The 111,341-nt window shown below is 35.6% G+C and overlaps 9 protein-coding genes and 1 pseudogene across 12 annotated transcripts; 6 read left to right on the plus strand and 4 right to left on the minus strand.

Moving 5' to 3' along the window:
* The first annotated feature begins 4,973 nt into the window (after positions 1 to 4,973).
* Positions 4,974 to 8,481, plus strand: LOC142613233 (protein DMR6-LIKE OXYGENASE 2-like). Its single transcript, XM_075785483.1, has 4 exons — positions 4,974 to 5,294; positions 5,378 to 5,625; positions 7,646 to 7,967; positions 8,205 to 8,481. The coding sequence occupies exons 1-4, from the start codon at positions 5,064 to 5,066 to the stop codon at positions 8,454 to 8,456; spliced, it is 1,053 nt and encodes a 350-aa protein (XP_075641598.1). The 5' UTR covers positions 4,974 to 5,063; the 3' UTR covers positions 8,457 to 8,481.
* Positions 8,482 to 8,795: 314 nt separating this feature from the next.
* On the plus strand, positions 8,796 to 20,858 carry LOC142613243 (caffeic acid 3-O-methyltransferase-like; annotated as a pseudogene).
* Positions 20,859 to 21,033: 175 nt separating this feature from the next.
* LOC142613206 (metal tolerance protein A2-like) lies at positions 21,034 to 24,411 on the minus strand. 4 transcript variants are annotated; one of them, XM_075785447.1, is made up of 2 exons: positions 24,062 to 24,411; positions 21,034 to 22,540 (listed from the first exon to the last, which is right to left on the minus strand). In XM_075785447.1, exon 2 carries the CDS (start codon positions 22,538 to 22,540, stop codon positions 21,230 to 21,232), a length of 1,311 nt encoding a protein of 436 aa, XP_075641562.1. In that variant the 5' UTR covers positions 24,062 to 24,411; the 3' UTR covers positions 21,034 to 21,229. The 4 variants fall into 4 exon arrangements, with proteins under 4 accessions (XP_075641562.1, XP_075641570.1, XP_075641587.1 ...); XM_075785455.1 differs by having other exon boundaries at positions 24,069 to 24,318; XM_075785472.1 differs by lacking the exon at positions 24,062 to 24,411 and adding an exon at positions 23,639 to 23,988.
* A 4,653-nt stretch (positions 24,412 to 29,064) lies between these two features.
* LOC142623209 (large ribosomal subunit protein uL11c) lies at positions 29,065 to 31,467 on the minus strand. The gene is made up of 4 exons (XM_075796610.1): positions 31,048 to 31,467; positions 30,715 to 30,887; positions 30,563 to 30,626; positions 29,065 to 29,404 (listed from the first exon to the last, which is right to left on the minus strand). The coding sequence occupies exons 1-4, from the start codon at positions 31,295 to 31,297 to the stop codon at positions 29,193 to 29,195; spliced, it is 699 nt and encodes a 232-aa protein (XP_075652725.1). The 5' UTR covers positions 31,298 to 31,467; the 3' UTR covers positions 29,065 to 29,192.
* A 3,557-nt stretch (positions 31,468 to 35,024) lies between these two features.
* Positions 35,025 to 38,293, minus strand: LOC142613251 (small ribosomal subunit protein eS19x-like). Its single transcript, XM_075785506.1, has 4 exons — positions 38,025 to 38,293; positions 36,502 to 36,592; positions 36,167 to 36,350; positions 35,025 to 35,370 (listed from the first exon to the last, which is right to left on the minus strand). Exons 1-4 carry the CDS (start codon positions 38,106 to 38,108, stop codon positions 35,298 to 35,300), a joined length of 432 nt encoding a protein of 143 aa, XP_075641621.1. The 5' UTR covers positions 38,109 to 38,293; the 3' UTR covers positions 35,025 to 35,297.
* An 8,690-nt stretch (positions 38,294 to 46,983) lies between these two features.
* On the minus strand, positions 46,984 to 47,448 carry LOC142623831 (brassinosteroid-responsive RING protein 1-like). The gene has a single exon (XM_075797299.1). The coding sequence runs from the start codon at positions 47,446 to 47,448 to the stop codon at positions 46,984 to 46,986; it is 465 nt and encodes a 154-aa protein (XP_075653414.1).
* A 14,662-nt stretch (positions 47,449 to 62,110) lies between these two features.
* On the plus strand, positions 62,111 to 63,663 carry LOC142623837 (uncharacterized). Its single transcript, XM_075797312.1, has 4 exons — positions 62,111 to 62,954; positions 63,170 to 63,296; positions 63,374 to 63,443; positions 63,574 to 63,663. Exons 1-4 carry the CDS (start codon positions 62,111 to 62,113, stop codon positions 63,661 to 63,663), a joined length of 1,131 nt encoding a protein of 376 aa, XP_075653427.1.
* A 3,252-nt stretch (positions 63,664 to 66,915) lies between these two features.
* On the plus strand, positions 66,916 to 67,401 carry LOC142623846 (brassinosteroid-responsive RING protein 1-like). The gene has a single exon (XM_075797322.1). It carries the CDS (start codon positions 66,916 to 66,918, stop codon positions 67,399 to 67,401), a length of 486 nt encoding a protein of 161 aa, XP_075653437.1.
* An 11,846-nt stretch (positions 67,402 to 79,247) lies between these two features.
* LOC142623857 (E3 ubiquitin-protein ligase RHA1B-like) lies at positions 79,248 to 79,730 on the plus strand. The gene has a single exon (XM_075797333.1). The coding sequence runs from the start codon at positions 79,248 to 79,250 to the stop codon at positions 79,728 to 79,730; it is 483 nt and encodes a 160-aa protein (XP_075653448.1).
* A 24,926-nt stretch (positions 79,731 to 104,656) lies between these two features.
* Positions 104,657 to 105,260, plus strand: LOC142623865 (brassinosteroid-responsive RING protein 1-like; the record flags this gene model as incomplete). Its single annotated transcript, XM_075797345.1, has 1 exon — positions 104,657 to 105,260. A coding segment is annotated over one exon (537 nt), but the record flags the coding sequence as incomplete, so codon positions are not given.
* Positions 105,261 to 111,341: the final 6,081 nt, after the last annotated feature.

Consider the following 111,341-nt stretch of genomic DNA (forward strand, 5'->3'; position numbering starts at 1 on the left):
CGTATTCGGCCTCATTGTTAGTGGTCGAGAATGCCAATCTCAAAGATTTTTCGAAAACAATTCTCTCAGGGGACGTCAGGACAAGTCCAACACCTGACCCTCTCTGATTGGCTGCCCTATCCACATACACTTCCCAAATCGGAGATACCGCAGCTGTGATCATACCAACTGATTTTTCACCCATGTGGGCCTCTTTTAGAGTTTCTTCCAGCAATGGCTCGGCAAATTCCGCCACCAAGTCAGCGAGGACCTGGCCCTTCACCGAGGTGCGAGGCTTGTATTTAACATCAAAAGCCCCCAGGATGGTCCCCCACTTTGCTGTCCTTCCTAAGTAGTCGGCGCTACGCAGCACTGCCTTGAGGGGCAATTGGGTCAGAACAACCACTGTGTGGGACTGAAAATAATGGGGAAGCTTTCGCGTGGCATGAACCACGGCCAGGAGCGCTTTCTCTAAGGGTTGATAACGCACCTCGGCATCACCTAAAGACTTACTAACGTAATATACCGGTCTTTGCACCCCGTTATCATCTCTTATTAGGACTAGGCTGACCACGTGGACGGCCACTGCCAGATAAGCAAACAAAATTTCATGTGCCTTCGGACGAGACAGAATGGGTGGCCGAGAAAGATATTGCTTGAGCTGTTGAAAAGCTAACTCGCAGTCCTCGGTCCATTGAAACCCTTTCCACTTATTCAACAGTTGGAAGAAAGGACGACACCGGTCAGCTGACCGAGATATGAACCTATTCAAGGCGGCAATCATTCCCGTTAACTTTTGAATTTCTTTTGGGTTCCGAGGAGGCTGCAAGTCCTGAATAGCCTTGACCTGCACCGGATTTACCTCTATACCTTTATGAGTAATCATGTATCCCAAGAACTTTCCAGACTCCACGCCGAAAGAGCACTTTGAGGCGTTGAGGCGCAACTTGTACTTTCTCAGTATTTGAAAAGTGTCGGCCAAATCTTTCACGTGTGAGGGTATTGTTTTGCTTTTCACCACCATATCGTCCACATATACTTCAATGGTTTTTCCCATTTGCTGTTCGAACATTCTGGTCATCATCATTTGATAGGTAGCCCCAGCATTCTTCAAGCCGAATGGCATGACCTTATAATAATAATTCCCCGTCGGTGTAATGAAGGCAGTCTTCTCCTGATCCTCTAAGGCCAAGGGAATCTGGTGGTAACCCTGGAATGCGTCCAAAAAACTCATCCGAGGATGTCCGACAGTGGCATCCACCAGTTGATCAATACGTGGCATTGGGAACGAATCTTTAGGACAGGCCTTGTTCAGATTAGTAAAGTCCACACATACCCTCCACGTTCCATTTTTCTTTCTAACAACAACAGTATGAGCCAACCATTCGGGGTAGAAAACTTCTTTGATAGCCCCCGCCCTTTTGAGTTTAAGAACCTCTTCCTTCACAAACCTCGAATGTTCTCTAGAAGATCGCCGGGTGTGGCCGCCTCCTCGGAACAATAGCTGGGTTGACATTTAAGTGATGACAAATGAAGCCCGGATCCACGCCTGGAGCTTCATAAGGATCCCACGCAAAAACATCAACATTGTCCTTCAAGAATTCTAACAATTCCATCTTCTCTTGGTGTGGCAAAAGTACACCGACTTGGAAGAATCTCTCTGGGTCATCGGCTACTGGAAACTTCTCTAACTCCTCGCAATGTGTCTCATCTCCTGTCACCATCCCAGATGAATTAGGAGCCGTTAACTGCTATAAGTCTTTGGTGATTAAAGCCGAAGACTTGGCTTCTGTCTGATGTAGTACCACAGCCGATATGCACTGCCTGGCTACCGATTGGCTGCCAAGGATTTCCTCAACACATTCCCCCGAGGGGAATTTGACTTTAACGTGCAAGGCAGGAGACAAACTCCAAGCGCGTGCAGCCAGGGCCTGGCGAGGATGGCTGTATATGGAGAGTACGCGTCAACCACGATGAAATCCACCTCAACCGTTTCTGAGCCGGATTGAACGGGTAAACAGATTTGTCCCTTCGGCACAACGGCTCTCCCTTCGAAGCTTATAAGCGGCGAGTCGTAAGGAGTTAGATCTTCCAACTCCAACCTTAGCCCCTTAAATAGATCAGGGTACATGATATCTGCACCGCTGCCCTGATCTATCATCACCCTTCTCACATCATAGTTCCCTATCCTGAGGGTGACCACAAGAGCATCGTCATGGGGCTGGATAGTCCCTACCTTATCCTCCTCGGAGAAACCTAAGATGGGCAAAGTGCCCTTCGGCCTGCTACCCACATCCTCGGCCTGAGGATGGGAAACCGCCATCACCCTAGTGGGACCTGAGCCGGTCCTACCAGGTGCAGCGAAGATAACATTAATTGTTCCCAATGCTGGCCGAGATGAATTGTTCCTCTGGTTGTTTGAGCCAACTTGACCGACCTCGCCCAAGGCTAACACAAGTGCTGCTTCAACTTTCCCTCACTGACGAGCTGCTCCAGATGGTTCCACAGGGTCCGACAGTTCTCGGTAGTGTGGCCCACATCCTGATGGTACTGACAAAAGAGGTTTTGATTTCTTTTCGCAGGGTCCCCTGCCATCTTGCTGGGCCATCTGAAGAAGGGCTCTTTACGAACTTTCTCTAGCAACTGATGCACTGGTTCTCGGAACACGCATTTACAACAGGTGCCGCCGAGCCGGATTGCCCGAAGTACTCCCTCCTCGGCTTGTTGTTGTGATATCTCGTCCGACCCGAAATCCCTTCTCTCCCCGCGGGATAACCTTCTCATTTCCCTTCCCCGCTCGGTCTTCCTCTACCCTTTTGTACTCATCAATACGATCCATAAGGCGGCGTACGCCGCGGACGGGCTTTTTTCGTCAAAGACTTTCTTAGGTCGTGGTCGCAGGGAAGACCTACCTTAAAGGTATTAAGCGCCACCTCATCAAAATCACCATCTATTTCATTAAACATTTCCCAAGACGGCCGGAGTATGCTTTCGCCGTCTCCCCTTCCTTCATGGCCATGGATAGCAACGAGTCCAATGGCCGAGGGACTCGCTACACGTAATGAACCGCAAAGCGAATGCCCTAGTTAGCTCCCCGAATGAGCCTACGGACCCCGATTTGAGACCGTTAAACCATCTCATAGCCACGAGTCCCAAGCCGGAGGGGAAAACTTTACACATCGTAGTCTCGTTGTGAGAGTGCACCGCCATCCTCTCGGTTGAAATGACTCACGTGCTCCACCGGATCGGGCCCGGCCATTGTAGATGGTAAAGGTGGGCCGGGTGAACCTCCCCGGGAAGCCTCCCCTCTCAATCCTCCGTGAAAACGGAGATTTGGAGAGTTGGTGTAACACCCCTACTCATAGCGTCGTTGCCTAAACCCCTAGAAGGAAGATTCTTGCGTCGCGAGCCGGCTGGCCGTCCTCCTCACCGGAGGACACCGAGCCGGCAGTGAGCACGATCTCGAACTGTAGCGCCTCGCCTATCCTCTTCCGAGGAAGGATTAGGTGAGGATGATGAAGGCCTACGTCTGGCGCGGCGTAGCTTTCTCTTTAAACGGTTGATCTCCTTCTGCATGGCTTTAGAACCGTCCTCCTGGGGGGCGCTACCCCCACCATGAGTATGGCTGGCGCCTGGGTACTCTGTATGGACACTTCCCTCATGATCCCTTCGATGTTCAAGACGCTCGAAATGGTCCTGCGGTTGTGATCCCTGTGACTCTGCATGGTGAGAGCCTAAGCCTGCCATAATATCCCTACCTCTTCTAGACTAGATTTCCCACAGACGGCGCCAATTGTAAGTGCACAATTGCACCTGGCTCCAAGAACAGTTACGGGCTCAGGCCTAATGAGCCTTAAACAATATGAATTTGTAGAATGTGGGCTTGAAACCCAGGTTAGAAGTGTCTGAGGATTAAATGACAAGCCAAAGATTGCAAACACTTGAAAACAACAAGGAATATTGTAAATCAACCTGCTCGGACGTAAGCCAAGAGCTGTTCTTATATTATCTCTTTCTCCTTTTTTTCTTTTTCTTTTTGATTACAAAAAAAGGGAGCCCATTATTCCTGTTCTAGGTTACTTCTTAAATACTCCTCTTTTTGATACTTTGTACACGTGTTGCCCCAACTCCCCTTTAGCCTAGATATTTCTTTTCTCGCTCTTTGAATAAGAACTTAAGTTTCCCTTCCACTGTTCAGGTGTCACTTCTCCATTAATGCGGCCAGGGTGGTAGGTGCAGGGTTTTTAATGTGGAGGTGGCAGCCTTTATCTTTGGTATTTCTCTAATATCGGCGCTTCTAGGACATTCAAGAGTTCACCCCCTTTAACCATTGGTTTTGACCGTGTCATTCCCTAACCTTTATCATGAAGTCCCGGGTTCTCCGGTGTCCGTCCGAAGGGAATTTCACCCTCGGCTGGATCCTCGGATCCTCGGCGTACGGACCGACCCGTAGTACTAACAAGTTCTAAACCCAAGAGCAGGTCGGCCTTCCTTAGCATGGCCCAAAGGCCCACATCCCCATCAGGGTCTTTTTACTCCCCACAGTTTTTACATCCCAAAAAGTTTCCAACACTAACTAATAAAAATATAATTTAATTAAAATTTATTCCAAGGCAAACTAAAAATATCTCTTGTGATCTTTCATCTTTCGGTGCGAGCATGTGCAACTACCTGTAAGATCTAGAATTGAACAATCAATACAAACAAATTAAATACGAACTTTTGCTATCAACGTGGCATCACTATATACAGACAGCAGAATCATCTATTTTCTTCAACCTTTCGATTTTACCAAACATTATTAGTATTTTATAAATAAAACAAAAATAGAGGTCCTCAAATTTACTGCAGAAGAACCCGAAAAATTAGAAAACAATAAATTCGTGTGGTATGTCGTCACAGGTTCTATGTCACAAATGTGATGTCATTGTTCGCGTTATATGTGTGTATCAATTTATATATAGGTTCTTATATATATATAGGTTCACAATGTACCCTTTCCAACTCACAAAATCAGCAAATTTGCCCCATCAAAAAAAAAAAAAAAAAATCAGCAAATTTGCATCATTACCAATTAGCAAAACATGGCAGCCGCCGCCACCACCACGAAGGTACTTCTAACCGACGTTGCTTCAAGTGTGAACCATGTTCCCTCAAACTACATTCGACCCATTTCCGACCGACCAAACCTCTCTGATGTTCAATCCTCAGATGCCTCCATTCCTCTTATTGATCTCCACGGCTTACACGGCCCCAACCACTCCAACATTATCAAACAGATTGGCCAAGCTTGCCAACAAGATGGTTTCTTTCAGGTACTTACTCTAATCCTTTGTTATTATTGTATTTGAACTTTGTTCTTACATTAATATATATATTCTGCTGAACTTTTTGTCAGATTAAAAACCATGGAATACCAGAGACACTGATTAGTACAATTATGAACATAGCAAGAGAATTTTTCCGATTGCCAGAGAGTGAGAGGATGAAGAGTTACTCAGATGACCCAACAAAAACCACCAGGCTTTCTACTAGTTTCAATGTTAAGACTGAGAAGGTATCAAACTGGAGGGATTTTTTAAGACTCCATTGTTACCCTCTTGAGGACTACGTGAACGAATGGCCTTCAAATCCTCCTTCCTTTAGGTAAGGTTGGTCACTCGGACTCATATGGGTCCTCGCGTTAATTATGTGTGCCTCTTACCATTACTTTACTTCCAGTTTATTAATCAATTTAAAACTTGGTTAAAACTTAAAAAGGGTTTTGCTAAGGGTTGATGAAGGGATACAATAATTAATTATTTTTAAAATTTTTAATTTAAGAATTGAAAAAGTATCAACAGTTTTTTCACTTTTTGAGAAAATATTTCTAAAAATAAATAGCTTAATGTATGTCCTTACACCCAAACTTAAAATATGATTTTGATCCTTCCACACATGTGAAGCGACAGTTTCGGACTAGCTTATGTCTGACATTTCTGTATGATTGAGTCTTTGTTGTTCCATTGTTTTTATCTCCTTAATCTGTTATATATTTATTTTTTTTTGAGGGGATTCTGTTATTTTCTTATATAAAAAAAACAAACATTTAATTTCATACCTAAAGTATTTATTATATTAATTTAGTATGGCTTTGGGACTGGTTGAATTTTTTTTTTGTCATTATTTTTTTTTCAAATAATCTATATTTTAACTTTTTAAAAATATTTTTAGAACACATTTAATATAAAAGTTACCAAAAAAAATTATATATTTTTAACAAATACCATGCAAATAAATTAGTGAAAAAAAATAATTCCTAACACGCATTTTGTTACTGCTTTTTGCTTCTTGTCTTTTTTTTTTTTCTTCCAATAATTTAAATTTTAGTTTATTTTGGTTTGGAAATAAGCTAGATTTTTGCTTTTTGTTATACTTTAACATAAAACTTACTAAAAACTAGGATTGTAAAAAAAAAAAAAAAGTTTAGACCAGAATTGGCCGACTGGACCAGTTTTCTGAGATATCAGTGTCAGTTTTACAAAAAAATAGTCCAAACCAAGCGAACCAATTCTATATACATATATATTTTTTTTTTAAAACCCAAATAATCTAATTCTCTCATTCTATTTTAATAAAATTGAACATATATTTGGATTTTTAAAAATCAATTAGCTTCTTCTCAAAAAAAAAAAAAATCAATTAGCTTTTTTTTTTAAAAAAAAACCCAAATTTATTTGCAAAAACCCGAAAAATTGGAAATTCAACAATACAAGCCCAAGATCAAAATACGGACCAAATTGATCATGACCAATTAAAGTCAAACCAATTGAAACCGGTCAATTGTCTAGTCATTTTTCTTTTCAGGCTTTTCATAGACCGAACAGATAAATTTGGTCGTAAAAAATGCAAAAAATTGGATTAGACCGTACCATTTTCACCCTTACCAAAAACTATATCTTCCAATAAATGCAATGCAAATAAGCTTATAAAAACAAGCAAAAACTAAATGTAGTTGTGATGAATATTTTGAAAACTTTTCAATGTCACCGTATAGTCCTTACCATGTGATATCCCTTTATTACCTATTTGTCCTTGTATTGTGAACATGACACTATTTTTTTTTCTTTTATTATTATGAATCCAACGACACGTTTTTTTTTAGTAGAAGAACAAGACACGTTTAGTCACATAAATCCCCCAAAATTTTAAAAAAGATAGCACTACCTACGTAACGCACACGCATGTAGCACCACATGCGTAATTGGTGACTTTTTTTTTTTTTTTTTGAACGACGTAATTGGTGACTTCAATATCTCTATTTTTGTCAAAAATACTGTGGCCAAACACGGTACATCAACAACACAAGGTTTGTGAAAAAAAACCCGTCACATCAAAAATGGTCCTTTGCACAGTAAAATTAATAGAAACATTTTTCAAATGGCCACAAGGGTTATACAAGGCTAAAGAAAAAATTGTGAATTTATGTAAAGTGCTGGTTAACTATTCACAGTCTGCCACATCAAAGTTATGACATAGAATAATTTGTGATCCTAGAATTACTCTTACTATGATGTCTATGCTTTAATTGAAAGCATAAAGAATATTTCATAGTGTGAAAAAAAAAACCCATTATATTTTTAGATTTTGATTACAAGTGATTATGTTGTTTTTTAATTTTATATAGTGAGGATGTGGCTGAGTATTGCACCAGTGTTAGAGGATTAGTGCTAAGGTTGCTAGAGGCCATATCAGAGAGCTTGGGCCTAGAAAGAGACTGCATTGAAAAGGCTTTAGGCAAGCAGGGTCAACATATGGCATTGAATTATTATCCACCTTGTCCACAGCCAGAGCTCACTTATGGGTTGCCTGGTCATACTGATCCTAACTTAATCACAATTCTTCTTCAAGATGATGTGCCTGGATTGCAGGTCTTAAGAAATGGCAAATGGATTGCTGTCAATCCTATTCCCAATACCTTCATTGTCAACATTGGTGACCAAATGCAGGTACAATTACACCTAAGACCATTATTATTATTTTATTACATGTTTGGTTGAACTTATTTTCATCTCGAAAAGGAATATATAATTTTTTAAAGTATTAATTTTTTTGAGGGATATTTTTATACAATAAACAAGATAAACTAATATGTGTCATACCCTAAAAGGATTAAATTAATCGAGTTATAATTGAGGTTACTCGTATTTGCTTATACAATAAACATGATCTTTTCTTTGCATCAGGTACTTAGTAATGATCAATATAAGAGTGTGCTTCATCGAGCTGTTGTGAACTGCAACAAAGAGCGAATATCAATCCCAACATTCTATTGTCCATCAAATGATGCTCTAATAGGACCTGCTAAGGATCTTATTAATGATACTCACCCCGCGGTTTATAGAAATTTTACATATGCAGAATACTATGAGAAATTCTGGAACAAAGGACTTGCAACTGAATGTTGTTTAGACATGTTCAAAACATCTAGTGCTTGACCTATAATGTACAATTCCTAGAACATGCTTGTCCTTGTTAGAATGGTGATTTAATTTCTTAAATTTATCATTTCTTATTAGTTTCAAAATTTTAAAATATGTGGTAATTTATCATGTCATTGGTCTGATTTTTTCATCTTTAGATAAAGCTGTAATGGCCCTCAAAAATGAATAAATTCCCTCTATCTTTCGTCTAATTGTTTGTTCAGTTTTAAAAGGTTGATCTTAATTTCAGTTTTTAAACAATTTATATTTCTGGTGCAAATCTACTAAATTTTACCTATAATGCATCGGAGTTATTAGTTCACCAAAGTTAATATATCTGAGTCATTGACTAAAAGCTGAACTAATAACCAATATATCATGAGTTAGTGCTTAAATCAACCTTTTTTCACACCTCACTAAGATAACAAGTTGTGATTGGAGAAAGATTAGTCTAATATTATATTCTCGTAAAGTTATCAATAAAATCATTTTTATTATGCGCTAACAAGTCAAATTAACAATTATGAAAAACTTGGTATCCTTTGACTTTTTGATAAGTTATTCAATTGATTGTGATTTTTTTTTTTCGATTTGCCATCCAATAAGCCTTGTCACCACATATTTTAATTAATTTTGAAGATTAAAAAAGAACCTGGTGCAAGTTAAGCCGCCCAAAGACAGCGGAAGGGGTCAGAGCTGTGATTTTTCGAACACCAGGTTTTGATTTCATGGTTATCAATTAATAAAGTTACAGTGGTCTGGTTTTATCAAACAAGATCCTGCAGCTACCTAGCATACTCAACCTGGTTCACAAGTTCTGTTTGACACCAGAACCACATCATGAGCTCCAAGGAAAGCCAGATTGGTGCATCCACCAATAAAGAGGACAGTCTTTCCCAGTATGCTATGCAACTATCAACTGCATCGGTGTTGCCCATGGTATTGAAAGCAACAATAGAGTTTGGTGTGCTTGAGATTTTGCATAGAGCTGGTCCTAGAGCACTTCTTTCTACTTCCCAAATAGCATCCCAGCTCCCCACTCACAGCAATCAAGACAGGTCTTTGCTTCTTGATTGTATGCTCAAGCTTCTTGCTAGCCACTCTGTACTCACTTGCTCTATTGCCACCCACAACATGATGGCCAGGTTTCAAGGCTCTACGGTTTGGCACCTGTTTCCAAATACTTTATCAAAAACCAGGATGGAATTGGAGGATCACTTGCACCCTTGTTAGATTTGTTACAGGACAAGGTCGAGATGAATACCTGGTATTACTATCTAAAGCTAACAATAGGCTAAAACTTTCCTTAAGTTTATCATCAGTACCATCTTCTATTTAGTTAGTGCGAGTTTGGATGTTGCTGAAAACTGAAAGTTAGTGTGTTTGACGTTTTTTTTTGTGGGTCCCGTGCATTGTTCACAGGACCAACAAATACAGAATTCAACAAATTTTAAATTAAAACTAAATTCCACTGCACTATTCACACATTTAAAAATTATTTTGCTACAGTGTTTTCAGTTTTTGGTTTTTAACTATAAGTGGTATCCAAACTAACTCTTAGTTGACTTTTACTTCAATAATCAAATTATTCTTGAAATTTTAATTATTGTCAATTCAATCCATCGTTTTATCAAAATAAGTTAATCTAGTTATTTTTGTCCAAATATGCTAGTAAATGGAAGTGTTTAAATATTATTATTATTATTATTATTATTATTATTATTATTATTTTAAATAATGCTCATCAAACAACAAGACCTATTACACGGAGCAACTCATAAATGTTGTCATTTAAAAATTAATTAAAAAAATGTTTAAACAGCATTGCTTGTTAACAAATTTGTGTGGAAGGGTCAAATTGATTTATTTTTACAAAGTGAAAGACCAAATTGATAAAAATTAAACGTTATGAACTAATTTCACAATTGAAATGGAAGTCAAGGGACTAAATTGAATTTTTGTAAAATTTTAATGTTAGGTATCACTTTAAGTGCTTAACAAAAGGCTAAAACTTTCTTTATTATCATTATCATTTTCCATATTTTATTTTTTATTTTTTTTCATTTTGTAAAAATTGTAATGTTAAGTACCTTCACAACAGGTACCATTTGAAAGATGCAGTTCTGGAAGGAGGACTTCCATTTTACAGGGCTTATGGAATGAATGCAGTTGAGTACATTGGGAAGGATGACAAATTCCGTGAAATTTTTGAGGGCTCAATGAAAGATTTTAACCCATTAGTTATGAAGATGATTCTTGAGAAATACAAGGGTTTTGAAGGTCTGAAATTGCTAGTGCATGTAGGAGGTGCTGATGGTACCATCCTTAACATGATCATCTCCAAGTACCCTACCATTAATGGTATCATCTTTGACTTGGCCTCTGTTTTAGAAAAGTCACCCTCCTATCCTGGTATGAGTTTCAATGTTTGGGTTTCATCAAATAACCATCTCCTTCTTTAATAGTAAAATACTACTTCAGATCAAAATTTGATAGAAAATTGTACATTTTTTGTACTATAAGAGCTTGGGAACCTTCTTGTGTCATGCTTTAATTTAAACCAAACCTAAAGTGGATTAATATGGAGTATGGAGTCAATGGACTTCATGGTGTACCAAAGCTATTCAGTGAGTGACCCGCAGATGTTCCTGCTTCATGGCAAGGCTAGCCCAAGACTAGAGTTGTTCCATTTTAATACTAAGGGGTCATGTTAGGCTCTCAACCTTTAGTAAACATAAAAATAGAAAAATGGATTTGAAGTGTCAATTGAAACAATCAGGAGTCACTAGTATGGCATCTGATCAATTTTGCTCTTAAATTAATTCACTTCCATATTTTTCTGTGTTAATTCCTGGGAGGTTACTGTTGCAGGTATCGAGCACATTGCAAGAGACATGTTTGTAAGCATTCCAAAAGGAGATGCCATTTTCATGAAGGTAATCAAATCTAACAAATATCGTCTATATCCCTCTCCATGACACTAGTTGATGAAGATTTTATTCCCCCTATAAGCACCAATTAGTGATGTATAAACTGGGTAGATTCTAGACAACAAACATAGATTAGTAATTCTTTGGTTGTAGATTCCGGACAGTTTTCAATTGATGTTGTGATTTGTATGAGGCAGTGGATAGTTCATGGTTGGGATGACAAACATTGCTTGAAGATACTAAAAAACTGCTATGAAACACTACCAAACTAGGGGAAAGTGATACTAGTAGATATGGTGATTCCAAATCATCAAGAAGAACGAAATCACGCTACTCCACCTTGGTTAAACCAGCTGATCTCTCTCTTATCTCCACTATGTCTCCACGCTGCAATGGTATCACTCTCGACGCCGTTGTTTCCTCCCCTACCTTCCTCCAAATCTTTGATCGCGTTTACGACCTTCTCCACGCTCTCTCTCTCTCTCTCTCTCTCTCTCTCTCTCTCTCTCTCTCTCTCTTATAGTTTTTGTTTGCTTGCTCAGAAAATTTTGTGTTCTGATTTTACTTTTGGATTTTGTTTTAACGACTAAGATGGGGCTAAGTTGGCTGATAATAGTTGTAAGTAAGTTACATTTTATTTTCAATCAAGTTGGCGGCACTATAGCCATAGTTATCCAATATTTTGAGCATTATTATTTTCAATTATTTTTATGGATATATCTCCCATTCCCCATATTTTGTTTTACATCTATTTTATGATAACTCTTCCATTCTCATTCATTTATTTCTTCGTATGTTATTATTTCATCATCTTCTTTTGTCTCTATCGTTGGTAGGCTGAGCCTCCTTCCTAACCTATCTGTTTATTATTCTGTGATTATTTGCACAAGTTAACCTTTTGCATTCCAGTTATCTGCTTCTTCTTGTTTTTGTGTTTAGTTCCAAAGTTTGTTGCAGATGTGTCCTATTGAGACACGTAAGACTAGATCTGTGCTGTTCATTAACCCAATAAGTCCCGGTATCCTCCTGTTCTGTGTTGGTCAGCCCGTGTTAGCCGTGTGTAAGGCTTTTTACGGTGGTCCTACAGTTTGAAGGATTGTGGCAATAGGAGGTTGAAGTTTGCACAAGATACGACGATTGTCTTGTTAGAACACCCTGTTTCAGATCTAAGGTTAGATCCAGAAGTTTGAGGATAAAGGTGACTAGGTTGTAATTGTTAATTAAGCTTTTAATCCAGAACTATGAATAGGTTGTTTAGAAGTTACTCTTCCACCAGCTCTAGATCATCCTTCCCTGAAATCCCTCAAATTCCACAAGATGCTGGAATTCTTAATTCAGAGTCTTATGAGTTATCAGATGTAGATCTAAAACTAGGAGATTGGAATATCCCCAAAGTCCCCACCAACCAAATCTATAAATCTTCATGGTCCTTGGAAAAGATTTTCAAGACAGACTACCATGTTAAAACTATAGAACAAGTTTATGGGATTAACAAGGAGTATGAGACATGCTTCATGTTATCTTCATCTTCCATTGAAGCACACAAGAAAAAAGGACATAATTATCTGCACATAGGTTTAGTCCAGGTCAGAGTTAAACCTTTGATTAGAGAAGGGTTGAATTGTTCAATTCTCATGGCCCTTAGAGATACCCGTTACATACGGTTTGATGACAGCCTCTTAGGAACCATCCAATCCAGTCTTAGTAATGGACCGGTCCATTTTGACTGCTTCCAAAATTTCACAGTTGCTCTTCATAACCCGCATATCATGAAAGCTCCCACCTTAAATATCAAGACCCAGGGAACCCTTATGGTGCAGGGAACCTATTAGTTATCCTTGATATACAGGATTTACTATAAGTGCACCAGGACGAAGATGAATGTCCAAGCACTTAATATGAAAAAGATGGGAGAAACTACTCTCATCTAGACTCCCGACCCTAGAACTAAGATTCAAGTCCCAAGAACCCTGAAATGGTCTGAGGTCACTTTCCCAACCAATTGGACTTTAGACAATGAAAATTATCCTCTTCAGATCCAAGATCCAGATCAGAATCCAGACTTAAATTTTGTCCAGCAGCTAGCCGATGGTACAGTTAGACTAAGCTTTGACCAATCTAGACTTAGAACCCCATTGGGATATGATGAATCTAGGTATAGAACACCTTTAGAGGAGTCAAGGTTTAGATCCCCAGTAGATCTTCACCAACCCATTAGGCAGTCGCCTATCCTTCTTAGAGATAGACCTGCATCCTAATGTAGCACATCCAGACCTTTGGCACAATTCCCAAAGTCTAGAAGAGATTTAGGTTTAGAACTCCAGGAAGTCAAGACCAGATCTCAAGTTAGCACACCTTGTTACACAGCTAAATAGGATTTAGTTGTCGATGAGGAAGACAACCGGGAAAAATCCCTTCCATCCCTATCTGGGACTGATATGGAACAGCCATTTCAGCAAGAACCCCAGTACCCTCCAATAGATTACCAGCTCATAGTAATCAGGAAAGAATTGACTCCTGGTTTAGTAGCCTTAGGTAAGAAATTTGATTCTGAAGAAAACAGAGTCAAAAGAGAAGCCTATAAAACCAACCATACTAGAGAGCAAAAGAAAGAAGTTTTGGAAGGATGGAAAGCATTCGTGAAAGAGATATCCAGCAATGTCCCTTTCTTTGAATACTTTGAGAACCATTTTGAATGGCACAAAAAGTCTTGTGTCATCACCAAACCAGTTGGACTAAAGAAGACACTAAGGAAGTTGATCGGTCCAGTCATCCACCCATGGAAAGCATAACCTTTAAACACCGTGGAAGTGATGTAGTTGCCTCACCTTTCAAGGTCCCTCCAGTGAGGAGAAACCAGTTAAGAAAGTAATAGAGCAGAACAACTACACCAACCGGTGTTTAGATGTTATAGGGAAACAGCTGGATAGGATAGAAGATAGGATTGAGAACAAGGTTATCCTCCAGCCAGGAAACCCTAGCAAGCCTATCCAAACCCTAGAAAAGCCTTTAGTCAAGCTTCCCACAACTAGGCATACAAGCCTCAAACCTAAGGATAAAACAGCCTTAGAAATAATCACTCAGAAGCTTGAAGAACTAATAAAGAAGGAACCAGTCACCCCTTCACCAGTTTCAACTAGTAAGAATCCCCAGCTTAATGTCCTAGGCACAACCTCTAGGAGCCCGACAACCTTAGAGATTGTTACCCAAAAACTTGAGGAACTAGCGAAGACAAAACCAGTCATCCCTTCGCCTAGAAAAACCTCATAGCTTAAGGTTTTAAACATCCACACAGCCTCTAATAGTTCTAGTCAAGCCTCCCAAGAGTCTGACAAAGAGATAAGACAACTAGAAAACCAGTTTCAGGATTTACAGGTAAAAAGACTTTACCACCCCAAAGTAAGTCCAACCAGTCTAACCAAGAATTGGTATCCCAGACCAACACTTCCTGACCTACAGTTTGAAGGAAGGAATGTTAGTAACCAATTCTCAGTATCCTCTGGTAAACTCTATGAATGGAACATAGATGGTTTATCAAAACAAGAAATCCTAAACAAAATCCAACATATGACCATGGTAGCCAATAACTACCTAGATGAAGGACGTCTCCACACAAAGGTCATTAAGCTCATAGCCTTAGGATTTATAGGAAAACTTCTGCAATGGTGGAATAACTGCCTAATAGAAGAGTCTAAGGAAGACATCAAAAGTGCAATCCAAAAAAATGAGGAAGGAACCTCCATCTTTGATGAACGCATAGGAAGAGGAAAACCCGATGGAGTCAATACCTTGATCTATACAATCATGAAGCACTTCGTAGGAAAACCCAGTAACATCACATCTAGGATTTACAAAGAGTTGAATAACCTTAGATGTAAAACCTTAGGTGATTATAGGTGATATGAAGATGTCTTTACTACCCGACTCATGCACAGAAGTGATTGTAACTCTCCATTTTGGAAGGAGAAGTTCATCAATGGCTTACCCACACTCTTTGGCCAGAAAGTCAAAGAAACCTTTTGCAGCCCCTTAGGTGTCATAGATTATGATAACCTAACCTATGGAGATATCTCTAGCACCATTCGAAGTGAAGGAATGAAGATGTGCAAAGATTTGAAAATCCAAAGCCAAGCCAATAAGAACAAAGCCAAGTATGAAGTAGAAAATTTTTGTACACAATATGGCTTATCCTCAATAAACCCTTCCAAAAGGAAATCCAAATATAGAGGAAAGGAATCCTCTGAGAAGTTCCACAGGAAGAAAACAAAGTCCAAGTATTATAGAAAACAGAAGTACAATCACGATAATTTCTATAAGAAAGGAAAATCCAAATCCACAGGAAAGCCCATTCCAAAAGCATCAGGAAAATGCTTCAATTGTGGAAAAAGAGGTCATTTTAAGAAAGAGTGTAGATCAAAGGCCAAATCCCTAATCAACACCCTAGTTAATGACCAAGCCACTAAAAATGAGATCTTTAAATTACTAGAACTTAACCACTTCGATAGTGAGTCTCCCAGCAGTTTTAGTGACCAAGAGATCCAACAATTATACCAGACATCCTATGAAACCTCTATAGACTCCTCCGATACCTCTAGCGGCCCAGATGCACCTATACCATGTAAAGATAGTTGTTGTAGGAACAAAACTATCAATGTTCTCAGTAAGCAAGAAGAGCTCATCCTAGATCTCATAGAACAGATCAAAGACCTAGTCATCAAAGCCCAAAAGCTTACCAAATTCCATGAAACCTTAGTACGGGAAACCAATAAACCTGAACTAAGGATCTAGGAACCCAAAGTAGATTTAGAGAAATCTACAATAGGTTCACCAAATTAAAGAAGGAAGTTACGGTCAACGACCTTCTAAAGGAAGCCAAGGAAACAAAGTCAAAAATTAAAGCCCTTAAGCAAGAACTAACCATTCTTAGGGTCGATCACAATTTCCTTGACCAAAGAGTAAAACATTTGGAAAACACTTCTCATCAAGGCAATGAGGAAGGTCCCTCATTTCAAGACCCTTCAGATGAAGAAATTGATGGATCTGTTAACCCTACAGTAGACATGGTCCAAGAACCATCCAGTGAGAAGTTTTTAGATACCATCAGTAGGATTAACTTCCAGAAATGGCATTCCAAAGTCAGGATTGTCATTAGCAAAGATTTTGAATTTGAGGTCATAGCCTTAATAGATTCAGGTGCTGATTTCAACTGCATTCAAGAAGGAATCATTCCCTCCAAGTACTTTAAGAAGACTAAGGAGAGATTGACATGAGCAAGTGGCGGAAAAATGCAGATTGAATTCAAAATCCCAAGAGCTCATGTTTGTCAGGACAACATATGTTTCAAAACCACATTTGTCCTTGTCAAGAATATGAAAAATAGGGTCATCTCAGGAAACCCTTTTCTGTGTCTTTTGTACCCTTTCATAGTGGATAGTGAAGGTTTCACTACCTATCCCTTTGGCTAGTCAGTCAAGTTTGAGTTTCTCAGATGCCCAGAACCCTATGAGATAAGCACCCTCCAGAAAGTCTCTGTCTCTAAGACTCTTAGTACTGTCAGCACCAAAATCCTTCCACCTATTACACCTCATGGTGCCAATTAAGCAAAGAACCTTGAATTTCTTGCACCTACCATTCCCTCAACAGTTTCATATGATCAAGCTAAGAACCTTGATTCTTTTGTAACCACCACCTCAGTTGATGATCCCTTTGGCCCCATTCAATCCCAAATATCATCATGCATTCATAATAAAAGTATTTGCTTCTCACCATCCTTTGTTTTCAACAATAAGAGATTTATAAACAATTAACTTAAAATTTTGGCTTGTCCAGGTATCTTTTGGCAGGATAGAGAGCAATTAATTTTTAATACCACTAGCTAGTGGAAAATGACTTCTTCGGCAGAGAAGAGGAACAAGGAGAAAGCACCCGCAAAGGGCTATCCTCAAGACAAGAGGCTTCCAACAGGACAGTCTTTTGTAATGCATGAAGGCGCATCCTCTAAGGGAAACCTAAAAGGATCAACATCCCTTCAAGAATTTGTCCCGGCAGAGGTGACATATTCCAGTGGTGACATGGCCATTATTCTATAGGAAGTTTTATCCAGGACCTTACAATTCAATGATGAAACCTATACAGATTTACCACCCTCCATTAAATTTATCCTTGATAACCTTCAATCAGCCTTCACCAAAAATCACCAAGGCCTTTTCCAAAGAACCCTCAAAGCACTAAAAATTCACCTAGTTAACCTTGAGGCAAGGAATGAAGCTATCACTAGTCAACTCTTTGGCAAAGAGGAAATCCATTTAGTGGAAAAAAAGACTATTATGGGCACTGATTATGCTAGACTTAGTCTTCAGACTCAAGCTACCTTAAGAAGTGCTATTGCCAGCTTGCTTCCTGAGATACAAACCAGTATTTTAGGATCCAAGACAATGTTTGAATCATCTAACAAATGGTTTGAACATTTCAAAACATTGGTTACTACTACTTTCCCAGTCTATGGAGATAATTTAGATGACACAAATGACATCTTTGTTCAGGCGAGATGGGAAAATTACTTTGGGAGCAGTCTCAGAATATATGAACAAAGGAATCTATTTCCAAGTCTTTTCATCAACTATGAAGATGGATCTGATGACACGAAAAGGGATCCTAGCTGGTTGTCAAGAATGTTTGAATATGGCTTCATAAGAATGATCAAGTTATCAAGCCATAATCAGATCAGCCAATTTCCACAAATCATCCAACAGGTTGTGACTCAGATCAAAAGTTCTTTTGTTTCTATCAGATGTTGGAGCACAATCCTATGGGACAAGAACAACTGGATGATTGTCCAACCTTCCACACACTTAGTACTCATTAATGCGTACACTCACCAAGGTCCTTGGTATGAACGAAACTCCTACTTATCCTGCAATGATCCATATGCTCTTGCTGTTTGTTGGAGAAATTATTTCAACTATAAAATCATTGACACAGTCCAAGATCTATGGAAGAATTATCATTTTGTGGGAAACACAGGAAGAATTTCTGTATTCACTACCAAGCCTTATTCTGCTTCCATCCCAGACCTACACAGAATCAGTTACATTAATCCCAAACAATTCATTACAATGGAACCAGACTATGAACCATTGATATATTGTGGATTATGCAACCAATATGCCATTTATCATGAGCATGATCACAATAATGATCCACCATGGGATACCTATGATGGGTGCCCATCAGATGCTTATGATACTGATTAAAGAAATGACAACGGAGAGTGACAGCCTTAGGATTGATCAAATCATCAATCAGCTCCATAAGGACTTCCCTCCTCCAGTTTAGATTTGCATATGACGGTCATGTACAAGATCCACTGGATTATCATGTGGAATTATGTAATCAATACCAATCTCTTAGATAGAGAGTTTTCAGTAAAATGGTGGGATAGCCTTAAGATTGATCAGATCATCAATCAACTCCATAAGGACTTTCCTCCTCCAGTCTAGAAATCCATTGCTCATAGAACAAGATCTCAGTCTAGTCAAGACTCCATCTAGGCCGCCGGAAAATCTAGCAAGGAATTAAAAGATCTTGCCCAGCAGTTACTTCTTCGGTCAGAGCAGCTAGAGTTAGAAGAAAAGGTTTCTCCTACCTCCTTAGAAGCTTCAGTTAACCGCAATCCAATTGATCCTTTATAGGATTCCCAAGATCCATATGATGGTTACAATTTGGATAGCGATTAATTCTGGATAGCACAAGTCACTATTCAAGATAATTCCAAACAAACTACAATTCATCTACAATACCAGTCACTGTTGGTGAACAGTTAATATTCCAGACAAGTCATTATTCATCTACAGCACCAATCACTGATTGATGAATAGTTCCGGACAAAGAAGCCGTATAAGGACGAAAGACAAGTCACTATTCATGAACAGTAACGATTACCATTCATGAACAGTACTCAACACTATATTCCAGAAGTAAAGTTGGCTTTCGATGGAAAATGTTTTCACCTATGAGTAAAAGCAATTTACCTTCCGAAAATTCAACAATCTTTAGAAGAATCCAATGCTCCCTCCAACTATATAAGGCAGCCAAGACTCCATTTTGAAGCAGGTCCAGTTTTTAGCTTCAGTTTTAGCAAAAACATCCTCCCTTCTCATTACAACCCTTAGTCTTGTAATCAGATGGCAGCCCCAGTTTACACTTGTATTACCCTGGTCGGTTTTACATTTGTAAATAGAAGGTCTCAGCCGGCCTTTATCTTTGTAATTATATGGCCTCAGTCGGCCTTTCCATATATATACAGTAATAGACCAAAGAATGGGAAAAAATACACGTGGAGGGGCGATAAAGCTATTGGTTAGTTTTTAAGTTAAAATATTTTACATTTAAAAAAAAATAAATTAAATGGGTTTTGAGTAGGGTATGGATATTCATGGATAACATATCCGGGTAAGATTCGTGTATAGATATTAATAGGTATTGATATTGGGCATCCATGACAAACTTTTCGGGTAGGGTATGGGTATACCCGATCCATACCCTACCCATGGCCATCCCATTACCCAAGGGTATGGCCATCCCTATCAGTAGTTGCAGGGGCTTCTGAATCACCATATTTGCTAGTATCACTTTCCTCTGGTCTGGTAGTGCTTCATAGTAGTTTTTTAGTATCTTCAAGCAATGTTTGTCATCCCAACCATAAACCATCCACTGCCTCATACAAATCACAACGTGCTGATAAATGATTGTTTCAGTTATATTTGTTCCTGATGAATACAGACCCGGATGGAAAGGAGAGGACAGAAAGAGAATTCGAACATTTAAGTGAAAAGGATTTTCCAACATTCAAGTGGCATGTTGTGCTTATAACTTTTCTGTTGTGGAGTTGTACAAAGATATGTAACATTTAGTCATCACATGTTCTGCAATTGCATCAGTAGACACATCAGTAAAATGTTCCCTAAAACATGTACAATACAAGCAATAAAAATGCATAGAATCTTTGCTGAGACTGTTACAAGCAAAAGCAGCAGGATTTTAGGGTATTCAAGTTGCATGTTGTGCTATAATTTTCCAGTTGTGGAGTTCTACAATAACATGTAACATTTAGTCATGACATGTTCTGTACTTGGCACCAACAGAAGTCAGTAAAATGTTCCCTAAAGCATGTTCCATATGAATGATAAAAATGCAGATAGCGCCTCCCCTAAGACTCTTTGTTACTGGTGGATACTAGATAAGAATAAGATGATCATGCCACTGCATACTACAATACTAACCAGTATACAGGTACCTATTTAGTGATCCCCCACTAAAGCCCCATTTCAGGGTTACAACCTTCAAATAAACAGCCTATTTTATTTATCAAAAAAAATAATAAACAGCCTATTTTAGTGATCTCCCAACAACAGCGTCTCTATTGATATCCGGCACCACATTGAAAACATAACAGATGGCCGGAACAAAGATCCACAGTGGAAATAGATATCCACAGCATCTCTATAAGACCTGGCACCAAATCAAAAAAAAAAAAAAAAAAGCAGCAGGCCCACGCCTACTTTTGAACAATTTAGACCATTCATATCAATAGCTCTTAATTTTGATGGCTACTGAACAAAGATCTATTTCAGCAACTGATAATAAATGCAAATGTAGAGAGATTGAAAAATTGTTGCATGAAGAGATATACTAAATAGGAATTCTTCTCTCTGCAATGTACAGATACTAAAAGGACCAGCCATATAGCAGACAATCTTGAATATATAGAAGAAGAAAAAAAATTTTGAAACTTCCAAGACATGTCCAAACCCACCAATTGCAACATGCTACCTATATCATCAATTACTCTCTTAGTATCTACTGGCGTTCTATCTGAATAGTCACGTGACTGATCTTGTACTCTCTCCTGATATAGTCTATAACTTTGTCCAGTACCATATCAGCATCAGCATCGGGCTTAATTATGACATGGCAAGCCAGTAAGACTTTCCCTACGGTTATGGCCCAAATGTGCAGCACATGGATAGCAACTACCTCATCCATCTCACACAGGCCTTTCTCAAGCTTTGTGGCATCAATTTCTCTGGGTGTGCTCTCCATCAAAATCTCCAGAATGTTCCGCAGCATCCTGATTGTTGTGACCAACACAATTGCAGAGAATACAAGGGTACATATCAGATCAATAATCTTCCATTCAGGCTTATACCATATAATTGCCCCACCAATCATCACCCCAACACTCTGAATGGAATCCCCAAGTACATGAAGATAAGCCCCCTGTACGTTAATATTCCGTTGCTTCTTCTGTTTAGCTTCATCCTTTGGCTTCTTTTCACCTTCACAGCATTTCTTCAGTAGAGGCTCGGCGTGATCAGCTTTGTGATCATGATGGTGTTCACGGTCATTTATGGAGTTCCCCTCGTCATGATGATCATGATGTTCAGAGTCCCCCTCATCATGATGATTGTGATGATGATGGCGATGATGGGTGGTAACAGTTAAACTATGGTTATGCAATTCATCATGACCACCATGGCTATGACCATGATCACCATGGCCATGATCATGTCCACCATGTCCATGATCATGTACATGGCCATGGCCATGACCATGACCATGATCGTGTCCCAACAAGAGAGCCATGGCAATATTAACCACCAAACCAAACGCAGAAACTACAAACATGAGAAAGCCCTGAACTTCTCCAGTATCATTGATAATTCTAGCAATAGCTTCATAAACAAGGATCCCAGCAAGAAGCCATATCATCTGTATGGAAACAAGAGCACCCAATATTTCAATCCTGAAGAAACCGTATGACTGACGTGGTGTTGCCTCCCATCCTGATGCCCAAAGTGAGAATAAAGATATTGCAAATGCAGCCACATCGGACAATAGATGAGCTGCGTCAGTCAAAATTGCAAGACTGTTGGCTTTAATACCTCCAACGACTTCGACACTCATGAAAATGATACACAGTACAACAGCAATCAAAAGTTTCCGCATAGATGCTGACCGTTCCTTGGCATCTTTGGAACTGGCTTTAGCATCTGAAAATCCACATGGTGCTTCCCCACAAATCTTACTCCCTGTGAAACTCGTTGCTGCAGCTTGCACATCTCCACACACTTCAATTATATGACCATGTTCAGAATTTTGCACTTCCATCTGTAAATTAACGAAAAATGACAAAAATGAATTCCTTTTCGGATTTAGTAAAAGCACATGCAAGCCTATCATTTTGCTATATACAAGATAAAAAAAAAATCATAAATCTATTGCATCATTGGATTACTTATTAGAGACCGTGCAGAACACTGCAGCAGAAACAAGCATAGGCAATATGATAGGAATCCATCAATGGAACCAAAAATTCCTTTTCAACTTTGCATGTGAACTTCAGCAATGTGAACCCTTGAATTGTCCCTTTATAGAAGCAACCAAAAACGCCTAAGACAGCATGTTTCCTCTGCTAATAGCTGGATGAAGGAATAGCTCTTGAATGGGTAGCGTATTTACCTTTTCTTTTCTTTTCTTTTTCCACCACATTTTAATCCTTTTCTTTACTTCATTTTATTGTAATTAATCACCATAATAATTGCATTTACTAATAATTTAGTCCTTGCTAGGACCAACAAATAAGCAAGTACAAACAGACATCCCTACAATATATTCAGAGCCCTACAATGCTATTGTATTGAGAGCAAACAACAGTTTCACTTATTTGTCATGTTGATTGAAAGGTGTTTTATGCAGCTCAAACATATCCATCATCCTATGATGAATCTGCTACAATCAGTGACCCAGCATTATAATCCATTCCTAAAGCTAAGGTTAGAAAACTAATCAGCACAAGTTAAATCTTGAGCAAAACAAACTCTCAGAACAGTAAAATCAAAACTTATTGCATGTTATCAAACGAAACACAATACAACCAAAAAACTTAATTAATTTTTTCAAAATTCTCAAAAGGAGATTGGGGATCACATATTTTGCCCTCTAAATTTTCACACAGAACTCAATGATTTAAAACAAACAAAAACACCCATTATCCTATATCAAAGGTATTAAAGATGCATAGAATAAATATTAATACGGGTCCATCCGCACTGTGTTACCAACTGATTGCATGTTTATCAAAAAAAAAAAAAACAAAAAGAAACAACAGAAACAAAAATTAACCAATCATGGAAAGCTAATCTCAGCCAACAAGACCGACCAATCCCACAAACAAATCAAGCATTGAATAAACACCTATATACATACCTCAACTATTCGAAGACCTCCAATTACAGTCCATTAATAAGACAAAACACAAAACCAGCCAAAACCCACTAATCCATAAACGAGCTAATTCCAAATATCCCCCCACAAGAATCCAAAAATCACGAAACCCATAACGCATATAAAAACTTCATATCACGTTACTTATCAAACATCCCAAAAAGGAATACAAAGCAACATGCTTTCTCCCATCAATGCGTTAAAGGCACAACTTTTCTTCTAGAAAAGGATTTGAAAGGGTTTAATATTATATTCATAATAATATTAAAAAATAAAAAAATAAAAAAAGAAAAAGAAAAACACATACAGCCTCATGAATCTTGAAAACCCAAAAAGCATTGGATTCCAATGGATGCACTGAAATAAAACAGATAACTTTACAGAGAGAAAAAGAGAGAGAGATACCCTGAACCTTCAATCTGAACAGTATGATTCAGTCTGCAAAAGCAAAAGTTTGAAGCAACACAAAGCAGCTTTTGGGCGGTGGTGGTGGTGGTGGTGGTCCTCAGCGTTTTGGAATAAAAAAAAAGAGAGCTACTCCTAAAACTACACAATGTTATTTGTGTATTTAATGGACACAGAGAAAGAACGGTCCAAGGCAAAACCTCAAACAGATAAAGGTGTTTCGGAGAAGAAATAAAAAAGATTCTAGATTTATGTTTTGAGAGGAGTTTGTTTGGTACTAAATCAATGTCAATTAAGGACTCTACAATTTTACCTTTTCACCCTTTTGGGCAGCTAGCGCCACCTTTTCACCCTTTTAGTCCCGACTCCTCACTCCTCAGCAATCATTATAAGAGTGTCATTTTAATACTAATACAATAGTACTTTTTTTGTGTGATTAAATTAATACTAATAGAATATACTTTAGCCACTTTTAGCCTTTTAGGTACAATTCGAGGTTATAATTTATTTTTTTTATAACATTAATTATTTATTATTGTTGATTCTCAAAATTAAAATATTTATTTTTTATTAAGTCGGTGATTATAGGAAGAACAAGCCATATTAATCCCACAACTTGAAAATTAGGAAGAATAAATATTTTACTTTATGGGTTGCTTAAGGGTCCGTTTGGATAGAACTTATTTTGCTGAAACTGAAAACTGAAAACTGAAAACACTGTAGCAAAATAATTTTTAAATATGTGAATAGTGCCGTGAGACCTATTTTTAATAAAAAAGTTACTGAAAAGTGAATTTTGTGGGTCCATGAATAGTATACAGTGCACTGTTCACGGTTGAATTGGTCCACTATTGCGGCTACTGTTCATGCACAGTGCATGAACAGTAGCCTCTGCATCCTGAAACGCGTGCCCAGAAAAAAAAAAAAAAAAAAAAAAAAAAAAAAAAAAAAGGAAAACGCAGCAAGGAAACGCAACGTGAATTAATTCGTATCCAAACGCCCTCTAAGGAAAAAACTACTTAATGAAATATAAAAAGGATTTTATTAACGTATGCCATTAAGGCATATATTAGTAAACTTTTAAGAAAAGTTTTATGGAGAATTGAAAACACAATAAAAAAAAAAAGTTTGACAGTTTTTTCAATTCTCATTAAAAGACATACATTAATTGGACCATATAAAAAATATTAAAACCATAAAATTTTTTATAAATTTTTGTACTTGACACTAACAAATTAATACATGCACCCCTATGGTGCATGATGAGCATTTACTATATATTTAGCTAGCATTAAAAAAAAAGGCTTTAATAAGGAAATTTTATTTTTGAGCTTTGATTATTTTACATCCAACAGTATTCATAGTTATATACTTATTTACATCATTTGTAAAATTTTGACATTCTTGAAAATGTGAATACATAACTTTAAAAAAATATAAACATTGTAAAACAAATAATTTCTCATTTCTTTCTACTTGCACATACGATATGAGCATATTGGGAATTATCTCTTACTTTAAAGTGTTGCAATGCAATAGCCCTTATTGTCAGTACAACTCACAATCCAAAAACATAAAATTGGCAATGTAACATTCCATATATGACTAAAATTACCCAATGTGCATCCACTATGCCAAACATAAATCAATCGCTTAAATTGAGACAGAGGGTGAGAGACAAGAGATATGACGTGGTTTTATGCTCAAAGGTCCTAAAAGTAATTCTCTTAATGTCCCACACTTTGCCACACGCTTTCTCATGACTAGCACATGTATCATTACTATTCTTGGTGAACTAGCACATGTATCATCATTGATACTTTATAAAAAATTATCTAATCATCATTTGATATATGTGCAAATTACAATGTCTGTTTGAGATCTGTTTATTTTATCGAAATTAAAAACTTTTTGTTGAAAGTATAAAAGTTAACTAAAATAGTACAGTAGGACTCATGAATAATATTAAAAAGTGTAATGAGACCCATAAATAATATCAAAAAATAAACTAAATAGTAAAATAAGCTGATTTTTTTAATTTGGAGTCAAAGGCACAAAGTGTGACAAAGTGTGTCCCTAGATTTTTTGGTCATAAAAGCGAGTGAATTCTTTATTTGTTGTTTATTCATAATAATTATAGGAAAAGTCTAGGACCATTAAAATTTTCACAATTTCTTGCCATAATTGTGACGTGATATAGTATGATAAATGAAGCCACATTAGAGGTGTGACAAAAAAATTTGAAAAAATCAGTGGTTTTAGAGGCTAAAACTACTCATAATTATATGTTACTAATAAATATAAAAAATGAGAGTTTTTGGCTCCTCTTTTTGGTGTAATAACACTCAGTTGAGTCAAGAGTATTGTGGCGTACACCTTCTGAAGTTTCCGTCGGTTTTAAATCTCCCCTCTTCCATTGAAATTATGGAAATAAAAATCAGTTGAAGAGCTTAAAAGGACACGGTGTAGAGAGGGTATTTTGGCCGAAAGTCTTGGCTGGTCTTTTTTACCTACAATAGGTCAGAATCCTAAGGAATATGGAGACAATTGGAAATTTGTCAAGGAATTAGAAAATTTTACGGCGAGAATGATGAAAAAACAAACAAATAAGCAGGATATTCCAAGAGCAACTCAAGAAACTTTTTACATGGATGTGGCTCAAACTTTACTGGATAATATATGGAGAAATATAATTTTAATATTTGACCAGAGAACTGTCCATGTTAACATTTCATTGTACAAAACGATTTTACTTCATAAATAAAATAACTATCGCTTTTATCAAACAATATATATATATATATACTCACCTAGCTAAGTGCGTCTAGCCTTAATAATTAAATACTACTATAGTGCTAAACTTGAAAAGTATATATGTAAGTGCACAATTGCACCTGGCCCCAAGAACAGTTACGGGCTCAGGCCCAACGAGCCTTAAACAATGTAATTTGTAGAGTGTGGGCTTGAAACCCAGGTTAGAAGTGTTTGAGTATTAAATAGCAAGCTAAAGATTATAAACACTTAAAAACAACAAAGAATGCTATGAATCAATCTGCTCGGACGTAAGCCGAGAACTGTTCTTATATAATTTTTCTCTCTTTCTTTTTCTCTTTCTTTTTAGGTTACAAAGAAGGAGATCCCCCTTTCTTTCTTAGATTCCTCCTTAAATACTACTCTCTCGAATACCTTTTACACGTGTTGCTTTACCTCCCCTTTAACCTAGATATTTCTTTTCCCAATGCCTTTGAATAGTAACCAGAAGTTTCTCTTCCACTGTTCAGGTGTCACTTCCCCATCAATGCGGCCAGGGTGGTAGGTGCAGGGTCTTTAATGTGGAGGTAGCAGCCTTTATCTTTGACATTTCTTCAACACCAGTGCTTCTGGTGCATTCTAGGGTTTACCCCTTTTAACCATTGGTCTTAACCGTGTCATCCCCTAATCTTTATTGCGAAACCCCGAGTTCTTCGGTGTCCGTCCGAGGATAAGTTCACCCTCGGCTGGATCCCCGGACCCTCGGTGTATGGGCCGACCCATAGTACCAACAAATTCTAAACCCAGTAGCAGGTCGGCCTTCCTTAACACGGCCCAAAAGACCCACATTCTCATCAGGATCTTTTTGCCCCCCACAATATATATGTACGTGTATATATTGACAAAAATAGTACAGTGAAGTGGGTTACAACTTAAAAGTATTATTTCCATTAAGAAAATGCTATCATTATCATCCAAAATGATGTTCCTAGTTGTGTCACATTTTCCATGTTTTCGCTGCAGTCCAAACTCCAAACCCCATAATTGGTATTTGGTGGTAAAAATAAGTCAAGGTCTCCATTGATGTCCTGAAAATTTTTTCTACGGATAATAATAATTTAGAACCCGACCATGGTTTCTTCGTCAGACCAAAAACGACTTGTCGTTTTTTTAGCAAAATTGACCAAAACCTACTTGCACGCTGGGCCTTAATTGTATTTATATTGTCTTCCATGTTCTGCTTAATCCTTAGAAGGGTGCGTGTGTCATGTCTAGATCAGCATCAAGACTGGTGCCTTCTCTCTGTCTCTGGCATGGGAAGCTGCCAACTTCATAGCATAGCTGATTCTTTAGTCCTATGATTTCACTAAAACATCGTTACATAGTGAAAAAAAACTAAGCCCAAAGTGGTAGAAACGTATTCCAACTACATGACCCCTGGTAAGGATTCATAAGTGTTGACAAAGTTTAGCGTCAAAACATATCAAATTTGGATTGTGTCAATAGAATTGAATTAGGATTTAATTTGGTGCAAAAATCAAAAGTCGTTCAAAGACAACAAAATTATGATTCACTCAAAGATGATGAGTTGATGATCTTTTTACCCATGTCTTTTTCATCATAACAATTTTTTTGGCGACACGTGTTTCATTGAAAAATTAGACATCTATAGTTTCAAAATATGGACACAAATTAATCCCAATTTGAATTTGAAATTAGTGAAATATGACCATTTGAAGTTCGACACAAATGTGCAATCTCCAAGAGTTTGCTTGACTCTTTACTCAATTCTCGCTCAAGCAAATTGCAACAATTTTTTCTTTGATTTTCTCTTTTTGAATTTAACCATTTGTCTAAGACTTCTGAACTTTCCACTTTTTTGTACTAATACAATTACTTCTCACAACCTTTAACTTTTACCATCCTTCTTTGTTGCTTGGAGGATATTCCTAGTCAATAAGGTAGGGGAAAATCGGAAAAAGAGTGAGTGGGGGGACCTTAGTGCAAATTCCTCTCATTCTATTCTTGAAGTAAAAAATTATTGAAACCCAATTTGCACAACAGACCGAAAGATCACTTCAAGTCGATCAATTAAAGCATCTGATTCTTCTTTACTCATTGCCAAGCTATGAATAATGAACTTCAGGAAAACAGTAGGATTAGGGCTTGGTGGGAGCATATCCACCACAAGAGATTGAGAGGTACTAGAATAATGGCGCTCTCCCTATCCGGTCAACTTCATTCAAGAAGAATTTTATGCCCAGAAGACCAAAATAGAAGGTATAGTTTAATAAAATCAAGAATTTATTGATCTTCTTACACAAAGATGATTCCTAAATACAATAAAGAAAAAAAACAAGCAAATAAAGAACAATGGGATCTACACAAGTTCCACCTTCTTTTTGGGTTCGAGAACTGGAGGGTCAATATCAATTCCCATGTTAGCTGCGGTCCCTGCTATAACTCTCATTGCTGATTCAATAGTTGTGCAATTTAAGTCTGGCAGCTTTTCAGCAGCAATTGTGCGCAATTGCTCGATGGTGACCTTGCCTACTTTCTCCATCTTTGGGTCTTTAGAACCTTTCTCTACGCCTACATATCAATCAGCATAATTAAGCTATCACTATTCAATAGTGGAATTTATACGAGAGAAGAAAATTCTCTAATTTTTTAAACCTATATAAAAAGTCATCATCAATAGTTTATTCATAACATCATAATAACAAGTCATTATAAAGTATAAACTTTCTACGCATGCCAGCAATACATATCATCAGGGACCAGGGTAACCACCTCGAAGTTGAATTCTCTAGAAGACTTGAATTTTTCCCAACAAAATAGCAGGAACTATAGCACATGTGGCAGAGACAATCAAAACCAATACATAGTAGAGAAAGGAAAGCTAGCCCCCTAGCCTTAAGTTCTGTGTTGAATTTGCGAAAAAGTCTAAAGATGGTTTAATCAAAACATATTTCATTCAACATCATAGCTATTAGACCACCCTCAGAGTCACATCTGCTCTTCTCCTGCAATTATTAATTAGTCATTCTGAGTTTCTTTGTTATTATATGAACTTACTTCTAATGTTTTCAACCATGGTACTGAAAATCAAACTTAGAAGGTTGATACAAGGACAAGAGCCAATGGCATTATGACACCACGATCGAGCACTTTTTCCACCTCAAATTAATTGTATAGAACAAAATCAAATAATTCCAAACTCTCCCCTTTTAAAGTTCATCATATTTGTAGTTCATTAGGATTTAAGCATCTCAAAAGTTATGGTCTGGAGCCACTGTCAGGTGCTCGCTCATTATGTTTGTAGATGAGTATTTCATTTACGAGGCCTTTCAAAGAGCGTAGTAAACTTTCCGCACAATTTCTCCATTCTGAGTATTTTAATGAGCCCTTAGCAAGATAATAATAATGAGTTCGCTTTTCATCTAGCACGATCAAAGTCAATGCCGAAATCAAATCAAAGATGCTCCATTTTTTCAAATAAGTAAATTTTCCCATATGAAAACATCAGTGATGGGAAAATTCTAGTTTTCTAGATTCTACTTGTAAGCTGTAACATTACACGTTGGATGTATTAAAACGAAACTTGATTCAAGTAATAACCACTCAATAAGCTACTACATCAAATTAATAATTGCCCCAGAACACACTGCTAAAATACATTCAGTAAATGCCAAACAAACGAAGGGTAAAACAATCAAACACATGATGGGCATTGTTAAAGAAGCATACCTGCGGCTTTTAGGAGCAGAACTGAAGCAGGGGGTGTCTTCAAAATGAAAGTAAAGCTTTTATCCTGGAAAAAAAAAAAAACAATAACAATGATAAGAAAAATACTAATTACAAAAGAAATAGAAGCAAGGAATGGAATAAAAAGAACTTACATCATAGACAGTAATTTCAACAGGAATAACATAACCAGCCTTGTCAGCTGTCCTGGCATTGTAGTCCTTACAGAAAGCCATGATATTTACACCCTTGGAACCCAGTGCCGGCCCCACAGGCGGCGCCGGTGTCGCCTTCCCTGCCTCTAGAGCCAGCTTTATCATTCCCACCACTGCAATTCATCACCACTCAAATTAACCAACTTCTCAAACTCCTACAAATCCTCAATGTTCTTCTATATACACTACTTATACAAAAACCACGATACACAACATTGAAATAATTCTACAGTGGATAGTGTGAATTACGGTATCATTCTAAAAAAAACTTGCCTTTCTTGGATTTGCCACCGGGCTTAGGAGGAGCCATGGCGATGACAGAGAGACGCCTTGGAGTGGGAGAAACAAGTTTGCTGTTGAGGAAATGGAAAGTGTTGTTGGGGTTTGAAGAGAAGCTGGAAATGGAGATGGGTGAAGAGAAAAGAGAAGAAGAAAGCTTCTGAACATTGTTGGTGGTGGAAGAAGAAGAAGAAAGGGTTGTTGGAGTAGTGAGATGAAGAGTGGAGAAGGAAGCAGAAGCCATTGACTGACGGACTCTTTTATCTGTAGTCTGTATTGTTTCCGATTAGAGTCACCTCTGCAGTCCACAGCTAGGCAGCACAAGTGTTTTCCTTTTGGATAAAACCCGAACTCAGCGCTTTCTCAATTGTCAATGAATTAAATGCCCCTTTGGACGCTGTCGTTTTGCTTCCCACTTTTGTTCTTAAACGCTGCCCGTTTTATATAATAACTAAGTTGTGAATACTTTTTCAACTCCAAAAAAAAATATTTTAAAAAATAATTAATTATTGTGTATCCTTAATACACATATTAACAAAATTCAATAACTAATTATCATCTATATAATAAAAGCACGAATGCACACACAGTGCTTTGGCACTATGCATCCAGTGCAAAACACTGTGCAGTACTGTCGCTGCAACAGTGTTTTGGTTTAGTGATTTTTTTTTTCAACCTTTTTGTTTATTCAACTGGCACGGTAGCTACAGTGCCTAAAGTTTTTTTTTTTCCTTTTTTTTTTTAGTAATCAGTTTGTGTTTCTTTTTAAATATTGATGTAAGCTGACATTTATATTATTATACTGACATAAAAAATTTCACAATATTTTCACAATTATTGATGTGTCAATTTCTTACCAGTCGAAATAAAATAATAAAATAAAATATGAAATTGGTTTTTTTTTTCCCAATAATCCGTTTGTGTTTTTTTTTCTTTTAAATATTGATGTAAGCTGATATTTATATTGTTATATTGACACAACAAATTTCACAATTATTGACGTGTCAATTTCTTACAAATCGAAATAAAATAATAAAATATGAGACTGTAGCCAGCCACAACTGAAAATAAATATTTTTAAAAATATTACAACACTTATTGTTATCACAATACACTGTAACACTATAGCTACAGCAGTGCTTTGGTTAGTTTTCACAATTATTGACGTGTCAATTTCTTATCAGTCGAAATAAAATAATAAAATAAAATATGAGATTTTTTTTTCAGTAATCGGTTTGTGTTTTTTTTTCTTTTAAATATAGATGTAAGCTAACATTTATATTGTTATACTGACATAACAAATTTCGCAATATTTTCACAATTATTGATGTGTCAATTTTTTACAAGTCGAAATAAAATAATAAAATATAAGATTATAGCCAACCAAAACCGAAAATAATGTTTTAAAAAATTATTACAACACTTATTGTTATCACAATACACTATAGCACTATAGCTACAATAGTGCTTTGGTTTAGTTAGTATTTTTTTTTTCCAGTAATCGGTTTGTGCTTTTTTTTTTTTCTTTTAAATATTGATGTAAGCTAACATTTATATTGTTATATTGACACAACAAATTTCACAATATTTTCACAATTATTGACGTGTTAATTTCTTACAAGTCAAAATAAAATAATAAAATATGAGACTGTAGCCAACCACAACTGAAAATAAATGTTTTAAATAAATGTTACAACACTTATTGTTATCACAATATTTTCATAATTGTTGAGATCTCAGTTTCTTATAGATCAAATAAAAAAAATGCTAAGTCCATAACATTTTAACATTAATTTCTACAGTGCCTAAAGTTTTTTTTTGCCAGTAATCAGTTTGTGTTTTTTTTTTCTTTTAAATATTTATATAAACTGGCATATATATTGTTATACTGACACAACAAATTTCACAATATTTTCACAATTATTGAGGTATCAATTTCTTACAAGTCGAAATAAAAAAAATAAAATATGAGACTGTGACCACAATTGAAAATAAATTTTTTGGGAAAATATTACAACATTTATTGTTATCACAATATTTTCACAATTGTTGAGATTTCAGTTTCTTATATATCAAATAAAAAAAATGCTAAATCTACAACAATTTAACATTAATTTCACAACAAATCATAGGTAAGCTATTATTGATAGATAGTATTGGAGCTACAGTGCTTTTGGTTTATTCAACTGGCACTGTAGCTACCGTGCCTAAAGTTTTATTTATTTTTTTTCCAATAATCGGTTTATGTTTTTTTTTTTCTTTGAAATATTTATGTAAGCTGTCATATATATTTTTATACTGATATAACAAATTTCAAAATATTTTCACAATTATTAACGTGTCAATTTCTTACAAGTCAAAATAAAATAATAAAATATAAGGTTGTGACTAACCACAACTGAAAATAAATGTTTTGAAAAAATGTTACAACACTTATTATTATCAAAATATTTTCACAATTGTTGAGATTTCACTTTCTTATAGATCAAATAAAAAAATGCTAAGTCCACAATATTTTAACATTAATTTCTACCGTGCCTAAAGTTTTTTTTTTTTTTCCAGTAATCAGTTTGTAATTTTTTTTTCTTTTAAATATTTATGTAAGTTGGCATATATATTATTATACCAACACAACAAATTTCACAATTTTTTTTACAAATATTGAAGTATTAATTTCTTACGAATCGAAATAAAATAATAAAATATAAATGTTTTGAGAATAACAATAACAATATTATCAATTTAAAACCAATAATAACTTGTCATTTAGAATTTGTTCTAAAAATATTATGAATGTAGCATTTCTCTCAAATAAAATAAAAAATATCTATTCAGATCCTAAAAATGAAGATATTGTGATATTTTGTTGTATTATTAGACTTCTTTTTTAATATAGTCAAATTAGATGAGCCAAAATTCACAGTTTCACACACAAAATCTGTATTAATTTTCTCACTATTGGGGTAGCACGTGCCTTACACGTACAGCCAACACTAGTGGTTTTAAAAGCCCGAACAGTCAAAAAATTGGAAAAGTGTCTCGTTCCAAGTTTTTATGGCTTTTATCTGGTTGAGGGTTTGATTTTTGGGTGAATGAGCCAGTCAATTTGGTTTTTAAAACCACGAATTTGAATATATCCAAGAATTTAAAAAAAAAAAACAAAAAAACAAAAAATTCGCACCTCATTTCATAGAACACATGTAATATGTTATTAGGTTTAAATTATTATACAAGTTTAGAATTGTAACATTTTTTTTCTTCTTTCCAAATACAAGTATAATGTATACTATTGAAACTTGAATATTAAGGTAATATTTTAAATATTTTTTATTTTTTATGCATTTTAGTGTCCATCTAATTTCTAATTCTTTTTTTTTTTTTGCATTTTTAGCCAAAAGCTAAATAGTTTGGCCCAAATAAAATAAAATTTTATACTTTTTAACCCAAAAATTAAGAAAATTTTTTTGAGCCCAAAGCTAAAAGGCAATCTACAAATAGAAACAATTTAAGACCTAATCAGTCCAAAATAGATCAAAACGAACCAAAGTGAAACGAATAGACTGATATGTAATGAAGTGGAACAAGTTGACCAAATGGACTAAAGTGGACCATATGAACCAGATGGATCAAACTGAACTGAAATGCAACTTAACAGAAGTGTAGCATTTCAACACTGGGCCGATCACAACCAACTCCTACTATCTCAAATTCTAAACGCATTATGCTTGAACTGTTACTCACAAACATCAAGTCCTGTTTCGAGTCCATGGTTGGGACCTAAATTCTGTTTCAAACAAAGCATTCCACAGTTTGCAAAACTCATACCACGTAGCATAACACAAAAACCATCAAAATCAATCCAAAGTTCCAAACAACAGTTTCACAAAATCACCAAGCGAGTAGTTAGTATGAGTGCAAGGGCGTCTGCATGAGATGTGTAATCACATTTATTAGGACAGGCACAATACCACTTAAAAGCAATGGAAGTCATTAAACATAAGTCATTTAATAAGAATGGTATCAAATGGTAGGTTTAGTGATTGAAGAACAAAGTCAAAAGACGCGAAACAACCAGTATAGTGAACCCTCATAGAAGCCACCTTCATCAAAAAAAAAAAAAAAAAATCACAGCCAAAGCAGAAAATTAAATAACAATGCCTTCTTATATCAAAACTTCCACTGAAAAAACTAAATTCCAAAATTCTTAAATATCTTTCAATCTTCAACAAGCCTGCATCAACCTCTCAATGGGCTAGTGCAATCCGTCCAGCAACTTGATCCAGATCTCGCCGGCCACTGGATGTGATTTTCCTCCCACTGGCAAACAAGAATAGAACAGTTCTACGTATCAAGTATACGTGATGCCATATGTCAATGAAAAACAGTCATCACATGATGTCTTCAAAATTGACATAGTAACATACTAACATATCAAAGAACCAATATGTGATTGAGTCATGTAAATAAAATTCATTCAGAACCCATTTTAGAACAAAAATAGTTCTAAAAACTGATCCACAAACTAAGAACAGTGAGAACAGCAGAAACAAACTGAGATTAAATTTAGAAAGAATTCTTTCTTGTGTGACTATAAACCCAAGAAATAACTTACTTAATTTCCTTGGGAAATTAAAAGCTGTTTTCTTAATGCTTCACTTTCATTGAGCAAGAAAAATTGAAGGAAAAGTTGCCATGTCTTATTAAGACATATCCAATAAAGAATCCCCTTCTGCACACAATTTTACATTTTTTTTTTATTTTAAATATCAGCAGTTGGGGGAGGGTGAATTTGAACCTGGGACATCTTTGAAACAACAAGAAGTGTTAGTTGAGATACAAGACTCTTGGCACAATATTACATTTATCAGCAAGGAAATAAAAAAAACTTCCTTGGATATATTTTATCTAGGTAAATGGAGCCTTAATTTTGATACTAAGAAAAGAACCATGTCAGAAGCCTTACTTTTTTCCAATGAATAATTTAGGTAATGTAGGAAAAAGAGCAGGGCAGAGGGGGTGTTGAAATATTATATATTAAATCAGACACATTGCCATCTAATCATTTTTTTATATTCTTTAATCATGAACCCGAAATGATGACAAAGATACTCACCCCTTTGAGTCGATCTCAATGATCTTCATTGTCTCCAATTGCTGAAGTATGTGACGAGCAATAGATCCACTGCTTTTACAGAAATGGGGTGGGCGACTGCCATTCCTCTTGCTTCCTCCATAGATCCTTCTGAAGGCACCAACACCAAGACCCCCCCTCAAGTAGATCTTCCTTGCCATGGAAGCTACAGTTCAAATTAAGTTAAAAATAGAAACCAAGATGCAAAATTCTACTATATTTGTATTTGTCCATGTGTGTACACGAGCCTTTATTTTTTTTGGGGAGGGGGGTTAGGGAGAAAAGAAAGGAAGGAGGCAGTGAGGAAGGAGACACACCGGCTCTAATGTAGTACCAATCAGGGTCATACGGAGCAAGCTCCTTAAATGTTGCAGTCTTGACAAGATCAGTCCATTCAGGGAGCTCGACCTATTAAAAAAATTAAAAAAAAAAGGAGATGGAGAAAGGAAACATGAGAACACCACCCAATAATGTACAACAAAAATCTGGTGCATAGTCATGATTGATAAGTCAAGCAAGAAACTTCAGCATAAGAAAAGTAACCACATAACAGCCCATACATCCATATCAATCAAACATCTCATGTCAATAGCAAGGATTATGGAGATAGCAAAGCTGCCACTAAACCGGTACAAATACCCTCTGAAACGTACTAAGTAAATTACTGGCCTGTACTGGGCTACATATATAGAAATAACCCAAAACAGTACACCTGTATTAACTAGTACCAAAATAATTTGTTCCAGTGCAGTATTGACAACTTTGATCAGTGCAGAGCAGATTCATATTTTGCCTCACAAAATAAAAGGCAAATCTCAGAGTAGAAAGCTTCAGAAGTAATTATAATGGATAACCCATTAACTGAAGAATAGGAAAAGAATAGACATTGCCATAGTAGTTATATAAATCATAAATAAAATTCAAAAAATTAACTTACATCACCTAAAGTTTGGGTATAATAAACAAATTTTGGGATTATACAACATATATGAGATGAGATTGTAAAGATTAATTTTGGCAGGACATGTTAAAAACCGCCATAAATGATCGCAACTTGTCAATTTTACAAAGCCAAAGAAACAAGCATAGCAGCGTGGCTCAAAACTGTTGCTCATATCTTGACTAAAAAAACCCTTAATTCCCATGAAAGCCCACATGCTCTTGACAAAACAAAAGCCTCAATAAAGCAAATTAAACGCCTGACACAAATATGGGAACAAGCAAGACCCTGATGGCATATAAACATACACAAAAAACTACATTCACAAAGCACATAATAACAAAGTCCCAAGCAATAGAAAAGTATAGAATCACAGAAATCTTTTTATTTCATGCAAACTAATGGCAAATCCAGAGCTAACGACCAAAATATTAGAAATCACAGAACAGAAGCAAAATAAAGTTTTACAATTATAAAACACACAACCACATCATGCTACCATAACAGCTCCAATTTTTTTTTTCTCTTTTGTTTAACTTGTAGAATCCCTAATCCTTTCTAAGAAACTTGACATCAAAATTTCCCAGTACAGAACAGAGTAGCTAAAGACAAGACATGACATGAGACAAACAAACCAATAATACAAAGCAGAATTGCATTTCCATACTATGAAGAACAAATCAAAAATCAATAAGGTTTGTCAAATTTTGAGATTGCTTCACAAGTGAATCAAGGTTCCAAAAAAGCCATCTTTGAGTCGGGTGCATGGGTTTCGTTGAAATAACACGTTTTGTTTAGAAGTGTAAATTTGTAGGTTCACAGAACAAGAGATATAGAGATGTACATGTAAAAAGAAAAGTGTTAATGTATAGAGAAAGAGAAAGAGAAAGAGGGAGAGACCCGGCCAGAGCGTTTGAGGTGAGCGGCGTAGGACTTGACGAACTCGTGAGGGGAAACGTCTTTGACGGTTCTCGCTGCCTCCATCTTCTTCTTCTTCTTCTGTTCTTGCTCTTGCTGATGCTTCTGCGGCGGCGTAAGTATACGAGGTTTTGGGGAGAGCAGGACTAACCAAAATACCTATTTGCCCCAACTGTGCTCCTTAATACTAAATCGCCCTCTTCTTCTTCTTTTTTTTTTTTTTTTTTTTTTTTTAATAAAAGATAGGATTCGAAACTAAACCTTTGGGTTAGAAAAATTAGGAGTTTTATTTATAAGATTTTTTTTTTTTTTTTAGAGAATTTTAACTTATGGCATCTGTTCTTTATGATAGCTTTTTATCATTGACCAATTTTTGGTCTAGACGATGATTAAACTCAAGGTCTCTTATTCAACCATTACAAGCTTTACCAGTTGACTTAATTAAAACCCATAAAAAAATAAAAATTCAAGAAGTGTTAATTGAGTTACAAAGTTATGAGCAAAACAAAATACTATGCTAACCAAAGAATTGTAAATGTGTAATGGAAGCCTCACTAAAAGCATTCTCATTAAGGATGCTAAAAGGGGCATATGCTAAATTTTATCATCAAAACACCAAAAAAGTCACTCCATCAAAGATTTCAAATGGCAAAATTTTTGGCATACTCCTACAGTGAGCTTCTATCAATACAAGCTCACTGTAGCTTGGATTGTAAAACAAAAAAATAGTTTTTTATTCTCATGTCTCTTTCTTTCTCTCTCTCGAGGTCTTTTTTTTTTTTTTTTACTACTTCTTTCTTTATGCTCTTTGTCTCCCTCTATGCTCTTCGTCTCTAACGGTCTACCTCACCGGAGCCACCGCAAGCCTCACACTCTTCAAGATCGCCTTGGCCCACCCCACAAGATCGCCTCACCGGAGCCATCACAAGCCTTGAGTCGTGGGTATGAGTGAGTGGGTTTTGTAAATTCGGATCTAGGTTGTGGGTGAGTTTTGACAGCCTTGAGTGGTTTTATGGTCGTGGGTATGAGTTGATTGGGGTGGCTTGGGCTTATGGGTGTGGGTTGATTGATTTGGTCGTTGTGGGTTGTGCCGTGGGTTGAGGCCGTGTGGTGGGTGGTTTCTTCTTCTTTTTCTTTTTTAATGCTGTTGAGTGCCGTGGTTAGAGGTGAAAAGCTCAGGCCATGGAGGTGGGAGAAGCTTCTAGACTGGGTTGAGAAAGATGGAGATACAGTGGGAGAGAGAGGCGGAGGGAGAGTGAGAAATAATAATAAAAATGAATAAAAATATTAAAAGAAAGAATATTTAAATGAAATTGTAAAAAAAAAAAATAGAATGTTTGATGTTTGGTATATTGTAAAATGAGGTGTTAAAATTGTAAAAGTAGTATTTTGAGGTAGTAAATGCTAAATTTTTTAGGATGTTTGATGGGAATGCTCTAAGTATGGCTAAGAGAATAACGTATTTGGATATATAAATATGGTACATCAGTGTATGTATATATATATTAGATAGTCCTAAAAAAATATGTGTATTTATTAAATTATATATATATAATATAATTAAAAATTTAATTAGAATCCAAATTCTTACTCTATTTATTGCAATCCATGTTCAAATCTATTTTTAAGCTTATACCCTAGCCCATTTGACTACAATAGAAAAAAAAAAAAAAAACACCACAAGCACATAGGGGTGTGCATGAGTCATGTTGGGTTGGGTTGAAGAGATTTTTTGACCGAACCCACCATGGTGGGTTAAAAAAAATCTAACCCAATCCATCACAGGGATGCAACCCAACCCAACCCACATGGATCGGGTTGGGCCGGGTTAAACCCATGGTTGGATAGTTTTTTTTTTTATTACTATTATTATTAACTTGAGCAGGAAAAAATATATATATCTCACCTGTCACCTGAGTTGATAAATAAAATATTTATAAACTAGTATTCTAACTCAGTTATAAACAAAATATATCCAACTGAGTAGATAAACAAAATATATATGAACTAGTATCCCAACTCAGAAATAAACATATAGGAGTGGAATGTGAGAGTGGGAGTAAGAGGCGGCAAAGAGAGAAAAAGATTGTTAGGGTTTGCAAGATAATTGAGTTTTAGATAGGAAGAGTCGAATATGAGAAAACATTATTATTAATATAATATATTTCTAAATATATATAATTTAAATTTTAAATATATAGGTGGGTCGAGTCGGGTTCAGCGGGTTTGTGATTGATATGACCCGCACTCAACCCGACCCGTTATTAAAATTTTCATAACCCAACTCAACCTACCAACCACTAAAAATCGAGCCAACCCAATAGCTTGGGTTGGATCGAGTTAGGTCGGGTCAATTTTGGCAGAATGGTGGATTGATTGCACACTCCTACAAGTACATAACTTTGAAATTTGAAGCATGAAAATTTAATAAATAATAATAATAATAAACGAGAAGAGTGGCCCAATATTAGACAAGTTGCGTGCTTAACGTCCATTCACAAATTCGTGCCCAGTGCCAACAAGCTCAAAATCTGATAGTATTTCACGGGCAATTGTAAAATTTCAAAATAATTTATTTTTTTTTTTGAGATGGAAAAATAAACATTTTGTTGTACAACTAATATCAAATAAAATTATTGCCAAAAAAAAAACGCACAGACCAAAAGATATATATTTTTAGATGGTTATAATATACTGTTAACTCTGCAATTTAAATAATTTTTTCCTTAAACCTCATGCACTTTGTATATGGAAATATGCCAATTTAAGTTGAAATAATATTGCAAATATTACGTGGGTTCCAGTTAACTCAACTAGTAAAGTCTCTGATGGTTGAATTAGAGATCTGGGGTTCAATCCCCAGGATGCCATAGGTTGAAACTCTCTCTAAAAAAAAAATATTGCAAATATTACATAAAAGGTAAGTGTACTAGATTGATGACCAATAGAATAAATATCGGCCAATACAATACAATATTATCATCTTTAATGCTAACTCTATCACTTGCTCCGCCACACTAACTACCGCATGCAGTTTTGGTGTTGGCATGTGAGTGTATTCCCTTATCTCATCTCCTTTCTCTTGTATGTGTGTGTGTGTGTGTGTGTGTTTCTCAAAAAAAAAAAAAAAGAAGAACTTTAATGCTAACTCTACTTAACCATAATAAAAGACATCCAATTTTCTTTTGGCTAAATTGAACCATCAAAACCTTTCTAAAAAAAAAAAAAAAAAAACCATCAAAAGGTCTTTCTCTTTCTTCTAAAAAAAAAAAAGTTCTTTCTTTTTCTGGTTTTTTTTTCTCTCGCTTTTTTTTTTTTTTAATTTTTAAATACGCCCTAGATACTAGCCTCTGTCTTTTCACAACTCCATAAAAATATTTTTTTATTATATCTTCATTATTTTTATCCTTTCTTTGCAATAGTTAAATCAAGCAAAATTAATATCACCAAACACCCCTCCCAAAATTTTAAGAAATAATATTTAAAATTTCTTACTATCACAACAAAATTCCAGGGCCAAAGTCAAGTAGAATTCAGTATATGCATTTCCACAACCAAAAGCTCAAGATAATTATAATCCAAAACAAACCAAATTATTAAAAATAATCTTTACATACATTTTTATACCCAAAATATCTTAGTATGGAGTATCATAATACATTGAGTTCACGCAAACACTATCTTTTAATTTCTCTTGCTATATATCTATCCATGGCTACATCTGCAAAATTCATCTCTCTTCTCTTCGTCCCAATTCCTAACTCTCTCGCATCCAATTTTTCTTTCCCAAACTCTCTACATGGCAAACACACAAAAGGGTGGAAAAAAATATCCAAACTCATCTCAGTAAAACCCACATAACACACATAGCATACCCACTACCTGAAGTTAGTTAATTAGATAGATAGATAGTTAGTTCTTTTTTCTTTTTTTCTTTTTTGTGTTTGGCGAAAGAAAATCATTGCATATATATATATAACACAAGTGGATTGGAATATAAATGTAATTCTCAACTCCTAATGTTATTAATTTTCATACCAAAAACCAGAGATTAATTAATTAGTTGGATTCTTTTTGATACAAAGTGGCTAGCATCCCCAATTGCTTTTCTTTTCCTTTGTAGGATACAAATATAAAACCAGAGAGTTATTAGTTTCCAAGATTCCATTTCCTAAGGCGTCACTTCATCCAAATTTGGTCTAAGATATTCATTTTCAAGGTGTGGGTACCCGAGGACTGAGGAACGATAACACAACCGTAGCCTTCAGTCATTCCTTATATAGAAGCATTTACAACTCGAGGAATGGGGTTGCCTGAGGAGAGGATGAGAAGAGACAGAACGTCTTCTGGAAGTATAAGAGGTGAGAGGGCTTCTCAGGGGAGAAACAAGATATTTTTGGGATGTCCCCTATAAAGTTTCACCTATCACCTCCGCATTAAATGACTGGCAATAGCTTTATCAACTGCATTGATGAAGAAGTGACTTAAACAGCAGATCCACAGTTAAGCAGCTCCTTCTACTACCTTCATCAGAAGTCTAGTGGGACAAGTGTCCAAGTGAAATTTTGGAGGATTGTAGATGGAGGGCTAGGATGCAACGAGCTTAAGAATATATAAAGGAAAATAACTTCCAAAAAGGGGGGATTCGAAAAAATCAGAGAAAAAATAGTAGAGCTAGAACAGTGACTGAGAGAAAAGAGAGAGAATAGTGTATACATTTGCACAACAGTATTGTCCTCGGGCAAGCTTGTAAAAAGCTATCAACATACATAATCTTTGACTTTCGCTTATTCCTTCTTTATCTATATCCTTGGGTGAAGCACAGCTTGTTTCATCTCACTCTCTTTACAAATATCTATTGGTTTTAGGCCTAGTTAGGTAACACTAATTTCACAATTTTAAGTGAGCTTGGGTCACTAGATCTTGTGCTCTTACAATTGGCGCCGTCTGTGGGAAACAAGGTCTTGTTTTGGGGTTTGTTTTAATTGGCCATGGCCAACCTGGAATAGAATAGGGAAGAATCTGTTGGTTCGCAAAGGGAAAACCAGTTTGTTAACTTGGAGTGAAGGAGGGACAAACACCATACGCCTAGTGTTGTGGTAGAATCATACCACATAGATCGTACTGAAAGGAGTCACTCAAGGACTAGGAGCCATGTTTTGCACGAACAGGAGACGCAGAAGTTGAAGCTTGAGATAGATCACTGCGTAATGTTAGGACATATGTGATTCATGTTAGGGACATATGTCATCATGTATGGGACATATGTCATCATGTATTGGCTAATCCTTTGACAAAACGTGCACTTGTAATTGGGTAGATCTAAGATGTGTTTAATGCTTCAAGGTACAATGTTTCAAGTTCAAGTGTTAAAGCCATGTAAATCTGTCCAAGAATCAAGTAATGAAGTGCTGTTTTTTAAAGCTCGACAGCAGGTATCTATCGAGAATTATGAAAATCAAATTTCAGTTCTGATTTCATTCCAATCCGTGAGTATGTGTTTAGGCTTTCTTTTCTCATAACCCTAAACATTTATAAGGATTATTTTAAAGGCCGTCATAGTGAGCACAATTGCACAAGTGTGAAACAAAGTGTTGTTCATGCAAATTATGACCGAAAACCTAGTTTTCCCTAGTTCATCTTTCTCTTGACGAAGCTGATGTGTTTGTATAGCGTAGAGTTTTGTGACCAAGCAACTTCGTGATCTTCATCGTGTGATGAACTTAAAAACTTTGCAGCCAACATCCTTCTCAAGTTGGTGATCAAGTCGCATACTGGGATCCGCGCATCTATTGGTTAGTCACATATTGAGAGCTGTGCATTAAAAGGAGAGATTGTCACTACAGAACAAGTCCAATTGGATATTGGGGTAAGAGTTCAACTGTATGTTGGTATAAGGTATTGGGATTCATTTACTTGTAATCGCTTGTTGTGATAATAGTGAATTCTCGGGAGTGGTGTCCTTAAAATCACTCGGTGGGGTTTTTGACTTGGAGGTTTTCCCCATTAAAAAACAAATCACCTTGTCAAATTTATTTTCTGCTGCATTTTATTTTAATTGGTGATTTTTTTGTGCTGCCACGTACATTGCATGTTAATTTAATCAGTTAATAAACTTGGCTAATTAATCAATTAATTCATCACAAGGAGTCAATACATTTTTGGCCTATCATGTAAGAAGTTGCGGCGAAGGAAGCGCGATAGAGAGAATTCATCACTCTCATCAAGTGATGGATCAGAGGAGAGTAAGGATCGTTCATATCGCCATAGGTCAAGAACCCCACCCAATGAGTCCTATTTAGCGTCCTCTCACTTGGATAAACTGGAGAAAGGCAAGTCCAAGAGTGGGTAGGGATCATCTCATCATAGTATGGGGAATGATGCAATGAGTAAGACACTTCATTAAATTTCAAAGTCACCATTCATCAGGGGGATTAATAAGGCTAGGCTTCCCCAAATAAAAAAAGTACAAGAAAGAAGATCCAAAAGAAAATACTAGGCTTGTAGTCAGAGACAGAGCCAGGAGTTTACCTTAAGGGGGCCAAAATATAACTGATTTAAAAAAAAATAGTAATAATAAAATATTGACATGAAAAATGATAGAGCTACTACTAATTATACTAAAAGTTTGCAAAATAATGTGACAATATTCTGAAAGTGATTAGTGTCACATCAAAATCATAAAAACTACTATCAAGTTACTACAAAATATTTACAAATTGATATAACGATTAATGTGTTTGGTTTCACATCAAAAATATAATAAATAATTTTTTTAATTACTTATTTGCTGTGTCTCAACAATTGATACATCAATTCGTATGATAAAATTTATAATAGTTGTGTCATCATTCTAAATATATTCATTTAACCAATCAATAAAAGAAAACACACATAATAGTTATTTTTGAATTATTTGCATTTTTCTTTTGAAATAAATCTAATATTGTAGCTAGATTTTTCATGATTTACTAATCAAATATAAGTCATATTTATCATCTAATTATATGTCAAATATTATTGAACTAAAAAAAACTAATTAATATTGCCAAGGAAATAAAAAGAACTACACTTCTAACTTTTAAGTACAAAACAACAAATAACCAAAATCAAACAACTTAACAACTCAAGTCATTTGCATTAAATAATGCTAAATATTCAATAAATATGTTTTGAAATTTACAGAGTCAAAAACAATATACATTAATACACAAACCACATGAATCCACTTGATCACATAGCACAAAGTCAAAAGGAATGAGATGTTTATTGTGTTTATTGGCTTTTGTAAACCATTTTAATTTTTAGGGAGGCTAAGTATAGATATTTTTCTTTTTTATTTTAAAAATTTGTTTATAAATATATAATATTTATTATAAAAAAATTAAAATTTCAGGGTGAGTCATTATCTCCCAAGTCAAGGAATACAGGGGTGTAGCCATGATTTTCCACTTGGGGGGCCGAATTATATATTTATATGCTAGTAATAACTCATAAGTAATACAGTAATTATATTTTATATAAAATAGTCAAATATAACATTTTATAATATTTTTAAACTCCAATTAGATTAAAAAATTGTTCAATTTGCTATAAACATATAAAAGAATTAAAAAAAAAAGCCTTAGCATCTCCTATTAGAATTGTGCTTAATGATGACCGTTGATAAAATAAATTCCATTCATTATCATTTTCATAGTGAAATTCTTAACAATTTTTCCCTTTTTCAAATTTGGGAGGGGGTTAAGACTTAAGAATATATCTTATCTCTATTGCAACCTAAATCATGTTGTAGAAACATATTAATATTGGTACAACTTAATTATAAGGCACCTGGATTCAAAAGGGAAAAAAAATCAACTAAAAATATATAAAAATGAGATGATGATAATGAGAGAAACATATAACTATGAGGAAAAAAAATTGGATATATCAAAAAATGATCAAATTTTGTGAAAAAAATGATGATGATGGGACTTGAATAAACAAATTTGAAGGTAAAGAATGAAAAAGAAAAACACACTAATTTGAGCAACGTGCATTGCATTTATCAATTGAAAACAATAGGAACACTGTCCTTTTTTCTATTCTTAGAAAAATAAAAAGAAAGACACCTGGAGATTAGAGATTTATTAAATTTTGGTAAAAGTGTGTGTATTGTTTGGGTGGAGTCCACTTGAGAAACTAATTAAATATTAGAATTGTAAATAGATAAATGCAATTATTGTTATATTTCAAAGGGGGCATAACATAAAAACTAACAATGAACAGGGCTCTATGACTTTTTTTAAAATGAAAGTCATTATCCAAAAATAGAGTAAAGAGAAAACCAAGCAAAATAATAGTAAAAAAATTAGCATAAACTGTGAAGACGATGAACATTTATAGCTAATTAGAACTCTAAAACCAAAGACTATCTTCTATCCAATAGTTTGGAAACTCCAAGTTCTTGGCATGTTGTGCAAGTACGTGGGCCACTCGGTTACTTTTTCTTTTATTATGATTTAAATTAAGAGTAATCTTGACTCATGTATTAGGTGGCCTATACAACTAAGCTTGACCAATTTTTTTTCATTCACAGCGTGAAGATTTTGTGAAATCCCCCCCCCCCCCCCCCCTCTCCAAAGACTGTATGTACCTCCGCCCCATAAGGCATAGTTACGTCCCTACTTGAAGCTAGAGAGAACTACCAAAGAAAGGAAGTATTAGAAAAATATTTAAGACATACAATTTTTTATTTTTTTTAATTACAATGAAGATAAGAGGATTTGAACCATGAAGGTAAATAACTGCACATATGTTCTGACAGTCGGAAGCTAATTCAAAAGGTTCAGATAAGTGGGATAAACATTTAACTTTTACGACCACTAGAAAATGGTTGCATACAACTGTTAAACAAGATATCATACCTTAACATCTCCTATAACATCCATTGATTTCTTTACAAGTCTAAATTATCCTTTCTGACTTTAGCAGGAAATATCATAGTTCTGCACAATGGGCAGGTCACTTGCCCCTCATCCACCCATCTATCCATACATTCCTTGTGAAACACATGGTAACAGTTGCTCAGCTCTCTGATCTCATGGCTTCTCTCCACGCAATTCAAGCAGACAGAACATTCCATATCCACATCTTCATCATGCATTACACCATATCTTTCAAGAAAGTTATTATACTCTATCACAGGAACCCTCTTTTTGATCAACACCATTAGACTTTGGACTGGAATTAGCGATGGAGATAAACCATCCATTATTACAAGAACTAAACCACAGGCAGGGTCTTCACTCTCATTTTCTTCTGGCGGATTGAGCAGACCTAGACGTGTGAGTGCCAACATAACCGTGACCTTTAACTGGTCCAGCAGGCCTTGTAAGAATCTGATGTTTATGATTGTTGGCATCTTCATTAATTGCAATGATTATAAGAGGGAAATAGATGGTGAAGAGGTAGAAAGAAAATGAAGGTTGAAAATTATATGCAGGAGTAATAGGAGGAGGATTTGGTTAGCGTTTTCGGCTCTTGGTGACGTGAAAGAATATGCCGCATGCGGCAGCACTTATTGTTCAGGGGGGTTCAACGAACGCCCTGACTTCAAAAAATAAATAATTTATATATAAAAAATAATTTTTTATTAGTTTATTTTATTCTTAAAAATATTTTTGCATATATTAGTTGAAATCTTGCACACCTGATTATATAGATCAATTTGATTCTCAAAAAAAGAAAAAAGAAAGAAAGAAAGATTATAGATCAGTACAACTTAAAACTAAACAACAATTTGACATTTAGTGTCTTATATATGTTAATACATAATTGAAGAAAAAAAATAGTAAAGTTAGTAACTGTTCAAATATGTGACTGGTTAAGTAGACACTTAATATAATATTTATGTATCATTCTAAAAAAAGTATAATATTTATGTATGGATAAATATGGATGTATGGGATAATAAATAATATAGTATTAGTGGGTTGCACTTTGTCATTATAGTTTAAAATATTTTTATAAAAATAATGACAAATGCATAAAAATAAATAAATATTATACAAACTTAATAAAATAAAATGGTCACACCTATCCACATTAATAATAGATAATAAAAACTGATAATGAACTATCATGTAATGATTTAAAAATATGAAAATTTATAGAAGTTGTAAAATTTTATATATTTGCATTTTTTGTGACTTGATATATTCAAAAAAATTATTAAATTTTATTTAATTTAAATTTCTTAATGATCTCCTGAAAAAAAGCCACCACTAAGTGTATCTTGCATATATTTCTTCATCTTGGTGACCCTCTGGGGAGCATGATTGTTGTCAAAAGTAGAACTTAACATAACAGTTTTAGCGTGCATTGACCTTTCCAAATTATAAGACCAAAAATGTCCTAACACCTCATGAACTTTGAAGTAGTTGCCTTGACACCTCCTAAACTTTTATTTTGACCAATTTAGTACCTAAACTTTATGATATGACAAATTGCTACTTCCATTAGTTTTGTTTAATAAACTAACGTTCTAATCACGCGGACAACATTTCTTTTTTAGTAAAAAAACGAAGCGTTTGTAGGTTCATTTTAGAGAGAGAAACCTAGGAGAGAAAGAGGACTAGAGTAGCAAGTTAGGTGAACCTACCACAACCACACTGTTAGGTTCTAAGACCTTAGAGACTAATGTATTAGAACTTTAATATATATTATGTTGGCAAACCATGATCAAAACATTAAGTCTAGGTTTAGGCTTGCTCAAAGTGTGTTTAATTGTAAAATTCGAATCGAGTGATTGCATAATTTATTGGACAAAATCTACAAGGCTCGATTGATCGAACTACGTGCAGATTTATTTTTCTGCAGAATTTCCAATTTAGCCCAAGCCCATTTGACATGTAAGGTTTTATATTTTCCTCCAAGTATAAAAGGAAAAACCCTAGCTATGTTTTAGAGGTCTTTGAAGTGGTGTGTGTTGAATCTTTTGTGAGATCTAGAAGTGTTTACCTTCATACACACACATAGAGTTATCAAGATCAAGATTCGCATCAAGAACTTGATGATCTCTTTAGTTGCTGCTTAAAGAAAATAAAGAAGATCTTAAACCTTTGAGTGGAGTCTCAAAGTCACAAGTAGATGAACTTATGGTTGCAACAGATCAAGGATAGAAGTAGTCCGTGGACTCGGAGCTATCACGTGGTCGTGGTAATAAGTTTTCTACTCGAGGTAGCAATAAAATGTTAATGGTCTAAGTCTTATTGTACAAACTTCAATTCTTTTATAGTGAATCTGTTTTTACCTTGAGAATAGTTAGGTTAAATCCTCCCCAAGTTTTTTACCGGTTAGGTTTTCCTAGGTTATCATATCATTGTATTATTTATATTTTCGCATTATTTACATTATATGATTTAAATGTGTTAACTTAGAACTGAACAATTTATCTAAGTAATCACTTAGCTAAATAACTAGGTTAGATAACTTTAAGGGGTCTAAAAACGAACAAGTGATATCAGAGCGGGTTAGCTCCAGTGTTTAGATCTTTTAATCTAAGAGCTGATCCTTGACCCCTGCTGTCATGGATTCTTTAAAGTTCTCTTTGCTAAAAATTTAACTTGTCTACTTTTGGATCATATGGCTTGTTGCATGTGTTAAGTCTTTCCCTGAATATCTTGGTATAATTACATGTGATGATAATTATGTGTGTTAAATAGCTTTAACTGCCTTAAAGGCACGTGATTCTTGTCTTTGGTATTTGGATAGTGGTTGTTCTAGGCATATGATAGGAAACAAAGCTCTATTCAAGACACTTTTTGAAGGAAAGATTGGGACAGTCACTTTTGGAGACGGAAGCAAATCTATGATCAGAGGCATTAGAATTGTGGACATTCCAGGGTTGCCGGTATTTGAAGATGTCTGGTATGTTGATAGGTTGAAGGCCAACTTACTTAGCATCAATCAGATTTGCGACAAAGGACTGAATGTTCTTTTTACCAAGTATGAATGTGAGATACTTGATGGAGGAGGTGACTGCATGTGTATTGGTGTTAGGACAACTGATAACTGTTATGGTATAAAACCAAGTATAAGCTACAAATGTTTTAGTGCGAAGATCAATCAAGCAGACTTATGACACTAACGGTTGGGACATGCAAGTCACATGCAATTAGAGAAGATCTCCAAGTGTGAAGCAGTTATTGGTTTGCCCAAATTTGAAAAGATTAAGAAGTGCATATGTGGACCATGTTAGATGGGTAAAAAAGTGAAGTCTAAGCATCCGTTTGTAACTAAAGTTCAAACCTTAAGACCTTTGGAGTTGTTACACATTGATCTCATAGGTCCTGCCAGAGTTTAGAGTTTAGGTGGAAAGAAGTATATTTTAGTTGTTGCGGATGATTTCACTAGATATATTTAGGTTGTGCTTTTGAGAGATAAGGCTGAGGCTCATGAAAAGATGATACACTTGTGCAAGAAATTGCAAGTTGAAAAAGGTACTGTGATAGCCAGAATTAGAAGTTATCATGTGAGAGAATTTGAGAACACAAAATTAGCTACCTTCTGCAATGATCAAGGCACTCATCAAGAATTCTATTCACCCAAGACACCACAACAAAATGGAATAGTGGAATGGAAGAATAGGGTTATTCAAGAAATGGCTCGCGTCATGCTAAATAACAAGAAGATACCCAAGTCCTTCTGGGGAGAAACATTTAACACTGCATGCCATACACTCAACCGAGTGTATTTCATACCTGATTCCAAGAAAACTCCATATGAACTCTAGAGAGGAAAGAAGCCTGTTGTCAAATACTTCAGGATATTTGGTAGTGATTGTTACATTCTGCGTGATAGGGAGAACCTAAAAAAGTTTGATGCAAAGAGCGACAAAGGATATTTTATGGGCTATTCTTTTACTAGTAGAGCACATAGAGTGTACAATCTGAGAACTAAAACAGTCATGGAGTCTTCAAATGTGGTGATCAATGATGAACTATGTTCAGAATCTCATTTAGAAGACACTCCTCTGGTTCAAGAAAATACTATGAAGGTTGATGATTCTCTTCCTGAAGATTATGTTGAGAAGTATAGTGATGAAGAACTACATCTGTTGAATGATGTTGTTTCAGAACCATTGATTTCAGAACCATCCACTCTTGTTCGTGAAACCCAACAAGAACAAAGTGAGCCTAGTTCTTTATCTGAACTAAAAGGTACCTCCACATCTTTGGTTAAAGGTCCATCTACTAGAGTAAAGTTAAATCACCTGTCACAAACATATTGAGTAGTCTGAATGATAACATGAGATTGAGGTCTAGAGCCTTGAATATAATTACTCACTCATGCTATGTATCCCAATTGGAACCAAAGAAAGCGGATGAAGCACTTCAAGATACTGATTGGATTAATTTTATGCATGAAGAACTTCATCAATTTGTTCGGAATAATGTGTGGGAGTTAGTTCCTAGACCAAAGGGAGTGAATGTGATAGGAACTAAGTGAATTTTTAAGAACAAGTTAGATAAACATAGTATAGTTATTAGAAACAAATCAAGACTTGTTGCTCAAGGATACACACAAGTAGAAGGGATTGATTTTGATGAGATTTTTGCACCGGTAGCAAGACTGGAATCCATTAGGATACTCTTGGCCATAGCAAGTCATTTGAATTTCAAGTTGTATCAAATGGATGTCAAGAGTGTGTTTTTGAATGAGATGTTGCATGAAGAGGTGTATGTTGAATAACCAAAGGGTTTTGTTGATCATCACAGACCGAATGATGTCTACAAGTTGAAGAGAGTATTCTTCGAGCTGAAACAAGCTCCCAAGGCATGGTATGATAGATTAACTGCCTATCTCACTAAGCATGGATTCAAAAGAGGATTCGCAGATACTACTTTCTTCATACGAAAGGATAAAAATTATTTTGTAGTAGCTCAAACTTATGTTGATGATATTGTTTTTGGTGCTACTAATGATTTTCTTACTAAATATTTTGCAGATGAAATGAAGAAAATGTTTGAAATGAGTATGGTTGGTGAACTAACTTATTTCTTGAGATTGCAGGTGAAGCAAACAGATTCTGGAATTTACATCAACCAAGCAAAGTATGCTAGAAATCTTGTCAAGAGATTTGGACTTGAAAATGCTGCATATGCTAGAACACCAATGGCTGCAAATGCAAAGCTAACCAATGATCCTTTAGGTGAGTTTATTGATGTTACATTATATAGAAGCATGATTGGTTGTCTTTTGTATTTAATTGCTAGTCGTCCAAATATTGTTTTCAGTGTTGGTGTATGTTCTAGGTTTCAATCTAATCCTATGGTTTCACATTTGAATGCCGTTAAAATAATCATAAAATATGTTAATGGAACTTGTGATTATGGATTGTTTTATAGCAAAGAGTCGAATATCTTGCTTAATACTCAGATGTAGATTAGGCTAGTAATGCTGATGATAGAAAAAGCACCACTGGAGGGTGTTTTTTATGTAGGGGCCAATCTTGTTTCTTGGATGAGTAAAAAGCAATCTGTCTCTCTATCAACTGCAGAAGCAAAATATATTGCTGCTGGAAGTTGTTGTTCACAACTCCTTTGGATGAAAAAGCTTTTAGGTGATTATGGGATATCACAAGACACCATGTTTGTTTATCGTGAAAATTCTAGTGCTATCGATATCTCTAAGAATCCTGTTCAACATTCTAAGACTAAGCACATAGAGATTATAAAAGCTCGGATTTGTGTGAAACACAAGAGCTTGTTTAGACCCCCAATTAAAATATTACGGCTAGATTGCTTTTACTCATACTTATCTAAGTGAGGAAACAAGAGTAAATGAATCGTAATAAACCAATAACTACTCTAGTGCATAAACATGAACAACAAACGATAAAAGTAAAGCACAGGAGTAACGGAAGAAAGATGCAAACACAAGATAACACGCTGATGTGTTATCGAAGAGGAAACCAAAGAACTTGGCGAAAAAACTCCCCACCGCCCTCCAAGCGGTGAATCGATCTATTAGACAATAGGTTGGGATACACGAATAGCAAGAGACCCTCTAAGCTCCTACTCCAACAAGACTTCTCGGAACCGTGTCTTGTCTAGCTTTCCGGATCTCATAATACGCCCGATTGCATCTGCCAAACCTCACCGGCTTTTTTTTGGCAAATCCCCAAACCTTCCCAAGCTCCAAAACACTCTTTACACTCTAAAAATGTATGGGTTGTGTTTGAGTATAAATCTCCTTTCAAGGTATGATAATGGAAGAGGGAAGGAGAAGATGCTAGAATGATTTCTCATTAAGGATGAGTAGCTCTCTCTCTAAAAGATGGGTGTGTGTGTTGTAGAAAACCTATCTAGGGTTTTCCTCTCTGAAATGGTCTCTTTTACTTTTGTGAATAATGAGGGTATATATAGTATGAGTGAAGGGTAAGAAAGTCACACTTAAAAATTCTCCAGGCAGAGAGTTTCGTGAGTATCTCACGAGAAGGCCTTACCTGCGAGACACTCGCGAAATCCTCCAAGTTAGCATGACTCTTCAGCTTCTAGCATGTGCTTCTCACATGGCTCTTTCACGGGTTAGCTTCTAGTGAGACACTCGCAAAATCCACTAATTCTTCATTTTATGCTCGATTCTTCACCAACTTAATAGTAAACCCAATACAATAAAATCCCACAAAATACAAGGAACAAATTAAAGCAAATACAACACTTTTTGTCATGGAATAAAGCCAACATAAAACATAGTTATAAATCACAACTTTACAAATTAGATATCACTTTATTAGGGATCTGGTTGAAAGAATGACTGTAGTTCTAGAATCTATCCCTACTGAACGTCAGAATGCTGACATCTTCACCAAACCTTTTGATAGAAGTAAGTTTGAGATACTTCGTCAAGTGATTGGTGTGATTCTCTATCCCTAGTTCTTTTTGGCTCTTATGGTCTTTGTGCTTCATCTCAATACTCTTTGTGACCATTCTTCTTTTGATGTTTTGTTTTGTTTTTTCTTTTAGGATTGGCATTGCATTACATTCATGCATTCATGATCGGTTGTTTTTGCTATTCCTTTAAAAATAAAAAAATAAAAAGGGAAGGAAAAATGTGTTTTGTATCATATATCTTGGATTTGTAATCAAGGTTGGCCTATTATATTTACATAACATGCTTGTGTACCTTGTTTAGCTTAGATGAGCTTATTTTTTTGCGCTTTACTAGTTTTAGCTATGTAGTTCATGTTGTTTGGAAGCTGTTTATAATTTTTGATCACATGATCTTAATTTTGAAGTCACATGCTTTTGATTGTTAGGACTAGAACTTAATGAGAAATGCATTAATAACTATCTCACCACTGTTTACTAGCCAATCATGATCACCTTAGTGCATATCATAAAATTTTGTACTCGAGAAAGTGTAGCACATGCACAAAAATAACATAAGGTGTAACCTCATATTAATAATAAAAATGGTGTATACATTATTGGACTATAATAGAGATGACACAAATAAATAAAATTAGTGTGTACATTATCTGACTTAAATAACAATTTCACAATGAAATAAAAATGGTGTGTAGATTATGAGGCAAAAGAAAAAAAAATACATGATTGCAAGCTTGTTTTCTAGGAGATGTGAGAGTTATATGATGTAACTTTTTACATGATAGTCTCTTTCAAACTTATGCGATGAATAATATAGATATTGAGATTGATTACTATCTACATATCACCTCACATGTATCTCATGCTATTACTAGTTGCACACACTACACAAGTTATTCTTTTCTAAACTTAGTACATGATATTGTGTGTGAATTTGTGTTGGCCATCCAAGATTATATGTTCCTTGATTTTGATGCAAAGTAAGTTTAATGTTTGAGTTTTAGGGACAAAAGGGTTGAAAAATCTTGTTTTTGAAAGATTTGGGTTGAATTCAGGCGTTTTTGAAAAACTTTTAAACTCATACTCATGCATTTCATTCATGAAATATGTTGGTTTGAGTGGTTTCTGCATAAAACTTGCTCTGTTTTTCAAGAATTTCAAAATTCTAGATTTTCGATTGTTCGAAGCTATTGCTCGACCAATCGAAATTGCACTTAATTTTTTGGTTTGAATCTGCCTGGCACAAACAGTGCTCAATTGATTGAATCTATTTTTCGATGGATCGAAGCTCAATTTCCGATCGAAGCTCAATTTTGACCGATCGAAATTCGAAAGTTGAGTGTTTTAAAAAGGTCTTTCTCACTTGTTCTTCACTATCTTTAAACCTTTTCAAAAAAATTTCTCACTTTCTCTCTTCGACCGATCCAATCTAAAGATTTTTTGTCCTGAAGCATTGGTAAGTCATTAATACCCTTCCTTTTTCAATAAAATCACATGTTTCATGCATTTTCTTTGAAAAATTCGAACATGGCATTTTAGGGATTTTTTTTTTATTTCATTTGTTTTTAATCAATGGGTTTTTGTTCTTAGATGATATAAACATGATCCTCATACATTAATTTGATCGATTTTGTGATTTGAGAAAAATTGAAATTTCTAAGGCTTGGAACTTTGTAAAATTGGAGATTTTGTTCAATTGGGCTTAAATTTGTGAAATTGACTTGTGTTATTGATAGATTAACTCATTATATGTTGTTTTCTAACTAGTATAATGGTTAATTGATCAATTTGGTTAACTTTTTGAAAATGGGTTTTTCAAATTTGGGGGTTTTGGACTAAAACTCTATGTTCAAGTCAATTGATGGTTTATACAGTATAATTGAACAAATTTCAATGCATTAGAGCATACATCATATGTGCATACATTACATACATCATATAGATTGTTATTTATTGAGATTTTTGTGCTCTAACCATCTCTAATGCAGTCTACCCTTGGTATTTTCTTTGTTTTCTATTTTCTGTTCATTTATACCCTTAGTATCATGATTAGGAAGACTAAAGCCAACAAGAAAACCCTCATTCCTTCTACTCTTGTGTTCCAAAGTGATAGGTTTAGAACCATTAAGTGCCAAGAAACCTATGAGAAGTTGAATATCTTTAGGTCTGTTTGGGTTGAGCGTAAGGTCATTTTAGATGAGCTTAATCTGGAGATATGTAGGAATTTTGAGCGTAGGGGTTGATTACCACTTTTAGAGGTCGAGCATCCTCCTCCGGCTGCCTTGATTAGAGAGTTCTACTCGAACCTCTCTGTCCACTTCGATGATTCCAACATTCAGTTTGTGAAGAGTTAGATAAGGGGCGAAGAGTATGTCATTACTCCTCAAGTAGTGGCCTCTGCTTTTGGTGTGCCTTTGGTACAGCAGCCCTTGTACCCTTGCACTGAGATCCCTCCCCTTGATGACATTATTCAGTTTGCGAAGAGTTGGATAAGGGGCAAAGAGTATGTCATTACTCCTCAGATAGTGGCCTCTGCTCTTGGTGTACCTTTGGTATAGTAGCCCGTGTACCTTTACACTAAGATCCCCCCCTTGATGACATTATGTCACTCATCACTGGTACTTCCATTAGATAGGGTACTGATCCTCGTATCACTTCCCATGAGCTTATAGAGCTCAACTATTTGTTTTTTCGGATTTCTTATCATAGTATATGGCCTGTCTCTCATCTTCATACTATTCCCATTGAGAGATATGCGTTCTTGTACGCACTCGTCATTGATGCTCCTATGAGTTTTCCACCTTTTTTTGTTAGCTCACTAGTTAAGGTTCATAGGAGTAGTACCAAATCTCATGGTTTATTCTTTCCGGTTTTCATTCATAGGATTCTTTTGGATTTAGGATTAGAGGACTATACCGAATCTAAGCCTATCCATATCATAGCTCCTATAGGTGCCACCTTCCTTCAACAAAGAGCAGCTCAATTGAAAGCTAGCTCTAAGCGCCCTAGAGTCGAGTCTTCTACAGGTGATGCATCTAGGTCTCCTCCCTCTGGTGACCCTTCTGTTGAGACATATGTAGACCCTACAGCTGCCGTGGATTCTCTACTGTCTACATCAAGCGACTCTTCTATACGTACCACTTTGGATACGGTTGTGATTGTTCAAGCGGCGCATGGACAGCTTTTGTTGGATTTGCTCAATAAGGTTGCTGCCTTACGAGCAGATTTGGCGCATGCTAAAGGTTCTACTCCACAGGCTCCACCTTTTGATAATGATTCTTAATTGCCCTTTGGCAATTCGTCACAAAAAGGGGGAGTACATACATATGGAGATAGGGGAGATTTGGAGTTTTGAGATTATAGATTGTATCTAGGAGCTTCATGATATATTTTTGGTTTTGTCTTATGAAGTATTCTTTTTTCTTTGATGTATTTATTTTAATGGGTTGTATATGATAGAGAGACATTATGCTTTGTGTTTAGTTGTTTTATTGTTTCTTGTTTCACATATGGTACATTTGATTATTGATTTATATTTATGAGGTTATTCATGATATATGTCTTTTATTTTATGTTTTGTGAAATCAAAAAGTTTAATTTTGATTTACTTGTATTTTCCACACATGCGTTTATGTGTTTGTTGAGTGTTTCAAGAACTTACAGGTTAATTCAGTAGTGGCTGCTGTCTACATTAGCAACTGATAGATAGTAGTTAAGTTGAATTGTATTTAGGGTTTTTTAAATTTAAATGGGCTGTTTTTAACTTTGAACATTTTATTTTTGTGATGTGTTTTGTCACGGATTACCAAAGGGGGAGATTGTTAGGTTCTAAGACTTTAAAGACTAATGTATTAGAACTTCAATATGTATTATGTTGGCAAACCATAATCAAAATATAGAGTTTAGGTTTAGGCTTGCTCAAAGTGTGTTTAATTGTAAAATGGGAATCGAGTGATTGCAGGATTTATTGGACAAAATTTGCAAGGCTCAATCAATCGAAAATTAGGCTTGATCGATTAAACCATGTGCAGATTTATTTTTCTGAAAAATGTCTAATTCAGCCCAAGCCTATTTGACGTGTAGGGTTTTATATTTTACTCCAAGTATAAAAGGAACAACCCTAACTACGTTTTAGAGGTCTTTGAAGTGGTGTACGTGTGTTGAATCTTTTGTGAGATCTAGAGGTGTTTACCTTCATACATACACATAGGGTTATCAAGATCAAGATTCGCGTCAAGAACTTGATGATCTCTTCAGTTGCTGCTTAAAGAACTTAAAAAAGATCTGAAACCTTTGAGTGGAGTCTCAAAGTCACAAGTAGGTGAACTTGTGGTTGCAGCAGATCAAGCGAAAGAAGTAGTCCGTGAACTCAGAGCTGTCACATGGTTAAGGTAGTAAATTTTCTACTTGAGGTAGCAATAGGATGTTAGTGGCCTAAGTCTTATTGTACAAACTTCAAATCTTTCATAGTGGATCTGTTTTTACCTTGAGAATAACTAGGTTAAATCCTCCCTGGGTTTTTTACCGATTAGGTTTTCCTAAGTTATCATATCATTGTGTTATTTATATTTCCGCATTATTTACATGATATGATTTAAATGTGTTAACCTAGAACTGAATAATTTATCTAAGTAATCACTTGGCTAAATAACTAAGTTTAACAACTTGTGTTTTAGGGGTCTAATAACGAACACACACCCCAAATTCCTTACCTTATGTAGGTCTCTATATTTGTCTCTCTCTCTTTTTGTTTTATTTTTAATCCATGGAATCAAGAAACCCAGAAGGAATTATGGTCTCCAATTCATCTCTCAACCAAGGGAGTCAACTCGTACCGAAGGCTATACCGGTTTGTCCAGTGGAATGATATATTTCGGTACTGGTCAATACCGGTGTACCGTTTCAAGTTTACCGCTATTTTATATAATAAATATAAAAGTTTACTATAAAACATTACCTCAATTTAGAATAAATTATTCATGGTTTTAGATTTTAGCATTAACAACAAAAAAAAAAAAAACACAATATAAAAGACAGAAAGCTTAATTGTTCATTGCATACCAAGAAAACAAATAATACTAATAAGTTAATGCAATTAAATTACCATTTCGCCCTTACAAAAATTCAAAAATTACAAAAACTCAAGAAAAAAAAAAAGGATTTTTTTTTCTATACTGGCCGATACACCTAAATCGGCCGGTACGCCCAGTACATGACCGGTATGCTTGGTATTTAAACTAGTACAAAACGTTGCATTTCGATACCGGTACATATCGGCCGTTTCAGCTGGTACTGGTACGGTGTCGATTATCTTGCTCTAAACATGCACTTCTTGGTAACCCACTCTTTTTCTCCCAAAGTTTAATTCTTACAACTCAAAGTCTCAAATATCCAAGGAACCAAACTAGTTTTCTATATTCACGCTCACGCCCAAAAGTTTTGACCCAGTGGATGGTGTTCATCAAATTCAAAAATCCTAAAAAGGTAGAAAAAGTATATATATTAAAAGTCAGCATAAAACAACAGTTTGAAACAATTTTGAATGGTGGAACTAGCAAAAGGTTCTTTTTTAATCATGCTAATTTGACGAAGAATTTGCAGAAAGAAAAAGTTGGAAAAAAAAATAGTTTTGATTTGATTTCTCTCTCTTGCACGAAAGGGAGAAAGAACCAGATCCGCAGTAGTGGAACCCCAAACTCCGGCTTCGGTGGGCCTAGGAATGAAGCAGTCTAGTTCGTTTGATCCTCTCTCCTAGGTTTTCTCTCTCAAAACTGAACCTGCAAATACTGCTTTCATCCACATTGTAAACGTTTAAATTTATTGAACGGGATTAACGGAAGTAGCAATTTGACACATCAATAAAGTTTAAGTATGGTGGAAATAAAAGTTTAGGGGTATCAAAACCAGGGGGGCGATTTCGTACCGTACCGGCCAGTACCCCGGTACAGGTACACCCCCCATACCGTACTGGGCCAAATACCGGGTGTACCGGCCTTGTACCGACTGTACCGGCCGGTAAAGGCATACCGGTCCGAAATGTGTTCTGGGTTCTGTTTTTTTTTGGGATTTTTTTTAAGGGCAGGATGGTAATTTCGGCTTAACCCTAAAATCACCCCATTCCTATTTTGTGTTTTGCCGCAGCCTCCCTCTCTCTTTCTCTTCTCCGGTTTGTCTTCTCTCAGTTCTCCCTCACTCTCTCGTTCTCACTTCTCTCCCTCTCTGCGTCTCACTGACTTGAGTCAACAGAATTTCTTTTAAAGTTCTCACATCTCTCACTCTCTACTCCGGTTTCTCTTCTCCCTCACTCTCTCATTCTCACTTCTCTCCCTCTCCGCGTCTCACTCTCAAGCCTCAAGGCCCTCAACAAAATTTCTTTTACTTTTCTCACTTCTCTCACTCTCTGCATCGAGGTCCTTGGTCAGAAGTTGGAAGAGTGCTACCGTCGGAACTGGTATGTGTGTGTGTGTGTTTTTTTTTTAATTTATTTTTTTATATGATTTCGATTTCAGAATTTGTATTTTCGAATTGAACATGAGTCACATACTCACATGACAGAACCAAATTATATTAAACTCTAATATGATTTGGTTCTGTCATGTTTTTTTTTTTTTTTGGCTTTCTTTGCTATGGTTCGATTTTTTTGCTTTGTTACTAGTTAAGAGGTTTTTTTTTTTTTTTTTTGGTTTTTAATCCATGTGAATGACATAATGTATAAAAATCTATTTATTTATTTTTTTCATAATCTGTTTGAATTTTTTTTTCTCAGCTGCTCTGGGTCTCTCGGCCAGTTTGTTGGCTCTGTTTCTCACTCTCAGCCTCAGGTATAAACTTTAATTTTTTTTAGTGGAATTATATTTAATGTGGAATAGAGATTCTGATGATGTTTGTTATTTACTGTGTTCATGAATTGGTTACTGTGATAAATAACAAATTGTTTACTGTGTTCATGAATTGTGTTCATGAATTTGGGTTACTGTGATAAATAACAATGTGATCAATAATAAATTGTTTACTGTGATCATGAATTGTGTTCATGAATTGGGTTACTGTGATAAATAACAAATTGTTTACTGTGTTCATGAATTGAGTTACTGTGTTCATGAATTGTTATTTCATTCTTGATTTTGGTTAGCTTGAGATATTGGGATAGTAATAATAATTTACAACTTAGTATTATTATTAATAAAAAGATAACTTAGAATTATTAACAAATAATTGATGGTATATATGCAGTGTGAATTATGACTGAAAATCAATCAAGTGTAGCGTCTGGCCCGGTTGTAAGACCCGAGGATCCAGCATGGGCTTATGGCCGTGCTGTGCTGGATGCGAGGAATAACACTCAATGTATTTTTTGTTCTAAAATGATAAGGGGGGAGGAATTACTAGGCTCAAGCATCATTTAGCTGGGATTAAGGGTGATGTTGAAGCATGTAAAAAAGTATCTGAAGATGTAAAATGGCAAATGAAACAGTTGCTTGAAGATTTAAAGAAAAGTAAAAAGAAAAAAAGAAGAATTAGTAAACAAATTGCAAATCCTTATGATTTAGAGGAGGAGGAGGATGATGATGATGATGATGATGAAGGTAATAATGATAATGAGAGAGGGGGTTCAAAGAGTCATTCATCAGTTAGTAACTACAACACCAAAGGGAAAGAAAAAGTTGGAGAAAGGTCCAACATTAAATCCTTTTTTGCTCCAAGAACAATTCCTGGTTCTCAACCATCCATAAAGTCTGCTTTGGCCTCAAAGCAAATGGTTGAGAAGGCAAGAATGAATTTTGCAAGGTGGTGGTACCATGCTAATATACCTTTCCATGCAGCCCGCTCTGTGTATTATCAAGAAGCTATAGATAGTATAGTAGCTATTGGGCCTGGTTTTAAGGGACCTTCTTATCATGACTTGAAGGGTCCTTTATTACAAAAACATGTGGGTGAAATGAATGATTATCTCTTAGATGTGAAAAATGATTGGAAAGTTTATGGATGTTCAATAATGTCAGATGGGTGGACACATCAAAGGAACACTCCAATCATTAATTTTTTAGTGTATTGTCCAAGAGGTACTATGTTTCTTAAATCCCTTGATGTGTCAGGCCTAACAAGGGATGCAGATACATTGTTTAAGTTGTTTGATAAAGTTGTTCAAGAAGTTGGGGTTGAGAACATTGTGCGATTCGTTACGAGATAATGATTACGCACAAGTCTGCAGGAAAGAAGTTAATGCAGAAATATGGGTCATTCTATTGGTCTCCTTGTGCAGCCCATTGCATTGATTTAATGTTGGAGAATTTTTCAAATAGGAGATACTTTCCTATCATTCAAGAAACTATTCAAAAGGCTAAAAAGATTACCAAATTCATATACAACCATGACAAGGTTTTATCTTTGATGAGAAGTGACTTCACTAATGGTAGGGATTTGATTCGTCCAGCCATCACAAGGTTTGCAACTGAGTTTTTAAGTCTTCAATGCTTGAGTAAGTTCAAGAAAGAACTTAGGCAAATGTTTACTTGTGATCAATGGGTTGAATCTCGATATGCTAGAGATGTCATGGGAAAGGAGGTGGCTGCACTTGTTTTGGAAGATAAAGAGTTTTGGCTACAATGTCAACAAATAGTGAAGATTAGTGAGCCTTTGGTTAGAGTACTTCGTCTTGTAGATGGGGATGAAAAACCATCAATGGGTTGCTTGTATGAGGCAATGGATAAAGCAAAGGAGAATATAAAAGCAAGGTTGAAGAATAAAATTTCTGCATATATACCATTTACTAGTGTCATTGATGCTAGGTGGGATAAACAACTCCATAGTCCATTACATGCAGCAGGTTGTTATCTTAACCCTGGAATTTTCTTTAGGCCTTCGTTTAAGAAGCAAAAAGAAATTACAAAAGGCCTACTTAGTACCATTACAAGGTTAGTTCCTGATCCTGATGAGCAAGATACTCTTAGTTCTCAAATTGAAGCATACAAAAAGGCTTTAGGTGACTTTGGAATGCCTATGGCAATCCGTCAACGTGAAAAACTAAATCCAGGTATACTATATATATATATATATATATATATATATATATATATATATATATATATATATATATATATATATATATATTTCATTTGAAAGTTTGTTATTTGCTTTGTACTAAATTAATACTTTCTTTTATTTTTGGAAGTTGCTTGGTGGGAGCAATTTGGAAATGACACTCGAATTACAAAAGTTTGCAATTCGAGTGCTAAGTCAATGTTGTAGTGCAATTTGGTTGTGAAAAAGCTTGGAGCACATTTGAGTTTATCCATTCCAAGAGGAGAAATAGGCTTGAGCATAAACGTTTGAATGACTTAGTATTTGTTCGTTATAATTTATTGTTACGAGAAAGGTATGTTTTTAAATATATTTAAATTTTATTTTGAATGATTAGAAAATGTCATTAATGTATGATATTGATTTTGGTAGGAACATTAGAAGGACAAAGGATTACTTGGATCCAATAAGCCTTGATAATATTGATTTGATGGATGATTGGGTAGTGAAGATTCTGAATTTTGTTACTAACTGAGGAAGATGTAAATTGGGCTAGCATTGAAGAGCCATTAGCAACAATGAATTTGGAAGATAATGATAATGATGATGATGATGTTGTTGTTCTTGATGAGGATGATGGTGATGATGATGTTGTGTTGACAAATGCTAATACTCATGTATATTATGGTCCTGATGTAGATCCTTTTGATGGATGGGAGTAGATGATCTTATGTAATTTGTATTAAATTTGTGTTAACTTAATTATTTGTATTATTTATTTTCTTTGTAAGCAATGAACAATTAAGTTTTTTGTTTTTTATATTGTGTTTTTTTTTTCTTTGTAAGTTTGTATGCAATGAACAATTGAAGTAATGTTTTATTGTAAACATGGATTTTTGAGGTAATATTTTATGGCAAATAGAGATTTTGTGTGTATGTGTGTGTGTGTATATATATATATATATTACATATATAAAATAGCGATAAATCCGAAACGGTACACCGGTATTGACCGGTATCCGAAATATACCGTACCAGTGGCCAAACCGGTACAGCCTCCGGTACGGTATTGACTTCTTTGGTCAAAACAACTACTCCAAAGTTTAAGGAAATAAAAGTTTTAAGGGTGTCAAACCAACTACTCCAAAGTTCAAGGGGTATTTGAGCATTTTTTTTCCCCCAAATTATTACAATTTAGTTGCACCGAATCAAAAGGATTCTAAAAAAATAAAATAAAATCCACTAGATGTTTTATTTGCTAATACCCGTGCTTGTGGGTTTGGATTAGGTTTTAGTATTTGTTTATCTATTGAAACCTAACATGCATGTACTTTTTTTTTTTTAAAGAAAACCAATCAAAATCACACATTTTTTTCCCCTTAAAAAACATGGGTTAAACAAAAAACTTCTTTTTTTTTCTTTTTTTTCTTTCCTTCTTACTGCCATTCCATGCAACTAAACAGTTATTACTTATTACTTAGAGTGGTTTTTGTTAAATGTCAACTTGTATATAGGAGCAGTGAATCCCCAAAAGAAAATAAAAAAGAGCGATGATCTCATGGAACCAAGTCCTGGGAATAAAAACTTATGGATTTAAGAATATAAAAACCAAGAAGATATAAAGCCCCATGTTGATTGTCCAAAAGGACCAAAACCAATGGATTCAATTATACTTTACAAGTCCTTGAGAGCCTAGAAATAGAATAAGCCATGCAAAGCATAGAACAATGAATAATACACTGTACTTGACACTGTTGACAGTAACAAAAGATAGAACAATGAATTTAATTATGCACTAAAGTCCTTTTAAACATATTAATCTTGGTTAAAATATTATATGTGCTTATCATAAGAGTTATTCAATTTACATGTTATTCTATATTTTAATCCTCCACTAGAATCTTGGAAGTTAGAACATCATACTTCTTTTAATGGTAAATTTTTTTTTTTTTTTTTATACAAGATAGAATTTCTACTTTAACCTAATCTAAGTGTATATGTGTGTGAAACTCCTTTCTAGAGACTTGAACCCTGGCCCTTGCCCCCCACATTCCACAAGTACTTATATTTATAGAGTGACCATTGTACCAAAGGTATGCGGTGGTTTAATGGTAAAATATTTAGTTCATATACAAACAAAATCATAATAAATATCTAATAATTACTATCATTAGAATTAAATCTCATATTTTGAAGAGAGAGAGAAAGTTATATTATACAAAATATTTCTTGTGTAGTGGATGGATTAACCACTAGTATACTATCTATTATAAAACAAATGTTGGGTCTTAGAAGTTGTTGTTTTGCGCCAAAAAAAAAAAAAAAATTTGTCACGTGTAGTACAACTTTTTATATTATAATAGTCCTACAGTTAGAAGACTTCTAAAAAGAAAATATTTCTCAATAATAAAAAATAAAATAATTATATAATGAATACAACTTTTTGTTTCCTTTTTGAGAGAGAGATATAATGAATACAACCTTTTTTCTTTATAAAAATAATGGATACATCATACAACCTAACTGCCTATAACACATATCTTTATATAATTCTAATCAAGTTCGTCTCCCTTTCATTGGTAAAAAAGTTTTATAAATAATGGATACAATTATAAGCTGATGGATTAGGATATTGCACCTTTTTAAAAATAAAATATATAACAGTTTGGTAATTTTGGCTGCGCAAGTGGTCCTTGGTGTGTAGTCTGTACCACCATTTTTTTTTTTTAATGTTTAGAGCATAGAACTTTTATTTCAAGATGAAGTCTTTGTGATAAGAAATTCGAATAAATCCAAAAAAAGGGCTTCATTTTGTCATGTCATTTAACCCGTTTCAAATACTTTCTAAAGGACTTTATTGCATAATTAAACTCATTTTTCTATGCTTTGTCACTGTCTAGTACAGATTTTTCCAAGGCCAGGAAATCGTGCATGCCTTATTTTAGGCTTGTGATAAGCGCAGATAATATTTTTACCAAGGTTACTGCTCTCAAGGACTTAAAAAGCATAATTAAATCCATTGGTCTGTTCCTCAAAAAAAAAAAAAAAAGAGATTCCATTGGTCTATGAAGTCTAAAATTTCTCAAATCCATTTGTTGGACAATCAACATGGGACTTCCCATAAAAAAAAAAATGGGACTCATATTTCTCATAAAAAATACTTGGGACTCATATTTCTCATAAAAAAAACATGGGACTTATATCTTCTTGATTTTTCATTTGGTTTGGTAATTCACTCCTCACGAGTTATGTTGTTTTGGGGATGCATGTGCAAAACTGTGTGAATTAGAATGTGTGTAATAAACATCTCTCTAACAAAAGCCACTCTAGTTAATCATTGTTTATTTGTTGGAATGGAAGCAAAAAGGACAGAAAAAAATAAATATAAAAAAGGTAGAAGTCTTTGTTTAAGTATGTTTTATAAGGTTTTTTTTGTGTTAAAATTTATTTATTTATATACAACTTTAAAATCTTACTTTTCATAAGTATAAGGGTAATTTGTTCACTTTCAACAAAAAAACTAATCTAATACTAAAAACTAATCCAAAGTCCAAACCAACAAGTGGGGTATTAGCAAATAAAAGGTCTAGTGCTTTTCTTTTTGGGAAAAAACTCTTGTAAACACAAACTGTGTTTTCATAAACTGAAAAAGTGACTTAAGTTTTTAAAATGTATATATATTTTGTGTGAAATAGGAACCCCCACTTTTTTTTTATTCTCTTTTGAAAGCTAGTGCTTTTCTTTTTTATTTTATTTTATTTTATATATGTCAATCTTAGAGAAATAATAACTAGTACTTTGGAATGGTCCGTGCACGCGTGCACAACACCAAGAAATGTTATATTGTATGGTTTATTATTTTCCACAACACCAAGACACCCAAAGGGTCACCAGGACACCAACCAAATCCTCCTCCTATTACTCATGCATATAATTTTCAACCTTCAAGTTGCTCCTTCATTTTCTTTCTTGCAATGAAGATTCCAAAATTCATAGACATCAAATCCTTACTAGGCCTGTTGGACCATTTAAAGTTCATGGTTATGTTGGCACGCACACGTCTAGGTCTGCTCAATACGTCAGAACAAGCTGATCAGACTGAAGACCTTGCCTCTGATTATGTTCTTGTAATGGATGGTTTATCTCCATCGCTAATCCCAGTCCGCAAACTAATGATGCTGATAAAAAAGAGGGTTCCTGTGAAAGAGTGTAGTAACTTTCTTGAAAGATATGGAGTAGTGCATGATGAAGATGTGGATATGGAATGTTCTGTCTGCTTGAATTGCGTGGAGAGAAGCCATGAGATCAGAGAGCTGTGTAACTGTTACCATGTGTTTCACAAGGAATGCTTGGATAGATGGGTGGATGAGGGCCAAGTGACCTGCCCATTGTGCAGAACTATGATGTTTCCTGCTAAAGCCAGAAAGGATAATTTAGATTTGACCGTTCGTCTTAGTTAAATCTATTCAGAAACCAGTAAGAGAGTGATTAGTAATCTTAAACTCAAAATGTCATAATCAAAAGAAAATTGACTAGAGGATGTTTTGTGAAAAACTCCTTCTTTGATTCACTATTTCTAGAGAATCTTAGTGTTTTTCCATGAGATTTATGTGTGTCTTGAAAATATGCCATGTAAGGTTACTTATAGTGTGAAAAATGGGGTTTGGAATAACTTTTAGATGATGTAAGATTCGCTCCAAATCTTAACATAAATGCAAAATACTTGTCTTGTATAGTTTCTAGAAATCGCTATGTATGCGCAAGATCAGGCCTGCGTACGCATGCAGAAAGCTACGTGCGCGGGCTGATTCTTGCGTGCGCATGGCGAGGGTTTCCTTTGGCCTTATTTTTTTAAAATAGATTTATTTGCTTATTAAAAGTTATATTTTTCATTTTAATACTTCTCAAGTTAATTTAACTTATGATTGGGCTCTAAACCAACCTTGGGTCTTAGAATTCAACATCATTGAGAAACAGGGACCCGAGTCGTAAGAGGTACAAAATGTGGTGTCTACAACACCCGAGATACGACATTCCTCCACAGAGGCACGCAAGCGTTGCCGCGATGAGTAGTTGAGCAGCCGCGAGGCGTCAACAACCCCTACTGTCAAGTACAACGTATCATTCCCAAAGCCACGAAATCGTGCATGGCTTATTCTAGGCTCTAAGGACTTGTAAAACATAATTGAATCCATTGGTTTTGGTCCTTTTGCACAATCCACATGGGGCTTTATATCTTCTTGGTTGTTAAATTCTTAAATCCATAAGTTGTTAATCGCAAGACTTGGTTCCATGAGATCATCACTCTTTTTCATTTTCTTTTGGGGATTCACTACTCCTGTACAAGTTGTCATTTAACAAAAACCACTCTAAGTAATAAGTAATAACTGTTTAGTTGCATGGAATGTGATGTTGCGGAAGCTTGAAAAAAGTACACACGATGCTCTTTTTGATGAACATAAACTAAACTATTTGTTTTTGGGTAGTAAACCTAGAATCCATTGAAATTTTATTATTCTAAAAAATGAATTGTTTGGAGGCTACAATGCGATTAAATAGTGAAAACAAAACCCAAGGCAACTAGAAACCATTTACAAAAGTATATAAAACTCTCATTTGACTAAACAACATTAAAAGCACCTAAAAAGAAGGAAACAAATTACCTAAACCTAAAATAACAAAAATTACATAAATATACTAAAATTAAATATTAAACCGTCCTACATTAGACCCCTCCACTTGAAACAAACCCGTCCTTGAGTTGATGGTCAAAATTTGAAATCTTCCGTCCCATATAAACAAATACTTTGAATGCTTTAATAACTTGATTCGATTTTGAAACTTGAATTCTTCATAAAGTATAGCATGAAATTTCTTCTCATCTACCTTCAATATTTGCAACATCAATCAACAAATGGTGGATAATAAAATTAAAATTTTCTACTCCAAGAAAACCAACATATTGTGTAGTCAGCTTCAACAAATCAACCGAAATCTGGGGGTTATGGATGATGGACTCATCATCATATTTAACCTCAATTGGATCTTCCACAATATTCTCAATAATTACCATCTCTTGATTTCTGCCATTATCCACAATTAACTGAATCTTCTTTTCTTTGACATCTTCATCAAACTTTTGATAAGTGGTATCTTCAATCTTCAATTTAATAACTTGTTGCAAGTCTTGATCTTTTTTAATCACTTCAAAATTTTCTTTAGAATTAGGCTGCTTCTTCCCAACCCTCAAACCTTTTCCTTTACTTGACACATGGTCTTGGCTGTGATAATTTTGGTTTTGTGGTTGACCTTTCATGTTTTGAACATGTTGCTTTTCATATAAATATATAGATTTATAATCAACACTTGTATAATCTAGTATATCATAATAGTCATTAGGAAACCATAAATCAATCAGTCATTCTTTGCCAAGAATGACTGGATGCTTACCTTGCCGCTTTCTATCGATTTGAATATCTTCCCACCATTCCTATGCTTCATCATCCAATTTATTAGATGCAAGCCGCACTTTTTCTTCATCAAAAATCTTCCAAAAATTAAAATACTCTTCCAAATCAAGAAGCTAGTCAATAAAATCCAACTTACACATATCTCCATCAAAGAATGAAATTTTCTTGTAGTTAGGAATGCATCTTTGAATATATTTATTATTGTTGTTGTGAGATGAGTTCCTAGCAAGATGAGTAGCAATCATTTGCTCTATTTCACCTATAATTTGCTGACTACTTTCTCGAAATTGGTGGAACTCAGTCCTAGCGTGAACTGCGTCTTCAACTTTGTGGTTGTAATTGTGGTGGTTACCATCTCGCCGGTTAGCCATCAGACCAGGGTATGTCAAGGCTCTAATATCAATTGATGTCACGAAAGTCTGAAGAAAGCACACACAATACTCTCTTTGATGGACAGAAATTAAACTGTTAGTTTCTGGGTAGTAAACCTCAAATCCACAAGGAGATAAACTGGAATCCTGGGTTAGCCATCAAACCAGGGTATGTCAAGGCTCTAAAATCAACTGATGTCACGGAAGCCTGAAGAAAGCACACACAATACTCTCTTTGATGGACAGAAATTAAACTGTTATTTTCTGGGTAGTAAACCTCAAATCCACAAGGAGATGAACTGGAATCCACCAGAGAAAAGTTGAAGAAAAATCAGCAATTTTATTTATAATAATTTGAAAATTTAATTGCTTTTGGAGGCTACAATGCTTTTAAATAGTAAAAACAAAACCTAAGGCAACTAAAAACCCTAAGGCGACTACGAAAGTGTATAAAACCTTAATTTGACTAAACAACATTAAAAGCACTTAAAAAGAAGGAAATAAATAACCTGAACCTAAAATAAAAAACATAAAAATACTAAAATTAAATATTAAACCATGTCCTATTTCAGAATGGAAGCAAGAAGGACAGAAAAAAAAAAAAAAAAGTTTTTTTTTGTTTAACCAATGTTTTTTTAAGGGAAAAAATGTGTGATTTTTATTGGCTTTCTTAAAAAAAAAAGTTACATGTTAAGTTTCAATAAATAAACAAATACTAAAACATAATCCAAACCACAAGCATGGGTATTGTTAGGGACATATTTGATGTAATTGGCTAATCCTTTGACAAAACGCACTTTACTTGTAATTGGGTAGATCTAGGACGGTTTAAGACTTCAAGAAACATGTTGTTCAAGTTAAGTGTTAAAGCCATGAAAATCTGTCCAAGAAACAAGTGAAAAAGTGTTGCTCATTAAAGCTCAACAGAAGCCTATCTATCAAGATTTAATGTTGAAACTCGATAGAAGCTCAACACAAGGTGTATCTGTCGAGAATTACGAAATCATAATTTCCAAATCTGATTACACGCATGTCCTTGAGTATTTGTGTAGGGTTTCTTTTCTCCTTAGACATATATAAGGCTTATTTTAAAAGGCCGTCACAGTGTGTATGCACAGGATTATGCAAACAAAATTCAAGCATATTGTGACCTAGTTCATCATTCTCTCTAGAGAAGCTACTGCATCTTTGCGCCAAGAGTTTTGTGACCAAGGAGCTTCTTGATCTTCATGTTGATGAACTGAAGAACTTTGCAGCCAACATCTTTCTCAAGTTGGTGTATTATTCACGTATTGGGATCCGTGCATCATTGGTTAGTCACGGACTAGTATTCATGCATTGAAAGGAGAGATTGTCACTACAATACAAGTCCAGTTGGGTATTGGGGTAAGGGTTCAACTGTAGGTTGGTATTAGGTACTGAGATTCATTTTACTTGTAACCGCTTGTGATTGATAATAGTAGATTCTCAAGAGTGGTGACCTTAAATTCACCCGGTGGGGTTTTGACTCGGAGGTTTTCCCCATTTGTAAACAAATCATCGTGTTAAATTTATTTTTCGTTGCATTTAACTTAGTTGGTGATTTTTTTGTGCTACCACGCTCATTGCATGTTAAATTGACTTAATTAATTAACTTGGATAATCAATTAATTAATTTGCCAAAAGGTCAATACATTTTTGGCCTATTAAGTGGTATCAAAGCTGGTACACTCTGGTTAGGGTTAATCTTTGATGTGTGATCCATTAACCCCTGTTTGTCATGGATAGAGGACAATCTTTTATTATACCTCCTTTATTTAATGGCATTAACTATGCATTCTGGGAAGTACGCATAAGAGCTTTCTTGTAGTCTTTAAATGAAAATGTGTGGAAAGCTGTGGAGATTGGCTAGACTAAGCCAAAGGAAGCGTCGGCTAATTGGGATGATGCAAAGATCAAAACGGAAAATTTCAGCAGCAGAGCATTGAATGTCATTTTAAGTGCGGTCATCAATGAGGAATTCAAGAAGATATCCTCTACTGATATTGCAAAGGAAGCATGGACTATCCTCTAGATAACCTATGAAAGGATTAAGGCTATTAAGAATTCAAAGCTCCAAAGGCTCACTACTAGCTTTGAGGAGATAAAGATGAAGGAGAATGAGTCATTTGATGAGTTCTATGCCAAACTCAAGGACATAGTTAACTCAGCATTTAATCTTAGGGAAACTATTCCCGAACCCAAGGTTGTGAGAAAGGTGCTCAGATCTCTCCCTAAGAGATTTCATGCCCAGATTTCAGCAATTGAAGAATCAAAGGACATTGACTCTATTCCTTTGACGGAGCTAATTGGCAACTTGAAAACCTATGAATTGGATTTAACTAGACTCAGGAAAGGAAGCAAAGGCAAGAACATGGCACTAAAGGCCAAGAGAAATGAGACAAATGAGTCTTTAGATGACGAAGATTACAAGATGAAATCCTACATCACTAGGCAACAATTCAAGAAATTCATGAAGAATGCCAATGCGAAAGGATTTGATAAGGACCATAAGCAATCTAGTTCTTCTCATTTCAAGAGCCAAGATAGAGGAAAGAAGGATGCTAAGGATGGCGATCAATACACTATTCCCTCTGGACCAAAGTGCTTCGGATGTCAAGATTTTGGACACATGAAACAAGAATGTCCAACATATCTCAAGTCAGTTGGGAAAAGCAAGGCTCTTGCTGCTATCTTGAGTGACACTAAACTTGATACTGAGTTAGATGACAGTGATGATGAGGAAATCTTGAGTGCCTTCACTGCCACAGTAGGTCCTACTGAGGGGATCATAGAAGAAGTGGGCGAAGAAGATGACTTGGTAGAATCTAAGTTTGAGAAGATGGATGATCAGGATGACATCCATGCAGCCTATGCAAAGTTATACAAGGTGTCTAAAAAGCATGAGAAATTGTATAGGTTGTCCACTAAGAAACTTAGTGAAGTGGAGCTGGAACGAGAGGAGCTCTCTACCAAGGTTGATGAAGCCAACCAAGTTATTAGAGCACTACGTTTTGAGAACAATTTCTTGGTTGAAAGAACCAAAAAGCTTGAAGCAGAGTTGTTCCAAATTTAAGCTCAATTGGAGAGGACTTCTAGTGCAAAGCTGGATGAAATGCTGAACCTCCAAAAATCAGCTTCTGACAGAACCGGCTTAGGGTATGAACTTTCTAACTCTTCTCAAATTGCCTCTTTTAGTAGAACTGTCTTTGTCTCACCTGCTAATAATGTTAATTCTGAGAACAATGAATCTAAAACTGATATAGCTAGTGAAAACATAGACAATGGCAAATCTATTCTAGGAGCACCCCCTAAGATAGAGAAGAAAGAGACTAGAAACCCTAGGTCTAAAAAAGACAATAAGACTAAAAATAAGAAGTCTCAACCAAAGAAGCCGCATTTCTGTCATCACTGTGGAGTTTCAGGGCATACTTGTCCAAATTGCTACAAGTGATTAGCCACTCAACAAAGCAATAATATGCTATTGTCCAGAAACCAGAATCAGTTTCCATCCTCTTTAGCCCCTTTTGAAGATCTTCTCAAGGCCCTCATGTTCCTTTCGAACTATAACGGTTTCAATTCTTCCCCCTCACCACCGGAGCAAATGTTCGCTCAAAGGAAAGGTTCTTCCAAGATATGGAAGGAAAAAGGCTCAAAGCAATTTAGTCACACACTCTCTCTCTCTCTCTCTCTCTCTCTCTCTCTCTCTCTCTCATGCATTTGCATCTAGTTTTATGCTTTGTTTTGTTTAACATGTTTTTGTTTGTTTGTTTTCAGTTTTGTTTTATTTTGTTTCCATAAAAAAAATTGAAATATCAGAAAAATACAAAAACAGTGTGTGTTTGTGTATATTGGTACTTGTGTACCTTGGATGACCATTGAAACAAAGTTTCTAAACTTTGTATCATGTGTAACTTAGATGAGCATTATATTGCACAACTAAGTAAGTGAGCTTTGTGACTCATATTTGTGATGAGTATGATTAAGTAATCTCTTATACTTAACACTCATATCACTCTTTTTGACAGAAATGACTAAAAAATCCTAAGAGAAAGACATAAATAACCATCTCACCACTAGAGTCTGCCAATCATGTATAACATCTATATGCTTCGGCATAGCAAAATTGTGATGTTTAAGCTTACATAATTCGGTATTTCTTTTCTCTACCTTATATGCCCATGCATGCTACGCTAAAAAAAGAAAAAGAATATATGCAAAGAAAAATAAAAGTAAAAAGAATCAAAATGCTTTTAAATATGGTTGCAAACATGTTTCTAGGAGATGTGGGAGTTATAGGATGTACCTCGAAGGTAATAATCCCCATCAAGCAATTATGATTGTGTGTGAGTGTATAATATGCGAAACTTGTGCACACTTGCTATGTTTTTCACACACAACACGCAAAAATTCTTTGCTACTTTTGATACATGTGCAAGTATAATGTGATTTGGTCATCACAAGGAATACATGTGTTAATATATGCTCACTAAACTATCTTAACTTGTTTTTGAAATATAAAATTGGTTAGACTTGTTTAGTGTGTGTGTGTGTGTGTTTTGGATCTCTGAATGCTTTGCATACATGTTGAGAGATGTTTTGAGGGTTAAAATATTGGTTGGATCTCTGTTTGAGTTGCTTGCTTGTTGCATTCATCTTCATGTGTTTTTCCTTTCTTTGAAAAACTCCTTTTCTTCAAGCTCGACAGCTCCTCGACAGATCCTTGACAGATTCTCTTCTATCGAGCCCCTCCTTCTTCTTGTCTCGACAGATCTTAGCACAATCTCAATCCATCGAGGTTTCTAGGTTTCTTCTCGATAGATGCTCGACAGCTTTTTCGATCCATTGAGCAACTTTCTATTTGGCTGATAGATTCTCGACAGCTTCTCAATCCATCGAGGTGTTTTTTTCGTCGACAGATCCTCGACAGCACCTTGACAGATTCACTTCTGTCGAGATTTAGTGCTCGACAGATCTTGACAGATACTTCAATCCATCGAACTGCGATTTCTATGTAAGGGTTGAGCGTGAATCAAATTCATTTCTCACTTCTCTCTCTCGACAAAAAATCTTTTTCTCTCCCTCCAAACACATTTTTCTCACCCTCCAAACACATTTTTCTCACTCAAATCCCTCTACCCATCTTATTTTCGGCCTATTCCAAGCTTGAATCACTTGGTAAGTCTTCTTTATCTCTCTTTTCCATGCATTTAGACCTAGGTTTTTGGGGATTTTTGAATTTTTCTTGAAATTTTTGGGTTGGGTTTTGTGAAATTGATGTTATATAATCATGCATTGCATTCTCATTGCATTATAACCATGTTTCATGCATTCTAGATGTATGTTTGTTTAAATGTGGATTATGTGCTAGTAGCTTTGGATTGAGTTTTGCCCATGATGCATTTAAATTTTGCATGTCACAAGTTCATGCATATTTCATGCATACATCTCTTTTCTTTCCTTTCTATGCCTGTGTTGTGATATGTTTCTGTTCTTTTTCTATCTCTTTCTCTCTCCAATAGACTGTGTCATGGCACCTAAACGCAAATCTACTCCGACTCAGAACCCTCTTCGAGGTTCTAGGTCATCTTCTTATTCTGATCCTCCCTCTCACGTTCGATTCCTTGATGAGAAGGCCCGAAAGGACTTCTCGGAGAACTTTTAGCGATGTGGCGTTCATTTGGAGCGCCAAGTCATTTTGTTGTACTTTTCCAACACTCCTCTACCCGCTGTCATTCGGACCCGGGGTTGGGCTTCTCTCTATGAGAGTCCGATAAGGTGTCCCGTCATGATTATACAGGAGCTTTACTCCAATATACACAACATCAATACCTTTATGCCTCAGTTTGCTACTTTCATTCGAGGTACACGTATCGTAGTTACCCCAAATCTTATATCTGAGGTACGACATATACCTAGGGTAGCGCATCCTGACTACCCTAGCTGTGAGCGTCTCCAGACCGTGTCTAAAGACGAGCTTCTCTCTTACTTCTATGAGACTTCTTCCACATGGTGTGGTAAGCTAAACATCCCATGCTCGGGCTTTTCCAAAGACTCGAGGTTTTTTAACATGGGGATGGAATTTATTCTTACTCCTTTGTCTCACTATAACTTTATCACATAGCCTCGTGCTCGTTTTCTTTTATCTCTCTTAGAGGACCTCTGTAGACTTCCCTTCTCACTTCATCACTTCTATCCTTGATGTCTATCAGGATATGGTGACCTATGATAAGCTCATCTTTCCTTCGATTATCATACAGATCCTTCGCCACTTTTCCATTCCCATTCCTGATTCTCCTTACTCACCACTATGGGACCCATTGACGCCGGTTCTGTTCGACAAAGAGAGGCTCAACTTCAAACGAAGCAGCCACGTGTGGAGTCTACCGGACCTGCAGCTTTTGCTGTTCTTTCCGCCTCTACTCCTTATTCCTAGACTAGTGGTGTGACCTTGGAGGCTATCATGGCGCAGCTTCAACGCATGGATGCTCACCTTGACACTCTCTCTAATGAGTTGTGTTAGGTGAACACCCATGTCGGTCGTATAGCACGACGACAAGCTCGCCTTAGTGGCTTCGCTGCTTCTCCATCTCCTTCTCCAGAGGCTTCAACAGATGAGGATGGTGAGGATGGTGATGATGAGGATGCTAGCTCTTCCAGTGATGATGAGATGCCGACCTCTTAGTGACTTGCCCTTTGTCATTCGTGACAAAAAGGGAAAGTAGTTTTGGGATGAGAGTGGTCTTATACTTAGCAGGAGAGTTAGTATAGGACATTTTTGTTAGGAGGAGTGTCTATACATTTTTTTAGGGATGTAGCGAGGTTCTTATGTATTTCTTTTCTTTCTTTACTTTTACCTCATGTATATTGATCTTGTGACCATTCATCTATTGACATACATTGTATTTATCTTTTAATATATATATATATATATATATATATATATATGTATGTATGTATGTATGTATATATATGATGATGTATGCTTCTCAACCTATCTCTCCATGTATTGTTTCTTTTCTCTCTTTATATACATGTTTCTTTATGTATGCAATCTTTTATTTCTGTTTCACATAAGAGGCCTTAATGAGTTTTGTTTAAGTGTTTCAGAAAGACAGGTTGTTTAAGTCTACCATGCCATGAACTCTTTTCTTGCAAAATTTTTCAAGAGTTTGTGTTAGGGTTAGATTTGTTTTGTATTTCAACAAGTGATTATGAGTTTAGTGATTTAAGACTTCTCTCATGATTCATTTGTTTGTTGTGGTTTTGTCACGGATTGCCAAAAGGAGAGATTGTTAGGGACATATTTGACGTAATTGGCTAATCCTTTGACAAAACGCACTTTACTTGTAATTGGGTAGATCTAAGATAGTTTAAGATTTCAAGAAACATGTTGTTCAAGTTAAGTGTTAAAGCCATGAAAATCTATCCAAAAAACAAGTGAAAAAATGCTGCTCATTAAAGCTCGACAGATGTCTCAACAAAAGCCTATCTATCAAAATTTAATGTTGAAACTCAACAGAAGCTTAACACAAGGTGTATCTGTCGAAAATTACAAAATCAGAATTTCTAGAACTAATTACACGCATATCCTTGAGTATTTGTGTACAGTTTCTTTTCTCACAACCCTAGACATATATAAGACTTATTTCAAAAGGCCGTCACAGTGTGTATGCACAGGATTATGCAAACAGAATTCAAGCATATTGTGACCTAGTTCATCATTCTCTCTAAAGAAGCTACTACGAAATCAAAATTTCAGATCTGATTACACGCATATCCTTGAGTATTTCTGTAGAGTTTCTTTTCTCACAGCCCTAAACATTTATACGGCTTATTTTCAAAGGCTGTCACAGTGTGTATCCACAGGATTATGCAAACAGAATTCAAGCATATTGTGACCTAACTCATCATTCTCTCTAGAGAAGTTACTGCGTCTTTGCGCCAATGATTTTGTGACCAAGGAGTTTCTTGATCTTCATGTTGATGAACTGAAGAACTTTGCAGCCAACATTTTCCTCAAGTTGGTGTGTTAGTCACATACTAGGATCCGTGCATCATTGGTTAGTCACTTACTAGGATTCGTGCATTGAAAGGAGAGATTGCCGCTACAATACAAGTTCAATTAGGTATAAAAGTAAGGGTTCAACTATAGGTTGGTATTAAGTACTGAGATTCCTTTTACTTGTAACCGCTTGTAATTGATAATAGTAGATTCTCAGGAATTGTGACCTTAAATTCACCTGGTAGGATATTACCTCGAAAGTTTTCCCCATTCGTAAACAAATCACCGTGTCAAATTTATTTTCCGCTGCATCCAACTTAGTTGGTGATTTATTTGTGCTACCATGCTCATTCCATGTTAAATTGAATTAATTAATTAACTTGGATAATTAATTAGTTAATTTGTCAAAGGGGTCAATACATTTTTGGCTTATTAGGTCAGCAAATAAAACATCTAGTGTATTTTTATTTTATTTTTTTAGAATCCTTTTGATTCGGTGCAATTAATTTAAACCCACAAGCATGAGATTAGGGGTGTGCATGGGTCGGGTTGGGTCAGGTTGAGGGAATTTTTTTACCCAACCACCATGGTGGGTCAAAAAAAATTCAACACAACTCAACCCATCATATAAGTCCAACCTAACCCAACCCAACTCACATGGGTCAGGTTGAACCCATGAGTCGGGTTGAACCCATGGGTTGGACAAATATTTTTTATTATTATTATTAATTTGAGTAGAAAAAAATATAAATATAAATATATTAAAAAAATTCAAAGATTAGTATCAATGTAACTCTTTAAAGGCAAATAACACTAATGACTAAACAACAATAGTAATTTACTAGGATTTGTGTAAACTAATTGGCTTTTATATAAGATAAAAAGAGCTGGTAATTTTAAAATTTTAATTAATTATATAATATATTTTAAATATGTGTATATATATATATATATTAAATATATATATATATTAAATATATGGGTGGGTCGGGTTGAGTTTGGTGGGTTTGAAATTTTATGACCCAAACTCAACTCAACCCGCTATCAAAAAATTTTTTGTAACCCAACCCAATCTACCAAGGCCTAAAACCCGACCCAACCTGATGGGTTAGATTGGATTGGGTCGGTTTTGGTGAGTTAGTGGGTTAGCTGCCCACCCTACATGGGATAATATTTTTTATATATTTCATTATAGGTCTGTCTTGTCATTTGGAAAGGTCAATGCACGCTAAAACTTTTTGTTGAGATTTATTTTTCACAGCAACCATGCTCCCCAGACGGTCACCGAGGAGAAGGAATATATACATCATTTCACGTCACCAAGAGTCGAAGACGCTAACCAAATCCTCCTCCTATTACTCCTGCATATAATTTTCTACCTTCATTTTCTTTCTACCTCTTCACCATCTATTTCCCTCTCATAATCATTGCAATTAATGAAGATGCCAAGAATCATAAACATCAGATTCTTACAAGGCCTGCTGGACCAGTTAAAGTTCACGGTTATGTTGGCACTCACACGTCTAGGTCTGCTCAATCCGCCAGAAGAAGCTGAGAGTGAAGACCCTGCCTCTGGTTTAGTTCTTGTAATAATGGAGGGTTTATCTCCATCGCTAATCCCAGTCCAAAGTCTAATGGTGTTGATCAAAAAGAGGGTTCCTGTGATAAAGTATAGTAACTTTCTTGAAAGATATGGTGTAATGCATGATGAAGATGTGGATATGGAATGTTCTGTCTGCTTGAATTGCGTGGAGAGAAGCCATGAGATCAGAGAGCTGAGCAACTGTTACCATGTGTTTCACAAGGAATGTTTGGATAGATGGGTGGATGAGGGGCAAGTGACCTGCCCATTGTGCAGAACTATGATATTTCCTGCTAAAGTCAGAAAGGATAATTTAGATGTTATAGGAGATGTTAAGGTATGATATCATGTTTAACGGTTGTATGCAACCATTTTCTAGTGGTCGTAAAAGTTAAATGCTTATCCCACTTCTCTGAACCTTTTGAATTAGCTCTAGACTGTCAAAAGATATCGGTGCACACTCGTGGGTCAAATCCTCTTACCCTCGCTGTAATAAAAAAAAAAATTGTATGTCTTGAATATTTTTCTAAATACTATCCACTCTCTCCAGCTTCAAGTAGGAACGTGAGAGCATTCAAATAAGCTCTTATAAAAAAATCTCATCTATTTTACGATAAAAATCTACTTTTTTTTTTCTATTTTAAATAATTATTTTTCCAAAATACCCATATCACACAATCTTTTTTGCACTACATTTCATTAAAATACTATTTTTTTACCAATTTTTTATTGTTCTCTTATTACTATTTCTTTCCTAGTTTTTTATTATTCTTTCCTCAACCAAATGCTACTGCTCCATCAACCAAAATTTCCAGCTGGATTAAAGCTAAACATGCAGGGAAGAAAGAAGATGATGATGGAGAAGAGGAGAGATTTCAGTTTAAAGAGATAGAAAAGTGATTGAATAAAAAAGTTGTAATAATAATATAAAAATAAGATAATAATAAAATAATAGTTTACAAAGTTACAGTAACGGTGTATATTTACATAACTACTGTAGTTAGTTTGTATATTAATTTGCACACTTTTACATATGCTATTGTGGGCGTAATTTTAAGTAATATTGTGTAAAATTTTCCATTTTTTGTATTTTAGCTTTACTTATGCAATTGCTCTAACTATGCCTTGACTTGGGAGACAATGACCCCTTGAAATTTTAAATTTTTTTAATAATTATTATATATATAAATAAAATTTTAAAATAAAAATAAATTGTTTATACTTAGCCTCCATAAAAATTAAAATTGGTCACAAAAGCCAATAAACACAATATGCATCTCAATCCTTGTGACTTTGCACTATGTGATCAAGTGTATTCATGTGATTTGTGTACTAATGTATATTGTGTCTTTACTTTTTGAAACTTCAAAACATATTTATTGAATATTTAGCATTTTTTTTTATCCAAATAACTTGAGTTGTTAAGTTGTTTGACTTTGGTTATTTGTTGTTTAGGACTTCAAGTTAGAAGTGAGGTTCTTTCTGTTTCCTTGGCAATGTTAATTAGTTTTTTTAGTTCAATAATATTTGACATATAATTAGACGATAAATATGACTTATATATGATTAGTAAATCATGAAAAATCTAGCGACAATATTATATTTATTTCAAAAATAACTATTATGTGTCTTTTCTTTTATTGATTGGTTAAATGAATATATTTAGAATGATGGCACAATTATTATAAATTTTACCAAATAAGTCTCACAAATTGATGTATCAATAGTTGAGACACAATAAAAAAGTAATTAAAAAAAATTAATTTATTATATTGTTGATGTAAAACCAAACACATTCATTACCATATTAATTTGTAAATATTCTATAGTAAAATTGATAGTAGTTTTTATGATTATGATGTGATACTAATCACTTTCAGAATATTGTTACATTAGTTTGCAAGCTTAGTAGAAGCTTTATTATTTTTCTTGTCGATATTTTATTAATACTAATTTTTTTTATTAAATCAAGTTATATTTTGGCCCTCTTAAGGTAAACTCCTAGCTCCTTCCCTGACTCCAAGCCTAGTATTTTCTTTTGGATCTTCTTTCTTGTACTTTTTAATTTAGATTGAGATAGTCAATTTTCCATGACAGAACATGATATTAATATGAACCAAACTGCAAGTCTGCAAGTAATTTCAATTTAGAACCAAAGGAAAATGACAAGAAGATAAATTTGTTATGGAATTAGCAAAGACTATAAGACTTAATAGCCTCAACGAAGAAAATGCCTAAAACTAACAGGAATCGATGTATAAATATGTTGTGTATAGATATTCTTGATTTCGTGTTCAGGTGTACTGACCTTAAATGATGTCATGCAATTGGATCCTCTTAATTTTATGTGTAAGCACGTTGGACATACATTGTTGTCGGGGACGGGAACAGAAATTTGAGTTGGGGAGCAAAAAAAAATTTCAATCTTTTAAAAATAATTGAGGCTAATTCTTTTCTTATTTTTTTAGATAAATAGGAACGGTAATTTTATTCTATTGATAAAACTATTTTTTAGAAAGAAACTATAAATATTATTTCATATAAAAAATTTGTCATAAGATATTATCAAAGACGCTATGCATGGTGGTGATTCTTCTACGTACCCAACTATCACTTTTGCCCTCTAGCAATACAAAATTTGCTGAAGTTGTAGCTAAATTATTGATATTATTAGAGACTGCTATCAATTCAACCATAGATAAACGTCTACACACCCAATATATGTCATAAACCAAATTACCATATTCCACTAGACTGGAGGGGCTCTCTTGCAAGTTGGAACACCTTAACAAGATTGGAGGCTTCACATTCCACTAAAATCCTCTCAAAATTAATAAAACTTTTACATAATGATAAATTAGAAAGAAGGGGGGCACCACCATCCCTACAATACGAATATCAAATTTACAAATTAAACAAGAGAACAATATTGAAATTTATGCATATTGGCTTGTCCTCAGTCACAACTTATATCAAACATATGAGGTGCTAATTCTCTAATATCGCTAAAGATAGTCTTAGCATTGCAACTGTGAGCTCCCAAAAACAAAAGTTGTTCACACAGTACTGATATATACATTCACAAGAAACATCAGGAACATGGAAGCATCTTCAATGCATAGCCAATCATCTTCTACGTAGGTAGCCATTTAACTTTGGACAAAATTTAGGTAAAATAGCTTAGGTGCTGTTTCTTAGGTTCTCATCTTAAGATTCTATCATGTGAATTTTTTTTTCATGAAATGAAAGTGTATTTTTAAGTTAAATAGCCACATGACAGAATCATAAGAGGAGAACTTAAGGAACAGCACCTAAATACTGTACTTAAATCTTGTCTTTTAACCTTTGGGTGATTTTCAATCATAGAGGGAGCCAACAATGAAATTTTTTTTAACCAGAACTTTCATATAATTCAAAAAATCACCTATTAAGAATGAAATTTCAAAAGGTCAGGAGGGTCATTCTTCCCAAGTTGTTGTTTACCAGCTGGGCAGGGTGTATTTGACTATTTTATCTCTAGTAAAATAAAAAAAATAAAAGTTAGATTATCTATATATCTGGGAGATTGAAATGATGCGTTGTGAGTACATGACATAAATTAATAATCATGCCATGAACACCGTGCAACTTGGAATTGAATACTTATTTCCCTATCTTAAATGCTTTGACATTCAATTTAGAAGATTATATCCTATCAAACAAAAAATAAATAAAATTAGAAGATTATCATGTCCCAGCGAATATGGAAAAGAGTAATAAAATTAAACTCGCCAAACACGTTATAAAAATATAATAACAATAATATTTGATGCTTTATTATTATCAAGTCCTTATTTAAAAAAAGTCCACTCATCCATATAGTATAGCGATCCTACAAAATAAGAGAGTAATGTTGAATTCAAATATTTTATCCCACTTTTTGTATTCCACTGGAATAGAGTCGTCCTATTAAGGCAACATTATCTTTACATATTTCTTACAGAGTAATGTTATAGTCACAAATTATTTTACAACATTTTTACAAACTGTTGATGTGACGAACTTATTATTGATTTTTTTCTAGGTCAACCATTAACATCACTTTTTAATTTACTAATAACCGCTCACCACATTAGTAATTTATAAAAAACAATTTGTAAAAAAAATTATATCTTTAACATTACTCTTTCTTACATGGTTGAGTGCGTGAACAATAAGTCTAGAGTCACAATAATTTTTACAATAATATTTCCAAAATGACAAGTTGTAAATGATAAGTGATAAAGTGATGTCACCGGTGACTTCAAATGAGAATCAATAAAAACTTGCAAACTCAACTTCTGTAAAAAATGATGTTGTAAAATTTATTTTGTTTGTAACATTATTCGTGCATGAAAAGAAAGTTATATTGGGTTGCTAAGAATGATTTTTTTTAAAAAATATTTGGGAATACAGAATCATCTACCATCTTTATAAAACAAAGTCATATGACTTTTGGTTCACCTGATAATATTGAGTCACATAAGTTTTTGAGACTTCATAATTTTTCACACCATTATTTTAATAAATAATTTTTAATTGAATTAAATTTTATTATATATTTAAACTCTCCATTAGATCTTGAAAAATCATAATAAATACTTAATACAATAATATATAATTCCAAGGGCGGAGTTAGGGGGTGTCGGAGGGGCACTTGCCCCCACTTGACTCCACCTAAAAAAGCTAATAAGATCTAGTAAGTCTAGTAGTAGTATTATGTATAGGCATATTAAATGCTTTATCCCATGATAAAACAAAAAAGCAGCTTCTACTTAATACACTCTAACACCGATGAAAACAATTGAGAGATTCAACACTTTTTAAACAAAAACTAATGTCACTTTTGTTTAATAAAACTTTTTTCTTGTACCTAAATGTCAGCATGTTTATTCACAGCATTTAGAAAGTTTATCCCAATTTTTTTTGTTCATGGAATTACAATTGTTTGTAGCTCTTATATTTTATACACAAAAATAGAGTCGTAGTCTCAATATTTTCACAACAAATTTATCACAAAGCTAAGTGACAAACTGATATTGGTAGATAAAAAGATATGTCGATGGTACGCCGAGATGACAAATGGTTTAAACTTTGACTTTCTGTTATGAACCTAATTATTATTCAAAGCCCAATTAGTGTGAAAACACTAATGCTTATTTAGACCCCCAACTTTTAATTACAGCTTAATTGCTTTTACTCTAACTTATCTAAGTGCGGAACAAGAGTAAAGTATTCGCAATAAACCGATAACACTACTCTAAGCCATAAGCAAGCACAATAAGCAATAAATATAAAGCTTAAAGAGTAGGGAAGAGAGATGAAAACACAAGATAACACCGAGATGTGTTATTAAAGAGGAAACTGAAGTACTCGGTTAAAAACCTCTTCGCAACCCTCTAAGCCGAAATTTATCCACTAGTGAATAAGTTGGAGTACACAAATATCAAAAAGACCCTCCAAGCCTAATCTACCCAATGTAATTGAGCCCTTCAAGCTCCTGCTACCAACAAACTTCTCGAAGTCTTGTCTTCATTAACTTTCCAGATTCCGCAATTCCGCCTGATTGCATCTGCCACTTAATAGCTTCTTCCAATGCATCCCAAAGACACCAAAACTTCTCTTAACACTCAAAATGGGTGAGGTAAGTATTTGGGCTAAGAACATCTCAAGGATGTGTAGATGGAGAGGTAGGAGTAGATGGAAACTTTAGAGAAATGATACAAAGGATTGTGAGTAAAATAATCTCTAACTCTCAAGTGTTTGGCTAGGGTTTCTCTCTCAAAAGTTTCTTCAAAAAATATTCATTCTTATTCTCACATTTCGTGGGTAATGAGGGTTTATATAGTGTTGGTAAAAAATAGGAAATGTCACACTCCAAAAAGCAACATGTAGTGGGTTTTGTGGGCCACTTGCAACTTGATCTGAGTCACGGGTCACTCACGAAAACCAGCTTGTCAATGACTCTTCAAATTTCAGCATGTGCTTCTCACTTGGCTTGTTTCACAGTTCATCAGTTGCAAGTCCAATCACAAAAACCACTTCTTCACAAATTCTTCACCAAACTCTCACACACGGCCCTTACATTAAATCCCACTAAAATACAAGGAAATGATTGAACAAAATTACAATCAAATTTGACATGGAATTAAAGCCAACAAAAACATAGTTGTAAATCAAAACTTTACAATCTCCCCCTTTGGTTATTCCGTGACAAAACCCCTAAACAGACTCTAGACTTAAAACATGAGCTTGGGAACAAATGCAAAACTCACTCACACCTAAATCTAAAATTTGTGAAGCACTTGAACTATATATACCTGTATCTAGAAACACTTGCATATAACAAATAACTTCATTAAGCACGAGACAAGTAGAATACAAGACATGTATAAAGAACAAGTAAAATGCGATCAAGATAAACATAAAATATGAGAACATATAGCATAACTTGATTAAACAGGAATAGTCATTAAGAAATGACCACAATGAACATTTAACTGGTAAATGATCATCCAGATACGCAAGCAATTAAAAGCAGTGCAAAAATTAATTTCACGTCCAACAAGCATACGATGCATTGATACATTAAAGAAACTAAAGCAAGAAGCAATAGATAACTAAAAGCATCAAGAAACGGATATAAAAACCAAGGAAAACATAGTACTAAAGTAAACTGAGTTTTAAACTAAAGTACTGAAAGCTTTAAAAAAAATAAAGCATTGTAAACAAAACATATTAGGCAAAACATATGTTAGACCTTCTAAGATGTGTGGCTGTAGGTTAGCTTCCTTCTTTTGAGCCCACTATTCTCCCCCTTTCGATATGCACTCCTGCTTGCTTTGTGATGCTCTCCCCCTTACTTTATGATATATTCACAATATCCACAATAAGTTTTCTCCCCCTTTTTGGCATGAATAGCTAAAGGTTTGCCTCGAGCTTCGTTGAATCTCATCCAATTATGGCTCAATGGTGGTCAAGCGAAGCTGGACATGATTATTGTGAGAATACATGATATTTGCAAGTACAAAGATTCGTTCATGTAAACCCTCCATTAAAGTCATCATCCTATCCATGTGAGGGATATATGATATAGGCTGAGAGTGAATGCTGGAAGGTTGAGGCTCTAGAGTGTGAGGAGAAGATGTCTCGGGAAGTTTGGAGACACTAGAAGTAGCTGATCTTTTCCCAAAGGGAGATTCATGAGAGGAGGATCAACTCTTTGGAGGTTTGGAGGGGCTCTTCTTTGCCCTTTCAACAAAGGAGTGAACCTTGTTGCTTTAGAATGAATACAGGGAAATCGGACCTTAATGAGGCAAGATTGTTTCATCTTTAGGAGGATGGATGCCTTTGAGAGTCATGATCTTCATGATGAGGCTACAGAAAGGTAGGCATGTCCTTGCAGCTAATCGTCCCGCAATTCTTCCCAAAATCTGAAGGATGTGAGCACAAATGTCGATTTGAGCTCCATTAATGAGATCACATAGGAATTTGGCTCTTCCATGGCTAATGAAACCCGTGTTGGTCAAAGGGTACAAGTTTGAATGCATAATCAAGGTGAGAGTCTTCATTTCTAGCTCGAATCTTGAAGTGCCATTTGATGTACCCGTGGAGGAGACTTCATGGTGCGTTACTAATGCTTCAAGAATTTCGACAATGGGAGCCAATCTGTCATCATATGGAGATGCATCTTCATTTGCTGGACGATTAATGTGAAGGATCTTTGCTAGATAGTCCAAAGTGATAACAAAGTCTTTTCCTTGAACCCAACATTTTAGTTCAGCCCCAATGAACCATGCGTTTGAGTAGAGTTCTTTGACCAACTCTTCAATAGGATCTTCAAAGCCTCCAAATAAGCTAGCCCAATCTTTGTCAGCAAAGATTTTAGGGATAAAAGTTGATCCCAATGTGTCAAATCTCACAATCTTTTCCACCATAGTAAGGGCATTCTTGAAATTATTGTTGAAGGATTGAAAGTTGAGAAGAGTCTTGAATCTCTTATTATCAAAGTTTGCCAATGATTGGCGGGTCCTCTTTAATATCGGAGATGATGTGAGATCAATTAAAGGTTCTTTACCACATGAAGATTGATGAGGCATCTACAAAATAGCCACATAAGCACAAACCATACACAAACATGGAAACTAACTTGATTAGATACAAGTTAGTCCAAAAACAAGAACAAAATAGAGAAAAATGCCCTAAAATAGAAACAAACAAGCATAACAAAGACACAAGAACATGTTAGATGTGCTAAAAAGTCTAAAAAGACTTAACTAGCATGAATGTATGCAAAAACATGTTAAGTGATAGGGTGTGTGCATTAAGAGTGCATGTGTGATGCATGATCAACGCATGAACAAGCACTCATGGGGCAAAGTGTGTAAGAAACACAAAAAATTATCAAAACAAGTATAAATATGGTAAACCCCAAAATTTTGTACTCATCGGAGTCCAAAAGAGTGAAAAAAATACCATAGAGACATTTTATCAAACACCTAGAGTGCACACACTACACAAATGTGATGAAAAATGTATGAACATGTGAAAATCTTGCCTTCATACATGTTAAAATGCCACATGGGGTCAACACAATCAACAACTAACACAATAGACTAAGACCAATCAACAAAATTGCAAAAAATTGCAAAAATGAAGTTTTATGAACCCAAAACACAAAATAAACCCAACCCTAGGTTTTATGAAATCAAAGACAAAATCAATGGATTTGGAAGATGGAAAAAGGTTAGAAATTACCTTAATGAAGTCTTAGAGAAGAAATCCAATGATGATTGGTTGAGTTTTGAGGGAAAACGTGTGTTTTTGTGTGTGGGAGTCGCAAAGTGCAAAAAGACAATACATTTGAAAACTGAAATTTCGAGCCCTTTAAAAACTGTCTCTCTTTTGCGAGTCAATGACTCGCGAGCCTACTCGCGAAAGATGAGGATGCATAAGGCAGATTTTCGTGGGTTGAGTTTGAGTTGCAAAGCACTCACAAGGAACTCGCAAAACTCTCTGCCTAAAATTTTTAAGAAATTGAAATTTCTTAAGAATTTCGCAACTGGGGGCCACTCACGAAAGCACTTGCGAAAAGGCCAAAAACTGAGTTTTTCAACACTAAAAATTTGACATTTTGAGAAAAACTTTTAAGAACCAAAGCGAAAAAAATCACTTCTAGAAACACATGAAACACTTAAAAATCTTTTTGGGTTTGATCATCAAACAATTGAGCATACACATATCACATTTGAACACGTACAATCACACAAATGAAATAGGCATTCATTGAACATTAGACTTGTGTGTTGTGTGTTTGAATCAAGTATGAACTAGTCCATAGTCTAGTATGAAGCTTCAATGATCAATTCAATCAAGTCATACACAAATAGCACGAAGTCAAGTGACCTATCTCACTAGTAGAAATGAACATATATGGCCCCTCACCAAAGTGTTTATAATGATTGAAAGCTTTTCATTTGGCTTCCATTTATCATACTTTTTTAACAATACAACTCAATTTTTGAGCAACAATGCCATGATATTTTTTATACTTCTTTAAGGAATAAGCCTTTGGCTTTGATATCATACATTTTGAATACATTTTACTCCACCTTTTCCTAGTCAAACTAGTTTTCGAAGAAAAACTTTTTCAACTCTTTCTCTTTTTACAGATTGACGTTTGAAGAGCTTTTTGACAAAAAAAATTAATGTGAGAAAATATATAGGATCAAGTCTACACATGTATCAAGATCAAAGAAGACTATTGATTAGACATTCATGGCAAGCTTGATAATCTGTTTACAACAATCAAACATGGATTTCTAGATTTCGCTCACACTTAAAAATGTGCATACATAACAAGTTAAGCTCGTAAATGTACTACACCATTAGTACAAAGGTACTAGGCCAAACTCAACATGTGATATGACACAACACAAGCGGTAAAACTTTTTGAGATTTTATACTTTTTATGAGTTTTTGGGTTTTTACTCACTCAAAACAAAGCAATAAAGTAAAATCGACAAAGCAAAGCAAACAAAGAAAAAAACCATTAAAAGAAACATGCTAGGAAGGAAGCATTGAATCAAGAAGAATACATATGACTTAATGAATGAAACTATGACCCTAATACATTGGAAGTATTAATGCATGGACATAGTGAATAATCATGCATGAGTACCCTTCTTTACTTACACCGCACGAGTGCTTTGGGTGAGGTCCTTAGACAGAGAGGTACGACTAACATACCTCTCAAACCTCGAGGTGAAGCTAGCTAGGCAAGATGAGTTGTTCTTAAGCATTTCCATGACATCTCCAATGAGTTGACCCTCATTTTCTCCCTTAGCTTGCTTTCCTCTTGGCATTCTTCTTGTATTTCCTTGATATATAGAGAATCAACCCTTTTAAGACCATGAAGCTCGAAGCAATTTAGTCTTGTTTGCCCTCGAATGCCACAATGATGACAAAAATGCTTCACTTGAGGTCCCCTTTGATTCTTAGGCAATAACTTCCCTTTTGCCTTTGGTTTTGGTCTAATGTCTTCCTCAACAGTAGGAATCTCAATCTTGGGCTTCTCTACATTCTTTGCCAATACAAACTTCATCTCCCTTCTTGGTTCACCACTCGAACTTCCTTCTCCAGTGTAGCCCAATCCGGTTTTGTCCATGGAAGGCTTTTGAGATGAAAATACACTATCAAGTTTCTTAGTTGTGATGCACTCCACTTTGAAATTGGCTTGAATCACTTCAAGTTCGAGAAACTTGATCTTAGAATAGGCATTCAGCAACTCTTCTTTCAACTCTTCAACTTCACACTTAGCATCTTTAAGATGTGCAAGAGTGGATTTGTGTTCTTCTTCAATTTTCTTCATCTTCTTGACTGCTGTTAAGGGGGAAATTGATGCCTCTAAATAAAATGTAAGGAAGCCAAGCCAAAACTCAACAATGGGCTCTTAAGATGATGCCCAAAGGCTTTCAGTGTGGTGATAAGCCTATCTAAGCAAGAAATAAAGGCTGCACTTGACAAAATAGCAACAAAATCCCAATAAAAATACTTCACAATACTTAATCAGTACGTTAATGGTCCTGTTTTGATAGTGCAAGAAAAATAAATTCTCCAGTGGTAGGGTGAATTACACTTAAAGTCTAACAGTCAATTATTAAATAAATTTAGGAAAGTGTTCACTTCAGGGGGTCCTTATGTGTCTCAGTCAGGGGAATTTATTGTACTTTCAACCATCATTACATCAATATGAGGGAAGAATTTCATTGTTACAAATACATTATATCCTTTAATAGTAAAACAAAAGGTAAAAATTAAAGGTTCCAGGGGAAGAAGAAAGGGGTTAATTGGCATGGTGTGAAGGGAGAGAGAGATTCCAGCTCAGTGCAGCAAGTGTTATACTAAGATTTTGGGGGATATATATACATAAGGCATGAATGGGGTAGTGTGGGCTATTTTGAGTGAGTGGGTATTTAGGCTTGTGGTGGTGTGATTGAGTTAATGCTGAGTTTAAGGCTTTAGTGAGTAAAGGGTTGTTTGTGACTGATTTTGAAGCATTTATGAGCTGTGAATATGCATAAAAGGAAAGGGAATGTTTGAGGCTAAGTGAGTGTAGGCTAACGGGAATGAGTTGTGAGCTTGGGGAGAGATAAACCATAAGCAAATTAGAAATTTCAGGGGGAGTAGCTGTCTGTCTGTGGGCCGGTGTGCTTATGCTTTTATAGTAGAGTCTAGGGAAGCATTAATTAACAAAAAGTCCAAAAACGTAGGACTGATCAGGGGGCAGAGTATCAAGCTTAATTATCCTAGGATTTGGCCAGAAATGGGAGATTTGCTTTTGAGACTGCTTTGCTTCTTTGGGTAATATGACACATGGTGGGTTTTTGGGGTATTTTGCATTAAATGTCAAGATTTTTGAAGCTGAGTTTAACCAATAGGATTAAGGCAGGTATCAAGGAGGAATCCTATTACTACAACTGAGATTTGGACCTCACGAAATAAGATTCAACACCCCAAGCTAGGTGTCAAAGTTTAAGCCCACTTTAGAGGGTTCTGCTAGAGATCCCTTCATGTCCTCCAAACCACATGTTCCCAAATTTTCCCCTTTAGGATTCATAGGCTTGGCACATGAACCATGTCTTGAACGTTTTTGACATTTATAGCATTGATTTGTTGAGATTTGGATAACTTGGTTTCAGCTCCCCTTTCGCTAGAGATATAGTCTTAAGAAAAATGATGAAGTTCCATCACCCATTATACTTCAGCTGATATCACAACCTTTAGGCACTATTCACGTCAGATAGAGGGTGACAGAAAGTTGATGGGATAGCCCTTAGTTCATCCTCAAAGACCTGGTTCTCTTGTAGAGGCCTCCAACTGTACCTTGGTTAAGGATGAACAAGAGTTGGTTGTCTATTTTCAATCCTCTGCCTCTTTCTAGAGTTCTTTGGATCGGGCTTGCTCATGTGGGCTAGTCCCTTTGGGCTAGGCTGTGTTCTTCCTACAAAATGGACATCGACAACACGTTGCCATGGGTTTTCATCCCTCATGAATGTGAGCTTCGAAGATAAATATTATGGATGTTGTGATGTAAATGATGACCACACATTTCGTAGGTTTATAATATGAGATGAATATCATTATCTCCGAGATAGCTTTCCATGAGCTTTTATAAAATGATTGCCATGGTTTTTGCCATAGTAATGTTTAAGAAACATTGTTCATCTTTTAAATAAAGTAATTGTAACATAATATTTTTTGCCAAGTTTTAATAATTTTGGGCTTTTGATAAAATAGTGCCTACGTAAATTGGGCTTTTAATATTCCTAGTGAAAACTGGGTTTTTTTATGTTGCCAATGAATATTGGTCTTTTTGATATTGCCAGTGAGAACTAGGCTTTTGATGTTGCCAGCAAGAACTGGGCTTTTGATGTTGCCAATGAAAATTGGGTTTTTTGATATTGTCAGTGAGAACTGGGGTTTTTGATGTTGCCAGCAAGAACTGGGTTTTTAATGTTGCCAATAAAAATTGAGCTTTTGATAAATAATTTGCCATGGGTTTGAATCATGGGCTTTGATTATGGGGTTGAATCCCATTGATAAAATAGTATTGCCATGAATTTGAATTATGGGCTTTAATTATGGACTTGAATTCCTCTGATAAATTGTTTTGCCATGTATTTGAATCGCGGGCTTTTTTCAAATATTGCTAAGCATAAAAATTCTTGGGCTTTAGAAAGAATGAGATTTTAACTTGCTCAATAAATAATTTAGGTTTTACAAAAGTATTGGGTCTTATAGTGTCTTACATTTGTAGCCCAATTTTGTGATGGAAAGAAGAGCGGTTGTGGGCTAGTATAGTAATAGTATATTTAGGTATGCCTAATAATTTGTTTGTGACATTTGAAAAGTAAATTGGTGTTATTTAAATAATATTAGGTGTAAAAAAATGTACCCTAACAACTGCACTCTTAGCAACTTTAGCATATTTGCCACAATCCTCAAGCAATGCATCATACAAATCTTGAAGATTCTTATCACCTTCATTGAGGTACACATCCTCATCATCTGAAATTTCATCTTCTTCACCCTTAAAGTGAACACCAAGTTCTTCAACCAAATCACTTAATTCATCTTTGGAATCAACCAAGGTAATTGCCATAAATGCTAAATAATTACCATGACCATCGCATTCTTCTTCCAAATCAGAATTTGAGCTCTCTAAGTTATTAAGAGTAGTTATTAGCACTTTACCCTTTCCTCTCAAATAGTTCGGACACTCCTTCTTCAAATGCCCATAACCATTGCATTCGTAGCAAACAATCCGTTGGGATGGTGATGAGCATTTTGCATCCTTCTTCTTAAAGTCTCTTTTGTCATTTTTGGAAGATGAAAATTTTCCTTTGCCAAACGACTGAAGGAAAAATTATGGTTTTGTATCTCATACAAAACACATAGCGGAAGTAACAAACAAAGATTTATTTCATTCACGATTGATAACGTGCACTATGTAAATTTTAGAATTTAAGAACAAGATAGCGTACCTTGGTGTGGAGAAATTCAAAACGAAGATTAAAAGCACTTGGGAACACTTTTAATCTTCACTCCAATTCCACTTTACACCCAAGATGTGTAGTCTCTCAATCAGTTTTCAAAGGGAGAATGAAAGTGTGTCTCACACTCACATACACACCGTTTCTTATTTCTCTTTTTCACTAATAAAAATTCGGTATGTTTCTCCCTTTATAACTAACTGATTATCTAATTGGGCTGGCCTATTGGGCCTTTTCAATTAGGCTTTAGTGTGTGGCTTGGAGTGGGACCAAAAGGGACTAATAAGACACTAGCTCCAATGGGCCTTGGGCTTTTAAGTCAACTCTTGACAAGTCCAAAGTTACCATTAATTATATTTAATACCACTATATAAATATAATTGCACTCTAGGCCTTATTAATAAATTATATCCCAAGACTTTATTATACATACAACCCCTTCATAAAATATTCGTAATAACACAAAGTCATAAATGTAGACTGCCACTTTGTAAATTACTACATCTTATCCTTGAGTACCCGGTTTAATCCTTTAAAGTTATTCATTATATATTTATGAAATCCAATTTCATAAATATATACTTTAGTAATTTCTTACTAAAGTGGTTAGGCCTAACTCTCCGAATAACTGGACCCATTAAACGTATCTCAAAGGAATATTTTATATCTCCATCAAGAGACTATGAATTCCATCTTGAGAATATATGTTCCATCAACACTAAATGTGGCTGCCCAACATACTGAGGTTTTGACCATCACTTTAGATCTCACTCCTGATATATCAAAGCAACTCACACCTCATGATCAGGTTCATTATTCTCTCAGGATTAAGAGTTCATGCAAATTGAAGTCGTGAGATTTATTATTCATTTGACAGTCGTTAGGAGAATAATAAATCTCACAGCGGTCTTGTTCAATATGTCTTAACTCTTAAAACATATCAACATATCAACTAGAAGTCTCCACTTCCATGATCAAGACAAATCATCTTAGTTGATACGTTATAGTCTTCGCAGATGAAATGCCCAATTTCATCACCGACTACGAACTATAAATTCTGAGTTTACAAAGAACTTGTGATTTACATCTTCTGTGACTTTTCACATAAATCACATACAATGCATCTCATGGACTATATGATAATGTCCCATATTCATGTTACCATTATTTTAGATAATAATAAAATAACTTTATCAATCACAATATTAAGTCATACATCATGTCATACATAATGTCATATATAATATCATACATAATATCATACAATAGGATTTAAGGGCACTAATCCTAACAACGACTTCCCATTGTTCTTCATGTTTAGAAACTTTCGAAAGTTCTTTGCAAGATATGCCACCTCTTTTTCAACATCATCCTTTTCCGTGGAATCACCGGTTCTCTCATTTATGGTTTTGAGAGCAAGTGATTTGCTAGACTTGTAAGAGAGCAATCCGAGCTCATAAGTTTGAAGAGAGCCAACAACCTCTTGGATCTTGATCTCATCCGAATCTTTTACTTTCCTCAATGGCGATGACTTTCACTTGGAACCTTTAGGGTAAAGATCTCAAGACTTTCCTAACTACTTTGGCATCTTCAATCTTCTCTCCAAGATTGAGCTTGGCAATAGCAATCTCATTGAGTGTCACATAGAATGAGTCAAAAGACTCATCTTCATTTATCTTCACTTCCTCAAACCAGGTAGAGAGCATTTGCAATTTTGTGTCCTTGACCTTCTTGGTTCCCTCGTAGGTAGTCTCGAGGATAGTCCACACCTCTTTAGCAGTCTTCACATAAGAGATCCTATGAAATTCGTCAATAGAAGCACCACAAAATATTGCATTAATAGCTTTACTATTGGAATTTGACAAAGCAAGTGCAGCCTTATCCCACTCAACCTTAGGTGTTGTCTGTCTCACCCAACCATTCTTAACCAAATCCCAAATGGACTTATCAATAGCACATAAAAAAGCACAAATATGTACTTTCCAAAACGCATAGTTATTCCCATCAAAGAAAGAAGGTGCAATGAGGGATTGAGATCTATCCATCTCAAACGGGGTCTAGGATCACACAAGGATAATGAAATCCACAACCCGCTTTGATACCAATTGAAAGCTCAATTAGTGTGAAAACACTGATGCTTGTTTAGATTCTCAATTTTAAATTACAGCTTAATTGCTTTTACTCTAACTTATCTAAGTGCGGAACAAAAGTAAAGCATTCACAATAAATTGGTAACACTACTTTAAGCCATAAGCAAGCACAATAAGCAATAAACGTAAAGCTCAAAGAGTAGGAAAGAGAGATGCAAACACAAGATAACAATGAGACGTGTTATTGAAAAGGATACCAAAGTACTCGGCAAAAAACCTCTCCGTGGCCCTCCAAGCCGAAATCGATCCACTAGTGAATATGTTGGAGTACACGAATATCAAAAAGAGCCTCCAAGCCTAATCTGCCCAATCTGCTTGAACCCTCCAAGTTCCTGCTACCAACTGACTTCTCAGAATCTTGTCTTCACTAGCTTTTCGGATCCCGCAATTCTACCTGATTGCATCCGCCACTCAATGGCTTCTTCCAATACTTCCCAAAGGCAACAAAACTTCTCTCAACACTCAGATTGGGTGAGGTAAGTGTTTGGACTAAGAACCTCTCAAGGATGTGTAGATGGAGAGGTGGGAGTAGATGAAAACTTTAGAGAAATAATGTAAAGGATTGTGGGTAAAACCATCTCTAACTCTCAAGTGCTTGGCTAGGGTTTCTCTCTCAAAAGTTTCTTCAGAAAATACTCCTTCTCCTTCTTACATTTCATGGGTAATGAGGGTTTATATAGTGTTGGTTAAGAATGGGAAATGTCACACTCCAAAAAGTAACAAGCAGTGGGTTTCGCTGGTCACTTGCCACTTGGCTTGAGTCACGAGTCACTCATGAAAACTAGCCTATCAATGACTCTTCAAATTCCAACATGTGCTTCTCACATGGCTTGTTTCACAAGTCATCAATCACAAGTCAGTCGCGAGTCTAGTCACGTAAACCACTTCTTCACAGATTCTTTACCAAACTCTCACATACAACCCTTACATTAAATCTCAAAAAAATATAGGGAAATGATTGAACAAAATTACAGTCAAATTTGACACGGAATTAAAGCCAACAAAGAACATAGTCATAAATCACAACTTTGCAATTATAATGATCAAATTTCATATTTAGACCCAAAAAAAAACTAAAAAAATCCTAATATATTAAATGTCACATGCATTGCATAGGTTATTGACTAAAGAGAACTTTATAAGTTTGAATATCATACAAGAATTATATATAAATAAATATATATATATATATATATATATTGTTCTTATTCAGCAAAAAAAATTTATATATATATATATATATATATTGTTAATCATATAAGTTTGTGTGTGTGTATGTATATATATGTTTTTTTTATTCAATTTAAATTTTATTCTATATTTTAATCCTCCTGGAAGTTAGAACATCATACTTCTTTTAATGGTAAAATATATAGTTCATATACAAACACAATCATAGTAAATATCTAATAATAACTATCATAATAATCAAATTGCATATTTTGGAGAGAGAGAGAGTTATATTATATAAAATCTTTCTTGTGTAGTGGACGAGTTACCGACTAGTATACTATGTATTATATAACAAATGTTGGGTCTTAGAAGCTATCTTTTTGCAAAAATGCACCCAAAAAAAAAAAACACTAATTGCCACATGTAGTACAACTTTTTATATCAAATACTTTATATAAAAGCAGAAGTTTTTTCTTACAATTAAGGCTGTGATGCCATATAGGGAAAAAAATCCATCTAAAAATTTGCCACCTCCACAATTAAAAAACGATAAATTATATTGTTTCACAACGCTTAAAACACTGTTTTATAGTTTTTCACTAAAAAGAAAACTAACCACTTGAAATACACGGCAAAGGCTTGCAACACTCCAAAAAAAAATTGCATACAGAGATAGAGAAGGAGGAAAAAAAAAAACTTACGACACAGATATAGACCACCGTCCATTCCCTTGCCGGTCTTAGACAACGGGAACTAAGACAGAAAAATCTACCACCATCAAATTGTCGGAACGGGCACCGGTACTTTTTTTTTCAGATTTGGGTATGCACTGTTACTTTTTATTGAGTTTTTTTGTTGTATAGGTTTAGATTTCATTTTGGCTTTGATTTGTTTTTGTTTCGGGTTTTTGAGTTCTCCATGAAATTTTCATTGGGATCAAATAAGTATAGAATTGAGTGTTACACTAATATTTCTTTTTTCTTTTTCAATTTTATTTTAGGTTTTTTTTTTTCGTCGAAACCACATGCACGCTAAGATATAGTCTGGAAGGCACAGAAAGAGAGGCCGCGTTCCCATTACCCATAATCAGTAAAGTTATTGCTTTTTCTATAGTTTTTTTTTTTTTCAAATTTGGGGATTGAATATGATTTAGGTTTGAATTTCTTGGTTGGATTGGTTTAAATTTAGATTTAGTTATCTGCCACGTAGGAAAAATACCCATTTAAAAAACAAACATGGGTAAAACAAACTTGAAATGCCACGCTTAAAGAAAAACGATGCATCTATTTAGACCCAAAGAAAAACGATGTATCTGTTGCTGATTCTGTGATGCATGTCCATGGGCTGTATTTCTTCTGCTGCATATTTTGTTTTCTGTAGAACAGGTTCAGGATTTTCTGCATAATCTTTGCTTACAGGGGAGCTGAGTGTAATCTCCGTTGTAGTTTCTATGATGTATGTCCATGGCTATATTTCTGCTGCTGCATATTCTGTTTTCTGTAGAACAGGTTCAGGATTTTCTACATAATTTGTGCTTATAGGGGGGATGAGTGTAATGTCCGTTGCTATTTTTGTGATGTATGTCCATGGGTTGTAATTTTGTTGCTGCATAAATTGTTTTCTGCAAAACAAGTTCAAGATTTTCTGCATAATTTGTGCTTACAGGGGGGTAATTGTAATATCTGTTGCTATTTCTATATTCTGTCCATGGGTTGTATTTATTTTGTTGCATATTTTGTTTTCTGCAAAACATGTCTTTGTTCCCCTGTATTTATGCTTACGAGGTTGTTATGTGTTTGTACATGGATTTCCCTTTTATCAAATAAACTTTTTATCTCTATCTCAAAAAAAAAAAAAAAAACTTTGTAAATTCGGCCGACTACAATTTGTTGGCATCATTTGGTTTTGTTGAACACCTCATGGGTAGTTAGCATATCTTCTCAAACTTGCAAAAGTCATTTATGTGAATTGTTAATTTATTTTTTTCCCTGCTAGAAAAGTTACTGGGTTCTCTAATAGAAGAATTACCATTGGGTTCTCTACAATAAAATGAAAGGTATGATAGCCTAAATTTTCCTCTTTAGTTCATTGTTCAATGAAATCTCTATTCCATTTGCAATTGCTTTGATTTATAACAAAGATTTCCTTAACAGAAACACAAATAAGACTATAAGTGCAAACGTTTTATGGGAAAAGAAAATCTTTAAAAAAGAGATTTTAAGAACTTAACTGGAACTTAAAATAGATGGGTGCTTGCTCACTCCCAAGTGCAGGAGATCGTAGCAATATAATTCTCAGAGTACTAAGGTCAAACCACAAGAAACAGGGTAAATTCAAAGAAAATATAATTAAATAACAATTTGGGTGAAAAAGAAAAGTACTTTTGCTTGGTGAATGTTAACAAGAATAATAATAAAAACTGATTTAAATTAATAATGTAAATACTAGGAAATCGGGGTGTTTCCTTATATCAATATGAAATTCTTTGTGATATAAAAGATTATATATTTCATAATTGATTGCTCTTTTACAATTAAATACTTATGATTCAGTTGAACTAAGACAATTCAAGAATGTATGATAACCTAGATTAATAATGCAGTTAGAAAAGTTTTCAGAAAAACTCATTCACTTTAAAACCTTATTTCTATTTGAAACTATTAGAAACTCATCTAAACAATAAGAAAAACATGATTGAACTTATTGAAAGCATGGGAGAACTAATACATCAAAAGAAATTTAATTGAACAATCAAATATGTTGTTGATAAAATCATAGAAAGAATCACATTAAATATTCATACCGTATAGAAGAAACATAACCCCTAGCCCTAGCCCTAGCCCTAGCAAAGAGTTTAGGCTGCCATTAGAGAAAAGGAAAATACAAGGTTTTCTCTGCCAAATTCATTCTACATAGCCTCCCTTCAAAACCCTAACATCAAAAGTGTCCAAAGAAAAAAATAAAGCTTTTACAATTTTAATTTTCGTCAAGATTTACAGCAGTAACTTGTGAGTTAATTTCGGCCTTCAAAAATTGTGAATTTCGAAAAACTCAAAACTGGAAAGTTGTAGATATTTAAGTCACAGTTCCATCCCATCTAGCTTTGTGTCAATTGGATTTTTGAGGAGAGAGATATGCCCAAAATACTGATCAGTACTCAAATCTGATTTTTCCTTTTCAAATTCTACCTCATTGATTTCCTTCCTTATTTGAAGCTTCCAAACATGGTAGATGACCCAAGCACCCTAGCTGCACCTCTTTAGACATTTAAGCATGGTCCTTTAGCTCCACTTTAATTCTAGTTTGGCCTCCATTCTCTCACAAACTCCTGTAAACTCGTATTTCTCACATGATTTCCTGAAAGTAGAAAATTACACGCAATGAATGACATTTTATTCAAGAAATTATGTAAAGATAAATAGTGGGGACTAATGCAAATCATGGCTTAATTATACAAATTAAGTATAGTAATAAGGAGATAACGCCTACATAAATATATAACAAGTATACATTTTAAGGCATTATCAATGTGTATATTCAAGGTTTTACTTTTAAGGTAGAAAACATTGAAGGAACTATTGTCAAGAGAAAGGAAGGAATTGAACAAATGGGAAGTAAAACCAAACTTCAAAACATAGATTTATGACAAAGAACAAAAAATTCAAAAACAAAAACAAAATGAAGATTATCAAATTAACACAGTTATAGGCTACTATTTTCAAATTAAGCATATGGGCCAACATCAAAATGAAGATTATCTATTATGTGACTAATTAGTGAAGGTGAGGGAAGAGTACAAAAAATTAAAATTAAAACTTATTAGGAAATGAAAGAGGAGCCAGTTGTTGGCATTTAAGGGCCTTAACAGCCCTTCTCTTAAACTTATAGCAATTTTTTTTTTTTTTTGCTAATTTTTATTTTGATACTAAATAGAATTTCTACTCTAGCCTAATCTAAGTGTATATGTGTGTGAAACTTCCTTCTAAAAACTTGAACCCCGGCCCTTGTCCCCCGCACCCCACAGGCATTAATACTTGTATAGTGACCACCACACCAAGAGTGCATGGTGGTATTTTTTTTTTTTTTTACTGTAGATTTCATTTTTAATTCTTTTGCTAAATGTTTTCTAACTGCAATTTTTTTTTTTTTATATAGGATCTAACCGCAAATTGGTCATGAATAAATTGTGCCATTTTATTGGGTTTGGGCTGGTATATAATCTATTAGGAATTGACATGTCACATGTATATATCTATTTTATAGAAAGGATTTGATAATCAATATATTGCTTAGTTATAGATTTGCAATTTATAAATAATGTCATGTTTCATTATTGGATGACATTTTCTAGAAAAAAGTGGGTGAAGTATATTGAGCTAAGTGTAAATTTGTCTTTGAAAATATTTAAAAGTCAAACAACTGTAAGTGCACAATTGCACCTGGACCCAAGAATAGTTATGGGCTCAGGCCCAATGAGCCTTAAACAATAAGAATTTGTAGAGTGTGGGCTTGAAACCCAGGTTAGAAGTGTATGAGGATGAAATGACAAACTAAAGATTCCAAGTACTTAGAGACAAAAAGGAGTAATGTAAATAGGCCTCCTCGGACGTAAGCCGAAAGCTGTTCTTATATTATATCTCTCTCTTTTTCCTTGTTCTTTTTAGATTACAAAAAGTTTCGTCCTGTTTCTGTTCCAGGTCCCTCCTTAAATACTCCTCTTTTTAATACTTTATCCACGTGTTGCCCCCCAATTCCTCCCTTGGCCTAGATATTTCTTTTCTTAGTGCCTTTGAACAGTAACTAGAAGTTTCCCTTCCACTGTTTAAGTGTCACTTCCTCATTAATGCGGCCAGGGTGGTAGGTGCAGGGTCTTTAATGTGGAGGTAGCAGCCTTTACCTTTGATATTCTTCCAACATCGGCGCTTCTAGGACATTCAAGGGTTCTCTCCCTTTAACCGTTGGTCTTGACCGTATCATCCCCTAATCTTTACCATGAAGTCTCAGGTTCTTTGATGTCAGTCCGAGGGGAAAACCATCCTCGGCTGGATCCTAGGATCCTCGGCGTATAGGCCGACCCATAGCACCAACAATCTCTAACCCCAGGGTCAGGTCGGCCTTCTTTAACAAGGCCCAAAAGGCCCACATTCCCACCAGGATCCTTTTGCCCCACACAACAACTATATAAGTTTTGATTGTCTTCTAATATGTAAATGATCATGTGCATTGTGCGGGTTAAACACTAGTTATAATAATTGTGGGAGGTAGAAGTTCTCGAATAAACATTTGGGCTCGGGGCTTTTTTTGATGGATATCAGTTTGTTTTTGATTAAGGCCTCCAGGCCCACAAGTTAGCATACGTTGTAAATGTCCGAGGATGTGTCCGAGGAGTACTGTCTTCTCGGACAATCCCAGCAATGACCCTGGGACTAGCTAAGGAGATTAAAGGCAGAACTCTGGAAAAACCGAAGGGTAAGAGGGTGATCTAAACACCCTCTAGATGCAAAGGTGTAATAGAAATATCTGGGGAAAAAGGCTGCTACCTCCACATTAAAGACCCTGCATCTACCTCCCTGGCCGCATTAATGGGGAAATGACCCCTGAACAATAGAAGTCAACCTTCTTGCTATCATTTGAAGACTGCCAGAGGGTGGTGGATGAGACTGGTGTCTAATAGGGTAATTTGCGTTACACGTGGATAAAGGGTGAAGAAGAAGAAGTATTTAAGAAGGGAAGAGAGTAAAGAAAAGGGGAGGTAGCTAGACAAAGACGAAGAACTGTAATCTTCGAAAGAAAAAGAGAAATAATACATAAATCGTCATCGGCTTACGTCCGAGGAGGTTCATTTGCCCCACTTGTCTATTGTTTGCAAACACTGTAACATTCTAGCCTATTCATCAAGCTTCGAACATCACTAAACTAGATTGCGAACCCACACTCTACAAATTTCATTGTTTAAGGCTCATTGGGCTTGAGCCCACATGTGTTTTTGGGTCCAGGCGCAATTGTGCACTTACAATAATAGTCCTATAGTTTGAAGCCTTCTAAAAAGAAAATATTTCTCAATAATAAATAAATTATTATTATATAATGAATACAAACCTTTTTTTCCTTTTTGAGAGAGAGAGATAATGAATACAACCTTTTTTTTTAAGAAGAATAATGGGTACAACCCTTTTTTTTTAAGATTACTAAGTATTTTTAACATATACACACGGAGAAAGAATAGAATATTTTGAAGAAACTAACAATGATGTATATCCAAAAGAGTTTATAATGGATACAACTTAATTGCCAATAACACGTATCTTTTATATAATTCTAATCAAGTTTGTCTACCTCTCGCCGAGTTGAAAGGTGGGAATATCCAAGAATTCTCTTTCTTTATCATCAATCGAATCACTGTTCGAGACCCAAGATTCTTATTGATCACCTTTTTTATAACAGTTGGGTATTTAATTTTGTCTGCGCCAATGGTCCTTGGTTTGTAGTCTGTACCACCATTTTGTTTTTTTTAATGTTTAGAGCATAAATTTTTTATGAGAATTACTCATGTATGCCTTTAGGATATAAATTAGTAAACTATTTTAGGAAATTAAAAAAAAAAAAAGTAATTAACTGTTTTGTCAGTTTTTTTAATTCTCCATAAAAATTTAACCAAAATGGATGGTTAATGTGTGCCCCAATTTTTATTTCAAGATGAAGTCTTTGTGATAAGAAATTCAAATAAATCCAAAAAAATGGCTTCATTTTGTCATGTTATTTAACCCGTTTCAAATACTTTCGAAAGGACTTTAGTGCATAATTAAACTCATTGTTCTATGCTTTGTCACTGTCAAGTACAGATTTTTCCAAGGCCAGGAAATCGTGCATGCCTTATTTTAGGCTTGTGATGAGCTATTTTAGGCTTGTGATGAGCGCAAATAATTTTTTTTTTCCAAGGTTACTGATCTCAAGGACTTAAAAAGCATAATTATATCCGTTGGTCTGTTCCTCAACAAATTTTAAATAAAAAAAATTAAATCCATTGGTCTATGAAGTCTAAAATTTCTCAAATTAATCCATCTGTTGGACAATCAATATGGGACTCATATTTCTCATTAAATAAAAAAACATGGGACTTATATCTTCTTGATTTTTTTATTCCTAAATTTAAAAGTTGTTACGACCTAGGACTTGGTTCCATGAGATCATCTTCCCTCTTTTTCTTTTCTTTTTTCATTTGGTAATTCACTCCTCACGTACAAGTTTTGTTGTTTTGGGAATGCATGTTAGAGTGTGTTTAATAAATATCACTTTTTAACAAAAGCCACTCTAGTTGATCATTGTTTATTTGCTGGAATGAAAGCAAAAAGGACAGAAAAAATAAAAATAAATAAATAAGGTAGAAGTCTTTGTTTAAGTATGTTTTATAAGGTTTTGTTTTTTTTTTTTTGTTAAAATTTATTTGTTTATATACAACTTTAAAATCTCACTTTTCATCAGTATAATGGTAATTTGTTCACTTTCAACAAATAAACCAAAAAACTAATCAAATACTAAAAACTAATCCGAAGTCCAAACCCACAAGTGGGGGTATTAGCAAATAAAAGGTCTAGTGCTTTTCTTTTTGGGAAAAAACTCTTGTACACACAAACTGTGTGTTTTCATAAACGGAAAAGGTGACTTAAGTTTATAAATAAATAAATGAAAACATATTGTGTGAAATAGAACCTCCCCTTTTCTTTTTTTTTCTCTTTTGAAGGCTAGTGCTTTTCTTTTTTCTTTTTTTTTTATATATGTCAATCTTAGAGAAATAATAACTAGTACTTTGGAATGGTCCGTGCACGCTAAAAAATGTTATATTGTATGGTTTATTTTCCACAACACCATGACACCAACCAAATCCTCCTCCTATTACTCCTGCATATAATTTTCAACCTTCCAGTTGCTCCTTCATTTTCTTTCTTGCAATGAAGATTCCAAAATTCATAAACATCAAATCCTTACTAGGCCTGTTGGACCAATTAAAGTTCATGGTTATGTCGGCACTCACACGTCTAGGTCTGCTCAATCCGCCAGAACAAGCGGATCAGACTGAAGACCTTGCCTCTGATTATGTTCTTGTAATGGATGGTTTATCTCCATCGCTAATCCCAGTCCGCAAACTAATGATGCTGATAAAAAAGAGGGTTCCTGTGAAAGAGTGTAGTAACTTTCTTGAAAGATATGGAGTAGTGCATGATGAAGATGTGGATATGGAATGTTCTGTCTGCTTGAATTGCGTGGAGAGAAGCCATGAGATCAGAGAGCTGTGTAACTGTTACCATGTGTTTCACAGGGAATGCTTGGATAGATGGGTGGATGAGAGCCAAGTGACCTGCCCTTTGTGCAGAACTATGATGTTTCCACCCGAGACACAAAGGATAATTTAGCCTTGCAGATCCATGGATGTTATAGGATATATCAAGTAGTATATTGTGTATCGGTTGCATGTGCAACCAATTTATAATGGGGGATGGTTATCTATTTGTTTGGTTAATAGAAGCATGGGACAGGAGCTAGTGGCCTCAAATCTAATCTTCAGCACTTTGATTCAATATCACTTAAGTGAAAAGATATGGTGTAGTTTCTGTCACTTTCTTTTTCTATTGGGTTTCCTCTCTCTCTCTCTCTCTCGTGCATTTCTATTTAGATTAACACAATCAACTTTCCATTACAAAACATGACCGTGATATGAATCAAACTACAAGTCTACAAGTGATTTCAATTTAGAACCAATAAATAAAAGTGACAGCAAGATAATTATACCGATCATCTAAGACAAAATGAGGGAACATAATCAGAAAACAAGATATCAATCATTATACAACATCGGAAACTTGGTGAAAACAAGTGGGAAAGGAGGACACTACGAGGGGGAAAGAGGCAATACGAAGATAAATGCTAAACTTTCTGTAGGAAAATATTTTAGCGAATGTACAAAACTACAGTTTCTTTTTTTCTTTTTTTTGGTTAAAGGGAAATTGCATTAAAAACTAACTAGCTATGGTGGCCAAAGGAGCGGCAGAAAGCCTACAATAATACAAACCACCAACATCCGAATTAACATAGGGAGTAATATCAGTAGAAAGCATCAGCACATTTATTCGCTTCCTAGAAAGCATGCTCCACTCTGACTTGGTAAAACCTGTTTAGCAGTGACCTACAATCATTTAGAAGAGGGGGAAAAGATCTATTAGCCAAAGTGTTAAGAGTGAAGTAGATCCACAATTGTTTTTGCATCAAGTTCAACTTCAATATTTTGGATACCCAACTAGGAAGCTAGGATTAGCCCAACGCTGAGTGCCTAGAACTCAGCTATGATGCTCGTATCATGCCCAATGGATCTCAAGAAACCTTGACCCAATTACCCAAACTGTCCCTAATGAGGCCTCCCCCACCTGCTCTTACAAATTTTTTTTTGCTTATGCAATAAGTTTAATCCAAATAATAAATACAATTAGTAGTGGGGTCCATGACCTTTTTTTTTTTTTTTTAAATCCTCCCACTCTTCTGTATTTTTTCCAAAAAATATAAACAAGTACTTACCAATTTTTTTATTTTTAGAATCCAGACTCAAGGGCCAAGTATTATTTCAAAAAGAAGAAATTACAAAACATCCCTCTTAACAAGGGGGGCTAGATCGTCAGGGATAGAACCTAGCCAAACCTGTAGCTTGTTACCTGACTTAGAACATCTAGCAAGAAAATGACCAACAGAGTTGCTTACACGCTTAACATGGGTAAACATGCATACAGACCCAAAATTCAGAAGCTAAAACAAGAGAGTCTTGTAAAATATGTCCATACTCGGGTTGATGCACCTCTCTAGCCAGCAGAGCTTTGACAATTTGCTCTGCATCTCCTTTGAACACAGTATCCAGTAAATTCAACTCCTTTGCAAAGATCAAAGCCCTTCTGCATGCTAGAGCTTCAACTATTGCTGCTGAAGTTGGAATTGGAATCTGCTCAGGCAAATCACCAACCACCCTTCCACAGGAATCACGAATGACCACACCTAAACCCGCCGTATCCATCTTTGAGAAGACAGCCCCATCAAAATTGATTTTGAAATGATTGGGAATGGGAGGAATCCATCGGGGAGCTCAAATAACAGCTGTTGTAAGTCGTCTATCGCCCTTCTGTGCAGTTTTAAAATCCAGCAAATACAATTCAGCTTTGGCCCGAATTTGGTGGTATTCAAGGACAGATTCACCCATACGTGCTGTATTTTTCTACCCCAAATTAACCACATGATCACAGCCAATAAATCAATATCCAACCTATCCTTGCTCATGAACAAAATTGCCAAAAGATCAGCAAAGAGAAGAAACTTATGCCTAATGCACTTCATCAGCTCTACATCAACTTCCCAAATCACAAACAGCCGTCTACAACTCCACAAAGCACGAATCGTGTCTTCACCATCAGACTTACAATATGGATAGTAGGTTGATGTCACCTCTTTTCTGTGCCACAGGTTATGCAAGGTAGGTAAGGCTTCATTTTCCGCCCTCCACATCAAGTGCTTAACCTTATATGGTACCTGTAGGTTCCATATGCCCTTCCAGATTTTTTTATTACCTCCACCCGATAAACTACTTGGCAACAAATTCCTCTCCTGCCTTGCAAGTAAATGGTAAGCTGATCGTATTGTAAATTCTCCATGACTTGAAGGCAGCCACAATTGCTTGTCCGACACTCAACCAACTCAAGGGAATGCCTTTTATCAACTTAGCTTCATGAGGTAGAAAATTTTGGTCAATCAAACTAGCTCTCCACGTATGTGATTCCTGATCTATAATATCATAGACCCTTGCATCCAAGGCCAGACCCGTGACTGGAGATAGGACTCTGGCACTTGAAACTTGGGGCAGCCACCTGTCACCTTGAATCTGGATAAATTCGCCATTTCCAACTTTACAAACCCTTCCCAATTCGATAACATGTTTAGCTTTTATGATACTCCTCTACGCATAAGACCCTTTATTCAAGTTCTCACAATCCATGATAGAACAATTTAGGAAAAACTTTGCCTTGAAAACTTTATGGAATAGACTCTCTTCATTATTAGCTAGGTGCCAAATTTGCTTAGTCATGGGACTGACGAAGTTAAACATAGAAGAGGTAGTCTTATGGACGAACCTGACCAGTTATCTGCGTCATCAGAGGAAGAGTTAATGTCATTAAATGCTGCCAATAAAGCCTCAACCGTTACAAGACCAGCTGGATGAGTCGATGGAAAGGCATTAACGCCCATTACTCCACTAAAGACGTTATCAGAAGAATCATTAATACCCCAACGGGTATAATCCCCAAGGGTATATAAAGCCCTCACAACACCAAAACAAGGTACAGAGACAACATCACGAATTGAACTAATTTTATTCTTGATATTTCGATTATTATCTTCTTTCATACTGACTTTATCATCGGAAGCGTTGTGTCAGGCACCATATCGGTGACCACTTGAATAAGTTCTTGCTCCCGCAGGATCGTCAGAGTACTGCCAGGAGCCATCTGGACGAATCCCAGCAAATCGACGAGATACTACTTCATCAGTTTGGCACCGTCTGTGGGAACGACTTTCTCATACAACAAGAACGTGGTTCCTATCAGCTCTAGATGGAATCCAACCAGGACTCAGCGGCCTTGGCACAGCAAGTCCGAAATCTCGCAGCCACCGTCAAAGAACTTACCAGACAGAATCAAAAGATGAGACAGAGGTTACAGCAAGAAGAGAACCGGTCAAGAGCTATCCAAGAGGACGAAGGGGATAGCCACGGAAGAAGTGACCGACGGAGAACGGTAACCCCAGAGGAGCAACGTACTGAAATCCTCCAAGAGATGAGGAAGGAGATGGATGAATTAAGAAACGCCATCAAAGAAAAGACCGATCGAAGCCTAGATAAAATGGTCAGAGCGACGGACTCCCCTTTTACCATGGCAATCCTAGAACGATCAGTACCAGCGAAATTTCGGTTGCCTCAGCTTGAGCCTTTTGACAAGCTCAAAGATCCCCAAGATCACCTTAACACCTTCAAGACGACCTTAGGCCTTCAACAGCCCCCTGATGAGATCATGTGTCGTTCATTCCTCACTACGCTGAAGGGAGCTGGACGAGAGTGGTTCACGAGATTGCCCACTTCGTCCATCGACAACTTTGAGCAGTTAAGTAATGCTTTCCTACGCCATTTTATCGGGGGACAACGCCCCAAGAGACCAGCGGATCACCTACTCACTATTAAGCAAGGAGAGAGGGAGACCTTGCGGTCATACGTAAAACGCTTCACTCGAGAGACCCTAGAGGTGGACGACGCGGACGATAAGGTCCAACTGACAACATTTAAAGCGGGGCTTAAGTCCAGGGAATTTGTCGTCTCGTTGGCAAAAAATCCGCCCCGGACAATGGCGAAGATGCTATTGAAAGCTCAAAAGTACATGAATGCTGAGGACGCACTGGCGGCCATCGTAGACAAGGAAAAGCCAAAGAGGGATGGAAGGAAGGAAGACGAACGCAGGGGACAAAAGAGGGAGCGCCTAAGCCGCCGAGGAGGTAACGTTGACAGACGAAAAGACGAGAAAGCTCCACAACCGGTAAAATTCACACCCCTAATTATGCCTGTTGACAAGATTTTGACACAGATCCAAGACCAACACCACCTAAAATGGCCGAGGCCTTTGCACTCGTCACCAAGCGTGCGTGACAAAAGCAAATACTGCCGATTCCACAAGGATCACGGCCATTACACGGAGGATTGTCGAGACCTGAAAGGACAAATAGAAGAATTGATACGAAAAGGAAAGCTTCATAAGTACGTAAAAAAGGGGGACTCCAGCAGGTTCAGGGAAGGCGACACGATCCAACGCGAGACCCCGTCCAAGAATGAGATTCGTCCATCTCAACCACAAGATGTGATCAGGGAGATAAGCACAATAGCAAGAGGACCTTTTATGGGGGGATCATACAAGTCCCTCAAGAAAGCATACCAAAGGCAAGTAAACAGTGTCCATATGGAACCCCTATTGAAGCAAAGATGGACAAACCAGGATATATTCTTCAGCGAAGAGGACGTAAGGGGAGTCAGGCAGCCCCATAACAACCCTCTAGTGATAGCACTCACAATTGAAGGGTTCAACACTAAGAGGATCCTCGTCGACAACGGTAGCTCTGCAGACATCATGTACCTATCGGCCTTCCAACAGTTGAAACTAGGTCCTGGTAGATTGTGCCCGTTTGAGTCCCCCCTCGTCAGCTTTAGCGATGACAGAGTATATCCCAAGGGCATTGTGACACTAAAAGTCACAATTGGCGCCTACCCGAAGCAGCAAACCCGTCATCTGGACTTCTTAGTGGTAGATTTCTCCTCTTCGTACAATGTGATCATTGGGAGACCCACACTCAACCGATGGAAAGCAGCAACGTCCACCAACTGCCTAAAGATAAAATTCCCAACCGAAGACGGAATCGGCGAGGTAAAAGGAGACCAAGTTTTGGCCAGAGAATGCTACCAGGCTGTGTTGGCTGTAGGAGAAAACCACACATGGACGATTGAGGGAGAAAAAGAGGACAACACGGAAGCCTTAGAAACGATGGAGCTCGTCGAGGGGGAAAACTCAAAGGTGACGAGGATAGGTACAACCATAAGCCCCAAGATGAGGAATAAACTCGTCCGTTTCCTTAAAGGAAATTTGGACATATTTGCATGGAGTCACGAAGATATGCCGGGTATACCATGCCAGGTAATCCAGCACGAGTTGAAAACAGATCCCGAGAAAAAACCCGTCCAGCAGAAATGACGAGTCTTTGCCCCCGAACGAAACCAAGCAATCACGGAAGAAGTTAACAGATTGTTGCAGGCAGACTTCATCCGAGAAGTTTACTATCCCGAATGGCTGGCCAACGTCATGCTAGTGAAGAAAACAAATGGAAAGTGGAGAATGTGCGTGGACTTCACGGACCTGAACAGGGCCTGCCCGAAGGATAGTTTTCCCCTGCCAAGGATAGACCAGTTGGTAGACTCTACGGCTGGACATAAATTACTAACATTCATGGATGCATTTTCAGGTTACAACCAGATAAAGATGGCTAAGGAAGATCAGGAAAAAACTGCCTTCATCACAAGCCAAGGACTCTACTGCTATAAGGTAATGCCCTTCGGACTGAAGAACGCAGGAGCAACGTACCAAAGACTGGTAAACAAGATGTTCAGCAAGCAAATTGGGAGAAATATGGAGCTATATGTGGACGATATGCTCGTCAAGAGCAAAGAAGAGTTGACTCACCTGGACGACCTGGGAGAGACATTTAACACCCTCCAAAAATACCAGATGAAGCTCAATCCTAGTAAGTGTGTGTTTGGGGTAGCTTCAGGAAAGTTCTTAGGGTTTATGGTATCCTAAAGAGGGATAGAAGCAAATCCAGAGAAGATGCAAGCAATCCTCAACATGGCATCACCCAACACCGTCAAGGAAGTCCAAAAGCTCACAGGAAGGGTAGCTGCACTCAATAGGTTCGTCTCTAAAGTGATGAACAAATGTC

The sequence above is a fragment of the Castanea sativa genome, chromosome 1 (genome assembly GCF_040712315.1).
Source record: "Castanea sativa cultivar Marrone di Chiusa Pesio chromosome 1, ASM4071231v1".
Taxonomy (NCBI): domain Eukaryota; kingdom Viridiplantae; phylum Streptophyta; class Magnoliopsida; order Fagales; family Fagaceae; genus Castanea; species Castanea sativa.

Excerpts from the sequence above, each read along its gene's own strand:
- LOC142613233 (XM_075785483.1), top strand. The coding sequence starts at position 5,064 with ATGGCAGCCGCCGCCACCACCACGAAGGTACTTCTAACCGACGTTGCT. Across the intron at positions 5,626-7,645 it reads TCAAATCCTCCTTCCTTTAG|TGAGGATGTGGCTGAGTATT; the intron begins GTAAGGTTGGTC and ends AATTTTATATAG. Across the intron at positions 7,968-8,204 it reads ACATTGGTGACCAAATGCAG|GTACTTAGTAATGATCAATA; the intron begins GTACAATTACAC and ends TCTTTGCATCAG.
- LOC142613206 (XM_075785447.1), bottom strand. The coding sequence starts at position 22,540 with ATGGAAGTGCAAAATTCTGAACATGGTCATATAATTGAAGTGTGTGGA.
- LOC142623209 (XM_075796610.1), bottom strand. The coding sequence starts at position 31,297 with ATGGCTTCTGCTTCCTTCTCCACTCTTCATCTCACTACTCCAACAACC. Across the intron at positions 30,888-31,047 it reads CGGTGGCAAATCCAAGAAAG|TGGTGGGAATGATAAAGCTG; the intron begins GCAAGTTTTTTT and ends GATGAATTGCAG. Across the intron at positions 29,405-30,562 it reads TCTGCTCCTAAAAGCCGCAG|GCGTAGAGAAAGGTTCTAAA; the intron begins GTATGCTTCTTT and ends ATTGATATGTAG.
- LOC142613251 (XM_075785506.1), bottom strand. The coding sequence starts at position 38,108 with ATGGAGGCAGCGAGAACCGTCAAAGACGTTTCCCCTCACGAGTTCGTC. Across the intron at positions 36,593-38,024 it reads ACCTCAAACGCTCTGGCCGG|GTCGAGCTCCCTGAATGGAC; the intron begins GTCTCTCCCTCT and ends TTTTTTTAATAG. Across the intron at positions 35,371-36,166 it reads ATTGAGATCGACTCAAAGGG|TGGGAGGAAAATCACATCCA; the intron begins GTGAGTATCTTT and ends CTTGTTTGCCAG.
- LOC142623831 (XM_075797299.1), bottom strand. The coding sequence starts at position 47,448 with ATGCCAACAATCATAAACATCAGATTCTTACAAGGCCTGCTGGACCAG.
- LOC142623837 (XM_075797312.1), top strand. The coding sequence starts at position 62,111 with ATGATTACGCACAAGTCTGCAGGAAAGAAGTTAATGCAGAAATATGGG. Across the intron at positions 63,297-63,373 it reads AATTTATTGTTACGAGAAAG|GAACATTAGAAGGACAAAGG; the intron begins GTATGTTTTTAA and ends TGATTTTGGTAG. Across the intron at positions 63,444-63,573 it reads TTGATTTGATGGATGATTGG|GATGATGGTGATGATGATGT; the intron begins GTAGTGAAGATT and ends GTTCTTGATGAG.
- LOC142623846 (XM_075797322.1), top strand. The coding sequence starts at position 66,916 with ATGAAGATTCCAAAATTCATAGACATCAAATCCTTACTAGGCCTGTTG.
- LOC142623857 (XM_075797333.1), top strand. The coding sequence starts at position 79,248 with ATGCCAAGAATCATAAACATCAGATTCTTACAAGGCCTGCTGGACCAG.